The sequence below is a fragment of the Nycticebus coucang genome, chromosome 14, assembly GCF_027406575.1.
Source record: "Nycticebus coucang isolate mNycCou1 chromosome 14, mNycCou1.pri, whole genome shotgun sequence".
In the NCBI taxonomy this organism is placed as follows: Eukaryota; Metazoa; Chordata; class Mammalia; order Primates; family Lorisidae; genus Nycticebus; species Nycticebus coucang.
The window spans coordinates 59,669,196-59,812,317 of NC_069793.1; the positions used below are offsets into that span (position 1 = coordinate 59,669,196).

At 41.8% G+C, this 143,122-nt stretch overlaps 7 protein-coding genes across 9 annotated transcripts; 3 read left to right on the forward strand and 4 right to left on the reverse strand.

Annotated features, from left to right (window-relative positions):
- Nucleotides 1-597: 597 nt before the first annotated feature.
- Nucleotides 598-13,356, reverse strand: CCKBR (cholecystokinin B receptor). Of its 3 annotated transcripts, XM_053562376.1 has the most exons (6): nucleotides 13,269-13,356; nucleotides 12,827-13,039; nucleotides 3,078-3,329; nucleotides 2,685-2,934; nucleotides 2,206-2,372; nucleotides 598-2,007 (listed from the first exon to the last, which is right to left on the reverse strand). In XM_053562376.1, exons 2-6 carry the CDS (start codon nucleotides 12,975-12,977, stop codon nucleotides 1,469-1,471), a joined length of 1,359 nt encoding a protein of 452 aa, XP_053418351.1. In that variant the 5' UTR covers nucleotides 12,978-13,039; nucleotides 13,269-13,356; the 3' UTR covers nucleotides 598-1,468. The 3 variants fall into 3 exon arrangements, with proteins under 3 accessions (XP_053418351.1, XP_053418350.1, XP_053418352.1); XM_053562375.1 differs by having other exon boundaries at nucleotides 598-2,372; XM_053562377.1 differs by lacking the exons at nucleotides 12,827-13,039; nucleotides 13,269-13,356 and adding an exon at nucleotides 5,833-5,886.
- A 12,497-nt stretch (nucleotides 13,357-25,853) lies between these two features.
- On the reverse strand, nucleotides 25,854-31,105 carry CNGA4 (cyclic nucleotide gated channel subunit alpha 4). The gene is made up of 6 exons (XM_053562374.1): nucleotides 30,927-31,105; nucleotides 30,679-30,780; nucleotides 30,371-30,477; nucleotides 29,473-30,118; nucleotides 28,382-28,731; nucleotides 25,854-26,384 (listed from the first exon to the last, which is right to left on the reverse strand). Exons 1-6 carry the CDS (start codon nucleotides 30,986-30,988, stop codon nucleotides 25,924-25,926), a joined length of 1,728 nt encoding a protein of 575 aa, XP_053418349.1. The 5' UTR covers nucleotides 30,989-31,105; the 3' UTR covers nucleotides 25,854-25,923.
- Nucleotides 31,106-35,641: 4,536 nt separating this feature from the next.
- On the forward strand, nucleotides 35,642-60,734 carry FHIP1B (FHF complex subunit HOOK interacting protein 1B). Its single transcript, XM_053562364.1, has 12 exons — nucleotides 35,642-35,776; nucleotides 45,948-46,279; nucleotides 46,393-47,022; nucleotides 47,389-47,547; nucleotides 47,740-47,826; nucleotides 48,025-48,192; nucleotides 52,616-52,695; nucleotides 52,910-53,073; nucleotides 53,791-54,570; nucleotides 57,106-57,284; nucleotides 57,443-57,605; nucleotides 60,215-60,734. Exons 2-12 carry the CDS (start codon nucleotides 46,142-46,144, stop codon nucleotides 60,571-60,573), a joined length of 2,907 nt encoding a protein of 968 aa, XP_053418339.1. The 5' UTR covers nucleotides 35,642-35,776; nucleotides 45,948-46,141; the 3' UTR covers nucleotides 60,574-60,734.
- A 77-nt stretch (nucleotides 60,735-60,811) lies between these two features.
- Nucleotides 60,812-70,110, reverse strand: C14H11orf42 (chromosome 14 C11orf42 homolog). The gene is made up of 3 exons (XM_053562380.1): nucleotides 66,295-70,110; nucleotides 61,463-62,261; nucleotides 60,812-61,193 (listed from the first exon to the last, which is right to left on the reverse strand). The coding sequence occupies exons 1-3, from the start codon at nucleotides 66,364-66,366 to the stop codon at nucleotides 61,063-61,065; spliced, it is 1,002 nt and encodes a 333-aa protein (XP_053418355.1). The 5' UTR covers nucleotides 66,367-70,110; the 3' UTR covers nucleotides 60,812-61,062.
- A 1,402-nt stretch (nucleotides 70,111-71,512) lies between these two features.
- Nucleotides 71,513-72,554, reverse strand: LOC128566042 (olfactory receptor 52W1). Its single transcript, XM_053562945.1, has one exon. It carries the CDS (start codon nucleotides 72,480-72,482, stop codon nucleotides 71,520-71,522), a length of 963 nt encoding a protein of 320 aa, XP_053418920.1. The 5' UTR covers nucleotides 72,483-72,554; the 3' UTR covers nucleotides 71,513-71,519.
- A 38,407-nt stretch (nucleotides 72,555-110,961) lies between these two features.
- LOC128565856 (olfactory receptor 52B2) lies at nucleotides 110,962-111,930 on the forward strand. The gene has a single exon (XM_053562587.1). The coding sequence runs from the start codon at nucleotides 110,962-110,964 to the stop codon at nucleotides 111,928-111,930; it is 969 nt and encodes a 322-aa protein (XP_053418562.1).
- Nucleotides 111,931-118,085: 6,155 nt separating this feature from the next.
- On the forward strand, nucleotides 118,086-119,033 carry LOC128565736 (olfactory receptor 52B2-like). Its single transcript, XM_053562437.1, has one exon. It carries the CDS (start codon nucleotides 118,086-118,088, stop codon nucleotides 119,031-119,033), a length of 948 nt encoding a protein of 315 aa, XP_053418412.1.
- The last annotated feature ends 24,089 nt before the right edge of the window (nucleotides 119,034-143,122 follow it).

The following is a 143,122-nucleotide window of genomic DNA, read 5'->3' on the forward strand; positions in this document are numbered from 1 at the left end:
GTCACAGGCCTCTTTGTTGTTAGGGGATGATGAGAAAAAGGTCCTACTCTTTAATTAACTTCTGTACAGCTGTCATGGTCCCTGATTTTTTTTTTTTTTTTTTTTTTGTTGTTGTTGCAGTTTGGCCAGGGCTGGATTCTTGGATTCAAACCTGCTACCCTTGGTATATGGGGCCGGCGCCCTACTCACTGAGCCACAGGTGCTGCCCCATTTTTTTTTTCCCCCCAGACAGAGCCTCAAGCTGTTGCCCTGGGTAGAGTGCTGTGGCGTCACAGCTCACAACAACCTTCAGATCCTGGGCTTAAGCAATTCTCTTGCCTCAGGCCTCCCCAAGTAGCTGGGACTACAGGTGCCCACCACAACACCTGCTATTTTTTGGTTGTAGTTGTCATTGTTGTTTGGCAGGCCCAGGCTGGATTCAAACTCGCCAGCTCTGATGTATGTGGCTGGTGCCTTAGCCACTTGAGCTACAGGTGCCGAGCCTAGGTCCCTGATGTTTCAACACACATTGAATAAACTGGGTCTTATTATATAGTGCTTACTCTTTTATCTTTTCATCAAAATTTTAATAAAAATCCATTAATATAGTAGCTTAACAATGGGACCACTCTAGGAGAATGTGATCAGGAATCATGATGTGTCATGGATATACTACCTCCTACCCCCACTCCCTGTTATGACAGTGGAGTGCCGGTAGGTTCAGGATGATAACCCAGAAAGAATACACATTGAACCTCAGACCATGAACTTTTTGGCAGAGGTTGTACACACATAAGAATGGGCAGCAGTGGGAGAGACCTGAGAGACAAAACACCATAAAATTCCTTGCCTCCTGATCTGCCCCCCCAAAGTCCAGGAACAAAGTCCAGGAGGAAGCTAAGTCATTTATTATTTCTTGAAGAGTTTGGGTGAGGAAGGAGCGGGCAGAGCCATAGTTCTTAACTGGAAAGGAATTAAGGGAGTTTTCAGTGCAACACAGCCTGCTGGTCAGGAAGGTGTGAGATTAGGCCTGATGGTATTTTCAGTGCTGGTTGAAGAAGGGCATTGTAAGGTCAAACTGGGGTCAGACTGGAGTATCCCAGGACTCAGTCCTATGCCAGGCTTCACAGCCCCTAAAGGAATCAGTGGCCTTAATCTATGTTTGTTAGGGGCAGGTCAGCCCTTGTTGGAGTTCTCACTGTATAGAAATAGTTCATTGCTAGGAATGCTGTGTCTGCATCTGTCCAAGGTCAGTGCCGTGTTTCTCTGGGCTGGGCTCTGTCCCATATCAGAAGTATGCCTCCTTTCCTGCTTAGGGCTCCATCTTGTTTCTTTTGTTTCAGGTAAACTACCTTTTCCTGGGTATTCGGCTTAGTCCATGCTGTTGGGTATCAGTAGCTTGTGTAAGCTGTGGTTGGTGGGTTTTGTGTGTATTGATGGGTCAGTGCCTTCATCTACCCTGCCTCAGCCCTCACTCCCCCTCCACCCTTCAGCCGGGCCCCAGGGTACTGATAGTGGTGTAGCTTAGCCTGGACAGGGAAGCAATAGAGGGGGTGGGAGGGTCCTCGTCTGGAAGAGGCCTTGGGCGAGCTCGTGGAGGCCGGGGACAACAGCGGGCGCATGTTTCAAGGCAGGCCTGGCGAAAGCGACGGTGCATGAAGCAGTAGACGAGGGGGTTGACACAGGCTGAGGCATAGCTCAGCAAGTGGATGAAGGAGATCGGAGCACCTGAGAGCGCACGGTGTGCACCCGGGCCATCGAAGGCACGCCATGTGTTGGCACTGTACACTGGCAACCAACACAGGAAAAAGAGCACAACGATCACCAGCAACATTCGCACCACGCGCTTCTTAGCCAGCAGCTTGGCCTGGGTGGGCCGTGTTCCGGTTCCTGACCCAGGAGTGGGTGCCGTCAGCGCTGACAACTCCAGTGCAGGCCGAGAACGTGGAAGTTGCACATAACAGCCATCACTGTCCTCGCCAGCCAGGCTAGTCTCAGGCCGGCAACGCCCGTTCTGGTGGACAGGAGCTGAGGTACAGAGTGGGCAGTCAGAGCAGAAGGCAGAGTCTTCCCAGTCACCAACCCAATTTCCACCTGACCAACTAGTCTCCCATTTTCTTCCCCTATACCCCATTTCCAGCTGTCTTCTGGCTCTCCCTTTAGTCCCACCCACTCTAGTAGGCCCCGCCCCTTCCCAAACCTCTGCCTCTCCTGGATTTTGCCCACCTGGTCCAGCCCCGCCTGGCAGTCCTCCTTGGCTTCGGACCCTGCTTTGGTTCTCACTGTCACTGTCAAAGCGAAGCCCTAAGTAGAGCTCACGGGAGATAAGCCCATAGGCCACAGCCATAACCACACCCGGGACGAAGAACAAGAGCAGGAGCAGCAATACCGACCTGGAGACCGAACATAGACAGCCCTGTCACGCAGGTTTCTGTCCATCTCTAATCACAGATGGAATAAGAGCCAAGGGGTGGTGTTTCTATGGCTGTGACCAGATATCTGAGGTAGGAGTATGATTTGGGGGTAACTGCTGGGAAGGGCTAGGGACTCTCAAATTGGAATCCCAGGGTGGTGGAGCTGGTGGATGTGGAATGGGAATTGGCGTGATAGTTCTTGGAGCAGCTGAGCAGGCTTTGGGGAATGGTCGTAAGCGTCTGATAGAGATGGAGCAGGGAATTGCTAGGATAGGCTGTGGGCACCCTCACCAGGTCTGGCGGACCCGCGCACTGGGCCAGCGATGCACACACTGAAGCACACGAGGCCCCATTGGTTGCACGACAGTGTACACGGGGTAGGGCACCATGAGCAGTCCAGACAGCAGCCACGTGGCCACGATAACACGAGCAGCATGGGAGCGCGTCTGCCACACGCGCGCCTGTAGTGGTCGGCAGATGGCGCTGTACCGTTCCAGGGCGATGGCTACGAGGCTTAATGTAGACACACTCACAGACACTCCTAAGCAAAGGAAGAGAAAAGAAACATCTAGAAACGTGCACTATACACTTACTGTGTGACTCCCTTCATCTCTCCCTCAACTGGGAAAGACCTCTACATCCCTTAGGAGGAGAGAGGGGCAGAAGGGTGGTTGTGTTACTCACCCATGAGGTATGAAACTGCCTTGCAGATGACTGTGCCAAAGATGAATGTGCCCATGAGATTGGGCAAGAGGGTGAAGGGCATGCAAGCCACAGCCAGCAGGAGGTCGCTGACAGCCAGTGAGAGGAGAAAGGCATTGGTAACTGTCCTCAGGCGACGGCTCAGTCCCAGGACCACAATGATGAGCACATTTCCTCCAACGCTCATCAGGAAGATCACTGCGTAAAGCGTGATTCTAATGGCCAGCTCCAATTCTGGCAGGAAAAGGAAGAGGTGGCAGTAGGGGGTCATCCCTCACTCATCCAACCCCCTATCCCACTTATCCCAATCCTCACTACCCCACCAGATTCCTAAATCTCAAGCCCACACCCACAATGTGACCCAGTCAGTAAACGAGGAGCTTGAATCCTTTACCCTTTTAATCCCTTAAGGCTCAGCCAAATTGGCCTAACTCTACCCTTCCTTAAGCCATCCTGTCTCTTCTCAAGGTCTGTTCCAAATGCTTTCTTCTCTTTGCAGCCAAACTTCTTGAAAGGACTATATTTGTGTTTTCCCATTCACTCCAATGCAATGCTCCCTACTCCATCACCATTTGGACACTTCTTCCCAGTGAGACTAATGTTTAACTACCAAATTCAAAGGTCCTTCTTAGCCTACTCTATTTGACATCCCTGTAGTATTTGACATAGTTGACCATCCACTCACTACCTTTTGAACCACATCAGATGATATGCTCATTCTCTAAAAACCAAAACAAAACAAAATCCCAAGTCCTTCACTTACTCTTTACTCTCTGTGACCCCTTAGCATGTCATCAAGATTCTCTGAGAACAGCCCTCTTCCTCCCACCTCCTCCATGCACTACACCCACCTAAGCCACTGGATGACTCAGTTTTTTGAATGCATCAACTACACTCGTGACTCTCTGCATGCTCAGGTTGGTTTTCCAGCCTGGAATATTCTTTCACCAACCCTCCTCTCCACTTCCATCTCCCTATCACAAGCTTATTTTCCATAGCTGGTAAATTCCTATTCATTCCTTGTCCATCAAGACTCAAACTGACTACTATCTCTTCTGTAATGCCTTTCTGCACATTTCATTTGGTATTAATCTCCCCTTCCTCTGACCCATACATGTTCCTTACATAACTATTAGAGCCCCTTTTTACTTTCTGCCTTGTATTTTAATTATCTCCAAACTTTCATTCTCACTCAACAAACATTTATAGAGGACTCTCTTTCTGCCAGATGCTGGTGATAAAGAGATGAACATGACAAACTCCTTGCCATCTGAGAGCTCACAGTGGAGAGAGAAACTCAGATACACATACATAAAGAGATAATTGCCACATGGTGTAATAAGGAGTGAGGTTTGAGAATGCACGAGGTATTATAGGAGCTCACAGGTGGGCATTAGTTTTGCTGGGTGAGGAAGAGGGGCTAGGGGACTGACCTCATTTGTTTGTGTCATTGACTATTGAAAGATGGATTCATCTTTGGACTCCATATCACAGCCAAGGAGATCTGGACTGAAATAACCCACACCAAGAGCCTCAACATAAGGGAAATTGGTGCTCAAAGGGAGAGAGGGCAGCAGCAGAGCCTTCCAAGTTGAGAAGATGGAAGGGATCAGAGCCATAGCCTTCTTTTCCACAGCCCCATACATTGGTTGTCCTAGCTCCTAAATGAAAGTGCAACAAAGAGTCATATAACAGTGCCTCAGTCAATAACAGACTGCTTATACGACTGTTCTCATAAGATTATAATAAAGCCAAGAATTTCCTATTGTCTAGTGTAATGTCAAAGGCAACACATTACTTGTTGAGTTTGTTTGTGGTGATGCTGGGGTAAAAAATCTGCTGCACAGCCAGTCTTAAAAAAGTCTAGCACATCCATTATTTTATAATTAGGTACAGTACATAATACTTGATACTGATAATGAATGACTATGTTACTGGCTTATGTATTTATTATTTACCATTATTTTAGAACACACTTCTACTTATTAAAAAGAAAAGTAAACTGTAAAACAGCCGTAGGCAGGTCTTTCAAGAGGTTATTTTGGAAGAAGGCATCATTATGATAAGAGATGACAACTCCATGCATGTTATTTCCCTGAAGACCTTCCAGTGGGACAGAATGTGGAAGTGGAATACATTGATATTAATGATCCTGACTCTAGGTAGGTCCAGGCTAATGTGTGTCTTAGTTTTTAACAAAAAAATTTAGAAAAGTTTATAGAATAAGAATAGAAAGAAAGTAAATTTTTTTTTTGAGACAGAGTCTCATGTTGTCACCGTTGGTAGATGCTGTGGCATCACAGTTCACAGCAACCTCAAACTCTTGGGCTTAAGCAATTCTCCTGCCTCAGCCTCCCAAGTAGTTGGGACTACAAGTGCCTGCCAGAATGCCCAGCTATTATTTTGTTGCAGACGTTTAGCTGGCCTGGGCTGGGTTCAAACCCACCAGCCCTGGTGTATGTGACTGGCGCCATAACCACTGTGCTATGGGTGCTGAGCTGAAAGTAAATATTTTTGTACAGGTATACCACGTGTTTGTGTTTTAAGCTAAGTGTTGCTACGAAAGAGTCAAAAAGTTAAAAAAATTTTTTTAAACCCAAAAAGTAACAGTAAGCTAAGATTAATCTACTATTGAAGAAAAAATACTTTTAAATAAACATAATGTAGCCTAAGTGTACAGTGTTTATAAATTCTATAGTAGTGTACAGTAATGTCCTGGGTCTTCACATTCACTTACCACTCACTCATTGATTTACCAAAACCAACTTCTAGTCCTGCAAGCCCCATTCCTGGCAAGTGCTCCGTATAGGTATAATATTAAAAAAAAAAATCTTTTACACTGTATTTTTACTGTTCCTTTTCTGTGTTTAGATACGTTTAGATACACACACACACTTACCACTGTCTTAATAACTGTCTATGGTATCCAGTGCAGTAACATGCTGTACACGTTTATAGCCTACGAGCAATCGTCTGTAGCCTAGGTGTGAATAAGCTGATATATCATCTGAATTTGTGCATAAGTGCACTCTATGATGTTGACGCAATGGTGAAATCACCTTATAATAAATTTTGCTAACAATGTATCCTATTGTTAGGCGATGCCTGACTGTATTTTCTCATAACAATACCAACTTATTTAGAAGTTGTAGCCATCAAAGAAGTGCTATTTATCCAAACCACCCAACATGAGGTCGCAGCAAGCCTCCGCACCCTTCCTCTTCGCACCGGGGTGGGCACTTCCTCTGTGGTGTACCCAGCTGCCATGTTTGCCCCCCAGGTGTCTGCCAGGGGAGTGCCAGTGGCCGAGTTTAACATGGAGACCACCCCTGCCACAAACAGATTCAGGTACAGGGACAACCTGGTGGGAGATGGGAGGTGGAGGGCAGGTGTGGTTGTGGTCATCTAAACAGTTCACCTGCTGTTCTAAGTAGAAATCAAAACATAGTGTTTGTTTTCTTGTTTGGTCTGTAGTTGCTTTTATGAAAGAACAAAATATCATTAACTATAGACTTCGCTGTATTGTTTTATATGGGCTTTGCCGTAGGGCTTTTGTTCCTTCACATTTTGAAAGCTCTTCTTTAATTCTCTAGGCTTTGTTTTTCATTTGTAATTTTAAACTAGATTTAGTAATTGCCCAAAAATTCAGCAAGTAAGCCTGGGAGAAGACCACGCAGACCTTCCTCATGCGCTATTATCATGGTGAAGCCACCCAGGAAAGTTCCTCTTTTATCTACTTGCCAAGAATGTTGTTTTTGTGGCTGTGTTCTGATCCTGTTTCTTAAGTTTGTATGGAAGGTATACATCATTACAGTGTGCATTTTTAGTCTTATTCCAGGTTCCATTCTGTATCTTGACCTTTGTTTTGCTTTTTTTCTTCCCCTTTTTTTTGTTCATTTTTAATTCTTATCAGTTTGCTTAATTTCTTTCTAGAACAAGATAGACTATAAATAAGTAATGGATCAATATAAATAAATAAAACATAAGATTTTACTGATAAAAAAAAAAAGAAGTGCTATTTATATGATATCCCTGAATTGAAGTGAGCAGTAAACATTATTTGCTCAGGACCACATAACTAATAAAGGGCTGAATCCAAACAGAAGCCAAGTCTCTGGATCCCTAAAATGTTTTTCCTCTTACTGTTCTCTGGCTACCCTGTCATTCATTATACTTCCTCCTTCTCTCAGTACAATCTCCTCTCTCTGTACTCAATTATGGCATTTCTCACTGTATTATATTTAACTCTTTCTCCGCACAAGACCATGAGCTTCTTGAGGACAGGAACCAGGTACAACTTGTTTTCCAGTATATCCCTAGCATTTGGCACAATGTCCATCACATAGCAGGCAGGCAACACATGCTCGTTATTGATTTTTGAGTGAATTTGCCTTTCAAGCGAGAAATGCACCTGCTTCTCCCTGTCTTACCCATCTCCCACTTCTGTGGAGATGCTCTAGCATGCTCTCTTCTCTGCTTCTGTCACTTTGGAGACACATGTTGGAAGGCCCTTGGAGAGTCAATGAAAGGCTATAGTTTTAGATAAATAACTTTTATAAGCAAACTATTTGTGTCTTTTTTGTGTGTATAGGGAAAAATCAAGAACATTTGGAAAACCTCTGTCAAAGAAGTACCTGGTCTCAGGAAAAAAGAGCTGGTGGTCTATCTTGTACTTTTCAGGGTCCGTTGTCCTCCTAACCCCACCCTTCACCTCTTTAATTTTTCTAGTTCCATCACCTCTTTCACATCCTCCTCTGTACGTTTCTCTTCAATTAATTCTTGATGCAGTTGCCACATTTTAAGTTGGTACAGCACTCTGAGGTGTGTAAAGTACATTTGTCATTCATCCATTCGGTTGATGTTCCCCATGTGTGCCCTTGAACTTAGCTGCGGGGGACCAAAAGATGAAGCTCAATATTACACTTATAAAGTTTCTAATCTGGTTGGGGACTTCCAAAAATTACAGGACAAAATCCCAACAAAAATGACTAAAAATTGTACAATACTTTGCTGTCTTACTGAACATTCTTAGCTATTATCTCATCCTCAGCTACTAAAATCTCTCCAGGTCCTTGCTGTTGAAAAGTTAGTAGATATGAAAAATTCTAATTAAAAGCAATCTTAGAGCCTAGGGTTTGGAGGTAAGGAAGGAGGGATGAATAGGTGAAGCAGAGGGGATTCTGAGGGCAGCTAAATTGTTCTGTATGATATGGTAATGGACACATGTCATTATATATTTGTCAAAACCTATAGAACCAGACAATACAAAAAGTGAACTTTAATGTGAACTATAGAATTTAGTTAATAATATGTCAATATTGGCTGGTACTATATTATGACAAATGTATACATTAATGCAAAATGTTACTATTAGGGTTAAACTCTGTGTGTGTGTGTATGTGTATGGGAACTCTCTGTACTTTCTGTTCAATTTTCTGTAAACTCCAAACTGTTTTAAAAATAGTCTATTAATTTTAAAGTTGTAAACATACAAATTACATCAGAATTAAGGAGGGTGTGTGTGAATGTCCACGTGTGTTTGTGTCTTGGAATATGAGTGAATGTAGTGGCTTTAGTGACTAGGAACCTAAGACAGGGTGAAAAGATGGGAGACAGCACCTTATGCGGTACAGCCACTTGTGCCTTGATAGTCTACCTGTGGGTAACATTTTCCTGGGGATGTATTTGTTCTGTCCAGATTATGTCAGGGAAGTATGAACACAAAAATTCAGAGCATGTGGCATAAAAGGAAAGCCAGGCTTTGGTAAGAAAGGACTCCACAGAACACTGAAGCTCCTGATGCCTTGAATTCTACCTTGCACTAGCATGTTACATCTGGCCACCCATGCACACAGACATTAAAGTAAGACCTATATCTCTGTAGTAATCATGGATCACATCCAATGACTATGTGTAATAGGTGGGTGAATGGGGGACATCCAAGTGTCAGTGGGTACCGACTGAAGGAGCAAAAGCAAGTTGCAAGGGCATATAAAATGAGCATTGGATAACACTTTAGTCTTTGAGATAATACTTGAGTGGGCAAATGTAACACTCTTGTGTGCAATATCTGGAGAAGTGTAACATCTACATGTCTTTAGGAAACACATAATGGAGGGTGGGTTACATTTAAGTTGAGATAATATCTGAGTAAGTGCTATGATATTTGAAAGATAAGGTAGTACCCAGCTCTGGGGATTGCATCTCATTTTTTAGGTAGCATCTTCAGGAAACATGGGTTATGTTCAGAGGTCTTTATGTGAATGGGGGAAAATCCAAGTGATGACACTAATAGCTGAGTGAGTAGATATAATATCCAAGTATGCATGGGCAGTATTTAAATGAGTATCGATGTGAAATGTTACCATGTTAAGATGATAATCTAATTGAGTAATATAACTAAGTATCTGAGTGAATGTAGATAATAGTTGAGACTGTGGGTAATAACTAAGTATGTGAGAAAAATATCTGTGATTTTAAGGGTCATCTCTAGAAAAGGTTTACTAAAGTTGGCATAGGTAATGTCTGATTGTGGATAATAACAAGATAGAAATGAGTAGTGTTTGATGGATGGGTAACATCTAAATGACTATAGGCAAGGTTAAAGTGAGGGTGGTAACATCTGTCTTTTTGTGGATAGCATTTATGTGAACTTGGGTAATACTCAAGTTTACATAGATTATAAAAGAATAAAGGGCTAACATCAAATTTCTATGATAACAGTTGGAGTAAGCCTGAGTAACATGCATCTGTGGGGTAATGCCTGAATGGGTGTGGTGAACAGAGTCTCTATGGGTAATGTCTGCCTACCTGGATAGCATCTACCATGTATGTGAGCAACAGCATCCAGGCTAGCGAGGCCAGTTCTTTTATCTGTGTTCTGGATGGCTTCACATCCTGCTTTCTTGGGGGCTGATGTTCTATTGACTAGCCACTTTCCCATCTGTACTTTCATACTTCCTCTTACTTGGTCCATTTTCTATCAAAAATTTTAAAGTGCTTTTGCTTCTACTTAACATACACACACATTCAAAAGACAGACCAACACTCTTATCCCTTTTATCTTCAATCCCATGCTATGTTTGACCCTGTACTGTTTTTCTTTTTTCTTTTTTTTATTGTTGGGGATTCATTGAGGGTACAATAAGCCAGGTTACACTGATTGCAATTGTTAGGTAAAGTCCCTCTTGCAATCATGTCTTGTTTTTCTTTTTTTCTCTCTCTACCTAACTTCTTGAAAGTTTTGTTACACACCTGGTTCAAGTCTCATAACCCACTCCTCAACTGCCCCAGTCTTCAACCTACTATAGTCAGGCCTCAATACCTACAACTCCTCCTAAGAACTTCTTTGTTATTGAATCCAAAGGATGCTGTTCTAGCTCCTGTCCTTATCTGACTTCTTTTGGCAGCATTTGACATCACTTGCTTCACCCTGCTTGAAAGTGTCTGTTTCCTTGCCTTCTGGAAGGATGTAGTCCTGTCTCTGATGGTTTCATCTGAATCTCCTTCATGGACTCTCCTTCTTCTGCCTGGCTGTTAAATATTGGTCTTCTTCAGGATCCTATCCAAGGACCTCTATACAATCTTTTATGAAATTATCTATTTTTATGGCTTCTACCTTCTCTAGGCAAAGACCTTTCAAATCTGTATTTCCACCTCAGACCTCTCCTGTAATTCCCAGACCCCTCAATTCAATAGCTTTCTGGGGAACCTCACCTGGATGTCTCCACTAGCATTTAAACTCAGTAGGTTCAAAAATGAATATATAACTTCCTCTTCTAGCCAGCACTTCTGCTCCTTTGTTATCTTTCCCATTATGTATAGCACCTACATTCTTTCAGTTGTTCAAGTCAGAAACCTGGATGTTATCCCTTGACCTCTTCTGCTTTCTACTTCTAATCAATTGCCAAGTTCTGTCAATTCCTTTTCCAGAAGTAGCTCTCAAATCCATCCACTTCTCTCCATCTCCACAGCCAACACCCTAGTCTAAGCTAGAATCATCTTTCAACCCTACCAGTGTAATATAATAACCTTCTAAAGTATATCCCTGCCTTCCATCTCATGTCCTTCAATCCATCCTCTGCACTACAGAATGAATCCTGGCAGTACCACTGAATCTTTCAGTAGTTCGTATTGCCCTCAGATAAAATCCATACTCCTTAGCCATGTCTATCAGGCTCTCTGAAAACTCTCTAGGCTGGTCTCCAGCCTGTTTATTATTCCCCTCTTTTGGAACATGTTCTAGCCACTCAGAAACTATGTCATATTGAACAAAAGTGTCATAGATTTAAACTTCAGGCTTTTTACACATCCTGTTTCTCTGGCTGGGATGCTTTTTGCCCTTTCACTTGGCTGCTCTCCTTCATCTTCTTGATTTCAATTTATATCTCAGGAGGCCAACCTTAATTCCCAAGGCTGGGTTAGGCTAGAGGTGCTCCTTTTATGCTTCCACTCTTTCCCCCTATCAAAGCATTTCCACTTTGTGCTGCAATTCCCCACTTACTTGTCTGTCTTACCCTCTAAACTCTGAACTTCATGAGTAGGAATTGTGTCAATTTTCTTCCTCACTGCCCAGCACAATCTCTTGTTCAATAAATATTTGTTGAATGATAGACTCTAAGTGAGAGTGCGTAATAACTGGGCTGAGAAAGGCATGGATTATTTTGTGGGCTAAATAAATACTTTGGATTACAATTTATTCCAACTTTCCTTTCTTGAGTTTAGAATAATTTCCTCTGCTTAACATCATTCCCTCACCTAGAATTTGACTCCTTCCTCTTCTGCCTACTGAACTCTAATCTAACTTCAAGACCCAGCTCCCAGGTTCCATCCTCTGTGAAGTTCTCAGACTCCATCTTTTTCAGGTGCCAACAGTTTAGATTCTCTCATGGGATTCCATACTGACTGATTTTTCCATCTGCTTGTTTCTCCTTTGCACTTTACAGTGGACTAATGAGGGTCCAGACTAGGTCTAGTTCAACCTTGTGTCCCCAATACCTAGTTTAGGGACTACAAGTCTAGGGTTTGGGAGGGACTTGGAAATATTATGTGGAGACTGAATGAGAGAAAGCTCGGAGCCTTGGGAACTCCAACCTGGGAGGCAGAGAGGTTTGAGGATGAGTAAAATGGAGATAGGTAGCTATAAGGTGCTTCCCCCATTGTTCAGCCTAATTCAGATTTGAGGACCTTTTTTGAGAAGGCTAGGGGTTAGGATAGAGGATGCAGGAGATTATAACTCTAACTTCCCATTCAGGCCTTCCAGAGTGCTCCTTCTCTCTATCAGTTCCTTTCATCCCCCAGTCTGGCTTTTTTCTTCCTTCCCCTGCTGGCTGTGGCTCTATGAACTGAATCTAAAAGGAAAATAGAGATCTGGAAGGGTTGGCAAGAAGAGGTCCTTGCCTCCCAACTGTCTGTGCCTAGGAGAAGAGTTTGTACTGGGTGTGTGTGTATGCTGTGTTCTGGGGTGAACAGGAGCTCTGGATGTGACCAGGGGACCAAGACTTGAAGGAGTTCTGACTAGGTGGTATGAAGCTGTGATGAAGTTGTAAGCCGTGTGGGGTGGAGGTGGGGGGTGAATATGTGAGGGGGAGCTGTTTGGGGGCTGAGGGAATACTATGAAGGAAATAGGGTAGGCATATGAGGAGGTAATGTAGGGGTTATGAGGGGCCTCTGTCAGTGTTATGGGGTGCAGTGAGAAGGAGCTTGTAGAGGGGGCTAAGGGAGGTACCCACCTCGAGTCCCAGTTCCACGGATGCGAGGGGGCTCGCAGCTGAGGTTGCCCGCGCTGCTGCTGTTGAGGAGAGGGCCACCTGCGCGGCACAGGGAAGCCCCGGGCCCGGGTCCGGATCCCGGCACGCTCCGGTTCAGCTTTAGCAGCTCCATGGCCCCCGCCGAGCCCGCAGCCTTACTCAGCTCGGCCCGGCTGCCTCCCGCAGCGGCTCCACCTGCTCACGCGGCGATTCCGGCTCAGGCTCCCGCCCACCCGACTCCGCTCACCGCCGGGTCCCCGCCCCCAACCCCGGCCCCTGCCACTCCGCTCCCTCTCCGCTCGCCCCGCCTCGGTTCGCGTCCCTCCTCTGCTTCGGTCTGTTTCAGTCCCCCCAGGTGACTCTCTGCTTCCTCCTCCGCTCCAGAGTTAACACGCCTCCCTGAGTAACTGTACTCCAAGCTTACCTCCTCCCCAGACCTCTCCCGTCTTCTCTTAGAGCTTTCTTTCCTGCCCTCCTCTCTTTTACCACCGCTCCCGAGTCCTGGGAATTCGTGTGTGTGCGCGCGCGCGCCCGTTGTCAGCTCCAAGAGAAGGAGCGTAGGAGGGGTGAAACAGGGAGGGGCTGCTGCTGGGTCCAGCATCTTTCTCTGGTGGGTCAGGGGACATGAGGTGGCGTAGGAGAGTAGGTCTGCATGCGTCACTCGCTGCGGCCAAGGTGCCTTAGCCTATGATTAGCGCCGCGTTTACCGTACTAGGTTGCAGGGGACGAAGTGACCGTGACACTATCACTACCGTAGTTCCCTTAAGCTTCTTGCTGCGGGGCAGGGGTAACCACTGCATCTGTCCCCGTACTTTCCATTTACGATCTGAGACCCAACACGCAGACGTCCATCTAATGTTCCCAGGGAGCCCTCAGCAGCGGGATACGGGTTGGGAGGCACCGTGTGCCCCCAGGAAAGCCTTAACAGGGGAAAGGACTCCCTGAAGGAAGAATCTGACTTGAGTGTTGAGGATGGCTCGGGGTGGTGGCAAGAATTGCCCAGGACAACCCAGATGTGGTGAGTTCCAAGCCTACCCCAGAGCAGGCAAAAGACGGGAAGAAGCAGCTGGCTTTCTCAGCGGTCTCCAGGCAGCGCCCACCCCTATGTGACACGCTGACGCTCCCTGTTTGCTCTCAGAGCACATGCAGCCGCCTGTGTAGGGTGTCCGGTTCCCACGAGAGGGGGCTGGAACAGGACTGGGTCACTGGGGTGCAGCAGGAATACAGTTGAATGGTGCGTGTGCGGGACTGAAGTGGGTTCAACTTTTGGGGGCACAACCTGCTTTCTCTACGATTTCAGCCCTGCTGTCTATTTTCGATTCTAAACAAACTAATACGATGTGAAATCCATCTTCTGGTCCCCAGCAGTAGCTTTAAGAGGTGGGGATATTGGCGGAAGAGCAGATTAAGGAATGTGGTCTGTGTTTATGGGAATTTCAGAAAGCCCTTATCCAATCTTTTGGAGAAGACCTGGTCCAGCCAGCACTGAATTTCCAGGGGCTGAAGCACTGAGGGAGGGTTTAAGCCTGGGGTGGGTCGGGATATCATCACCTGCTCCCCGTTTCCTTTCTTCCTAGCACTGCCTGCCTGGCCCATCAATGAACTCTGCACCAGAGGAGCTTGATTTGCTGTTTGTTCAGCTCCAGCACAGGTGGAGCTCAGATAACCTGCTGGACTTTTCCCACATTGGATGATGGGAGGATGCAGGGGTATGGAGGCAAAGGAAAATGCAGGGGAGAGAAGGGTGGAAATAGAAGGAGACAGGCATTCACTTATTCAGCAAGCTATGTGCCAGTTACAGGGCTGTGCAGTAGTTGTCCCATACAGTCTGTCCCTGAGTAGCACCGTCCACTGTGGTGGGGATTTTCCCAAGTAAGCCATTGATTGCAGATTATGGTCACTGGGGGCATCCAACCAAGACACACACCTCAGAAATGTAGGGATCATCCTCGATTCCTTGTTCTCTTATGCTCTTTCACCCCTGTGGTGAAGGCTGTGACACAAAGCCCAGACTCTCTTTTTCAAAAATGAAGGATTTATTCTCCTGCCTCTGAGAGTACTGCTGAAAGATGGCCTTCAACTGTCAACCCCCTTCAGGAGCTGCCTGAGCAGAAGAAAGCCAGCTCATTCAAGGTAGTGTTCCCTTTCTGGACTTCCTGCATCCAATGACTGATCAGCACAGAGTTATAAAGGTTTAGTCCCCTCACCCTAATGGAGGATAACTCTGAAAGATGTTCACAACCCCAGAGTTCTTCATGGGGTTGACTAAGGTCTTTGTTGGAACCGAGTCACTGCTCAGCTTTCCCTTACCCAATCCAATTCATCTCCTCTTTTGCACAGGTGTTGACTCCAAGAGCACTCCTTAATAAACATCCTCCACAGTAATCTTTGTTTTAGAGTCTGCTTCCTGGGGAACATAACTACATCACTCCTGTATCCAGTCAATCAAGAAGTCCTGTTGATTTTAGTTACTGAGTGTTCCTTGAATCAGTCCGCTTGTTTATCCACTGACATTACCTTACTCTTGCACTCTTCTCCTAGCCTCCTAAGTGGGCCACCACATTTTACTGATGCCTCCTTACATCCATCTCCACCTTAGAGCCAAAGTGATATCTTCAGAATATGAATCTGATTGTGCTACTATTCTGACATTTGCTTTGGGATGAAGAAGACCTTTTAACAGATCTATAAAACCCACATGGCCTGACTCCTACTGACCTCTCTAGCTATCATATTTCAAGTCACTATAGTTCTTATTCTTTCCACTGTAGATTCACTGGCCTTTCTTTAACACCCCCCCCCTTTTTTCCTTTGCTATGAATCGTCTAGTTACATGGCCTTTGCACACGTTCTCTGGAAGTTTCTCCTCTCCTTCTTTACTTAATTAACTCTTATCCATCTGATCTCGACTTAGGGATGTTTTCCCTGGCATCCTCTCCTGAGATAGGCAGAATTAAAAGATGCCCCCCAATAATTCTTACCCTTGTATAATTTTCTCTTAAGTGTGAGTAGACCTGTGAATATGATGAGATGCTACTTCCATGATTACGTTATATGACAAAGGGATTTTGCAGGTGGAATAATGTTACTAATGAGTTGACCTCAATTTCAAGATATAATCTGACTAGTTCTTTCCAAATTACAAGTTTCCTCTGTATGGCAGCAGAAGAGGAAATCAGAGCTATTTGAAGATTGAGAAGTATTCAATACACTGTTGATGGCTTGAAAATGCAAGGGATCTTGGTGACTGTCACTGGCTTGAGGATGGAGGAGGGAACTGTGCAAATGCCCAGAAATACCCTCCAGTTGAGAGAAGTTCCCAGCTAATACCCAGTAAAAGAATACTTCAAGCACTCTCCTCCAAGTCTCTATAAGAGAATTCAGTTTGGCTGACACCTTGACTTTAACTTTGTGATATCCTGAGCAGAGAACCCAGCCACACTGTGTAGACTTTGGGCTAACAGATCTGAGAGCTAATAAATGTTTGTTGTTTTAAGATATTAAATTTATAGTAATTTGTTATAGCAACAATAGCAAAATAATGCACCTCCTATCTCAGGAGGCAGAAAGTGAAGACCCTTGCAAGCCATACAAAAAGAAGCGAAAGCATTGGAAATCTGTTAAAATTTAGAAAGATTTAGAAAGATTGCAGTAGCAGCTAGTGTGAAGAACAACTTAAAAAGCGGAACCAATTTGGAGTCCATGACCGTTATTCACTTAAGAGATAACAGTGTTTTAAACTAAAGTTATAGAGGTAGTGGAGAAGATGAATCCAAAAGCTATTTAGGAGGCAGAGAGACAGAATATAGAGATCATTTGCATATTGAGAGTGAGAGAGGAAGATGGGATAAAAATGAGTAAGGTTTCTGGTAACAGAAACTGATGATCACCTACTAATGATCCAGGCACATTAGCTTTAATTACAACAAACTATAAAGTTAGCTCCAATATTATTGGTCACTAAAAAACTGTAGCTCAGAGAGGGTTTAAGTAACTTGCTCAAAGCCACAAAACTACTAGGTTAAAGAGCCAGAATTCAAGTCAGGGATTTTGGAAATTAGAATTTCCAATATTATGCTTCTTCCCAGAACAAGTGAAATATAAATTTCTCTGATTACCTTATTTCTTCCATTTTACACAATATTGTTTTCAAATTTTCTTGACTCATAAAATCTCTAATTTCATCTCCTTCACACACACCACACACACACACACATGCACACACACACCATCCTTCACTCTCAATAATTAATCTAGCCTCCATCTTCATAAGAAAATAGTAACTAACAGAGAGAAACTCCCACCAGCAAATCTGTTCTGTTTTGGACATGTTAAGTTTCAGATGCCTATTAGACATCCATATAAGTAGAAATTCCTGTAGGAAACTGAATATACAGATGGTATGGATAAGAATTAATGCAAAGCACAGAATCAGTGAGGTTGTGTCAGATAATAAGAAATATAGGAACAGGTCAGATTTGGAGAAGGCCATTATTTAAAGCCTAGATAAAGAAAGAGAAGCCTGCAAAAGAGATCAAGAAAGAGCAGAGAGAAAGGAGGAAAATGAGGGAGGAAAGCATCATAAATGTTAAAGTAGAAGAGATTCAGGAAGAGAGCATTGAACTCATTCAAATGCTGTTCCTGGATAAGAAAAATGAAGACTGAGAAATGTGCTCTGAATTTAGCAACCTGGAGGTCCTTGGCAACCTTAGAAAGAACCATTTTGGTGAAGTTGATGAGGCAGAAAACAGGGTAGGTGTACTGAAAACTGAATGTGATGGGAAGAAGTTGAGTGAATGGTTCAGGTAAGTCTTTAAGAAGGGTAGTTATTAAGGAAAGGTAAGAGAAGAATTAGAAGAGGATGTGGAATGGTGTTTTTTTTCTAAGCATGAGGAAACAAGAACATTTTTTAGGGCAGGTGAAATGACTCCAATATATAGAAAAGACTGAAGATAGAGGAGAGAGACATAGTAATAATGCAAAGATCCTGAGAAGGCATGGAGGCTTTATGTTAAATGATAAAAAGGATATGGGAATCCAGAGCAGAAGTGGAGGGCTCAAGTTTTTGATATGAGTAGATACTAAATTGTGAAAAAAAATTCATAGAAGAGGATGATTACAGGTGAAATTAAGTTATGGTTAACTGGGTAACAGCTATATTTCCTCACTTTTCTTTTTGAGACAGAGTTTCATTAAAACTATGCCCTTGATAGAGTGCCGTAGTGTCACAGCTCACAGTAACCTCAAACTCTTGGGGCTTAAGTGATTCTCTTGCCTCAGCCTTCTGAGTACCTGGGACTACAGGTGCCCGCCACAATGCCTGGTTATTTTTTTGTTGCAGTTGTCATTGTTGTTTAGCAGGCCCAGGCCAGGCTCGAACCCTCCAGCCTCAGTGTGTGTGGCCAGCATCCTACTCACTGAGCTACGGGCTCCAAGCCTTGACTCTTTTTGTAGTTAAATACAAAAATGCACTATAACTAGAACAGTGACTGTGGGTGAAGGTGATATGTACACATTCTAGAACAAAGTCTTCAAAAAGAGAAATGGACCTTTTCTTCTGCATTGTTCCTTTGTGTAAGCTGAATGTGGATGTGAGAATAAGCCACCTTTGATCACACAATGAAGGCAACAGACTAGGGATGGCAGAGTGACAAGACAAAAGGAGTCTGGGTCTCCTATACACTATTAACCCATTTTGCCATCCCGGGTACTGCTGTATGAAAAAGAAAGAAGCTACAATCATACATTGCTATAATTTTTTTCTCTATTGTCATAGCAACCTATTTTTCATCGTAAGACAGTAGATTTGTAGATTTGGTGGGGAACTGCTGTCAGATAGCTTTTATTTTCTCTATAAATTAAAGATATGGTTATCAGTGAGTGGAGAGAGAGATATATTAGAATTTTAGGAGTCAAGAATGGTTTAACTAAACTGTATATACTGGGAGAAGGAAAGTGGAGACCTTAGGAATGTCATAAGATAATAGGAAAGTATGGAGGACCCATTCGAGTATTGATGACCATGTCTTTCTAGTGGTATCAATTTCCTCAGCAGAGCTCCGCTGGTTAGATACAAGCATAAAAAATTTGATAGTTCAGTTCACCCAAAGCTGGGATTTTACCAGATAGATGGAATGGAAAAATAAAGGGATGAGGGTGAAATAATGGGTCATTAATTCTCAGCTGGACACAGAGAAGAGAGAACTATAGCTAAAGTGACAAAGCCTAATGTGAGTAATAGGTAGGCACCAGAAAGTCGGTAGTGGTTGGCAGTGAGAAAAGGAAGAGGGTAGTATAGTAAATTTGTATGAATCAAATAGCCCTGTCTCTACTGAGAGTGAAAAGGAGGCATCAGGGAATGCAGGACCCTAACACTGGGACATGGTTTGTGAGAGGATGAGAAGCAACCCCTTTCTGCAGAGAATGTACTATCCTTACAGGACTGCTATTTTAGTTAACCTAGGAGTTGAGAGAATGTTCAAAGAAGTTGAAAACGTAAGAGTTTGCTGATGTTAGAAAAGCATTTACAGAGAACAAAACTCTGAGAGGCTTTCCTCAATCTCACAAACCTGGATTAGGTGTCTCTCCTGTGTGCTCCTGTAATATCCTGTACTTCTCATAGTAATTCTTACAATTATATGGTTTTATTGGGGGGGGGGAGACAGAGTATTAAACTCAGGATAGAGTACCGTAGCGTCACAGCTCACAGCAACCTCCAAGTGATTCTTTTGCCTCAGCCTCCCGAGTAGCTGGGACTACAGGCACCCACCACGATGCCTGGCTATTTTTTTTTTTTTCTTTTGGTTGTAGTTGTCTTTGGTTGGCAGGCCCGTGCCAGATTTGAATCTGCCAGCTCTGGTGTATGTGGGTGGCCCCTTAGCCACTTGAGCTACAGGCACCACCGCAATTATATGTCTTAAAGTTGTCCTTTTACTTTTGTGGCTCCTGCCCTTATGACTGGAGATAGGGCCTTTAAGAGGGCAACTGAGGTTAAATAAGGTTATAAGAATAGGGCTGTAGTTGGATAGGACTGGTGTCCACATAAGAAGAGGAAGAAACAATAGACATATCCCCCTTGTCCCACTGCTGCTGTGCGTAGACCATGCAGTGAGAAGGCAGCTGTCTGCAAACCAGGAAGGGAGCCCTCCCCAGAACTGAATCTGCTGGTACTTCAATCTGGGAATTCTAGCCTCCAGAACTGTAAGAAAATTGTTTAAACCACCCAGTCTGTGATATTTTATTATGGAAACCTAAGCTGACTAATACATGTCCCTTTCTCCAACTGTTTCTCAAAGTACTTTCCACACTACTTTCATTATTTTCTATCTTTTCTTTACTTTCATACACAGACACTGGCTCCAGGTGGATGACCATACTTGGCTTCAGGAACCTTGAATTGCTTATAGCTTCTTTGTGCATGCTGCATTATTCATTGTCTTTCTATCTTGCTCATATTCTCCCCTCCATGCAGATGGGTGATGGCAGGTGAGGACTGGGAGACGGCAGGTGCAGATAGTTTTTAAGAAGATGGTTTGTAAAGAGGAAAAAACCTAAGTAATAGGTACAGTGAAGAGGAGAGGATACTATGAGCAGGGGAGGGAGGAAGAAGATGAAAATACAGTACTAAAAGGGTAGAAGCTCATTTCTCAAAATCAGAAAGAAGCCAGTGTTTTGGGGAGAATGGGATTGCTCGGGGCCAGGAAATAGGGTGGCTTTAGATCAGAGCAAGGAGGGAACTACAAAATCAATATGGGCAGCCATAGGAGAAAGACCTGGACCCTTGCCTAAGAGCAAGTCAGAAAACTAAGTGGTCAAGAAAGCAAATACAAGATGTTCTGCAGTAGGGCCAGGCTCAGTCCTGAGGGAAGCTGTCTTTAACTCAAGCCTTGACCTGCCAAGGTTGTTTTTTCTTTGTTTTTTGTTGTGTTTTGTTTTGTTTCTTGGAGGATGATTCTGGACCACCTAGTTTGGCATTTATAGCTAGAACAATTTACCTTCCCCTTTGGGAAGTTTCAGTCACTCATGCCACTGCCCCATTAGCCAAAGTGAGGGTACGTGATTCTTCTTTCAATATTCTATATCACAATTGAGATAAGATGGGAACATTTAAATAACACCTGTAAATATTCAGGGAAAAACCTACAGAGAGCAGAATATAGTGCCTAATATGCAGCCAAATAACCTGCTTTGTAAGGTCCTCCTTATTCTAGGTAGCTTACAGGTCCACAAACTATTAGCACTTTTGTGGACTCAGTGTTCACACACATAGTGTGAGGGTCATGTTACGGGCTCTGACTCCAGGACCCAGGCACACACGGGCAGTTGGGATCCAGTGCTAGGAGAAAAACCAGCCATAGTTTGGTCCTTGGGTGTTCAGCTCAACCTTTTCCCCATTTGCTCAGCCCTTCCCTCTGTGCCTGATTAGGCTACCTTCTCGAACATCTTTCAAGGCCTTCTTTGCGTTTCTGTGATGTGCAGATATGCTTCTGTACTGAGCTCCTGCCCACACATTCTCTGCCCACACAGGCAGCCCTTTTGGGATAATTAAACAGAGGGAGCTGGCTGAGAAGGCAGATGAGCTAGAGCCAGAGCAGGGAGGGAAGTTGGGTAGAGGAAAGAAACCACAGCAAGGATTTGCGTTCTGGGTTTCTGGGGCTTATGCTGGGGGAGAGCAGAGACACACAGCCAGGGTGACTCTGGCTAGATGGTTGTATCTGGCTTTCGCCATATGCCCTCACAGGTGGGCTACAAGGGGCCTGGACCTCCCAGGTCAGGGCCTTACTCCATGATTAGAGAAGCCGAAGAAGACCATTTGGAGAGAAGGCTTCAATGAATGCATCCAAGTTAGTAGCGTCTGAGGCCCTGTGTGACCTGCTAGTGAAAGGAAAAACTGAGGATAACAGGCCAAGGCAGTAAAACTGGGAAGGCAACCACAGATATAGAGAGGGCCCCAGGGCTTCTGGGTCCATGCGTTCTGGACGTGAAAAGCACTTTCAGTCTATGCAGAGGGCAGTCCTGAATGTCCCCTGCCATTCAGTGGTGCTGCCTGCAGCAGGGTTGCCTTAGGCTGTGGTTTGTTATGTCTTCTTCAATAATGTCTCTCAGCATCACTACTGATGTATTTTAGCGCTTGTGAGAAAATCTCAACAAGAGCTTTCACGGATCAGTTGAGATCACGATTCACCGATGTTGTTTCCTGTCCCTATGATTCTGTTTCTGCCTGAGAAGTTCTCCCAGTTTTTCCAGGACTTGCAATCCTGAGGCCTGGGAGGGAGCAAGAAGGTGGGGAGAGAAGTGTCTTGCGCTCTCTGCTGGCAAAACCTGGCATTGTTTGCACCGTCTAGAGGCTCAGCCAACAACTTGAGATAAGGCAGGGCAGGACAGTGTGCCCCAGGGCCCTCAAAGACACAACAGCTAGCTGCTAGCAGGACAGGAGTAATAGTCATAGCTACTATTTATTATTAAAGAATTGACATCTTCCAAGAGTCTGACAGTCTCCTCAGCTCTGACTCAGCTTGATCTTCCATCTCTGATCCTCACCTCAAGCCAAACACCAGCTTCCGCCTCAAACTAGAACCCACCCCCCTGGCCTCCTGATCCTGTCTCTTACTGCTTGTACTAGATCTTTCCTTGGGTGAATGGCCCCACTCCCTAGGAATCTGATTTCCTCCCAAGCTTGATACTTTATTTCCATCTGTCTTCTGGGGCTAGCAGCCAAACCCTAAGAAAGAAAAGGGTGGAGTGGGGTGCAGAAGTTTCTGTGGGGGAGTAGCTAACTGGGAACACTGAGCAGCATGTACTTCTCAAGTCTCAGCCAGGCTAATGTATCCTGAGGGTCATGATCCAAGGGGAGAAGTGGGTGAGGCCCTAGATCCTATGGGAGGAAGGAGAGCTAAGCTAGAAACATCTGGGCTCTGAGCAGGAGTAACCTTGAACATTTCTGAAGACCCTGTACAACTCTAGCACTGGCTCTCAAACCTCTGCCCTCCTCTCACTGTTGTGTGCTCAAACCCTGGGGCAGGAATTAGCACTTCTTCTCCAGAGCAGGGCAGAGCCTTGTCTTTGCCTAAAAGCAGCCTTGAGGGTGATTCACAAGCTTTGCCTGCACAACTGGCTCCTTCTCCCCCAGTTACCATAGTTACTGCCCATGATGGTCATTCTCAAGAAAGGAAAGAGCTTGCCTGGCCTTAGCTTCAAGCCAATGTAGTTTCTTTCCTTATCTCCCTAAAAGAAACAATATGACAGACCTGGGTTTTGTTCCATGTGACTTAGGAGCCCTGTGATATTTGGCAAGTTATCTACTCCCAGAGCCCTGGTTTTCTCATTTCAAAATGGGATAATGATAATGGTACCTTTCTCACATAATTGTAAGGATTAATTGAGACATCACTTAGCCCAGGCTCAGACAAAAGTAACTTCTCAATAAATCGAACCTACTATTTTTAGGTGCTCTATAGGCTTCAGTTTCCTGATGTGAAAAAATGAGCAAGATGATAATTTGACTTTCCTAACACTGTTATAAAAACCAAATGAAATAACGTATGTATAGAAATATGTTATCAATGACTCTATAGTTGTGTGTAAAAAACTAGAAATTTCCTTGATTCTCTAAATCAGATAATTCTCATTTCAGATTTTAAATAGTTACTTCATGGGAGATTTAATTACATTTTGTATGTTTATTTCCACTCTCTTTCCCCCAATTTAGAGTCTTGCAAAAGTCTCTGGGGATTTTGTGTTGGATAGAACCTCTGGGGACAGGCCTCTGGTTTTCAGACTATGTTGGTTATGTTGGTGTGTTCCTTGTTCAAGGCTGCCCATCCCTAGGGTGCACTGCTTGAGGATGTAGTCCTGCTGGAGCCATTTTTGCATCCAGAAGATGCTAGGTAGCTATTTATCCCCTATTTGTGCTCTAGACAAGGGCTACTAGAGTAGAAGGGCTAGGAGATCCTTCACTCGGACAGATCCTTCCCTGGGGATAGCAGCCAAACCCTAAGAAAAAAAGGGTGTGGTGGGGCAAAGAGGTTTCTGTGAGGGAGTAGCTAACTGGGAACACAGAGCAGGGTGTACATTTCAAGTCTCAGCCACGCTGAGGTATTCTGAGGGTCGTGATCTAAGGAGAGAAGTAGGTGAGGCTGTTGGTCCTGCGGGACGAAGGAGAGCTAAACTAGGTGTGCGTGTTTAGTGTGTCAACAAAAAGCTTATTCTGAGCTCCCTAAATCCATCAGATACCACCAAAAAGGCCTTCACAGCAGACCCACCCATTCTAATTCAATGTGATTTGAGGGCAGAAATAGTAGAAAATCATCTTGAGAAACTGACATACATTTTCCTCCAATATCTGGTCACTGTCTGGTTCAACTCTCTTTCTTTGGTTAACAAATATATATTTGGGTACCTCCTATATGCGAGGCGCAGTTTCGGCCCTGGGGACATAGAGATGAACAAGACAGATAAAGTGCCAGCCTTTATGGATCTTGTATTTTGTGAGGAAGATATTATAAAATAACTACATATTTTAAAATGACTTAAAGTTTAAGGCCTTTATAGCTTCTTCTGAGGGTAGAAACTTTTCACAATTAACATACACCCACAGTTAAATCTTGAGTACATTTCAAAACACCACCTGGCACAACTCAGACCTGAAGATATGCGAGGCCCCAGAGGAGCTGAAATGGTGACCCCGGGTGAATCTGATTCAGAGAAGACATCAGACTCCTCCCCATGGACTCTACAATACTTCCTCTGCCCTAAACATGCAGCCCTCCCTTCCATGTACACCAAAGTTACTTTAAATTCTTTAAAAAAGTTTTTTTTAAGTTAAATCATAGCTGTGTACATTAATGCAACCATGGGGTACAATGTTCTGGTTTTATATACAATTTGAAATGTTTTCATCAAACTGGTTAACATAGCCTTCACGGCATTTTCTTAGTTATTGTGTTAAGACATTTATATTCTACACCTAGTAAATTGCACATGTACCCTTGCAATGTGCAACTACTTTAAAATTCTTGAGACACTCATCTCTAATTGTCTCTGACCCTGATATTTTACTCTACCTAGTCTCTACTCTTTCCTCTATATTTTGGAATACCATATAAAGAATGAAGGCTGGATTTCTGCCAGCACAAAACCCAGTTCCAATAACTGGCATGATGGAACTGGACCAGATGAGTGGTCTTGGGTGCTATTCTCCCCTTGGAATCAGCCCTGAATGCAGGGCAGTACCAGCCCCAGCCTCCAGGCCTGGGCCAGGGGGAAGAAAAGGACACAGAGGTATCTGTTCTGGCTCACTAAACTAGATCAAGTTTCTCAGAGCTCACAAAGTTGAGAACATACACTCTGCTGTAGGATGCAATGGCCAGTGTGTATAAAGTAAATATATCATGCTCAGAGCAATATGATGCAGAAACCTGCTTTGCCTTAGTTAGTATTGATTCTCTATTCTTTGGCAACCCCAACCAATTTGAATCTAATCCACTAGCTACTACACAGGCCCCTCTCCTCTGTGGCTCAGAATTCTGACAGAATTCATCCTGGCCCACCACTGGCTTTGCCTTTTTTTTCTGGCCCTATAAATGCTCAGGGAGGAGGAAAATATTTTATTGAAGTGCAACTTACACAGTATACTTGTGAATCACTCATATGGGGGTCATTCAAAAGAGACCTTGGACCTAGAGGGCTGAGAGTGTACCTTTGTGTTTTCACAAGTGTGTGTACACCCATGGAGAGGTATATGTGTCTATCAGTATATGACTGTCAGCATTTGTGTGTTTAGGAGGTATAAAACATATCTGTGCTTGTGGGAAAGCATGTATACTCTCAGAATGGAAACTTCAGAGCATTTCAGATGGAATGCATAGTCTTGAGGTCAGTATGTACAACTGTATATGTATGTGTACTGGTAAGTGGAGGATGAATATGTGCTATACTCCTATACCTTGAGCTGGGCATCTATAGATCAATTTACTCTCATCTTTGTGACCTAGCAGACAGAATGGCAGAATTTCTGCAGGCAGGATTTTCTATAAATCTTGCTTCACTCAGAGATGGGAATCCTGGGGATGAGAATGCAGTCACTCTGGACGTGGGGGTCCTTCCTGGCTAGCCCTGCCTTCTCTATCCTTGGAAGTTCCCTCCCCAGAGTCACCCTCATCATCAGCCTCAGCCAGGTCCTCAGGCATTGGCCACTCTCGAGTCTGCCACTCCAGTCGTTCGATGCGGTAAGCAATCTTAAGTGCACTGGACTCCAGCTCAGCCAGAAGGCGAGCAAACTTGGTCTGTAGATCATCAAGCTGCTGGTCTAAGCCTCGCAGGCGGGACTCTGTGGCCTCCTGTAGGGCGATCTCAGCTGCCTCAGCATTCACATCCAACTTGTTCATTTTGAGCAGAATCTCACGTCCCTTCTCTTCCATGACAGTCTGGGCTTGTGGATATTCACTCAGCACCTCCCGCAGGTCCTCCTTGCTCAGGCAGAACAGGTCGGAATAACCCAAGCTTTTGATGTTGGCTGTGCGGCGGTTGCCAGACATGTTCCCTGTGGCCCATGGGGAGATAAGAGGATGGTTAACAGCATGGCAGGGTGGTGACATTTCACTCTTGAATCAAGAGCCCGAACTGCATTTTGGGGCTTTTGAGTCTCTTCTTTTTGCCACATTAATTATTTTATTCAGTAATATAGCAGGGACCAGTACCTGTGTTGAATGGATATCATTGACCTGCCTCAAAGAATTCACAGTCTAGAGGAGATAAACATGTAATAGAATACAGAAGAACCTCTGTAAGTTGACCACCCAAGGGACAAATTAATTAACATATGGAGGTGGTCAACATAAGGAACTTCCATTGAAGATATGTGGTACATGCCCAGTTTATGAAAACTATGTCAACCTGAGATGGTCAGTGTAGGGAGATGGTCAACTACAGGGGTTCTACTGTGGTTACATAAAGTACGGCTATTACACTGTTGACATATCCATCAGGTTATTGTGGAAATACAGACAAAGAGCCCCTCCCAAGCTGTAAGACAGGTAATTTAGGGAAGCCTAGAGGAAGAGATGCCTGCACAGAGTAGGAAGTAACTAAGGGAAGAGGGGGAGTGGTAAGGGAGTGCAATTTAGCCAGAGGGAGGAGAATGAATAGAGAGCTAGAGGTAGAGGAGATTCGGGTGGAAGGAGTAAATGGTAAGCAGTTCAGAGAGGCTGAAATGCAGGGTGTGAGGAGAATGGGAGAGGAAAGAGTCAGGTCATTCTGGGTCCTGTAAGCCATGGCAATGAGTGCAAACCTTATTCTGAGGGCAGTGGAACTTTAATTATATTAAGCATGAAAGTTATATGGTATCGGGTGGCACCTGTGGCTCAACGGAGTAGGGCGCCGGCCCCATATGCCTGAAAACCCAGCCCTGGCCAAAAACTGCAAAAAAAAGAGAAAGTTATATGGTATCCTTCACCTCTTAGAAAGATGTTTGTGGGGGTGGGAAGACAGGTTAGGCCTAATGCTACAAAATCTCAGAGCTGGAAGGCTCTTAGAAAAGGGAACAGGAGCTACCATTTGCTGAACACTTGCTATGTGCCAGGCATTGTACTACCGGATATCTTGCCCATACAGTTCCTTTACTCTTACAAATAACTCTTTGGGTTTTTAATATCATCTTCATAGGATAGGTGAGAAAATTGTCATCTAAATAGGAAAGTAACTTTTCCAAATCAAGCAGACAGAACCAACCACAGACAGGATGTGGAACTTGGTGGACAGATGTGAAACCTTTAGAACTCTGAGGATGGAACCCTCAGGCTGAGAGAGCAGGACTAAAACACATCTGGCCTTAGTCAGGGACAGTGCACTCACCCCCTTTCTAGGCTTTCCTTTTTCTATGGCTTCAGTTTCTTTACCTATAATTAGGCATAGCAACTCTTACTGCATAAGGCTGAGAAAAGGGGGAAAAAATGAGCCAGTGTACAGTACATTGCCTGGCCCAGAGTTGATGGTGAGAAAATGGGAATTTCTTCTCTTCTACCATTCTATTTGGCTGTCAGAGATTTGTTCCTTCTACTAATTCCAACTGTGTGTACCTGTGTAACCTTGGGTAAATTACCAAACCTCTTTGAGTTTGATTTCCTTATCTTTAAAATGGGAATAAAAACAGTATCTACCTTATGGAGGTGCTGTGAGAATCGAATGGGTTGATACATGTGAAGCACTTAGAACAGGGCATGTAGTAAGCATATAATAAATATTAGCTATCATAATTATCTGTCACTTTCCACTTGTCTGTTGGTGCCTTGGGTCAACACCCACAGAGCATATCTATTTTTTCTTCTAAGACCCACCCTGCTTACTGACCTTGGCCCAGCTTCTTCCCAGGAAACAGATTCTCCATGTCCTACTTCTCTCCTTAGCCATCTAGTGACTCAGGTAAGGGCGAGGTTTCCTTACTGTGTAGGCCCTGAAGTACCATCTGGTCCCAACATTGGGTTCTGCTGTTCCCATCCTCCTTCCCAGCCCTGTCCTGGGAACAAGCACTGGGGTGCTCACCTTTGATGTTGATGATGCTGATCTCCCCAAAGTAGAGTCCTGCACCAAGCACAGCATACTGTGTGACACCATCATCTGCCACCACAGCCAACTGACCCTCACGGATGATGTACATCTCTCTGCCAATGTCCCCCTTGCGACATACATATTCTCCTGGTGAGTAGGTCTGCGGCTGCAGCTTCAGCACCAGCTCCTCCAGAAGGCTGGCCTCACAGTTCTGGAAGATCTGCACCCGGCTCAGAGTAGACAGGTGTACAGACACAGCCACTTCAGCCCGCAGCCGCTCAGGCAAGTGCTGTAAGATGGCTACCTCATTGGTCATCTTCTTGTTGATCTGCAGGTGCTGGTACCTGGGTATAAGTGCAGTGCATTTCTTTTAGTTCCCTGCATGCCTCCCTTTACCACCTTCCAACAGGGCTTAGCTCAGCTTCAGCCAAGAGCCCAACCATACTGAGATCTCACAGGGAGCATGGAAGTACCTGAGAGTGGGCTAATCTCCTTTCCTGGTCACAGACAAGTTTGACCTCTTCTACCTTACCCAGGCACAGAAGCTTCTACCACATGACTTCTACCACATTCATTCTATCTTATGAACAAGATATCCTTTACCTCCTACCCCACTCACCAATCTGTGATGTCTTCTTGTACAACCACCACTGACAGCTATTTCAGTCACCAAGCTCCAATCTTCTCTAAAGACCCTCTGTTCTGGTTCCCCAACTTTACAAAACTTCCTTTTGAGCAGTCCACAGTATGGATCACCATCACACATGGTCAACCATCTTGTTACAAGGCCATTTCCTGGGGGCAGGGTGGTAATGCCTTTCCCCACCCACTTCCTCCAGAGCCTTGCAGGCCCTACTAGGCAAAGGCAGTTCTCACTCTCTAGTTTCCAGGTTATCCTTGTGCAGAAGCTCCTTTCTCATGTCCCTACTCCCTTAGTTGAGGGCCTTCTTTTCCGTGTCCGACCAAGGAATGCTATGTTTATATTGCATTGCCTAGCCCACAAGCAATATGAACCCAGTCACCTCCCTTAGGCTCTCCTGTGTACACCTCTCCCTGTTCTTGGTCTGGAACCCCAGCATTCTCACCAGTCAATAACTCGCCGCTCCAGCCGGCGGTTGACATGATGCAGCTTCATATACTTCTTCACCAGAGCGTGATCTGGGTAGAAAGCCGCATCAGCAGTGTTCATGTTATAGATGACGGAGCTCATGCTGCCCATGATGGTGGCGAAACCCATGACTGCCAGCAGGAAGTCACCCACCATGAAGAGATATTCCTCTTCCCGGGCCGGTGGCGGCGTGTCACCCACTGTAGTCAGGATCAGAGTGGAGAAGTAAAAGCTGTAGAGGTACTGGCGCCGAAGGCGCTCAAAGCCGGGCTGCGCGGGGTCTGGGTACACCCACACATCACGCCCGAAGCCGAGATACCGGGACAGCGCAAAGTACAGGCAGCTGTTCCAATGGATAACGACAAAAATGTAAAGCATCAGCTTGGCGATGCGAAAGGCGTTTGGGTAAGCTGTGCGGGTCTCTGTGCGGTCAAAGGCCTCAAAGAGGCGGGGTGCACGGAGAAAGCGGTTCAGCCTCAGCGTGGGTGTGTGCAGGCCCAGCCGCAGGTAGGCTACGTCGGTGGGCACCAGGGAAGCCAAGTCCAACAAGAAGCTCCAGGTGCTGACATAGCGTCGGGAGATCCTACTCTTGTCCACCACCAGGATGCCCTGTTCCAAGAATCCTAGGGATAGGGACAGAGGGACAGGTGGGGGGTCAACCTTGGTTGAGGGTGGGAAGGACAGGGACATGGTCACAGGGACATGGTGAAGTCAGGCATAACCCTGCTCCAGGGTTTCTGGGGTAAGCACAGAGAAGCTGTAAGCACAGAGGCACGTGAAAGTGCTATCGTGGAGGGGGACTCTTTTTTGTTACTAAGAGGCTTTCTTTGGGAAGGGAACATGGAGCAAAGGGTTAGTCCTAGGAAAGCACTGACCTGTGTGGAAGCGCACAAGGATGTCCAGTAGGTATAGCAAGTCACTAGTGTAGTCCAGCACCATCCAGGCCACCAGATAACCATGCTGTAAGTCGGGAAAGCAGGCCCTGCAGGGCGAGGACAGTAGCGATTGGCTTGGGGTTACTCCCTGTGTGTGAGACGGTCTCCCCAAACCCCTCAGCACTCTGCCTTGGGCCCTCCCAAGGGCACCGCCCCATCTTTGAGTGCCACCAAGGGTTGGCCCCTCTCCTCTGCCTCACTATTTGGCCCTCTTTTGGGCTTAAGGCCCTTCAGTGCCCCAGCCAAACCTGCACACGACAATGATGAGGTTATACATTACAGGGAAGACCATAGTATTCAGCCACCAGTAGTAGTAATCCCCAGATGGGTCCAGGACAGGTAGCCACTTCCTGTGAATAAGGAGAGAGGTCTTGCTTTATTTACTCACCAAACATTCCATGCTGCTGTTGTGACTGAGGGTACCAAGAAGAATGATTGCTTCATTCCTCTTGGAGTGAGGTGGATAGATCCAACCCAAGGGACGATGACTTCTCACCTGGCCTTGGACGGTGCAGGTGGGCTGGATTCTGTTGTCTTCACTTTGCTGTCCTGACTCATGGTTCTGTGGCCTGGTGCTGGGATGTGAGATATCCAGGGCCTCTTGGCCTGTAGGTGGCTTTGGAAGGTGGAGGCTAGTGCCTAATAGCCTGAAAGAGCTGTCCCTGGGCTCCAGCTGTAACTTCTCTCTCTTTGATGCTCTTGCTCTTAGCAACACAGTCAAGGCCAGCAGCTTGTGAAGGGGCGGAGACAGTGTAGCTGTGGTACTCTCGCAAGGCCTGACTTTACACCTACCTAGCTAAACACCTCTAATGAGGTCCCTGGAGAAGGTGAGGAGGTGCAAGTCTCAGAGAGAAGCCTGGACCTTGTTTCTGCCTTCCTCTTCCCCTTGCTGGACCACAAACTGAGATACATATGGATCTTCTAGGTCAGGGGAGCCTGAATTTTAGTGTAGGCTCAGACAATCTCTTTACTTTGTATGAGTTCTCTGCTTGGGCCTCATTATTTATTTATTTAACAACTATTTAATGAATGGCTCATCTGTGTCAGTTGCTAATGTAGTCTCTAGGGAAAGAGATGCTTTTCACATTAGATATAAGCTCTGTTTTCATTGTTTATATCCTTATCTCTATACCCTTATGTTCATCCACATCTGCCTTCCCTCCTTTCTGCGGGCTGGTGTGATGGAGCCATCCCATGATGCTTTTGACCTCATCCCTTTCTGTTACCCCTAGTGTCTGATACCACCAAGTAGTCTATGTGTTTTATGGATCCTCAACCTTTTTCAACTTTTATCTTTCTGTGAATATGCTTTAATATCTCCCATACCCAAACAAATAAAAACCTTATAAATTTTCACTCAACCTGATGTACCTTTCTCTACTATCATCTTTCTCAGTCAATGAGTCAAAATCAGAGCACCCATTATATGCCAGGTCATTATTGTGCTAAGTAATGAGGGTTAAAGGTGAATGAGACATACTTCCTGACTTCTAGAAGCTCACACTCTGGCATGGGAAATAGGTAGACAAGTAATTACACAGCAGGTAATTACATAGTGGCAGTTGTTGCCAGGGTACTGATGAATACTCTGTTAGGTGAATACACAGAGGGCTATTGCAGTACATAGGAAGGGTTCCCAACTGAGCCTGGGTTTTGTAGGATGAATAAGAGATAGGTATAGAGATGGGAAGGTAAAGAGCATTAGAGGCAGAGTGCACAGAGTATGCAAAGGCACAGAGATATCAAAAACAATGGGTGATACTAGAATGTGGATCACTAGGGTTTGATCCCCCCCACCCCAGGGGAAAATCGTTTGGCTTATTTTAGAGGCAGTAAGGGGGTAGTGGTGAGAAAAGAGGCTAAATGATAGACAGAGGCCAGCTCAGGAAGAGTTTTGTCAATCATGTTCTAAAGCTTGGATTTTACCCAAAGGCAATGGAGAATCAGTGAAGTGTTTTATACAATTAAATTACAGGATTGGATTTGTGTTTGGATAGTTTTTTGGAAGAAAGATCTGCAGTATCCAATTAATTTTTTCTAAAAATTTTATTTTATCATGGCTTTTATGATGCCATAATTTCTTTTTTAATAAGTATTATATCTTTATTCAAAAGAAAAGACAATATTCAAAATAATGCAACAAAATAAATAAAATCATTTATAATTCAATAATTTTTTGTCTTTTGTTTATTTCTTTTTAGTCTCTTCTTGCCCATCCCTTCTATGCAATGTTTGAAGGGATTTTCTTCTAGGCTTTCCTCTTTTTCCACCCTCCTAACTCTTGTTGGTTGATCTCTGTCACCCAGAAGACTTCCATTCCCATCTAATGGAACCCAAGAACGTTCCCTGAGCTGCAGTTATCTGCATTTCTAAATGCTCACTGAATATCTCCACTTGGATATCCCACAATCACCTTCAACTCATTGGGTCTATAACTGAGTTCATTATATTACCCTACCTACTTTTCCCTCTATAATTCCCATCTCTGTCCTTTCAGCCAAAACCTAGAACTAGTATTTATTATAGTTATTGTATAACATTATGGCAGCTTTTAAAAAATGGTCACAATTCTTTGACACTGCTACTTTGTGACCGTTTCAACCCATATAGTACAGCAGAAGTGATGTTGTGTGACTTGTAAGGCTACTGGTAGCTCCCTCTTGGGATGTTCCCTCTTAAAACCTAGCCCCCTCATTATAAGAAGCTCCCTTTGACAGCTCCTGGTTGAGTTTGTCCTTTGAGTTGTCCCAGCTCAGATATTGGACATGTGACTGAAGAAGCCTCCGGATAGTTCCAGCCATCAACCTCAAGTCACTTTCAGGTGTTCACACTTCCTAGATGAGGCCTCATGGCTAATACAGACAAACCATTCCTGCTATGTCTTCTATGAATTTTCAGAATCCATGAGCTTAAAAAATGGCTCCTGTTTTGTGACACTAAGTTTGAAGTGGCTCGCTACACAGCATAACAAGAACAAACAAACATAGAAAGATGCACGCTTCCCAAGTATATACCTTGATAAATTTTCACAAAATCAACATATCCATGAAACCAGCACTCAGATCAAAAAACTTACCAGTGCCTCAGGAACTCCTCTCTGCCCGCTTCCAGTCAATGCTTTTCCAGGAATAATCACTGTGCTGATTTCTAATGCCGTAGTTTAGTTGTGCCTACTTTTGAATGTTTATAAGTTAAGAATCAGTTTTTAATCCTTCCCCTTATATTCCTTTCATACTCAATTATCAAGCACTAGTGACTCACATCTAATGCCCATATGTCTACTTTGCACTTTTACTACTCCTGTTTGGCCCTTGTCAATTCTTATTTGGTCTTTTGCAAAGGCCTCCTCACTGTCAGTCTGGCCATGTACAAAATTCTTTACAGCTCTCTATCATCCCAAGGAGAAAATCTAAATTCCTTAACATGGTTTACAAAGCTCTCCCATACCTGACATCTGTTTTTGTCTTCAGCCTCATCCCTTAATGTTTTCTCTGCATGTTCCATAGGCTTCAGATACATTGTACTTATGCACTTCCCAGAACAGCCTTCCATGTTGTTCATTCTTCCTTGTGTTGTTCCTTTGGGCTGAATCTTCCATTTCTTTTTCTTTTTTAAAAATACTTTTTATTGGGCGGTGCCTGTGGCTCAGTTGGTAGGACACCGGCTCCGTATACCAAGGGTGGCGGGTTCAAACCCGCCCCGGACAAATTGCAACAAAAAAATAGCCGGGCGTTGTGGCGGGCGCCTGTGGTCCCAGCTACTCGGGAGGCTGAGGCAAGAGAATCGCTTAAGCCCAGGAGATGGAGGTTACTGTGAGCAGTGTGACGCCATGACACCCTACCTAAGGTGACAAAGTGAGACTGTCTCTACACAAAACAAAACAAAACTTTATTTTGAACCAATTTTAGGCTTACAGAAAAGTTGTGAAAATAATACAGAAGAGTTTTCATAGTACAGTGATCAAAAACAGGTATTCAATGCCCACACAACAAAAAAATTCAATTCAATTCAAATTGAGGTGAGGGGAGAGGAGGGTGAAGGGAGGGAGGAAGGAGGAATGGCGGAGGAGGGAGGCAGATCAGTGTGCATCCAATTAATGGGCACACTTCCTTGGGGGGTGGGACACAACTACAACAACGACCTCACCTAACAAACGCAAATATTGTAACCTAATACTTTGTATCCTCATGTTAATTTGAAATAAAAAAATTAAAATTTGAAAATCAAAAACAAAAACGTATTCAACATTGATACATTTTAAACTACAGACCGTATCTAACAGAAACTTCCATTTCTCTACCTTAGTTGATCTTATATATATATTTTTGCTTGTATTCCAAGACTCGACTCTTTCTGGAAGTCATCTCCAATCCCCGTCGCCCTTCTTTCCCCCCATTCTCATCTATAATCATGCTCAGTGCTGCTCCTAGACGGTCCCCCTACACTACATTGTAATTGTCTGTGTCTGGTTAAAGGGCTTAAGTCCTGAATGGCAGACTGGTTGTAATTGATCTAAGTGCTTGACACGCAGGCACTTTTCTGAGATAGTGCCTAAGGGATCACACAGCAACACAGCATACAGGGGTTAGGCGACCCAGGGTTGGTCAACGTTAATGTACTAGAGTTCCAGCCATGCGCGAAGGTGTGGCAAAATAAGCCGGTCCGTTTGCAGTCAACCCTCTTTAGGGATCGGATCTTTTACAGAACCTGTCCACGGACTTCTGATGACTTCTCTCCTCAGACCCGCCCTTTCGTACTAGCCACGCCTCCTCCAAGATTACAAGCTCCTCCCAAGACTTGTGGCCCCGCCCCTTTCCTCTAGCGCTTCATCGTTCCAACTCAAGATTTCCTAAGTTCAGCCCTTTCTGTCTTTCCTCTGTAAGTCGCGTCCCTCCTTCGGTCCCGCCTTCTGCCCTCTGGTTCGACCTTTCCTTCTCAGGCTCCGCCCTACCCCCGCGGATCTTCACCTCCCCTGAAGGTCTTCCCCTATGACATGCTGGAGTCCTTCTGAGGGGCGGGGTTTACAGTACGATGGGGCGGACCTAGGGGGGAGAGGCGGTACTCCTCCCTCCGAGTGCTGTCTGCGACCCCGCCCCTGTGTTCGGCCGTTGCTAGGAAACAAGCGTCGGCGCTCCACTTTTAGCCCGGCCCAACCAATGAGCTGGTACGCCATTGCTCAGTCGTGCGTCGCTGGGCGGCTACGTGTGGTGCGCTGGGGCACGGGCTGCGTGTGGCGCGGGGCGGGGCGCGGCGGGTGAGCCTAAGGAGCGATGGCGGCGGCCTGAACTCACCTAGCAGTGCTGCTACGACCGGGCCTGGCCAGCGTTGGCTTTCTGTGAGTGAACGGTACGCGTGAGCCAGAGGTCCCGCAGAGGCGCGCGCGCGTCTTGTGTGTGGGGAATGAGGGATTGGGAAATGACAGCATTCGGTTTGATGACTGGTGGTGAAGGAACAAGGTGAGGGGCTGGCAAGTAGTGAGGGGCAGGATAGGAGTGTCGAAGGTAGCGGAGCAGGGTGGGAGCCTAGAGGTGAGTGGACAGTACGGGGCTGGTTATGTGAGGGACTGGGATGCTTTCTGAGGAGCCAAATTGAATGGTGACCTGAACACGGCGTACTAGGGCTGGGGCTACCGAGGGCAGAGGTGAGGGACAGCCCTGGGACCTGACTTAGGGGTTAAGGTCTGTGAGGCGGGGAGAGTAAAGGGGAAGACGGGAACCAGTGGGGTGGTTGGTTACTTCGTGAGAGAGGTGAAGGCGGGAACTGGGATTGTGAGACTTGGATAAGGGTGAGAGATTGGTTCTGAGGCCTCCTTGTATGGACTGATTGACCTGCCCAGTGCAATAGTTTTAGATTAAGGATGGGCAGCCTGGGTGGAAGTGTTGTGCACTCTTCCTGCTTCCATGGACTCTTCGGCAATAGTAACTACGGTAATGAAAATGTATTTTGACTCCTAGTCTTCAAAGTAACCACTGGAACTCCAGTTCCCTCAAGTTCCTCCTTTGAATTGCATACTTGAAGGTGGGCCTTCTCATAAAGGTTTCTGGGCTCCTTATGTTTGTTTTCTCTCCATCTGCTTCTGGACAGCCTTATTCCACTGTTGCTCCCTCCCTATGCTGAATCTTTGTTTGGATTGACCACTTTGAATTGACAATTCTACTTTAATGGAGGTTACATGGTTTGTCACAACACTATGTTTTGGCCCCCAGCTTATAATTAAATTAAAAACTACTTTATTGAGGTAAATTTATATACAATAAACTGTTCATATTTAAAATGTACGTGTTTGATGAGTTTTGACATATATATGTGTTTGTGAAACCATCACTTTTAAGATATTGAATATTTCTGCTAGCCTTCAACATTTTCTCCTATCCCTTGCAGTTCATCCCTCCCTCCACACCTTGTAATTGGGTTCACCATGCATTTTCAGGTCTCCTCCCCATCAACCTATACGCACATGAAAATTTTTATTTTTATTTCCGAATTTTAGGGGGCACATGTTTACATACTTTGTTTTTGTATAGACTGAGTCAAAGTTTTAAGTATGCCCTTCACCCATATAGTGCTGACACCATGGACCTGAGATTTCTTGATTCTTCCCAAACTTAGAAAGAGTTAGGCCATTCTTATTTATCCAGACCATTCCCTGAGAATTTGGTAGCCTCATTCTCCATTCTGTTCCAGAGACTCAGCCTCAGAGTCAACTATTCTATCCTGTGGTATATTTTCTTTCTTTCTTTCTTTCTTTTTTTTTTTTGAAACGAGTTTTACTTTGTTGACCTCGGCCGAGTGCTGTGGAGTCATAGATCATGCACCCTCCAACTCTTGGGCTCAAGTGATTCTGTCGCCTCAGCCTCCCAAGTAGCTGGGACTACAGATGCCCACCACAATGTCTGGCTATTTTTAGAGATAGGAGTCTTGCTCTTGCTCAGGTTGGTGTAGAACTGGTGAGCTCAGGCAATCCACCTGCCTCCACCTCCCAGTGTGCTAGGATTACAGATAAGCCACCAGGCCCGGCCCCTGTAGTATATTTTCACTGCTTCTCTTTGGAGACCAAACAAGACTTCATGCTGGTAGAACACTTGGCAGCTTGCCCAGAAAGAACCCTATAAGATCTACAGATATAATTCAGAGGTCAGACCAATGGTTCCGATAAAGTTTTCATCCATCCATGGTTTAGCATAGGAAGTTTTCCTTGAAGATAAATTTATTTTGAGATTATCATTCCTATTCTTTTGGTGGTGAAGTATGCTTTTTCACTGATGAAATAACGACAGTAGATAATGGTTTTTTTTTTAAGGCCTCATTTCCAAAAATAAAAATTGACAACCCTATTTTAATTTTTAATTAAAAAATGATTGGTTTATGAACACCAGAAATTTAGAGTGATGATGGTGTGGCTGTTATAGTAGGTTGAGGAAGCATACATTTGTACAGTAATTCTAACTTCTGACATCTGAACAGCATTCATCTCTACATAACAATTTCAGATGTTACTAGATTTACATGGATATCTTGTAGACAAAACAAGGAATTCTCATTTTATAGATGAAGAATCAAGTTCAGAAGCCAGATGTCACATGGAATTAGCAAAGCTGGACCCAAAATTTAGTTCCCTGAGCTTGAGAGTGACTTGGGGAAAGATTTGTAACAGAGAGTAAAGGTGATGTGGGAAAATTTTTTATGACTTGTAATTGGTCAATTTCCAAAAATGATTTTTGAGGAAAAAAAGGGACTTAGAAGGAGACATAGAGAAGAGGGTTATATTTAATATTCTGATAATAACATTGGAATGATTAGTTATCCCTAATACTTGGATCATATCATGATAATGATAGGATAAACCAAATAAAATTTCAGAGAATTCTTAGAGACTGTCCAAATTCTTAGTTATATTGGAGAAAGCAGTTGGATTTGGTAAGCTTATTCTTTGCTGTTGTTTGCCAAACTCTTTATTGTACATTAAATTTAATGGATTTTGATTTACGTTATATAGCTGAGTGGTAAGTCTGAGAGGATTAAACAGAGATGAAGAAGATGATGTAGAGATAGAAACGTGTTGGGGGGCTGTGTTAACCGTTTATTCCATATCTGTTATGTGCCAGGCACTCTTACGTGCTGGGAGGACAAATTAATTTATTTATATATTCATTCAGCAAATATTCATTGAGCATATAGTCTGCCTTTGTTATGCTCACATTTTGTGTCTTAACAAGGTAAGTAAAACATGGTCCTCTGAGATCTCAGGGAATTTTCAGTCTTTTTGAGAGCTGTAGACACATGAAAAGATTTTTAGTTTAGAGGGAGAATATGAAATAGAAAAATATATTATAATGAAGTGATTATTTCTGTATATAGTTCTAGTCTCTTGTCTTCCAGACATACATATCCATTGATCTACTATAATATATCTTTACAGGTATCTCAAACTTAATATGTCAAAGACAGAACTCACTGACTTAGTCCTGAAAGCCTGCTTTTGCACCCACATTCCCCATCTCTGTCCAGGCAAGGATTTCAGTGTTATCCATTCTTTGTGCTCTTCCATTCCCCTGCATTCAGCAAGTCACTAATATCTTAGTGCATTTTTCTCTCTGTTATCTGTTTTCTCTTTATCTCTATTGCCACATCTTCACTGTTAAAGCTTTAGTGTAACTCTTCCTCATCTCACCTGATTTTTAAAAATTTTTTCCTATCTTAAAAGTTGTTCTTTTCTAGACTGTCCCTAGAATGATCTTTCTAAAAATACAAATCTGATCATAGAATTCCTCTGCTTAAAAACTTTTGGCTCTTTGTGTCCTGTAGGACAATTTCCAAATTCTTTAATATGGCATCATTTGGCCTTAACTCACCTCTCCCGCCTCATTTCTTGCCTCTCCCTACTCTGTGTTCCAGCTTGAATAAATTGTTCATAGTTCTCTAAAAGCATGTTACTTTTTTGAGCCTTGAAATCTTTGCAGTAGCTGCTGCTTCTACTAAGAATGCCTTTTCTTCTCTGCCCACTGAACTTTTTTTATTCTTTAGGATCTAGTTCAGTTTCACCTCTTTGACATCTTCTTTGTCATCCTCACACAATGGGAGTAGAGATAACCTTGTGTGACACAAGGATTCACTGTTGAAAAGGGGAGTCACTGTGTGCTAGAGTTTACTTTTTGAATTATAAGGGCTTGCTGGAGTCAGATGAGGAAATCTCTGCAAGAGTGTGAGGTAGTAATGGGGAAAGGGGAAGGAATGTGTTGGGATTATACCCTGATATCCTATTTGTTTGAGGGATAGAGAACCAGAGAGAATATGTGTAAGTAGAGTTCTAGATTGGTGGTAGGCTCCTATTAGTTGGTATTTTTTGTTTGTTTTTATTTTTCCTTATGTATTTCTATGGAGTTTTAATCAGGTCTTTCTGCTTTCATATTTAAGGTAACAGCCCATTCTTTCATTAGTCTTCTTGGCTAGGAAGTACCATTGTAAGGAGAGATAACCTCAGGACTTTACTGACCTGTTCTTGGAAGGTCATATTGGTTTCTCATGTCTGATGTAGTTGTTGTTGCAGATGTATCCCTGCCCCCAGCTCTCTCCTTGTCTTTGCCTCTCCCAGGGCAAAGGTTCACAAATTAGACTGAGCCACTTCCTGCCCTGTGTGTCTGTTGTTCTGAGGTTGGTTGACAACACCTCGCTGTATGTACCTGTAAGGCTATATTTTGGACTCTAAGGTCAGTGATTGACTTTGGCTGTTTGTGAGTCTGAGAGATCAGCTCCTTCTCTCTTTTATACTGTAACTGAGGTTGAAGGTATACCCGGGAAGAGAGGAGGTCTACTCTTTTTTGAACTTTGCTTATAGGAGGAAAGAGCATCATAAAAGGGTAGTGATTCTATTCTCTTCTTTGCCTTGTTCTGAGCTTTTCAGAGAGTCTTAAGTAGATGACAGGAACACTAAGCTATGGCCTTCTTTTATGTTTTTACAATGTATGAACAGGGCCCAGATTAAGTGTTGGCTTTTGGATCTTGAAATGCTGATTCCATTGTGGCTCTTCTCTTTGAGGTCTTTGAAAAGGGAATGGGGAATGGTGAGAAAAGGTCCTAGGGGCCAGTTTTCCTTGGGTCTATGAGCAGTGGCTTTTGTTGGTCAAGCAGTAGTGCAGTAATAGGGACCCCAGGTGTATCGAAGGGTAGGAGCAGTTTGTTAATGTTTGGAATTGAGTTCCAGAAGCTGAAGACAGGTTAGTTTTGGATATGTTAAAGCTTTAATTTGTTGAGACTGTATGCTTGGCCTTCAGCTCAGTGAGCCATGTGAAGGTTGCAGTCAGCTCCTTGAAGGTTGCAGATAACGTGTGAGGTAAGGAGGTCCTAGAGACCAATTTTCCTTGGGTCTGTGAGCAGTGGCTTTTGTTGGTCAAGCAGTAGAGCAGTAATAGGCACCCCACGTATATTGAAGGGTAGGAGCAGTTTGTTATGCTCCTATATCAGAGATCCTATCTCAGAGATGTGGGTGCCTCAGATCAGCAGAGGGAAGGAGGAAAGGAACATGTAATTTACAAGGGACCTGCTTTATGCCTAGAGTGCTACATGGCTTATTATTTTTAAAACTAATAATGCTTATTTCATCAGAAATTTATAGATGGCGAAAGTGGCTCAAATGTTTGAAGTGATTAACTAAGGTCACAAACTGGAAAATGATGGACTGAGATTCAAACCTTTGAGGGACTCCAGAGCTCAAGTTTTACCGGCTACTTTGTATTATTGTTTCACTATAGAGTCTCTATTTGTTTTCAGTCTTCAGAGGAGATATGATTGAGAAAAGTGTTCTGTAAACAGTAATTTTTTTATCAGTCAGATTCCTTGAAGGTTGCGCATAGCTCAAGCTGGGTTTGAGAAGAATTTAATAAACAAACTTAAAAAGGTATGGGCAGGGTTTAAAGAAAATGACAAGGGGTGGTGCAGTATCCCAGGGCTAATAACAGTAAGAGGCGCTAATAGCTGAAGACAGTTCTTACCACTTGTCTCAGTTGTTGGCCTTTTCTAATCCTTTCTTCTTTGCACTTTTCTCTATTTAAAATTATATATTGGTTTATCGTTTGTCTGTGCCTGCTTGGGACCATAAGTAGATAGGAGATGGATAAGCGTTTTTTTCCAGAGCATCCCTGCTGCTGATAGCTACTAGTCTCTGTGACTGTGTTTGATGGTTTGTAGGAAACTATGTATGAAAGACTGAGCATCCATTCTGGACTCTACTGCCTTTTCACCCCTTCTTTACTACCCCACCTGCACTCTCCTGGGTAAGTGGGGAAGGAAAGGTGCGGTGGTAGTTTGGTAGATGTCAATTTCCCTCTTTCTTCACTCTCAGATTTACCTGAAGTGGTACCTATCTTTGGTTTATTGATGTTTTTCTGCTCTCTCAGAGAAAATGGTATACTTATTTTCTCAGACAATACCTGATTTTTCTGTCAGTTATCCCTATCTATTTATTTAGCCTGCCACTTTCTTCAGACTTCTTTTCTCACTTGGCGGACATCCTTGAGGCTCTCCATCCAAAAACAAAACAAATAATAAAAACTCTTTCTCTTGGCTCCATCCCATCCAGCTTCCCAGCTTCTTTAACTATTGCCCTATTTTATCCTTCTCCATATCACTGACTTCTGAAAATGCATCTTACACTTCTCTGACTCCTGTGTATTCTTTAATTAACTGCTTTCCTAAGTTTGTCAAAAACTTTATTCCTGGTACCAGTACACCATTTTCAATCTTCATTCTACTTGAACTTTCTGTGGAGCTGTACGCTATGGACAACCTCCAGTTTCTGTAAACTTCCTTTCGTTGGTGTCTAGATCATCATTATTTCTTGGATTTCTCCTTCCCTTTCTGACTATTTTCAGAGTCTTCTTTAAAGATTCCTCCTCCTCTGTTTCTTAAATCCTGTTTTCCCCTGGAGTTTACACTTAACCCCTTTCATGATCTGCAAATCTCATAGATAATTACATCTACTTCCATAGCTTCATGGTCCCTATAAGGGGGGATCCTGAAGAGGACCCTGTCTGTCTTAGTTACTACTCTATCCTCAGTGCCTCAAGCAGTACTTAGGGACTCAAGTAAGTATGTATTTGCTGAATGTATGCAATGTATGAAATTGCATTTATATTTATTGCATTTGTATTTCTACTCTTGATTTCACTCTTGAGTTCAAGTACATTTCTACTTGCTTTTTGGACATTGTGAATATCCTGTAAATGTCCTACAACTTACCATGTTCAAAACTGTACTCATTCTTTTTTCTAAAACACAGTTCCCCTTGTTAAGTGTTTGTCGTCTGTTAATGGTATTATCTTTTTCTGAGTCTCCTATACATTCTATTAGGGTCTTTTCTCATTTCCATTCATTTGCTAGGTCTTTTTGCTTTTACTTTGTGATTAATTTAAATCTGAAGGCAGATTTTCTGTATTTACATCTCAGTTCTTTCATTTACCGGATAGCTAATGTTGGGCAATTTATTTAACCTCTCTGGACTTTAATTTTCATGTATAAAATGTGGGTATTAATACTTATAAGGTTTTTTTTTTTTTTTGGAATGCTTATAAGGTTCGTATGAGGTTTAGATGAGCTATTTCATGTAGTTCTTAGAAGGGAGCATGGTGTGTAGTAAGTGCTCAATGAATGTTAGCTGCTATAATTATTATTAATTTAGCATTCAGTTCCATAGGATTTTTGAGTGCAGGCACAGTGTTGGCACTGGGATTTCAAAGAAGAATGAATAGGTCTGCTTATGTTAAGGGTTTGCTATTTATTAGCAGAGACATGACAGATATAAATAATTTCAGTATTGCATGGAACATGTTAAGATAGAGGTGAATCTCAGATTTATGTTTTCTAATATTGCTTTTACTACCTTAGTTCATGCCAATACTCTTCAAATATGAACTATTGAAACAGCTTTTATAAATCATCCACTGCCATCTGTCTCTCTCTATTCTACCTTATACTACTGTCTGACATATTTTTAATGGCTAATCTGATCTTAGAGTTTCCTTGTTTAAAACCCTTCTGTATCCAGAGAATCTTTAGATAAAACCCAAATTCTTCAGCATGATATTCAGTGATGTTTATAACCTTAACCTGTATTTACCTTTCCACTCGATATCATATCTCTCATTTCTGATTAGTTTATGATTAAGCCACACTGTGTTCTTTCACAACGTAGCTTAATTTTGTTCATACTGTTTTTAATATGAAGAAAGCCTTTCCCTCTGTTCTCTATATAATAAATATCTCATTATTAAAGGTCTAAGTCAGATATTGCCTCTATCGTAGTGGTACTTAACACAGTGCTCAGTCAGTATGGATGTAGATTGAGTTATTCAATGAAAAGGCCCTGCCTTTCTCTAGGACTGGCCCGTTCCCCGCCCCGTTAAGACTATCACCCATCCTATAAAAGGTTTCCTTAAGCATAGCTGCTACTTTCCTTTAGTTGTGAACTGGTAATTGTGAGAGAAAGTATCAGAATGAAAGGAGATGTTGGCTAATATAAGCTTAGGGAAAAAAGTGGGGCTTGTGCCAGGTCTCTGGGTTCCGTTAGCCTTTGTTGACTATGAAGAGGAAGGACAACGAAACCACACCTTTCCTCTCAAGGTTTTATGCTTATAAAAGACAGTACTGATGAGACGGTAGTGGCTATGATGGTGAAAAAACTACAGGTCATGGCCTGGGTTATTTTGGTGCTTTTATCCTTTCTCTTGTAAGGGTGTCTTTTCACATCCCTGGGAGTGAATTTGGAATACATCTGACAGGAATAGGGGCTACATGTGTATATGGGAATGTGTCCATATGTTCCATATTAGAATGAAAGTAGCTCTGCTCTATTGGTTGGCTCTGAATGCTACCTTTTAAGGGGGGTCAATGAAGGGTCTATCTCCCAGAGACTACTAGGTAGGTTTCTAGGGAGGAACATGTGACAGCCAGAAAGAAATTTCTTCCTCAATAGTCACAGAGGGCTACGGTCAGTTCAAGTCTGGGTTTCTTGATTGTTTTTTCATTCATTTATTCATTCACTCACTCATTCACGCTTGCATGTATTCAGCAAATGTGTACTTGAGTCCCTAGGAACTGCATGAGACACTGGGGATACAGCAGTAACTAAGACAGACAGACTTTGCTCTCAAAGAGCTTACCTTTTAGTCATGAAGACAGACAAATGAATAAACCAATATACAATTTTAAATAGTGAAAACTGCTAAGAAGAAAGGGTTAGGAAGCTAGGGAGTAAGGTGGGAAGATGTGCTATTTAAATAGAATTGTTAAGCACAGCTTTTCTGAGGAGATGGCATTTGAAAAAATGGAGCAACGAATGCAATGTGAAGAGCCTGAGAACATTCTAGGCAGAGGGCCCTCTGTGACTAAAGTATGAAGGAGGAGAATGGTAGGAGGTTATACAGATTAGATTGTTTAGGCTTCTAAAGGCCAAGGTAAGAAATTTGGATTATTACTATTGTGATAGGAAATTACTAGATGGTATTCAACAGAGGAGGGATAATATAATTTAGATCTTCCAAATATCACTCTGGTTGTTGTATGAATAATAAATGCTATGGGGACAAGAACAGAAGCATGTAGACCATAGTGGAAGCTACTGCAATAGTGAGAGAAGTTTTGGGCATAGAGATGATAGGGTTTGCTGATGAAATGGATGTTGGAAGTAAAGAAAGAAGAAACAAGGATATGATGCCCAGGTTTTTATATTTTTTCTTTTTTTTTTTTTAATTAAATCATAACTGTGTACATTGATGCATTTATGGGGTTCAGTACACTATTTGATATACAGTATGAAATGTTTACATTGAACTGATTAACACATCCATCACAATTGTACTCTTTTCTTAATAGTTTTGATAGTATACCATTGCATCATGCACATTAGGTGAGGTCCCTGCCTCTCCCTCCTGCCTACCCCTTCTCCTCCCCTTTCTCTTCTCTTCCCTTCTACTTTCTGGACTATGTTTTACCATTTGTATGAATGTGTAGGTGATTATATATTGATTTCATAGTAGTTTTGAGTTCATTGGATACTTTTTTTCCCATTCTTGAGATACTTTACTAAGAAGAATATGTTCCAGCTCCATTCCGGTAAATATAAAAGATGTGATGTGTCCATCTTTTTCATGGCTGCATAGTATTCCATGGCATACACATACCACAATTTGTTAATTCATTCATGGGTTGATGGGCACTTGGTCTATTTCCATGTCTTGGCACTTATGAATTGGATGCACAGGATTTTAGATTGAGCATATAGGTGAATGTTGATATCATTTATTAAAGTGGAGAAGGTTGGGGGAGTAACAGGTTTGGTGGCAGGAATCATGAGTTCTGTTTTAGACATGTTAAACATTTAGACATGTCAGGTACTGACTCTTGTGTGTGCGTGTATGTATGTGTGTGAGGTTTTCAGTGGACTGATAGTTCTGAGTTCTTCCTGCTGGGGAACAGAGAGAAGTCAGTTTATGTTCATCTCTTCCATTCTTTCTCTTTGAATTAGATTTGCAAATCTGGACTGGACAGTGACTTCTGGGCTAGCCATCCAGCCTGGTGTGACCTCTGGCTCCATGGCCAGCTACTGGTTCTTACAGACCGGATGAAGCAGACTGGAGCCACAAGTGGAGAAAGCCTCCAGCTAGGAAATCTTCAGAGTGTAGCCCTCTGGCTGCTGGCCCTGCCCAGCCTACCTACCTCATGGAGAGGATGAATTGGTTGAGCAGACTGGCCTCCCGGGGCCCTGGGCACCGTGTACCTCAAGGGACCAGTCCACAGACCACTGTCATGCCTGACCCTGAGACCTGCCTCATGGTTTTCAAGAATCATTGGTCCCAGGTAAGAGACTATCCACTAAAGAACCTATTTAGCTGGCCACCTGAGTGCTCATTTTCATCATCCCATTTAGTCATCAACTTTGATTCCTCCCATTTTCTGCCCTTTTCCCTCAGGTGGTGCGAATCCTGGAGCGGCAGGGCCCTCAGGCAGTTCCTGGGGGTGCAGATGATCTCAGTGCTGTGCGCAACCACACTTACCAGATGTTGACGCTGCTGGCAGAGGATCGTGCAGTGGCCACAGGCCCAGGGCCTCTACTAGAGTTTGCTCTGTGTGAAGATCTGCTGAACCGTGTGTTGGCATGGCAGCTGCAGTGGGATGAGCTTGGGGATGGGGTTGAGGAACGGCGGGCTGAGCAACTGAAACTATTTGAGATGCTAGTGAGCGAAGGTCGCCAGCCACTGTTGAGGCATGGTCCAGTTCGTGAAGCTCTGCTCACCCTCCTGGATGCTTGTGGCCGTCCTGTGCCCAGTAGCCCAGCACTGGATGAAGGCCTGGTGCTGCTGCTCAGCCAGCTGTGTGTGTGTGTAGCCCGGGAGCCTTCATTGCTCGAGTTCTTCCTGCAGCCACCTCCTGAGCCTGGAGCTGCGCCCCGTCTTCTCCTCTTTTCTCGCCTTGTCCCTTTTGTCCATCGAGAGGGCACCCTGGGCCAGCAAGCCCGTGATGCCCTACTTCTGCTCATGGCTTTGTCAGCTGGGAGCCCTATGGTGGGCCGCTACATTGCGGATCACTCTTACTTCTGCCCGGTTAGCACGCCCTGGCATGGCGGGGGTACTGTATGGCATATAGATACTGGATAGCACCTTCCTATCTAGGAGATGTGGAGAGGTTATATACTAGATTATATACTAGGGCTTTCTCATTCAGGAAGTATTCTCTGGATTTGAAAGCAGCCCCCTGGAGTTTGAGTGGCAATGAAACATGGACTTAGATGAATAGGGCAGGAACTGAAGCTTTTTGTGGGTCGTTATTCCTAGGTGAGGTTCCAGCACATTGGGTAGTTAAATACCTGCTTTGGTAATAGGTCATACCTCTAGTATCATCAAAAATAGGGATTAATAACTGTCCCATCCCACTTTTATATTGTCTGAGCCTTTGGTAACCTCCCCTAGGTGCTGGCCACAGGACTTAGTGCCCTGTACTCCTCACTGCCTCGGAAGATTGAGGTTCCAGGGGATGACTGGCACTGCCTTCGACGAGAAGATTGGCTGGGAGTACCAGCCCTTGCACTCTTCATGAGTTCCTTAGAGTTCTGCAATGCAGTTATTCAGGTAGGACTGGATTCTCAGGAGGTCTAGCCGTTGGTCATTCTGGGGAGATGGGGAAAGAGGGGGTGCATTTCCTGGAGTTCTTCTCTTCTGCCATCTTGGGGCAAGGGTACCTATCTATATTGCACTATTCTATTCCTTTCCAGAAAGTGGTCTCTTTATAATGTCCCCCCTTTCTTTCTGATACTCCTACAGGTGGCTCACCCCCTCGTGCAGAAGCAGCTGGTTGATTATATCCATAATGGGTTCTTGGTGCCTGTCATGGGCCCTGCCTTGCACAAGGTGAGAGTCATGGGTGGCAAGGCAGATTAGGGGCTAGGCTGGTAACCTGAGTGCTAGGACCAAAGTGGGAGGCAGTTGGTGGGGTAGCATGTTCCCTTTTCCCTGTCTGCTCCTAATTCCTCCTTAGAACCCAGGGGAAAAGATAATGTATGTGCAGGGAAGCCCTAAATATCCAGACTTTCCCTTCCCTTTGTCTAGACCTCTGTGGAGGAGATGATCGCCAGTACTGCCTATCTGGAACTTTTCCTACGGAGTATCTCAGAGCCTGCCTTGCTCCGTACCTTCCTGCGATTCCTGTTGTTACACCGGCATGACACCCACACCATCCTTGACACCCTTGTTGCCCGTATTGGCAGCAACTCCCGGGTATGGCCCTACCTCTGTCTTGGCTTGCCTGGGTGAGCCATCTTCTCTCTCTCTGACCTTTGTTCCAGAAAGATGTTCCTACCCTACTTTGACCTTTGTCTCCAGCAAACACTCCAAAATTAGGTAGCATTTACTTTTTAGTATTAAATTTTTAACCATTTTGGGTACAGATTTTAATCTTCTCTTTTTGTAATACATGAATCTAGAACACTGTTACCTTTCTGCTTGACTTTGGCTGTTTGACATGACTGTAGCTACCATGTAGTGCTTGTAATATAGCACTGGCCTGAGCTTCTTTTCAGCTCTTTGTGCTCTGAGGACTGCTGTGGGTGGCTTGAGATCACTTTAGATTTTGTATCCGTCTTGATAAATGATCCCATGGCCACTGATAGGCTTATTTTTTTTCTCCTTTGGATTTGCTACATCTGAACTATAACATGGGACATTTATCTAGTCTCCTACTTACATTCCTTCCTCCTGAACATTTTTATTGAATGTTTACCATATGCCATATTGTTTGTTGGTGCTGGGGATATACTGATAAGCATGGTAGATATTGTTGTTGACTTTATAGAACATACTCTGTAGAGAAAGTAGACAAGCGAAGACTTAATAAAATAATGAAAAATTGCTCAGTGTTATGCAAAAACCAGAGTGCTTAGAAAATAATAGGTGGTCAAGGAAGATCGTTTTAAGTGGTGAGATAGAATTGAGACATAAAAGTTATAAAGGAGTTAACCTATTGATTAAGGGGAAGAATGATCCAGGAGTGTTATGTGAGGACTTTTTTGCTTATCTGTGGTGGTGGATATTATGAAAATTATTCAAGGACCTTTTTTTTTTGGGCTCATCAGCTTTCATTAGTGTTTGTATGTTTAATCTGTGGCCCAATACAACTCTTCTTTCAGTGTGGCACATAGAAGCCAAAAGGTTGGACACAACTGGTAGATAGAGAGAATAGCATGCAAGGAACATCAATTGTGAGAAGAGCTTAATGTATTTGAGGAAATGAAAGTGAGCAAAGGGGATAAGGGAATGAAATGGAAGTAGAGAAGTAGGTAAGATTTAGATCATGGGCTTGGTGCCTGTAGCTCAGTGGTGAGGGCACCAGCCACAAACACCAGGGCCGGTGAGTTCAAACCTGGCCTGGGGCTGCTAAAAATAATGACAACAACAACAACAACAACAAAATAGCCGGGCGTTGTGCTGGGTGCCTGTAGTCCCAGGTACTTGGGAGGCTGAGTCAAGAAAATCTTAAGCCTAAGAGTTTGAGGTTGCTGTGAGCTATGATGTCATGGCATTCTACCCAGGGTGACATAGTGAGACTCTGTCTCAAAAAAAAAAAAAAAAAGATTCAGATCAAGCATCTCTTGGTAGACCATAGTAAATGGTTTGGGTATTAATCTCTACCATAACATGGTAGAGAATAGTTTGCAAATGATAAAGACCTCAAGGCTTTCTAGGAGAATAAAGGATTAATGTAGCCATAAATTTATGGTATTTATTTTGGCTCTGAGACCATTTTTCCTGTCTTTATTACAAATAGTAAAAGTTCCTTTAAAATCACTAAGGTTCTAGAAAACTTCTAGATAATTGATGTCCCTGGTACTTGGGTTCCAGGTCAGTGAGGTTTCTGGATAGCTATGTTTTGTATAGGTACAGTTTCTGAATAGCTAAGTTGGGATATTGAAGAGATAGTCTAGACCAGTGGTTCTCAACAGCTCTCACAGGAACTGTATTAAAGGGCCGCTGCATTAGGAAGGTTGAGAACCACTAGTGTAGACTGACTCTGATTAAATTAGTGTTTCAAAACCAGGGATACACTTCAAAATCATCTGGAGCTTTGAAGGGGACAACTATGATAACAGATTCTAAGCTTCATCGTTGCTCTCTTGAATAATTTTTGCTCAGGGCATGTATATTTTTAAAATATTCCAAAAAATAGTTATGATACTTGCCTTAGGTTAAGATTTATTGGTATAAACCAAAGTGAATAAATGGGAGAGCTTTGATTTTACAAAGATAGCAAAAAGTTTATTTCTCATTATGCCAAAGTTAGGCCATATCTTACATCCATTTGGCCTTATGGATTGTCTTGTTCATATGTAGACTTTTTTTTCTTGAGCTTGATTCCTCTCCACCTTGTGTCAGCTGTATTCATCTTCCTTTCATCTTAATCTTATCCTAACCTCTTTGATTCTCCTTCATTATCATTAGTCCTTAGTTCTTATACCAAATGGCATGTTGCCCTTTTGGTCCCTTGGTCTTAGGAGCCTTTCGTATTCTGGGTTTTTCTTTTTTGGTTCTTGGTTCTTAGAGGAACCAGATCTCTTTCAATTTCAGGATGCCTACATTAAATATGTAGATGCTTTTCTATCCACTGTCTGGTTCTTTTAAGCTTGATTCTTTTGCTTCACTTTGCATCTTAATGTATAGCCTGTCTTTTGTGCCTTGAAGTGAATCATCTGTACTCATATAATGTATTAGTTTCCTATTGTTGTCGTAAAAACTGCTAAAGTTAGTGGCTTAAAATAGATTTATTTTTTTTTAGAGATAGAGTCTCACTTTTCACCCTTGGTAGAGTGCTGTGGCATCACAGTTCACAGCAACCTCCAGCTCTTGGGCTTAGGCAATTCTCTTGCCTCAGCCTCCTGAGTAGCTGGGACTACAGACGTCCAGCTATTTTTTTGTTGCAGTTTGGCTGGGGCTGGGTTTGAACCTGCCACACTCAGTATATGGGGCCGGTGGGTGCCCTACTCACTGAGTCACAGGCGCCATCCTTAAAATAGATTTATTATCTTATAGTTATGTAGGTCATTCATCTGACATGGATTTCACCAGGCTAAAATAAAAGTGTTGGGGGGACTATGTGCCTTTTAGGAGGCTCTATGGGAGGAATATATTTTCTTGCTTATTTATGTTTTTGACAGAAATAATTTTCTTGCAGTTGTGGGACTGATATCTCTGTCTCTGTTTTCTTGTGGTCAGCTGAAGACCATTCCTACCTTCTAGAGCAGAATATAATTTTCTTGCAGTTGTGGGACTGATATCTCTGTCTCTGTTTTCTTGTGGTCAGCTGAAGACCATTCCTACCTTCTAGAGCAGCCAGATTCTTTGGCTTGTAGCCCTCTTCTTTCATCTTCAGAACTAGCAATGATTGGTCAAATCCCTCTCATGTTAAAGTTCTCTTCTTTTTGACCCAACTGGAAAAGGTTCTCTGCTTTTAAAGAATCACCTGATTTGATTAGATAATACAGGATAATTTCCTCATCCCAAATTCTATAATCTTAATCACGTCTGCAAAGTCTTTTATGTCACATAAGTTGAAATATTTGTAAGTTCTGGAGATTAGGATGTGGACATCTTTCCTACCTACCATACTACTTTTCAGTGAGTGTGAATTTTTTCATTGCTAGTTAAAGTGGTTATTTAGGATATTCTCCTGAACATCCATAGTGTTCAATATGTGAACTTATGTTTTCATTCCTTTCCTACTACATGGTTGACTTTTAATTCTCCCATAGTCACTTAGCAAATAATGAACATCTAGCCTGCAGGTAGTGCCATAGACTAAGACCTGTTAGTTGTCTTCAGGGAGCTCAAGGTATCTGATACACTTGCCATAAGGGATGTATAGAGAAAGTGGTATGAAGGATTTAGGGCTCTGAGAGAGAGCGTACATGTGTCTGGTCTCTTTGCTTCTTGCACCCACCTCTTTTTTCCTTTTCCTGTCAGCTGCCTTTGAGCTTTTCTTTACCATGCCTTCTGAGAGACATACTGGTATTAGAGCTGCGATGCCATATTCATAGCCCCACCCACTTCTCATTGGGATTCTTCCAGGTTCTCTCTGGTTTCTTGTTGGTAGGTATTCAGTTACTTTGTTACTATAGTCCCTGCTGACAGATATTCTAATAATTATCATGTTGTTATTGTCTCATGTTAGTCATTCATTCAGTCACAGTCTTTCTTAGTGTCTCTCTTTTTTTTTTTTTTTTTTGCATTTTTTGGCTGGGGCTGGGTTTGAACCCGCCACCTCTGGCATATGGGGCCGGCGCCCTACCCCTTTGAGCCATAGTCGCCACCCTTTCTTAGTTTCTCTTTTCGTGGGCTTTGCATTCAGGTATTGACCCTCTGCTGACAGGTATATATAGTCAGACAGTCTGCTGACATGTATCCAAAGTCTGTAGAAATCCATTAGGTCTGACACATGGTTAATTCCTATCTGTGAACAGTGAAGTCTTGTCCACAGAGATCATGTGATCATCTAGTTAATACTCGAATGACTATTATGTGCCAGGCCTGGTTCCTCTAGGAGTTGGTTGGGCCTGGAGATGGGGTAGTGGGTGGGGTTCCCATTTGTCAAACAGGTTGAAAGCTAGGGAGCACTTATAGTGACTCCCTCCCTTCTTTCCCACTTGCCCAGCTCTGCATGGTCTCTCTGAGTCTCTTCAGGACCCTTCTGAACCTCAGCTGTGAGGATGTCCTGCTGCAGCTGGTTCTCAGGTACCTGTGGGGGCAGGGCTGAGGCACGGCTGACTATGAACTCTAAAGGCCATCAGGGGCGTATACATTGCTGTAGTGATGGGTTATATTGGGGTTGCTCTTGAATATTCACTTGGAGCCCAGCTTAGCTGTATCGTTCCATTGGCCTGACATTCTCCTAGGCTCTGTTCTTCCTTCCTGATCCACTCTGTCCCCTTTCTGTTATCTTTCTCAGGTATCTTGTTCCATGTAATCATGTGATGCTGAGCCAGAAGCCAGCTGTGCGTGATGTGGACCTATATGGACGAGCAGCTGACAAGTTTCTCTCCCTAATCCCACGTTGTTGTCGTCACCGTGCCCCCAGCCCATCTCATCCAGAGCATGCCTCATGGGCACGAGGTGGGCCTAACAGAGAGACAGGGAGAAGTGAGGACATCATGGGTATGGCCTGGGTTCTGAGGGAGCCTAGTAAGATGGTGGGGGTAAGAGTGAGGGGAGGAAGGTAGCCATGAGTGGCATTCTGTCTTTGGGGAGGGTGATTAGGGCCCTTGCAGGAAGGATCCTTAACTTCACCAAAGAGATTTAGAGTGGGATTTCTGGGCTCTGCACCTATAGCTCACTGGTTAGGGCGCTGGCCACATACACTGGGGCTGGAGGGTTTGAACCTGGCCCAGGCCTGCTAAAGAATGGCAATTGCAACAAAAAAATAGCTGGGTGTTGTGGCAGGCACCAGCTACTTGGGAGGCTGAGGCAAAGAGAATTGCTTAAGCCTAAGAGGTTGAGGTTGCTGTGAGCTGTGATGTTATGGCACTCTACCGAGGGCAACGTAGTGAGATTCTATCTCAAAAAAAAAAAAAAAAAAAAAATAGAGTGAGATTTGTGGACAGAGCTGTTCGTGTTCTTCACTCTGGTCCTGTATTCTTCCTGTTTTCAGTGTTTCTTTGGTGGTGAGAAGATAGTGGATGAGGATAAGGTTAATTTGGAGATTGAAGAGGCAGCTGTCTAAATAGGTTCCATATTTCTGCTTCCCCATTATATTCTCTCTTAGTCTCCCTAGTTATCTCTTTTTTAGGACCTGTGTCTCCTTGATTTCTCTTATATTTTTTCCCTCTGTAGGCCCTGGAAGCCCAAGTGTTGACTCCTCTTCTGTTGTGACAGTAACCCGGCCCTCTACACCATCTCGTCTGGCTCTTTTCCTGCGGCAGCAGAGCCTGGGTGGCTCTGAGTCCCCAGGTCCAGTCCCTCACTCACCAGGGCTTGCTGCATCCCCAGCTTCTAGTCCTGGCCGACGGCCTAGCCCTGCAGAGGAGCCTGGTGAGCTGGAAGACAATTACCTGGAGTATCTGCGTGAGGCGCGCCGTGGTGTGGACCGCTGTGTCCGAGCCTGTCGTTCCTGGTCTGCCCCCTATGATGGCGAGCGGCCCCCTCCTGAGCCCAGTCTTTTAGGCTCCCGGACTAAGAAACGCAGCTTACTGCCTGAGGCGGACAGGAACAATGTGGGGCAAGGAAAGGAGGAAGAGCTGGGGGTTAGGGAGGTGGCTGGGGGCACAGGGGAGGGCGTTGGCTACCTGTCCCCTCCGCAGCTCAATGGGGTGCCAGGATCATGGCGTGAGGGTGCCAAGAAAGTTCGTCTGGTGCCACAGGAGGGAGCTGGGGAACTGCTAGAGGGCACCTCTGAGGGCATGGCAGGACTAGAGGGTTTTGGGCAGGAGCTTCGGGAATTGGAGGTGGCATTGAGCAATGGGGGAGCTGGCTCAGAGCCTCCACTAGAGCCTCCACTACCTCTTGAGGAGGAGGAGGCCTTTGAGAGCTTCACCTGTGCCCCTGAGCCTCCTGGCCCCTTCCTCAGCAGCCCTTTGCGGACTCTCAACCAGCTGCCAAGCCAGCCCTTCACTGGTAAGCTACTTAGCCTCGGCCTTCTCCTTTGTGTACTCTTTGCATGTTCTCAACATGTTTGTGCTGGTTTCTGAGACTTCTTGGCCATGTTATTTCTGTGTACTTGCCTAGCCCCTCATTCATTCTGCTTGGGTTACTTCCAGATACATGTCATGTCATACTTGTGTCCCTGTGTCTGTCTGTACGTCCTTCATGCTTGTGCTGGTTTGAGTGTTGACTTCTGTCTTATGCGCATGTTCCTCCTTTTCCCCTAGTCTGGCCATTTCTTGGAATTTATGATTAGGATGTTCTGTGTTTGGTGTTTCCTGGTGAATCACAACAATATTTCTAAACCATATGGAAGATATATGTGCTAGCCTATACGAGAGGCACCTGGAAACCCTCTCTTCCTTGCTGTTCCCACCAGGAACTGGTGTTGTCTTCTGGTCTGGGTGTTGTCTTCTGTCAGCTCTCCTGTGTCCTAGGGTCAGCTCTTCAGTTGCTTTTCTCCCTACTTAGATTCTTCCCACTGACCTCTTCAAAGAAAGAGCTAATTTTAACTTTTTCCTGTCCACTGTTCTTATACCTTGTTGGTTGGCAGGATTGCCCAGTAAGACTATCTTAGAGAATTGAGTTTGTAGTAAAGACGGAACCCCAATGGGTGAAATACCTCTTTGAGGGCAGAGGACAAAGCGTGATCTCAGGCTTCCCAGCTGGGTAATTTTGGGTTTTTAGGGATGTCCCTGGAGCTAGACCAGATCTGAGTGGTTGTGCTAAATCCCAATTGTTGGCCAGCCTAGCCTTGTTCTGGCTCTAATCCTCATTCCACACCCCATACCAGGAAAACCAAACAAAAACAAAATCACACCTTTGAGAAGCAGTGTAGAGGCTAAGGCTAAGACTACAGGTTTTGGATTAGGCATACCTTAAGTTAGTATTCCATTTCTGCCACCCATGCATATAAGTCACTTACTACAATGCTGGCACATTGTGAGAAGGCAGTAGGTGGTAGCTGTTCACTAGGATATCATTTGTGGGTACAAGGCAGATTTAGTTTGAACAAGATAACTACCTGTCTTCCAGTGTGTAGTCAGGTTGTTGTGCCTTGATCAATTCATGGCCTGCTTGGGATATGCTGGCCATCCTGCTTGCACAGTACCAAGGCTTCCTTTCTGGAGTAATGCCAACTTCCTCTTCTTACAGACTATAGAAAATACATCGCACTATTTATCTAGTTTCTCATCTGCTTCTTCCTGCTCAATATCCCTAGGAGGTAATGTGCAGGTCTTACCACAGTCTTGAAGTATTAATTGAAGCTCCTTTCCTTTTTCTTCTTTGTAAACAAACTCACTTTAGCTTTTTAAATTGTCTGTTGCAAGAAACTCCCAGGAAATGAGGGGGGAAATAGAAGGGGAAAGTTAGGGAGAATCTTAGAACCTTGTTAAGCTAGAATTGTTTTGAAGCAAACACTAGTCATGTGTATCTGGAGTGGAAGATGTTTAGGATCATTTTCAGGATTCACTGTTTCCTGCCCTTCATCATTCTTCTGTCTCAATTTGTAGTTCAGTTCTTAGATACATTCCCTTTTCCCTGACCGGCGCTGTGATGTTTCTTCAGTCCTAGTGCTGGTGATCTGGCTTAGATGAGGCCAGTTGTCCCAGTAGAGTACGCTAATTAATCCCTTCTATTATCTTCTCTTCCACCAAAGAGTATCTCCTGAGTCAGTTTTCTTTGCCCTTGAACTAAGTAATCCATTTACTGTGTATACCAGCGGTTCTCAACCTTCCTAATGCTGTGGCCCTTTAATACCGTTCCTGTGGGTCACAACCCACAGGTTGAGAACCACTGGTATATACTATTCCACCGTCTTGATTCCCAGCTTCTGAAAGACAAAACTATGTCTTTCTCTGCTTTCTCCTCAAAGATTTCTCTTTTTAAAATTGGCCCACATACTCACTTTCTTTGTAAACTTTCTTGCTTCTTTCTAACTAGATTTAGTGTTATCCTATGTCTTATGTGAAACCTAATTCTTCTTTTTGGTTTTAATCACTTTCTCTGCCCATTTGTTCTTCTGTTGTGTCTCTGGGTGAAGTTTTCTTAAAAAGTGAGAAACATGTAGCTTATAATTATAATTGAACATTTAAAATTTGTTAGATCTTAGGCTAAATATTTTATATTGATATCACTTTGATGATCTTCATCATCTTATGAGGTAGGTATATTTTCTTATTTTAACCAAGAAGGAAACTAAAGCTTGGAGAGGTTTGATTTACATAACTAGTAAAGAGTTAAACTGAAATTTGAAACTAGATCTTTGTGACTCCAGAGCCTGAAATCTGGCTCTTCAGCTGGAGTGTGGGTAAAGCTGTCATCTGGACTCTTGTGGGTCCATATGGTGTCTGCCATCTTATTTCTTCTAGAATTGGTAGTCATGGTATATTTAATCATACCCAATAATTTTCATCTAGTGTGGGGGGGGTCTCTTGTTTTGGGGAGGAATGTGTACAATGTGCATTGTGTTCAGGCCTTGTATCCTTGTGCCCACCCCTCCCCCAGGCCCCTTCATGGCTGTGCTCTTTGCCAAACTCGAGAACATGCTGCAGAACTCCATCTATGTCAACTTTCTGCTGACGGGGCTGGTGGCCCAGCTGGCCTGTCACCCCCAGCCCTTGCTCCGCTCTTTCCTGCTCAACACCAACATGGTCTTCCAGCCCAGTGTCAAGTCCCTGCTGCAGGTGTGCGATGCATGCATGCATGGATGCGTCCAGGCTCCATGGTGGGCCAATCCCACAGCTGGAGTGATCCTGGGTGGGCTGGGAACAGGCCCAGGGGGACTAGAAAGGACATACCAGACTAGAGCCACCCAGAAATGTCATGGAGTTGTGCTTCATAGGTTCTGGGCTCTGTGAAGAATAAGATTGAGAGCTTTGCAGCCTCCCAGGAGGACTTCCCAGCACTGCTATCCAAAGCCAAGAAGTACCTCGTTGCCCGTGGCAAGTTGGACTGGGCTGAGGGCACTGCAGCAGGACCTGCCCCTCGCCGCTCCGATCCCCTAGGTGAGGCCTATTCTACAAATCCCCTCCCTACCCTTCTAGAGAGATTATTAGCCCAGATTGCTTGAGCTCCTATTAAGGGTGAAACTTTGTGCCAGGAACAGGAGAGATATAGAAAGTAATTATTTGTACTTAGGCTTCAGTTATAGGATAGAAGAAAGTTCTATTAAGAGCCAAATTAGCAGTACCAGCAAAAAAAAATGCTGTAGGATTTCTGGATAGGCAAGGGGGCGGGCAAAGTCTCTAGGCTGAGATATTGTTATAGCTTGGTAAAGGACATTGCATTTGACATGGGCCTTGAGAGATGATTAGGGCTTAGGTAGGCAAAGGAGTAGGAGGTCTTTAGTCTTTTGGTCTAGAGACATCCTGGACTATTTGGTTGGAGAAAGGGATTTAAAGGGTGGTGGAATAGTTGGTGGTAAAGCTGGAGAGATTTGGTTAGGGCAGAAGGTTCTGAGTAGAAGATGGACTGGGTAGAAGTTATGATGTTTTAGGGATTGAGAAACCACTGGAGGTTCTTCAGTCTTTCAGTGAGTATTTTAGCTTAGGTGAAAAAGGTGTCAGAAGGCGGGCAGTCAGGAGGCTTCTGCCATAATGCGAATGCTACCAGGAAGGCTTGAGTTAGAATAGTGGAAATTGAAAGGAAGCATTTGATGAGGTGGAAATAAGAGACATTGGGAGAATTTGGTGAGTGGTTGGGAGTATAAGGAAAAAGGAAGAATTAAACATGGCTGGCAAGTTTTAAATATAGATTTTTCACTAAACAAGTATCTGAGCACTTGCCATATGTGCTGGGCATTGTCTTTGGTAGAGGGTATTCAGGGTGGCACAAGCAGTGATTTCTGCTTTAAAAGAATTTACAATGCAGAGAATGACTAGAGGAATATAATAACAGAGGGCAAGGTCCGGGAGGTGTTGGAAGTAATGAGATCTAGAGCAGCAGAAGAGTATTAACTTGGGGCAGACAAGAGTTTTTGGTTTTTCTACCTTTGAGGCATTTGAGAAAGAAAGTAAGGAGGAAATGACATGTGCCAATGGAGTTGTGAAGTGTGGAGGGGAAGGTTAGAATTTCATGACATTCTTTGCCTCATCAAAGAAGAAGGCAAAATGATATGCTGAAAGTGTAGATGAGAGCAGAGGTGAAGTGGAACTTAAAGAGAAAAGTATATGTGCTGGGAAGATAGTACCACAGGGATTATTACACAGCTAAGACCCAGCTGCGGGTCCTAGCTTGATTTCCTCATGATCTAGTACTGGGAACATTTTTTGCTTCTACAGTTCTGGCACTGGAGTGACTGTGGAGGAAGTACTGTGGTTTATTTCTGGCCGTTTTGTAGTTTTTTTTCATTCCCTCAGAACCCTAGTAAAGAAGTCTAAGAACCTAGGGAATGTAAGGGTAGATAAGAAACAGTCTAAGCCCTTAAGCTCACAGATTAGTGCATGAGGTAGAAGCCAAAAAAGAAAAAAATAAAATAAAAAATAAAAAAATTATTAATGTATGTTGAGATAAAGGTAGGAAAATAGGAAGTCAGTGGAGGTCAGATCAGATGAGGTTTTCCAGAGAAGAAAAGATAGAAATATTAGGCCAGGGAGAATTAAAAAACTACAGAGAGCAAAATTTAGGCAGAGGGAACTATGAAAGCATGAAAAGTATCTGGAGGGTTCCAAGAAGGGAGGTATGAATGTAGAAGCTCTTTAAGGGGCGGAGAGTTTGAGAAGAGGTTGGAGTGTGAGCTTGGTTAGGTAGGGCTTTGAATGTCAAGGTTAATAGATCTGTATACATTTCTGTAACCAATATTCAAGGTAGGGAATGTGAACCATAATGATCTAGAAGCTAGAGTCTAGGTAGTGGATGTGCATAGATTCAGACCCAGGAATCTATGCAGAAAATTAGGGGAGAGAAAATTGTTTTAAATGGCTCATTTGAATATAAACTGGCATGAAGTTGTCTGGTCACAACCAATGGGAGGGAGGCTTTGGTGGTTATAGGACAGGGACTGCTAAATGGTACTATAGAAGAGCAGATCTTGAGGGACAGGAGATTGTGACAGAAGTGAAATGGCCATGAACTGTGGCATAAGTAATCCCTGTGGGTACTGAAGAAGCAGAGGATGTGGGTCAGGTGTTACAGATAGGGGAAGATGGAAGTGGTTGATTCTAGTTCAAGAAGATGATGGGAAGCATGAAGTAAGGATGTTATGAACTGAGGAGAAATAGCTTGGTGGTTTTAGAATAGTACTGGAAATAGGAGAACTTATCAGGGTGCGGGGACATGGAGAGGGAAGAATCTTGGCTGGGAATGAAGCAGCTGATGTTGACTGATTAAGACTGAGGGTGATGGTTGGCTGGATAGAGGGAAGAAGGCTGAGCAGTTGGTGTTATGGTGTTAGAGTGAGAAGAAACCCTTCACTACCCTAGTCCTCAGAATCATGTTTAGGGTGGGACAGGAAATAGTACCTGAGGTTTATTTCTGGCACTTTTTTTTTTTTTTTTCATTCCCTCAGAACCCTAGTGAAGAAGTCCAAGAACCTAGGGGGTGGGGAATCTCCTTTCCCAGATCAAGGGAGGTTCCTTGATCCCAGTACCTTCATGATACCCCTGTTTATTCCCAGTGAAGAGCCGGAGGCCATCCTTGGGGGAGTTACTCCTGCGACATGCACACAGTCCAACCAGGGCCCGGCAGGCGGCACAATTGGTCCTTCAGCCTGGGCGAGACGGAGCAGGACTTGGCCTAGGTGGGGGCTCCCCTGGGGCTTCAACTCCAGTTCTACTCCCACGGGGCGGGGGCCCTGAGCGCCAAGGTGAGGCTCTTCGAGTCAAGAATGCTGTCTACTGTGCAGTCATTTTCCCTGAGTTTCTCAAGGAATTGGCGGCCATCTCCCAGGCCCATGCTGTCACTTCGCCTTTCTTGTTGGATACTGAGGAGGGAACTGGGCCTCCCATCTCAGGCTTTGGGTCCCTCAATCCTTAACTTTCTTCCATGGACAATCAGGGACCTGGGAGGCCTGGGCTGGGACTACGGCACAGGCTCCTTTTTATGTTTGGAGGCAGTGGCAAAAGGACTTTTTAATTTATTTCAGATGAATGTTTTATGGAGAACTTGTTGCAATATGTATAAAAGGGAAATCTCTATTCTGTGCTCATTTTTCTTTCCCACCCTTTTTCTATGGGGCTAGGGCCCCTCAAAAGGTTGTACGTAGATGGGAAGTTGGTCAGGGGTATTTTCTCTTTTGTGAGGATGTTAATGTCAGGGTTTCAAAGTACCCTTTATTGCTCCAGAGGGTGAAGGGACTTGAAGCCTAGAGAAGATAGTGGGGATTCTCTTCCTTCTTAGACTCCAGAAGGAATAAGCAGCATGGGCTCAGGATGGTTTGGGGGAGCAGCAGCTGATGTTTATTGGGGACCAGTATCCCTATGCCAGATGTTGGGGGCCTTGCCCCCTGCATCTCTTGCTTCGGCTTCACTCGTCGCTGTCGAACTCTGAGGACAGACCCTGCAGCAGGGGCAGGGACATGGAGTGCCGGTCGGGGTCCCCGGGGCCCCCACCCTGGGCTCCTGGTGGGGGGCTGCGGGGGCTGAAGAGCCAGTTCTCTGCCAGGGTTGGGGATAGCCACAGCTTGACTCATGCCTTGGTCTTTCTGCCTCCCTAGTCCCTCCCTCTGGTCCTTTGCCATCCCCACCCCCTCACCAGGGCTCCTTCATTTCATCTCATCCTCCCCTAGGTCCCTCATTCCATCTCCCTCGCTAAGGTCCTGTGCTGAGTCATGGATTCCCCACTTATTCCTAGGCTATAATGCTCATGCCCTCTCCTTCCACTTTGTCCCTCCCGTTCCTCTCATCTTCATTTTCCTTAGCAGTACCTGACAGCATCTGGGGTCCCCTCCGGAAGGGATTTCGGCCCTTGTAGGAGAATCTGGTAGGTCTTCCCTCTGGCCCTTCCTGGGGAGGTGGTGTAGGTGGGGGAGGGACAGGTTGGGGCACATCAGCAGCTTCAGGGATATCAGCAGGTGCTGATGTAGGGGCCAGAGGTGGTGTAATGCTGAGGTTGGGTCTGACCCAGCTGGCTCCATGGAGTAACGGGTCTTTGGTCAGAGGCTTCTGTGGTCCCAGCATACCCTTGGGCTGCAGTGAAAACTTGAGGCAGGAGAAGGCAATAGGCAGTGACCGCTGTAACCGGAGCAGCTGGGGCTCATGGGCTGTCGGCATTAGACCCAGCTGCAGCCAGGAGCAGGAGAAGACCTGGTAGATGACATAGATGCTGTGGGTGCTTCTGAGCCAGGGAAGAGTCTGCTGTAGGCTCACCTGCCCTGGTGGCAGAAGCAGGAAAGCTACCTTCTTGCGCAGGCCACCCATATGTAGGCGGATCCGGCAGGGCTGCCCATCCAACAGGCGCATCTCTTCATAGGCTATCTCTGCTCGGCCATTTGGTGAGTATTCCTGAGTGCAGTGGGCAAAGTTACCCTCGGACCCTGTCTGCTCCAGGAGGTTTGGTAGCGGCCCCACTGGTTTCAGTGCCCTCCGGCCCTGCCGACCTGGTAAAGCCAGGCGGGTGTGGGCAGGGCGGGACTGTTTCACTAGCACACCTAGTAGGTCATAGCAGGCTGCATCCGACAGGAAAGGTACTGCCACTACATTGGACCCAAAGCGCTCCTCGATAACCTGCAAGTGGCCAGTTTATAGGTCAGGAACTAAATTAGGGTCAGGAGTTAACTGGTTGCCTATTCTAGATTGACTCTCCTACCATTCAGTGTTCAATTACATTTCTGCAGTGTGCTGACTTATATTCCTGCTTATCTCCCATTTCTCTCCTATAGCAAAATCTTGAATGTCTTCTATGTACCAGAATATGCTATACTGGGGATACATAAAAGAATGAGACTTTGTTCTTGTACTAATACAGTTCTGTCTTATTGAGGAGATACAAATGTGAACAATGGCCAATTAAGTACAATAATAAGGGAGCAAGATAAAAAGGAGAAAGTGATTGCACAGTCTTTGTTTTTGTTAGGTAGAGGATCAAAGAAGATTTCTATGTGGTAATACTTGATTTTGAAGGAACTTAGCCAGGTAGGAGAATGGTCAGTCCAGGCAGAAGGGGCAGCCTCTGAAAAAACTTGAACTTATAAACCAAGAGGAGTAAATTTAGGAACACCATTTTATGTTGCTTACATGTAGGGCAGAAGGGGGAAAGACACACTAGATTTTATAAAAGGTCTTGTGTCTAAGTGGCTGTAATCTTGTCCTGAGGGGAATGGGAAGCCACTTGAAGGGCTCTGAGTCTGAAGGATAGGATCAAATAGGTATTTTTGAAAGCTGATTTTCAATAGGAAGTCATAAAATAAGGAGAGAGAGATCAGTGACAGATCAGTTAAGAGTATGGCAGGGAAGCCCTGAGCTAAAATGATGGGGGAAGATATTATAGAGATTTAAGTTACAGAATTAGTAGAACTTGGTCACTTTAAGAGGTATGGGAAAAGAAATCCTCAGGATCATTCCTAGGTGACCAGTTACATAGTAATGTACAGAAAAGTAGGTTTGGAATGTCCATTCTTATACTATGTGTATCACTTTTCAGTATATACCTTCTGCTCTAGCTGCAGGGGGTAGTTCTTTTAGGAAATTTGAGGCATCATTTCTATAATATTCCAATGTGCTTTTAGAAATTTTAGCACCCTTTGGTTTTGTCCTTTTTATCTTGGCATTTTTGGGCTTGGCAATTCTAGAAAGTTTATTTCATGACTGACTGTGAAACCCTGTAAGATCTTCTCTAGAAATTGTACTTAGGTATTAAGAATCTTCACCCATTGAGGATTTTATTGGCTGAGACTTACGGCTCTCACACAGAGCTTCCTTTTTTGGCCTCTTTCATATTTGAGCCCTCTGCTTAAAGAACTATACTGTACTCTCTACTTCTAGCCCCAAATCCCATGAGTCTGTGCCCCTACTGATGGCCTTGCCCACTTCGTTGGCTTTCTGGTAGAATTCATCAATGGCCCTTTAAGGCTGATCTGCCTTTTGCTACATAAAGCTGTTTTGGAAGTGCTTCCCCTAGCTCCTTAGCATAAGAGGAGGGTAGCTAACTCTGGAGTTTTTAGGTTTTTTTTTTTGTGTGTATATGTTTTAGAGACAGAGCTCTGTTGCTATGGCTAGAGTGCAGTGGCACTATCATTGCTCACTGCAACCTCAAACTCCTGGGCCCAAGTGATTCTCCTGTCTCAGCATCCTCAGCAGCTGGGATTTCAGGTGTGTACCCTCATGCCTGGCTTGGAGTTTCATTTGTACTTTGGATAAACTGAGGCAGCTTGAAGGCTACTACTTTTATTACCAAGCCAAGCAAATAATTGGTGTTCTTTCTTGGTTTGCATGAAACAATTCCTCATTATTTTTTTTCCTTTGCTTCGCTAAGACAAGGAACATTTTCTTTTGGGTGGGGACATCAGGCTGAAGAACAAGGTTCTGAGAAGGGCCAGTGGGTTTCCAGGGATGAGAACAGAGCACTGCTGGGTTGGCATTTTTGGATGGAATGCTTTGTCTCATGACCATGAAAGCATAGTCACTAAGCATAATTTCGGAATCTCATCCTATCTGCTCCTTTGGTATTTAGGATCTTATTATAAGACAAATGGGAGTGTCTTCAGGAGAGGTCCTTCTAACACAGTGGTTCTCAACCTGTGGGTCTGTATTAACTAGACCTACAGGAACTGTATTAAAGGGCTGTGACATTAGGAAGGTTGAGAACCACTGCTCTAACAGGATTGTAGATTATAACATTTAAAATACCTGGTGCTTTTTGTCCAAGTTTCTGGTTTATTTGGAGGCTTTCCCCGGCATATAGGCATTAATTTGCCTAACCCTAACTCTAACCCTAACCTTCTTTCTTGTTCTTGAGGGCTCCAGTAATTATCTTAAAATAGGAAAAATAAGGAATTCAGTTGCTCAATTGTTAGGGTGACTGTGTTCTTGGTAAAGTCACCATTTGAGACTATTTACTACTATTAAATTTCTGCTTTTTTGGGTAGTAGCTATATGGACCTTAGAAGCCGGCAAATTTAGGTTTCCCAGGGGCAGCCCAGGAAAGTGATGGTGGAAAATTGTCTTCCTGGATTTACCTTGGTTGCCTTGAAATATGAATGGGAGCTCTTGAGCCACATCCTGTTGAGCCAGGTGTTTTAAACTATTAGTGATTCTGGAGACAGGAAACCAGGTCATTTAAAGGTGCCCTATTACTTGAATTTGCCCTATTCTACCAGTGATTTATCCTGCACATCTCTACTCTGATTTTTCCTGGCAATTTTCCATTTAAATAGGATAGTAAGTTTTTCTGCTCTTCAGCTGTATAGCCTTCTCATAACGAAAGACTTCATTTACTTTCGTGCTAATTCTTATTGATCTAGTCCAGAACCAACCTTCTACACTGCTGAAACTCTAATACTTGGGGAGACATTTAGCTCTCCTGATTTTGCTTCCCTGGAAAGTTGACTTTTGTCGTGAGAAGCTACCCCATTTGGAATTGGGAGCTATGTGCCATAAAAGCTCCTTTGCATGTGGTAGGCATTGCTTTAAGGTGTTTTTTTATAAGCTTGGTAGGGTGCCTTCTATGAGTGCTTTAATAATTCACTTTCCTTCATATCTCTTAGCCAGAACCTTATTTCTAAATTTTTTTCTTTTCTTTTTTTTAGAGACAGAATCTTACTTTATTGCCCTTGGTAGAGTGCTGTGGCGTTACTGGGCTTAGATGATTCTCTTGCCTTAGCCTCCTGAGTAGCTGGGACTACAGGCACCCGCCGGAACACCTGGCTATTTTTTTATTGCAGTTTGCCTGGGGCCGGGTTTGAACCCACCACTCTCGGTATATGGGGCCAGCACCCTACCCACTGAGCCACAGATGCTGCCCTTTATCCCTAAATTTTCTAATCAGAAATTTACTAACATCTAGCCTGCAACAAGTGATTTGATAGGACTTGTTGGATAGCTGCAACCCAGATACACGTTATCTCCCTTCTCCTTGAAATCTACATATTTGACTCAAAACCAGAATTTCTCCTTCTGTGGAAGTTAAGGAAGAGGAAATATAGGTAAGGGGGTTGAATGTAAACTTCAGGTTCTATAAGAAGCTTAAAGAGACTTTCATAATTAGGCTATATGTAAACCCTTTGGACTAATTTTCACCCCTACTTCTGTGAACTCTTCTCTCAAGGACTATTTGCAATTTATAAGAAACCACAGTTTTCTTTTTCCTCTCTTGGCTTTTGCATATATTGTATTTTTAATTAACATCCTGTACACTCATCCCCCCACCTATTTATTAACTTACGCAGATATTTATTAAGCACCTTTTATGTGCCAGGTTGCTCTTCTCCTTTGTGTGAATAACTTCTATTTAGCTAGAATGTTACTCTCCAGCAGTCCTTCCTGACCTCCTAAGTCGTATTCCTGTCTTGGTGTTTGTTCTCTCTGCTTTCATAGCTCCCCATACTTGGATTTCAAGGAACCTTTCTTACTATTTTTGCAATTGTTATTAAATGGGACAGTTGGTGTAAATCACTTTACTGCAGTGCCTGGCACATAAGCAAGCATTGAGTAAATGTTAGTTGTTGTCTTCAGGCTTCCCACCCCTTCCTACTCACAAGCTGCTCAGACCCAACCAGGCCACACTTTGTTACTTTCTCTTTAGACTTCTTACTTTACCCACCTTATCCTTGATGAGGGTCCAAGTGGCATCGGCTTCATCCAGTGTTAACAGGTGGGGGGTACCAACCAACATGGTGTGGTGTGGGAGGGATGGGGCAGGGCAGTGGCTGCTGCAGGAACCCCAAGCTGCCCAGGGAGGTGAGGCCCCAGGCCTTGGGCTCTGAGCTACTGCAGCATGAGGTCATAGAGGTCCTGCTAGGTAATGGTGCCTGGTAGAGAAAGGACAGTACCTTTTCTATCCTTACTACAGCTTGTAATTCATATTCTGAGTCACCTATCCTTCCTTCTGCTTTAAAGGTGGAAAATGTAGGGAGCATTTTTATGTCTTTGAGTGCGTTTGTGTGTGGTTCTTGGTCTGAGTTCTTTAAGGAGACAGAATCAGGTTTCTCCTCCCTTCAGTAGCCTCCCAGAAGTCATTTGCTATCTTGTTAGCTGCAGATTGACTTCTTTGTGAGGTTGGATGGAGGTCCTGAAGGATGTGAGAGAAAGTACAGTCATGTGCCACACTATGATGTTTTGGTAAACAATGAATCATATATGACAGTGGTCCCATACTGTCATATTGTACTGTATGTTTATATAATCTTTTCTATGTTTAGATACATGAATATTTGCCATTGTCATAGTTGCCTGCGGTATTCAGTACAGTAACATGCTCTACAGAGTTGTAGCCTAGGAGCAATAGGCTATACCATATGGCTTAGTTGTGTCATATGTTGTTATCATCTAGGTTTGTGTAAGTATACTCTGATGTTTGCACAAGAATGATGTTGCCTAATAATGCATTTCTCAGAGAATTTCCCCTGTTGTTAAGCAACCTATGATGTTGTAGTTCAGGACTTATACTGAAAACCAAGAAGTGGTTCTCAACTTTGGCTTCACTTTGGGATTAACTGGGAGCTTTAAAAATGACTGGATCCTTCTTCTAGAGATTCTGATATAATTGGTCTGCGGTATGCCTGGGCATCATGATTTCTAAAAGCTCCTCAGCCAATTTTAATATGTAGCAAAGGCTGATTCCCATTATTAATTAATGAATTAATTGTAATGAAAAGTAGGTGTGTGCGTAGGAGGGTGTTATGTTAAACAGTGACAATGCAGAGAGTAAGAATCTAATTGGGATAACGTTGCCTTAGTAACTGGAGAGAATTTTCAGGAAGCCAGAATTAACCTGATAAATTTGAAGACATTTTTTTTCATGCTTCATTCCCTGTTCTATCTGGTTTATGTGTATTAGCTACTCTCCCACTCCAGCTCTTATCCTCATGTCTACAGAGATCTCACCTAGTGTTTTGCTATGGAAGACTAGTTCTTTGAAGAACTACTGTAAAGAGGTTTTTCCAGTACTTACTTTCCCATTCTGTCTTAAGGAGTCCTCTCTTTGAGTTCCTCTGCAGTCTCCTTTATGTCCTGAAAGATTTCTTATGTGTACGGAGTACCTCCCCCCAAGCCCAGCCCAATGTGTAGATCTATCCCACAAAGTTGGCTGTCTTCTGAGCTGGCTAAGATGGTATGATTAGGGGATGGGGAAGGGTGGGAAAGAAGGTTATCAAGAAAATTTTCCTAAAGGAGAAGTAACTGGACTTAGGGGTATGCACGTCTTCTGAGACAGAGCTATGGGCATGGGTACTAGGTCTTTGAGCAAAAGTTTGACAGTGGATGTCTTCCTATTTTCCAAGAGAAGAATTAAGATGAAATCTTCTGTGCTAGGAGCTGTGCCAAATACTTTGAAATCATTATCTTAGTTAATCCTTTTAGTAATATCTTGAAATAGGTGCTATTTTCCCGTTTTACAAGTGAAGAAACAGGCTCAGAGATGTTAAATAATTAGCCCAAGGCATATAGTGTATTTATAGAGGATCTGGGATTCAGGAAAAGTCTCCTTAACTCTAGTTCTAACCATTAAACAGTATTCCTCTTTTGAAAGGTAAGGCCACCATGCCTTCTGTTCAGTTAGTGCATGCTAAGTGGAAAGCATAAAGTTTAGTGAGATAAATGGGCACAATGAAAGAGAACTCACAATGGACTAAGTCAGAAACTCCAAGATTCTTGTTAAGATAAGTGAAATCAAGTTCTTTCCTCCTAATGCTCCATTAGCACATTTTTTATTATGGTTGACAAGAAGAGGTCACCGGTTATAGTATAATTGGCACCTCTGTGCTCTCCAGGTAGGAACCCTGAATGAGACAGACAAGGTACAGCAAGAGAGACATACACAAGGACAAGAGTTTTACATGGGGTACACTGGTGGATGGTGCAAGGAGACAGAGGGGCAGTGGTACAGGGACAGTGGAAGAGATTGATAAGCAGAAACAGAATGGTGCATATCCAGATCTTGAGGGGACTCCAGCTTGAGGTGAATGAGGGAGGTACAGGGTGTTGGGCTGTTGGTGAGAAACATGAGGAGAGTGTTTTTATATCCTCAGTAGGAAGAGGAGGATCTCATTAGGGTTTTTCTTCATGAATAGGGCATAAGAGAAGAAACTATAGTGATGAACTCCTCAGAAGAAGCCCTTACCTTCTGTTTTCTTTCTCTTGCTGTCTGATAACCATGCTTCTTTAGGCTCCCTAAATTTCATGTAGCTGTACCCTGACATTAATTGAGTATTTTTTTTTTGACTCAGAGAGTCTGAGACTGAAAGGTACTGAAGGAAAACAGATAAAAACTGAGTCTTGGGTTAAATTGGTAAGCCCAAGGGCTGGGCTGTCTGGGCCATATCCTGCTCATAGGGTTTCCCTTTGGTGTGGTATGTTCTGGGTTTTCCCTGGGAAAGAGGTACAGATCATTAGCAGGATATCCGAGAGTAACCTAAGTGGAGAGCATAAGAGGAACAAACAGATGGGGCTGTTTATTTAGTGAACATGAGGTTCTCTGTGGAAACTTCTAGGGGAGCACAGAATAGTGTTGATATCAAAGACTTGATAACCAGCTGTAACAAGAAGTCTTTTCACTTTTGTTAGGCTATGGGGATAATCATACAAGTCTCCAATACCTTATTCAAAACTTTTGGGGACATATGTTTTAGAATTCAAAATATTTCAGATTATAGAAAGAAATATAAGTACATATATAACAAGGAATAACCCAATGGGGTTCAAAACATTTCCCTATAGTTAAGTGCACCAACATTTCTGCCATTAAATATATGTATGTTCATACTAAGTGAGGTAAATACTATAAATAGGATTATGGTGGTTAAGGTTAGGTTTTGGGCCAAAGGTTTGTTTTGTCAGAGTTTCTATTTTGGAATTATAGATAAGGGACTATGGGCTTATAAGCTTCTCAGGTTGTCATGAGGAATGAAAAAGTGTGGTAAAGCTTTCTAAACACATCACATGGTAAGTATGTATGCAGTCTCATTTTGGATGGAACAAAATACAATGAGGATTTTTGGCGTGAAGAAATAAAGTTCTCAAAGTGGACAATATACAGCTTTGGAACCAGCTACCTTGGGGAGTTGTGCACAACCAGAGGTTAAAGGTGCCTTAGAAGAGTCTTCCTGTGGTGGGAGGGTGAGAGAATTCATTGGTTATGAACATTGGCTGCACATAATTTCCCTTTTCATGTATCAGAGGGGAAAGGCAAAAAATGTGTGTATGTATGTATGTGTGCCATGGGATTATCATATATTTCTTTATAATGTAATAAATATCTTACTGTATACATCTTTGTTCACATTTTGATTATTTTTCATAGATTTATTAAAGGGGAATTACTAAGAGAAAGATGAATATTATAAAGATTATCACAATTGTCACAATTATCCACAAAATCATGAGTGGAGGCATTTAAATTCAGAACCTTATTTAAAAAATTGACTAATTTGAGAATGACAGCCCACATTTGACTATAGATTTTCTATCAGTACACTTGGATTCAGTGTGATGACACTTCTGAAAATCACAGAGCTTCTGGGTTAACTCTTCATTTCCTTTTTTTTTTTTTTTAAAACAGAGTCTCACTTTGTCACCCTCAGTAGAGTGCTGTGGCATCATAGCTCACAGCAATGTCAAACTCTTGTGCTCAAGTGATTCTCTTGCCTCAAGTCTCCCAAGTTCTGGAACTATAGACGCCTTCCACAACGCCTGGCTATTTTTTAGAGACAGGATCTTGTTCTTGCTCAGGTTGGTCTGGAACCCGTGAGCTTAGGCAATCCACCCACCTTAGCCTCCCAGAGTGCTAGGATTACAGACATCAGCCACCACACACAGCCTCATTTCTTCGTTAATGAGGACCTGGTAGTTCTCCATATGTGGCAATGGAGATGGCATCATCTGCTTTTTCTCATTTGCAGTATAGTAAGTATCCTCTTCTGTGTGATGTCCCATGGTGCCTGGTCCAGCTATCTGCGCTGAGTGGGCTGTGTCGTTCTTGGCTTCAAGTCTTTATGGCTAACTCCAATATCTGTGGTTATGATAGTTTTCCTGGACAGCCTGGGTTTGCCTGTGCAGCCCGTAGCTTTCTCTGATCTCCTAACAGTTATCCCTTTCCTTCTGAGATTACACTCATATACTGAACTCCATTCTGGTGTGAAAAATTTGTTATGCAGCGTCCCTTCAGTGTGGCATCTTGGCTGAAAATGAATCCCCTTTGGGTAACACCATGCTACTTGCTGTTAACACATTGCTGACTGGTCATGAGTTATCCAGTAACATGGATAGTTTCTGAATAAAATTGTCAGTCAACAATATGTTAACGTAGCAGCTGTTCTCTGATTCATTTCTCCCAGTCTCAACTCCTAGTTGTCCCCAATTCAGCCTGTTTTATTCTTTCTCCTTGCCTCATCTCTCAGCTGCTTGTAATATAGAATCATGCAGCGCCTCTAACATCTTAACACATTGTTGACTGGCAATTTTATGCAGAAACTATCCAGGTTATTGGGTAACCTGTGACCAGTCAACAGTGTGGTAATATCTCTATGCTGTTGTAGCTGCAGCCATACGAGATATTCCGATTTTATCATATTGTGCTAACATCATGTGCTTCTAGCGATGACCACTGCCTTCTTCCAAGGAGGCCACACAGTTAGGCCAAAGTCTACCTGTGCTAGGGGTGCACGTAGTAGGAGCTTCAGAGAAAATATCTTTTGAGTATTATCACTGTCATATACAGACAGTGGGACAAAGATGACATAATCCACACCCTGAGACCCCAGACTCCCTGAGTGTACCTCTGCCTTCACCCTAGGCTTCCTATGCCTTCACCTCAATCCCCAGTTCTGTCCATTAGAACTGGCTTTTTCTGAATGTGAATGTTTCCAGGAATCTGTCCCTGATCTGCTTGGTACGGATCCCATAGATGAGAGGGTTGAGTGCAGGTGGCAGCAGCAAGTAGATGTTGGAAAGAAGAATGTGTATAGGCTTTGGGATGGTGTGGTGGCCAAAGCGATGTGTGAGGTAGGAGAAGAGACCAGGGACATAGAAAGCCAGAATGACACAGATGTGAGAACTACATGTACCAAAGGCCTTGGCACGGGCTTCCCAGGTAGGCAGCTGGAGCACAGCATGGGCAATGAGTCCATAAGAGCCGGTGATACCCAAAATATCCACACCTGACACGGCCAATGAAAGTGCCAACCCATACAAGTTGTTGGCCCGTGTATTACCTACCACCAATTCTACCACTGCCATGTGTGCACAGTAAGCATGGCCTATGGTCTTGGCTCTGAAGTGCTCAAATCGTGCCACCAGCAGAGGGAAAGGCACAACAATAGCCACAGCTTTCAGCGCCAGTGCCAGGGCTGTGTAGCCTACACGGGCTTTGGTGACTAGGATAGGGTAGTGCAGTGGACGCCCTACTGCCACAGCACGGTCACAGGCCATGGCCAAAAGCACACCAGATTCCATGGCAGTCAGTGCATGTACAAAGAACATCTGCACCAGGCAGGCAGCATATGGCACAGGTCGGGGTCCAAACCATAGCACAGCCAACAACCCTGGGGCTACAGATGAAGCTAATCCCAGGTCTGTGGCTGCCAGCATGGCCAGGAGTAGAAACATGGGCTGGTGCAGCATGGGGTCTACCCTTACCACTGCCAGCAGTGCTCCATTGCCCAGGAGGGCCAGCAGATACATGGGCCCAAAGGCCAGTGTCAGCCAGGTCTGGGTACCCCTTAGCCCTGGAATGCCAGTCAGTATGAAGAAGGTTGGGTATAGGAAGGTGCAGTTGGGCTGTGGTGTTTCTGGCATTTTGTGGCAGGCAAAGCTTTAGGGATCATGTGGGCATGACTCTTGATGGGGAAGTACAAGGGGAGAGATTTTGAGGGTGTCAAGTGGCACAAACCCATCCATTCTGTATGTCTGGGGGGATCACAAGGTTATAACCTTTGGGTGAGGGTTTTGGATAGATAATTGAGGTTACAACTCTAGCTAGCATGGGAGAATCGTTTGCTTCTAAACCCCTGTGAGGCCTGTGGAGGGAGGAAACAGGGAACTGGTAGTGAGACAGGGGTAAAGAGGTAGGGGGTGACTGCTGCCGTGGATGGTATGGCTAGAACCCTCAAATTGGAGGTCATCTGAGGGTGGAGCTGAGATAAATGCTTTACTTCTTCAGAATCCAACTAAAGTCATCCTCGGTCTCTGTATATGGGAAGAAAGACAGTGCTGGTTGAGGATCAGGTCTCAGACAGCCCTGTCCCTGATGGTATATGTCTTCTGCGGGACCCCTGGCCAGCTACTTCAGCTCTACAGTGCGGATGGGCAGTGTTCATAAGTTGCTTAGCTCTAATATCCAGGCACCAGTCCTCTAAGAAGAAAGGAGGCAGAGTAGAAAGAAAGGGAGTATCAGGAGTGGGAGGTGGATGGGATCTGGACTGAAGGTGGGAGCATGATTTAGCAGAAGAAAACTGGTGGGTTTTGAGCAATACGGGGTGCTTACGTTATTCTGAACTTGATGCTGAAGCAGTGAACTTGGACTCTAGCTGGAGACTTGAAGTTGGGCCTGGGGAGCCATGGATAAAGAGAGATGCCAGCAAGAAAAGGAACTTTTTCTGTCTCCTTCTTCACAGTCCACAGTGGGTGGGGTCCTACAATCCAGAATAAGAATTCCTGGGGTGACAGAGGACATGGAGGTGACATAGGGGGAGAAAGTAGCACTCAACCCACGGTAGCAGACACTAAAGAAAGAAGCATCTCTGATGTTGGAAGAGGCAAGGCGAGTAGACGGACTCCTCCTAGAATCTAGCCTGCAGCAAAAGCTTAATAAATGTTGAATAGATAAAGAAATGAGTAAATCTTCAGCAGAAGGTTGGACTGCACTCAGGAAAGATCTTGAGCACTGTGTGTTGGCAGTTTCTCTTCACTTTGACCAATGCCTGTGGGGCCCTTTATGAGGCTGTTCTGCCTGCTTCCCTCAGGACCCTTCTCCCTCCCACCTGTGCCACATTAACTCTTCCCTGTTCTGCTTCTTTGCTTAATGCTGATGGTCCAGTAACTCAGGAAGCAAAGAGGCAGAGATAGAGGCAAGCAAGGAGACTATGGAGTGGAAAGATCTGGGATAGAGAAACATTTCTTCTGGGATGTCTTTGCTAACTACCAACAGAAAGAAGCTATCTGTTGCCCAGGGTAGAGTGTGGTGGTGTCATTATAGCTTCCAGCAACCTCAAACTCCTGGGCTCAGGTGATCCTCCAGCCTCAGCCCCCTGAGTAGTTGAGACAACAGGCATTTGGTACCTTGCCAAGCTAGTTTTTTAAATTATTTATGTATTTTTTTTTTTTTAGAGATAAGGTCTTTTTGTATTGCCTAGGCTGATGTCCAAGTCCTGGGCTCAAGTGATCCTCCCTAAAGTGCTAAGAGTATAGGCATGAGCCACCGTGCCAGCCTGCGTTATTCTTTAATAGCATCTATTGTTCCGCTGTATTGTAATTACTTGTCTCTCTCTCTTCCCCACCGGACTGAAAGAGTTATAAGCATTGCTTTTTATTAATTATAATATCTCCACTGATCATCACAATGCCTGGCATGTAGGTGATGAACTGCTAGCCCGAACAGCCTCTGCTAACAGGGACAGTTTCAGGAGCCTTAGTTATCCAGGGAGAAGAGAAAGAATTAGTTACCATCAGTCACAAGTCTACTGAGCACGGTTCTATTATAAGGAAACATAGCCTTAAAAAAATCACCGAACTATGCAAAATCATGCAAAATTATGGCTTGGGAAGATGGCGGTAAAGGAACAACATTTAAAAACTTAACATTAAAAAAAAACCCCAGGAAACTAATAAAATAGTAGGACTAAATTGCATAAGTTAAATGGTTCGAAGCATACACACGTTGCAATAAATATGACACTTGACCTTTAAAAAGATCTGGAATTTTTTCTGTGGAAGTTGAGTTTTGGAACCAGCTTGTGAATTACTATAAAGCAGTGAAGGAGGCTTGTCTGAAATTGGATGAAAAGTTGTAACACTAGATGTGGCTCATAACTCAAGTGAGTTATGAAGTAGACTGAAGTATATTTGCTGTATGTGCATGATTGGCTTTCCTACCAAGTTCAGTTCAAATGAGTACAGTTTCCAGTGTTCACCTAGTTTCTTGAGAATGGAATTACATAGAAGCAAACACAAAATTCACGTCATGCTCAGTTCTTTAATTACACATTTCAATTATGTTTGAAAAAATTTTCATTTTAAAACCAGCATAATAGCAGAACTGAATGAATCTCTCGTGCCTGGTCCAGTGCCATGCAGTGAAGATATAGTAGGAATACCAAGACCCACCCTGCTGCCTGCAAGGAGTTCACAGTCTAGGGAACACAGTAATGTGAACAGTAATCCAAGGACTATTAAGGTAATTGTATTAACTCAGGTCAATATCAGATATGAGGGTAGTAGAGAAAGAAGCCGTTACTCCCTACAGGAGCCAGGGAAATCTCTGTATCACCGTAACGGCTAACAGTACCATGGAGCATTGCTCTAAGCTCTAAGCTCACAATGATCGGTTGAGGTGGGTATAGTTCTTTCCTTCATTTTACAGACAAAACTAAGGCACAGAGAGATTGCCCAAGGTCACATAGCTAGTAAATAACATAATTAGGATACTCAAACAATCTGGCTCTACTTGAGTGTAGCTACTTCAAACATTTCAGCTGAGATTTAGCATGAGTGGGAATTTATAGAATACCCTGTTTCCCTGAAAATAAGACATCCTCCCAAACATTTATAAGACCTACTTACAGGAAAGATAAGACATCCCCTGAAAATAAGACCTAGTGCATCTTTGGGAGCACACCTTAAAACAAGACACTGTCTTATTTTTGGGGAAACAGGGTAGTAGGAGCAAAATGCACCTGTTTCTGGTGGAAGGCATTCAAGAGACTGAAGGTGGTGCTAATATTTCTGAATAGAGAGATGTAGAAAGAGCTACAATTATTTGGCAGTGGATAGTGATCTCTCATCCACTGAGGGAAGAGAGGAGCTTTTGGGAAGTGAGAGGGGTGGGTTGAATAGCAGGAAGGAGAGGGTTTTGAAGAAGTTCTCTTGGCCTCAAACACTAATGGGACTTTTGGTTGTTTCAGGCACTTGCTCTTTCGTGGATTTTTCATAAGCTACATCAAAGAACCATTAAGCCCAAATTCCACTGTTAGTTCTTCAGACCCCAGCATGTGGGAACCAACTGGCTGGTCTTTTCCTCTGACACTTGGCTATTAGAGGAAGGGAGTTAACAAACAATACACCTGTGACCTTGTGGGGCTACATGCCAGCTCTGTGCAAGGAGCATGGTTGGGTGGAGGATGGAGGGGTGGAAGGTAGGCTCACTGAACCTATATGTTGCTTCTAGACTGGCATGGAAAATAGGATAGGATATTGACCATGCTTTTCTCATTTGTTTGGCTAATGAAGCCTCCACCAACATCTTCTATAGCAGTGGTTCTCAACCTTCTTAATACTGCGGCCCTTTAATACAGTTCCTGTAGGTTGTGACCCACAGGTTGAGAACTGCTGTTCTATAGAATAGAGACATTCTCAGATGTCAACTTGTATCCTTGTGGATCTGTTTTATGGTTTTCCACTTAAAAATATCCATAAGCAGCAATACATGAGAATATATTATCCATTTACACAATGGATGATATGCTATAGATTAGAAAATCTTGGGTCCTAGTGATGTCACATAGCACTGAATCCTCTTATAGAAACCTACTAAGGAAAACTCTAAATTCTCAAATCTCAGTTCCCAGGTCACTATGAGTCTTCTTTGTGACTAGTGTGGCAACACAGTAACCTAGGCATCACCTTCCTTCAATTTCAGGGGAAACGGAAGGACTCTATGAGATCAGGTTGCCCTCCCCCTATGGAGATGTTGAAAGACTCATGGAACCACCATACCAATTCTGTCTTCTAGTTTTACTTTCTCCCTTCCACCTCAGGCTTCCCAGTCTTTCCATGAGAAGGTTATTATTCCATAAAATTCTGGAGTACTGAGAGTCCCCAGTTCCTAGGATAGTAGATGTGCTTGCACGTAAGTTGTAGATTTGAGAGAACTGTTCATCGTCTCCATTATAGAAGGATCTGGTAAAAGTCAGGTTATGGTATGGAATAGATCACATCTAGGTTTTATCAACCCTATTGTAATATTGTCTGTCTTCTTCATTTCTCTTTCCTCTGCAATGGGATCATTCTTTCCAGTCAGTATCTTTGGGACTGACACCATTTTTGACCATATATAGCAGTGACTCTATTGTCCTGCTTAGTGAGGTCACAGTTGCCATCCTTGTCTCCAAGACAACTTTATACCTGTAATATTGGGTTAGGACCCTCTGAAACCTCCTTAACTTATCCAGTCATTCTTTCAATGCAAGCCATGGAGGAGGTATTTTTTGACTGAGCCTCTGACCTCAGTCAAATGGCTGAGGAGAAGAGTTCTGGGATGGTATTCTAAATCCTTTAAAAAAAAAAAAAAAGAAAAGAAAACAAGTAGTTCCCTGTGAGAGTTCTCTAGCATTTAGAAGAGGGCTTTCAAAGAGGCTCTCTTGTTGAGATTGGGCTGATGCTATTTCTCAAGAGATCAGATCCCTGATGTTCTCTGAGGTAATAGCACTTTTATCTTTTCCAACCTTTACTTTCCTCCTGAGCTGACATTTCATGAATGACTCTCAGCACCAGAAAAAGTATTAATGTCATATAAAGAATTTAGAAAACATTATTAAGAACTCACTGGCAAAGTACTGTAGATGAGTAATAAACAGCTTCTCTTATCACTACACTTGTGTTTATGTCCTCCTGCCCCTGGTCATATGTTGTGGTCCCAACCCTAAATGTGGTAGTAATAGAAATTAGGCTTTTGGAAGGGAATTAGGTTAGATGAGGTCATGAGGGTGGGTCACTAATGAATAGGAATAATGTCTTTATAAGAAAGGGCAGTCAGGACATGATGAGAAGGCAGCTGACTGCAAGCCAGTAAGAGAGTCCCACTAGGAACATAATCACTGGCACGTTGATCTTGGACTTCTCAGCCTCCAGAATTGTGAGAGAGATTCTCTCCCTTTCCCTTCCCTTCCCTTCCCCTTTTTTAAAGAATTCATACACTTTAATATTTTTTTCTTGAAATTGTGTGTGTGAATGTGGCTTCCTTTCCCCATGTTGCATGTCCTGCATGTACTGTAATTTGTGAATGTACCATAATTTGTCTTACTGGTGATTGGTGGACATCTGAGTTGTTTCTAGTTTTATTTATTTATTTATTTATTATTTTTACAAACCTCAACTTTTATTATATTCAACAGAAATGAAATTTCTCTGTCAAATTGCTTTAAAGTTGCTAAATTCTTCCGCTCAATTTCTGAAACAGTAACAGAGAGTTTTATACTGTTGGTAACACTTGTCTAGAATATGTTCCAATTTTGTAAACATTCCATGAATAGCAGGGAAAAAAGTGCCCTTTACAGAGCATAAGTCTCTCTCTGTAGAAATATGTGATATGTGTGTAAATGTATTTGACGTACACATTATTCAACTTTATTTGTTCACATTCTGGGATACGTTTTGTGTAGCTTGATGAGTCACTGGCTGACACTGCGTAGTGATGACTTACGGGCCAGTTGATTTTTGTGGTTTTCTCTCACTTCAAGAAGTTTTCACTTTCTGTGGGTACACAGTGATAAGTGCAGTGTTTCAATAACAGTGTAAAGTTGGAAACTATCTGTAGGTCCATCAGTAAGGAAATGGGTAACCAAAATAGCTGCGCAAACTTCCCCTGTGCAGAGGAATACCACACAGTCATTAAAATGAGTGGTGTAGAGTAGCTGTTCACATTCAGTCTTAGGATCACTGTACATCAGCAATTTTCAACGGGTGTGCCGCGGTACACTGGTGTGCCAGGAGAGGATCTTAAGTGTGCCACAAAAATTTTTAAAGATCATTAATTAAACACTTTTCAAAAGAAGTTTACAATACAGTAAGCATATTCTTCCTTTTCCTTTTCTTTGATCAACATAATTTAAGTCTGCCATGAAAGTTTAACTATAAGTTCCAGCAAAAGACATTGAAAAACACTTCTGTACACTCTTAAAAATCGTCAAGGATCCCAAAAGACTTTTGTTGACATAGGTTACATCTATAGATATTTAGCATATTCAAAATAAAAATGAAGGAATTTTAAAAGCATGTATTTACTAACTCGATAGGAATAAACCTATTTTGTGTTCTCCTGACAAATGTATTTTTATGAAAAATAACTATATTTTACAAAATAAAAAAATTAATGAGAAGAATGGCATTATCTTACACTTCGGCAAATCTTTTTAACATCAGTCTGGCTTAATCGAAGATGGCTAGATTTGCATATCACATACATCATGCCGACTCTGAAAAACTCCACTATATGCTCGTGAGAGAATGAGAATGACATGTCAAATAACATCTTAATATTATTATGACAATAGTTTTGACTTGAGAGACTCCCTTGAAAGTCTCAAGGATCTCCAGGTGTCCCCAGACCTTATTTTGCAAACCACAAATATGGAGGAATATTTAATGAGAGAGAAATATTTATGATACGCTGATAAGTGGGGGAAAGGGTACTATATGATTGGTCACATTTAAAAATATTTGTCCACCTGCATATCTGAAAGAGACTGAAAAAATGTAAACCAAAGTCACAAGGGGTTCTCTCTGATTATTGGGATCACCGGTGCTTTTTAATCATCTTCTTTTTCTCTACCTGTAGTATTTTCTGAGTTTTCTATAATGAACCTCAAGATTTGGTACTTTAGAAAAAAAAGTAACAAAAGCAATTTGTCGATATGAAGGCAAAGGCTCTGAGATCCAGAGGCCCAGCTGCCCATAGAGGGCGCTATGCGGTGTGCTTACGTGGACATCCTCTCGCCCCACCTGCTGGAGCAGATGGAGGTTTATTATTATTATTATTATTAAATCATAGCTGTGTACATTAATGTGATCATGGGGCACCATACACTGGTTTTATATACCATTTGATATATTTTCATCATACTGGTTAACATAGCCTTTCTGGCATTCTCTTAGTTATTATTTTAAGACATATATTCTACATTTAGTAAGTTTCACATGTACCCTTGTAAGATGCACACCTTGTAAGGTGTGATCTCACCAATCACCCTCCCTCCGCCCATCTTTCCCCCTCCCCTCCCCTCCAGCTCCCCCTTCCCCATATTCTTAAATTATAACTGGGTTATAGCTTTCATATGAAAGCCATAAATGAGTTTCATAGTAGGGCTGACTACATTGGATACTTTTTCTTCCATTCTTGAGATACTTTACTAAGAAGAATATGTTCTAGCTTCATCCATGCAAACATGAAAGAGGTAAAGTCTCCATCTTTCTTTAAGGCTGCATAATATTCCATGGTGTACATATACCACAATTTATTAATCCATTCATGGATCGATGGGCACTTGGGCTTTTTCCATGACTTAGCAATTATGAATTGGGCTGCAATAAACATTCTGGTACAACTATCTTTGTTATAATGTGATTTTTGGGTCTTCTGGGTATATACCTAGTAGAGGAATTATAGGATTGAATGACAGGTCTATTTTTAGATCTCTAAGTGTTCTCCAAATATCTTTCCAAAAGGAATGTATTAATTTGTATTCCCACCAGCAGTGTAGAAGTGTTCCCTTTTCTCCACATCCACGCCAACATCTCTGGTCTTGGGATTTTGTGATATGGGCTAATCTTATTGGAGTTAGATGGTATCTCAAAGTAGTTTTGATTTGCATTTCTCTGATGATTAAGGATGATGACAATTTTTTCTTATGTCTGTAGGCCATGTGCCTGTCTTCTTCAGAGAAGTTTGTCTTCAAGTCCCTTGCCCAGCCTGAGATGGGATCATTTGTTCTTTTCTTGCTAATACATTTGAGTTCTCTGTGGATTCTGGTTATTAAACCTTTGTCGGAGACATAACCTGCACATATCTTCTCCCATTCTGAGGGCTGTTTGCTTGCTTTACTTACTGTGTTCTTGTCTGTGCAGAAGCTTTTTTAGTTTGATCAGGTCCCAGTAGTGAATTTTTGAAGCTGCTCAATTGCCCTGGGGGACCTCCTCATAAAATATTCACCCAGACCAATTTCTTCAAGTTTCCCCTGTATTTTCTTCTAGTATTTTTATAGTTTCATGTCTTTAGTTTAAATCTTTAATCCAGTTAGAGTCTATCTTGGTTAATGGTGAAAGGCGTGGGTCCAGTTTCAGTCTTCTACAGGTCACCAGGCAGTTCACCCAGCTCCATTTGTTAAATAGGGAATCTTTTCCCCACTGAATGTTTTTATTTATTTATTTTTGAACAGTTTATTTTATTTTATTTTTCTTTATTAAATCATAGCTGTGTACATTGATATATTCACGGGGTATCATTCACTAGCTTCACAGACAGTTTACCAAGTTTCACATATACCCTTGTAAGATGCACCACTGGTGTAATCACACCAATCCCCTTCCCTTTACCCACCTCCCCCATCCCTCCCCTCCCTTTCCCCCTTCCCCCTATTCTTAGGTTTTAACTGGGTTATAGCTTTCATGTGAAAACCCTAAATTAGTTTCATAGTAGGGCTGAGTACATTGGGTACATTTTCTTCCATTCTTGAGATACTTTACTAAGAAGAATATGTTCCAGCTCCATCCATGTAAACACGAAAGAGGTAAAGTCTCCATCTTTCTTTAAGGCTGCATAATATTCCATGGTGATACATATACCACAATTTATTAATCCATTCGTGGATCGATGGGCACTTGGGCTTTTTCCATGACTTAGCAATTATGAATTGGGCTGCAGTAAACATTCTGGTACAAATATCTTTGTTATGATGTGATTTTTGGTCTTCTGGGTATATACCCAGTAGAGGGATTACAGGATTGAATGGCAGATCTATTTTTAGATCTCTAAGTGTTCTCCATATCTCTTTCCAAAAGGAATGTATTAATTTGCATTCCCACCAGCAGTGCAAAAGGGTTCCCTTTTCTCCACGTCCGCGCCAACATCTCTGGTCTTGGGATTTTGTGATATAGGCCAGTCTCACTGGAGTTAGATGGTATCTCAAAGTAGTTTTGATTTGCATTTCTTTGATGATTAAAAATGATGAGCATTTTTTCATATGTCTGAAGGCCGTGCGCCTGTCTTCTTCAGAGAAGTTTCTCTTCAAATCCCTTGCCCAGCCTGCGATGGGATCCCTTGTTCTATTCTTGCTAATGCGTTTGAGTTCTCTGTGGATTCTGGTTATTAAACCTTTGTCGGAGACATAACCTGCAAATATCTTCTCCCATTCTGAGGGCTGTTTGCTTCCTTTTCTTACTGTGTTCTTGGCTGTGCAGAAGTTTTTTAGTTTGATCAAGTCCCAGTAGTGGATTTTTGAAGCTGCTTCAATTGCCTGGGGGGTCCTCCTCATAAAATACTCGCCCAGACCGATTTCTTCAAGGGTTTTCCCTGCACTCTCCTCTAGTATCTTTATAGTTTCATGTCTTAAGTTTAAATCTTTGATCCAGTGAGAGTCTGTCTTAGTTAATGGTGAAAGGTGTGGGTCCAGTTTCAGTCTTCTACAGGTTGCCAGCCAGTTCACCCAGCACCATTTGTTAAATAGGGAATCTTTTCCCCACTGAATGTTTTTAATTGGCTTGTCAAAGATTAAATAATGGTAAGTAGCTGCGTTCATCTCTTGGTTCTCTATTCTGTTCCAGACATCTACCTCTCTGTTTTTCTGCCAATACCATGCTGTTTTGATCACTATCGATTTGTAGTATAGTCTGAGGTCTGGTAGCGTAATTCCTCCTGCTTTGTTTTGATTTCTGAGTAATGTCTTGGCTATTCGAGGTTTTTTTCTGATTCCATATAAAACGAAAAATTGTTTTTTCAAGATCTTTAAAGTATGACAGTGGAGCTTTAATAGGGATTGCATTGAAATTATATATTGCTTTGGGAAGTATGGACATTTTAACAATGTTGATTCTTCCCAGGCATGAGCATGGTATATTTTTCCATTTGTTAACATTTTCAGCTATATCTTTTCTTAGAGTTTCATAGTTCTCTTTATAGAGATTGTTTATGTCCTTTGTTAAACTCCCAAATATTTCGTCTTTGGCAGTACTGTGAATGAAATAGAGTCCTTCAGTGTTTTCAGCTTGACTGTTGTTTGTATATATAAAGGCTACCGATTTATGGATGTTGATTTTGTAAAGTGAGACGATGCTGTTTTCCTTGATCACCTCTAAGAGTTTTGTAGTAGAATCCCTGGTGTTTTCCAGATATACTATTGTATCATCTGCGAAGAGAGAAAGTTTGATTTCTTCTGACCCTTTATGGAAATCCTTGATCGCCTTTTCTTCCCTAATTGCGATGGCTGAACCTTTCATTACAATGTTAAAAAGCAGTGGAGACAGTGAGTTACCTTGCCTGGTTCCTGATCTGAGTGGAAATGATTTCAATTTAATTCCATTCAGTAGGATATTGGCTGTAGGTTTGCTGTAGATGGCCTCTATCAGTTTAAGAAATGTCCCTTTTATACCAATTTTCTTAAGTGTTCTGATCATGAAGGGATACTGCATATTATCACAAGCTTTTTCTGCATCAAGTGAGAGAATCATATTGTCTTTGTTCTTTAATTTGTTTATGTGCTGAATTACATATATAGATTTACGTATATTGAACCAGCCTTGAGATAAAACCGACTTGGTCATGATGTATAATTTGTTTGATGTGTTGCTGTATTGTGTTTATTAGGATCTTGTTGAATATTTTTGAATCTTTATTCATTAGTGACATCGGTCTATAATTTTCTTTTCTTGTTGGGTCTTTTCCTGGTTTGGGGATCAGGGTGATGTTTGCTTCATAGAACATGTTGGGTAGTATTTCTTCTTTTTCTATATTTTGGAATGGGTTGAGTAATATAGGTACTAGTTCCTCTTTAAAGGTTTGATAGAATTCTGACATGAAGCCATCTGGTCCTGGGCTTTACTTTTTAGGGAGATTTTGTATGGTTGATGCTATTTCAGAACTTGATATAGACCTGTTCAAAATTTCCACTTGATTCTTAAGTCTTGGAAGGTGATGTGCTTCCAAGTATTGGTCAATTTCCTTCAAATTTTCATATTTCTGAGAATAGTTTCTTGTAATATTCATTAAGTATTTTTTTACTTTCTGAGGAGTCTGTTGTTATTTTGTCTTTATCATTTCTGATTGATGAGATTAGAGATTTTACTTTTTTTTTCCTGGTTAGATTAGCCAAAGGTTTATCTATTTTATTCACCTTTTCAAAAAACCAACTTTTTGATTAATTGATCTGTTGTTTAATCCTTTTTTTTTTTTTTTTTTTGTAGAGACAGAGTCTCACTTTATGGCCCTCGGTAGAGTGCCATGGCCTCACACAGCTCACAGCAACCTCCAACTCCTGGGCTTAAGTGATTCTCTTGCCTCAGCCTTCCTAGTAGCTGGGACTACAGGCGCCCGCCACAACGCGTTTAATCCTTTTTTTAAAATTTCATTTAATTCTGCTCTAATTTTGGTTATTTCTTTTCTTCTACTGGGTTTGGGGTTGGAATGTTCTTCCTTTTCCAGTTGTTTGAGATGTCCTATTAAGTTGTTAACTTCCTCTCTTTTTGTTCTCTTGAGGAAGGCTTGTAGTGCTATAAATTTCCCTCTTAGGACTACCTTTGCAGTATCCCAGAGGTTCTGATAATTCGTGTCTTCATTGTCATTTTTTTCTAAAAATTTGGCAGTTTCCTTCTTAATCTCACCTTTGACCCAGCTATCATTCAGCATAAGGTTATTTAACTTCCATGTTTTTGTATGAGTATGCAGATTTCTGTTGTGACTGAGTTCAACTATTATTCCATGGTGGTCCGAGAAGATGCAAGGAATAATTTCTTTAACTTTAAATTTACTGAAGTTAGACTTGTGACCTAAGATGTAATCGATTTTGGAGTATGCTTTGTGGGCTGAAGAGAAGTATGTGTATTCAGTTTTGTTGGGATGGAATGTTCTGTAGATGTCTGCTAAATCCCAATGTTGGATGGTTAGGTCCAAATCTAAAATTTCTTTGCTCAGCTTCTTTGGCGGATCTATCCAACACTGCCAAAGGAGTGTTACAATCTCTGAGTATTATGGAGCTAAAGGAAATCAAGTTGCTCAAGTGTGTTAGCGTTTCTCTTTTAAATTGAGGTGCATTTTGGTGGGGTGCATAAATAATAATTGAAATCTCTTCATATTAATATTGCCCTTGACAAATATGTAGTGATCCTCCTTATCTTTCCTGACTTTTGTTGGTTTAAAGCCTATTGTATCTGCAAATAAAATTGCAGCAGCTGCTTTTTACTGATTTCCATTTGCCTGGAATATAGATGACCATCTCTTCACCCTGAGTGTATATTTATGTTTTAAGGTAAGATGAGATTCTTGTATGCAGCAGATATCTGGCCTGAGTTTTGTATCCAGTCAGCCATCTGTGCCTCTTTAGTGGACAGTTTAAGCCATTCACATTAATGGAGAATATTGATAAGCCTGCTCAAATTTTGGGTATCGAGTTTTTTGAAAGTGGAGTGGACATTTTTAATCCTTTCACCACTGTGGAAGTTGGAGTTTGATCAAAAGTTTCTGAGTGAGTTTAGTTTTGTGGTAGAGGATTGAGCTGGTCATTATGGAGGGTAGGTCTGAGAATATCCTGAAGAGCTGGTTTGGTTATGGCAAATTTCTTCAACATGTGAATGTCATTAAAGTATTTAATTTCTCCATCATCAATGATACTCAGTTTGGCTGGATACAAGATCCGGGGTTGGAAGTTATTTTGTTTTATGAGATTAAACGTCGGTGACCACCCTCTTCTGGCTTGAAAGGTTTCAGCAGAGAGATCTGCAGTCATTCTAATATTCTTCCCCTTGTAGGTTATGTTTTTCTTATGTCTGGCTGCTTTCAGAATTTTCTCCTTCATATTAACCTTAGTGAAATTATTTATGTAGTGCCTGGCTGATGTCTTATTCGGGTTGAGTTGTTCTGGGTTTCTGAAACTGTCTGTTATCTGAATTTCAGAATCTCTTGGCATGTCTGGAAAATTCTCTTTCATAATTTCATAGAGAAGAGCCTCTGTGCCTTGTGAAGCCACTTCATCGCTTTCAGAGATTCCTGTGAGGTGAATGTTAGCCTTCTTCGAATTATCCCAGAGGTCTGTCAGAGAATGATCCTTTTTTGCTCTCCATTTCTCTTCCTCTTTGAGAGTTTCGGAGCATTCAAAACTTTGTCTTCAATGTCAGAAATCCTTTCTTCTGCTTGCTCCACTCTGTTACTGAGGGATTCTACTGTATTTTTCAGGTCTTTGAGGGCTGCAAATTCTTTCTTCAATGTGTCAAAATTTGGTGATTTTGTCTTTAAATTTGTTGATTTCTTAAGACAACTTTTGAATTGCTTTGGATTTTCTAATTCCAACTTTTCCTCCATTCTGTTAATCTTGTTTGCAATCCAAATTCTGATATCTTGGCCATCTGTTTATGAATGGGATCTTCAGTTATGTCTGCCATATCTTTCCTTGGGGGGGGGAGGTTGATCTACTCTGATTATTCATGTTACCAGAGTTTTTCTGCTGCTTCTGCCCCATGATTATTTTACACCATTTGACTAGATGAGTGGATAAAGAAAACTTGGGTTCGGGGCTCCAGGGGTAGTGATTAACTAGCCCTTTGCCCAAAAGCTGAGTTTGGTGGGTTTTCCCCTGGAGGTTTGCCAAGGATCTGTACAGTGCTATGGCCTGAGAAACTGGGTACCTGCTTGGTTTGGTGGGGCTAAGTGGCTCTGTCTTGTTTTCAGCTGGTGTCTGTCCGACCCTAGTGAATCAGTTACTCTGGGTTGAAGACTTAGCTGTGGAGAAATACCAGCAATTAAGTCACCCTGTCCCTCACAGGCAACAATTGGAAAAGGAAAATCAAACCTTCTCACGACCACACACCCAGGGTACCATTTGGATAGTCCTCGGGTGATTGGTCCAGTTCAAGATGTCCAAATCAATTGTCTTTTTCAGCACTTGTCTCAGGTGGGAGAGTTTAAAAGGTCTCTGGCAACTAGATCGCAGGGGGTCTGCTGACAACTGAAATATGACTCGCTCTGGTGCTCCGTGAGGTCATGGGCCTACCCAGCAAATAGATTAATCTGGGAAGGTTGATGCCTCCTTCCCCACCTTGTACCTCACACCCAGTCACTGATAACCCCACAGGGCTGTGACCCCGTTGCCTCCAATGAGCAGGTACTCCAGGGGTTTGCACCTGCCTGAATTACAGGGAGATTTATATCTCCTCAGCCAGGCTGCTTCTCTCTGCTACTCTCCAGCAGAGGGAGGTGAGCCCTGACAAGCTTGGGTGCTTAATGGAGGCTGGGGCTGTTCACTCAGTTCCAGCCCCACCCCTGATTGATATAACTGACAGACCAGAACAACTTCGCAGAATTTGTTTCTGTCTCTGCTAAATTCCCTTGCAGAAGAGATGCTGTTAGAGTTCACAGGCCCTGTCTGTGCCATTGTCTGGTCTCAGTGCTGTTTGTATTCTAGCAGTACACGGTTAGCTGTCAGTTCCAGCCTCTGCCTGCCCTCCTTTGTCTGGGCTAATGATTCCCTCAGGGCCGGATGTGTCCCAGGCTCTGTAAAGCGGTCCTCTGGGTTAGCCCTGCCCTGGGAATCTGCCGGCTCTGCATGCTGGTACTGCCTCAGGCAAACCCTTTACTCAAGGGACCTGCATTTCTGTCCCAGATCTGTTCTGCCAGTGGATGCCACCAGAGAAGAAGCCTGGCCTCCTCTGGTTGTCCAGAGAGACAGGAGGTGTGACTCTGGAATATCCAGGGGTGAGCCCTATTGTTGCCCAAAATGGCTGTTGCTGTGTGCCTTGGGGCACTGCTGCTCCTGTGTGGTTCCCTTTCAGCTGCCCATCGTCTCCTCACTCTCGTGCCAGAATCAGAATCAAGAATCTGGACTCCTGGGGGACAGGCTTCCAGACCTCAGAGTAAGAGTGGAGGGGGGTGCTGGGAGCTCAGAATTGCAGGTAGAGAATATATATAGTTTTATAAAACTGTCAGGAGAGTGCCTGTCAGAAGAGTGCCATGGCACCCTAGTAGGGGAAGTAGGTCTAGTTTTTAGAGGGTCTATCTCGTGGGATATTATGGGAGGACTTCTGAACTCTGCTCATTTGTTTATGGTGTACTCTGAGCCATTCTCATGGGGAATGGGACTCCAGACCACTTGGTGATGGATTGTGTACCTTTTGTTTATATCCTTGGGGTTGCAGCTTGCCTCAGCAGGGTTGATGTGCATTCTTCAACCTTCTCTCTTGGCGCAGCTCTAATCCACCAGGTTACTTGTCAAATTTCTGTCTTATAACTCTCTTTCTGGATGGGAGCCTCTGTGGAAAGCTGGCTTCCGTCAGCCATCCTGCCTCCTCCCCTCTATATCTTTTATTTCATTTTTTTCTTGTTTTATTACAGTGACTAGAAATTCCAGCATGATATTGAATAAGACTGATGGGAATGAATATCTTTGCCATGTTCCTGACGTTATAGAAAAAGCATTCAATTTTTCACCATTAGTGTGATGATAGCTGTAGGTTTTTGTAAATGTTCTTTATCAAGTTGTACTAATTCCCCTCTATCTGTTTTGCTAAGAGTTTTAGTCATGACTGGATATTGGATTTTGACAAAAACTTTGTCTTACTTCAATTTATAAGATTTTATGATATTTCTTCTTTTGCTTATTGATATGGTGAATTGTGCCAATTGATTATTTTTTGTTCAGCCAATCCTGCATACCTAGAATAAATGCCATTTGGTTCTGGTGTATAATTTTTTAACACATTGTTGGATTTGATTTGCTAATATTTTCTTGAGGATTTTTTTTGTCTGGTCTTTATCTGGCTTTTGTTCAGGGTAATACTGGCCTCCTAAAATGAATTTGGATGCGAAGCACGTAGCACATGCCTGTAATCCTAGGTACTTAGGAGGCTGAGGTGGAGGATCACTTACCCCAGGAATTCAAATGTAGCCTGGGCAACATAGGGAAAATTTTTCTTTTAAAAAATAAAAAAGAAAAAAGAATTGGTTTGTTTCCCCTAGTGTTTTATTTTCTGGAAGGGATAGTGTGAAAATTAATGTTAAAAGTTTGATAGAATTCTCCAGTGAAGCAGTCTGAGCCTCCTGGAGCTTTATTTTCAGAAGCTTTTTGATTACAAATTAGATTTTTATAAATGGTGATAGGACTATTCAGATTACCTCTTTTATCTTTTTTTTGTAGTTTTTGAGAAATTGATCCATTTCTTTTAAATAGTCATATTTATAAACATAACATTGTTCATAGTTTCCTTATTATCAGTGGTGATAATAGAATCTATGGTGATATCTTCCATTTCACTCCTGATACTGATGATTTGCATCCTTTTAATCTTTACTAATCTTGCTTGAAGTTTATGAAATTTTAGTGATGTTTTGAAGAGCCAGATTTTTATATTATTGGTTTTTCTCAATCTTTTCCCTTTTTAATTAATTGCTTTAATTTCTCTTTTTAACTTTATTTTCTTCTTTCTGTTGGCTTATGGTTTATGTTTCTCTTAGTTTCATGAGATAGGAACTTAGATTATTAATTTGAGACCTTCCCTTTTTTTTTTCTAATGCAGGCATGTGATGTTATGAAAGTCCTCTCAGCCCTGCTTTTTACCACACCCCACAGACTTTTGTATGTTATATATTCAATTCCATACACTTTTGTGTTTTTAAAAAAATTCTTTTTGGCTGGGTGCAATGGTTCATGGCTGTAATTCTAGCACTCTGGGCAGCTGTGGCAGGCGGGTTATTTGAGCTCAGGAGTTCAAGAGCAGCCTGAACAAGAGTGAGACCTCCATCTCTAGTAAAAATGAAAAATTGAGGCAAGAAGATTGCTTCATCCCAAGAGTTTGAGGTTGCTGTGAGCCATGACACTCTACCAAGGGTGACAAAGTGAGACTCTGTTTCAAAAAAACAAAAATTATTTTATGATTTTACTCTTCGACCCATAGTTTATGAGCAGTGTGTTATTTAATTTTCAGGTGTTTAGAGATTTTCCTGTTTTCTCACTGTTACTAATTTCCAATTTAATTATACTATGGTCAGGAACATATTTTGTGTGATTTAAAATTTTAAAATTTTATTGGTGTTTGTTTTATGACTCAGGGTAAGGTCTATCTTGGTAAATATACATGAGTGCTTGAGAAAAAGCATATTCTGTTGTTTTGGGTTGTCCTGTGTGTGTCAACTAGATCCTATTGGTTGATTGTATTTGTCATTTCTATATCCTTGCTGATATTTTATCTTATAGTTCTCTCAGGTGCTAAGATAGAACTTCGACACCAAGAGGACTATTAAAGTCACAAATCTTAATTGTAGACTTTACTATTTCTCCTTTCATTTCCTTCATTTGTTTTTGATTCATTTGTTTTGAGGCTCTGTTGTTTGGTGCCTACGTAATTGGGATCATAATGCCTTACTGGTGAATTGCTTCTTTGATCATTATGTAATGTAATGTGTCCCTTTGTCACTAGTAATTTTCTTTGCTCTGAATTATCTTTATCTAAAATTAATATAGATGCTTTTTGATAAATGATTACATGATGTATTTTTTCAATTCTTTTATTTTAGCCTATGTCATTACATTTGAAGTTAATTTCTTATAAACAGTATATGGTGGGTCATGTTTTCTTTTTATCATTTTTTGCCAATCTCTATTTTTTTAATTGATGTATTTAAACCATTTACAATTAAGGTGTTTACTAATTGTTAGGGCTTGTCTGCCATTTTATTATTTATTTTATCTTTGTTAATTCTGTTCCTTGTTCCTCTATTTGTGTTTTTTTGACTTTCTGTGGGTTATATGAACATTTTCAGGATTTAATCTTGAGTGTATCACTTTGTATAATTTTCATAGTGATTGCTTTGTGTATTAAAATATATGCACATGACTCATCACAATTTGCTAGAACCAACATTTTACCAATTTTAGTGGAAACTTCTACTTTGATTTATGTTGCTTTCCTCCTTCTACATTTTTTTTTTTTTGAGACAGAGTCTCACCATGTGGCCCTTGGTAGAGCACTGGGGCATCACAGCTCACAGCAACCTTAAACTCTTGGGCTTAAGTGATTCTCTTGCTTTAGTCTCCTAAGTAGCTGGGACTAAAGGTGTCTGCCACAATGCCCAGCTTTTTTTTTTTTTTTTTTTTTGTTATTGTTGTAGTTGTCATTGTTGTTTAGCAGGCCTAGGTTGCATTTGAACCCATCAGCCTTGGTGTATATGGCTGGCACCCTAAACACTAGCTATAGGGGCTGACCCTGTTCTTCTACTTTTGATTATAATTGACTCGATTATCAGATAGTGCTATAACTTTTGTTTTAATCATTGCATATGTTATAAAAAAACTTATGAGAAGAATTTACCCACATTTCTGCTTCTTCCATTGCTGTTTATTCATTATTGATGCTCAGAAAAATTCTTTTGACAAATGCAAACACTCATGTAACTCATGCTATCACAATATTTAGAATATTTTCATTGAAGAAACTCCCTTCCCCCACCCAGAGGTAATCACTATATTATATTCCATAGACTAGTTTTTGTCTATTATAGAACCTTATAAATGCAATCATAGTATGTAGACTTTGTGTAGGAATTCTTTGTGTAGGATTCTTTCACTTGATGTAAGAATCTTGAGTTTAGTCTCTGTTGTTGCATGTTTTAGTAGTTAATTCACTTTAATTGCTGAATAATATTTTACCTTATGATTATATCACAGTCAGTTTATCCATTCTTCTGTTGATAGACATTTGAGTTGCTTCTAGTTTTTGGTTACTGCAAATTAAGCTACAATAACATTTGAGTATGGGCTTTTTGTGGACATGTTATATTTCTTGGATAAATACCCAAGAGTGGGATTTTTTGGTTTATAACATTCTCCTCCCCCAATTTGGATTCCTAGGAATTTCTTTGCTCCAAAAGTTATAAGGTAGGTGAATTGGGAAAAATTATTCTCCTCCAAACAGTGTTAGAGTACTTTGATTAAATGTTCATATAAATAATTTTGCCTGGAGGTGGAGCAAGATGGCAGCCGAGTAACAGCTTTCTTGCATCTGAGCACCGTGAGTCTGGGGAGATAGAACTCCGGGCATCTCTGGGTGGTGGGATCTGCCTATCATCACCCCTGCGTGGATACAGGGAGTCAGTGAGAGACTTCTGGACCCCAAGAGGAGGACTAAAACAGTGGAAAACCATCCACAGGCACAAGAACTTAAAGAGCAAGAGGAAGTGAAAGGAAAATTAGGGCAAGGAAACAGATAAAAGAAACTACTCATGAGGAAGAATCAGCAGAAAACTCCAGGCAACATGAAGAACCAGAACAGAACAACCCCGCCAAGGGACCATGAGGTAGCTACTGCAAATGATTCCACCTATGAAGAAATGTTAGGAATGACAGAAAGGGAATTCAGAATACACATGTTGAAAACAATGAAAGAAATGATGGAAACGATGAAGGAAACTGCTAATAAAGTGGAAAATAACAAAAAGGAAATCCAAAAACAGAATCAAATAAGAGATGAACGATATGAAGAATATAAAAAGGATATAGCAGAGCTGAAGGAACTGAAACAGTCAATTAGGGAACTTAAAGATGCAATGGAAAGTATCAGCAACAGGTTAGACCATGCAGAAGAAAGAGGTAGAAGACAAAGTTCTTGAGATAACTCAGATAGTAAAAGAGGCAGAAAAGAAGAGAGAGAAAGCAGAACGTTCACTGTCAGAATTATGGGACTTTATGAAGCGTTCCAACATACGAGTTAGAGGAATCCCAGAAGGGGAAGAAGAATGCCCCAGAGGAATAGAAGCCATACTAGAGAATATTATAAAAGAAAATTTCCCAAATATCACCAAAGATTCTGACACACTGCTTTCAGAGGGATATCGGACGCCAGGTCGCCTCAACTCTAACCGAGCTTCTCCAAGACACATTGTGATGAACCTGTCCAAAGTCAAGACAAAAGAAAAGATTCTGCAAGCTGCCAGGAGTAAGCGCCAGTTGACCTACAGGGGCAAATCCATCAGAGTGACCGCAGACTTCTCTAATGAAACTTTCCAAGCAAGAAGACAATGGTCATCTATCTTTAATCTACTTAAACAGAACAATTTCCAGCCCAGAATTCTGTACCCTGCTAAGCTTAGCTTAAAAATTGACGGAGAAATCAAATCATTTACGGATATAGAAACCTTGAGGAAATTCACCACAACAAGACCAGCTCTACAGGAAATACTTCAACCTGTTCTGCACACTGACCACCACAATGGATCAGCAGCAAAGTAAGAACTCAGAAATTAAAGGACAGAACCTAACCTCCACACTGATGCAAAAGATAAAACTAAGCAATGGACTCTCACCAAATAAGACAAATAGAATACTACCACACTTATCAATAATCTCAATAAATGTTAATAGCTTGAATTCCCCACTGAAGAGACATAGATTGGTTGACTGGATTAAAAAACACAAGCCATCCATTTGCTGTCTGCAAGAAACACACCTGGCTTCAAAAGACAAATTAAAGCTCCGAGTCAAGGGTTGGAAGACAATTTTTCAGGCAAATGGAATTCAGAAGAAAAGAGGAGTTGCAATCTTATTTTCAGATACATGTGGATTTAAAGCAACTAAAGTCAAAAAAGACAAAGATGGTCACTTCATATTGGTCAAGGGAAAAATACAACAAGAAGACATTTCAAGTCTAAATATCTATGCACCCAATTTGAATGCTCCGAGATTCTTGAAACAGTCCTTACTCAGTCTGAGCAATATGATATCTGATAATACCATAATAACAGGGGACTTTAACACTCCTCTTACAGAGCTGGACAGATCCTCTAAACAGAAATTAAACAAAGATATAACAGAGATTTAAATGAGACCCTAGAACAACTGTGCTTGACAGATGCATATAGAACACTCCACCCCAAAGATAAAGAATATACATTCTTCTCATCACCCCATGGAACATTCTCCAAAATAGCTCATATCCTGGGACACAAAACAAATATCAACAGAATCAAAAGAATTGAAATTTTACCTTGTATCTTCTCAGACCATAAGGCACTAAAGGTGGAACTCAACTCTAACAAAAATGCTCGACCCCACCCAAAGGCATGGAAATTAAACAATCTTCTGTTGAATAACAGATGGGTGCAGGAAGAAATAAAACAGGAAATCATTAACTTCCTTGAGCATAACAACAATGAAGACACAAGCTACCAAAACCTGTGGGATACTGCAAAAGCAGTTTTGAGAGGAAAATTCATCGCTTTAGATGCCTACATTCGAAAAACAGAAAGAGAGCACATCAACAATCTCACAAGAGATCTTATGGAATTGGAAAAAGAAGAACAATCTAAGCCTAAACTCAGTAGAAGAAAAGAAATCTCCAAAATCAAATCAGAGATCAATGAAATTGAAAACAAAAGAATCATTCAGAAAATTAATGAAACAAGGAGTTGGTTTTTTGAAAAAATAAACAAAATAGATAAACCATTGGCCAGACTAACGAGGAATAGAAAAGTAAAATCTCTAGTAACCTCAATCAGAAATGACAAAGGGGAAATAACAACTGATCCCACAGACATACAAGAGATCATCTCTGAATACTACCAGAAATTCTATGCCCAGAAATTTGACAATGTGAAGGAAATGGATCAATATTTGGAATCACACCCTCTCCCTAGACTTAGCCAGGAAGAAATAGAGCTCCTGAACAGACCAATTTCAAGCACCAAGATCAAAGAAACAATAAAAAAATCTTCCAACCAAAAAATGCCCTGGTCCAGATGGCTTCACACCAGAATTCTATCAAACCTTCAAGGAAAAGCTTATTCCTGTACTGCAGAAATTATTCCAAAAAATTGAGGAAGAAGGAATCTTCCCCAACAAATTCTATGAAGGAAATATCACCCTGATACCAAAACCAGGAAAAGACCCAAATAAAAAGGAGAATTTCAGACCAATCTCAGTCATGAATATAGATGCAAAAATCCTCAAAAAATCCTGGCCAATAGATCACAGCTTATCATCAAAAAAGTCATTCATCATGATCAAGTAGGCTTCATCCCAGGGATGCAAGGCTGGTTTAACATACGCAAGTCCATAAATGTTATCCAACATATTAACAGAGGCAAAAATAAAGATCACATGATCCTCTCAATAGATGCAGAAAATCATTCAATAAAATCCAGCATCCTTTTCTAATTAGAACACTGAAGAGTATAGGCATAGGTGGCACATTTCTAAAACTGATTGAAGCTATCTATGACAAACCCACAGCCAATATTTTACTGAATGGAGTAAAACTGAAAGCTTTTCCTCTTAGAACTGGAACCAGAGAAGGTTGTCCTCTGTCACCTTTACTGTTTAACGTAGTGCTAGAAGTTCTAGCCAATACAATTAGGCAAGACAAGGAAATAAAGGGAATCCAAATGGGAGCAGAGGAGGTCAAACTCTCCCTCTTTGCTGACGACATGATCTTATACTTAGAGAACCCCAAAGACTCAACCACAAGACTCCTAGAAGTCATCAAAAAATACAGTAATGTTTCAGGATATAAAATCAATGTCCACAAGTCAGTAGCCTTTGTGTACACCAATAACAGTCAAGATGAGAAGCTAATTAAGGACACAACTCCCTTCACCATAGTCTCAAAGAAAATGAAATACCTAGGAATATACCTAACGAAGGAGGTGAAGGACCTCTATAAAGAAAACTATGAAATCCTCAGAAAGGAAATAGCAGAGGATATTAACAAATGGAAGAACATACCATGCTCATGGACGGGAAGAATCAACATTGTTAAAATGTCTATACTTCCCAAAGCAATCTACCTATTCAATGCCATTCCTATCAAAATACCAACATAGTACTTTCAAGATTTGGAAAAAATGATTCTGCATTTTGTATGGAACCGGAAAAAAACCCGTATAGCTAAGGCAGTTTTTAGTAACAAAAATAATGCTGGGGGCATCAGCATACCAGATTTTAGTCTGTACTACAAAGCCATAGTGCTCAAGACAGCATGGTACTGGCACAAAAACAGAGACATAGACACTTGGAATCGAATTGAAAACCAAGAAATGAAACTAACATCTTACAACCACCTAATCTTCGATGAACCAAACAAGAACATACCTTGGGGTAAAGACTCCCTATTCAATAAATGGGTGTTGGGAGAACTTGATGTCTACATGTAAAAGACTGAAACTGGACCCACTCCTTTCCCCACTCACAAAAATTGATTCAAGATGGATAAAGGACTTAAATTTAAGGCATGAAATAATTAAACTCCTCCAAGAAAGCATAGGAAAAACACTGGAAGATATTGGCCTGGGGAAAGACTTCATGAAGAAGACTGCCACGGCAATTGCAACAACAACAAAAATAAACAAATGGGACTTCATTAAACTGAAAAGCTTCTGTACAGCTAAGGAGACAATAACCAAAGCAAAGAGACAACCTACACAATGGGAAAGGATATTTGCATATTTTCAATCAGACAAAAGCTTGATAACTAGGATCTATAGAGAACTCAAATTAATCCACATGAAAAAAGCCAACAATGCCATATATCAATGGGCAAGAGACATGAATAGAACTTTCTCTAAAGATGACAGACGAATGGCTAACAAACACATGAAAAAATGTTCATCATCTCTATATATTAGAGAAATGCAAATCAAAACAACCCTGAGATATCATCTAACCCCAGTGAGAATGTCCCGCATCACAAAATCTCAAAACTGCAGATGCTGGCGTGGATGTGGAGAGAAGGGAACACTTTTACACTGCTGGTGGGACTGCAAACTAGTACAACCTTTTTGGAAGGAAGTATGGAGAAACCTCAAAGCACTCAACCTAGACCTCCCATTTGATCCTGCAATGCCATTACTGGGCATCTATCCAGAAGGAAAAAACTCCTTTTATCATAAGGACACTTGTACTAGAATGTTTATTGCAGCTCAATTTACAATTGCCAAAATGTGGAAACAGCCTAAATGCCCACCAACCCAGGAATGGATTAACAAGCTGTGGTATGTGTGTACCATGTAATACTATGCAGCTATTAAAAAAATGGAGACTTTACATCCTTCATATTAACCTGATTGGAAGTGGAAACATTATTCTTAGTAAAGCATCACAAGAATGGAGAAGCATGAATCCTATGTATTCAATTTTGATATGAGGACAATTAATGACAATTAAGCTTATGGGGGGGGAAGCAGAAAGAGGGATGGAGGGAGGGGGGTGGGGCCTTGGTGTGTGTCACACTTTATGGGGGCAAGACATGATTGCAAGAGGGACTTTACCTGACAGTTGCAATCACTGTAACCTGGCTTATTGTACCCTCAATGAATCCCCAACAATAAAAAAAAAAAAAAATTTTGCCTTTTCCTCCTAGCTTTTTACTGTGATAAAATACATATATCATAAAATTTACCACCTTAATAATTTTTAGTTGTACAATTTAATGATATAAAGTTCGTTCAAATTTTTTGAAATCATTACTACTATCTATCTCCAGAGCATTTTTCATCTTGCCAAAACAAAATTCTGTGTTTACTAAACAACAACTATCCATTACCTTTCTCCCCAGTCCCTGCCAACCACCAGTCTACTTTCTGTCTCAATGATTTTGACTACTATAAATAGCTTATGTAAGTGGAATCATATAGTATTTATCTTTTTTATGACTAGCTTATTTCCCTTAACATGTCCTCAAGGTTCATCCATATTGTAGCACTTATTAGAATTTTTTTTTTTTGTCAGAGTCTGAAGCTGTCACCCTGGGTAGAGTGCTGAGGTGTCATAGCTCATAACAACATCCAACTCTTAGGCTCAAGCGATCCTCTTGCCTCAATTTTTGTATATTTAGCAGAGACGGGGGTCTCACTTTTACTCAGGCTGGTCTTGAACTCGTGAGTTTAAGCTATCCACCTGCCTCAGCCTTTCAGAATGCTAGGATTACAGGTGTGAGCCACTGCGCCTGGCCAGGATCAGATTTTTTTTTAAGGCCAAATCATATTCCATTTTATGTACCATATTTTCCTTATATAATCATCAGTTGATATTTATTTAGGTTGCTTACATATTTTAGCTATTTTGAATAATTTTTCTGTGAACATGAGTGTGGGAATATCTCTTTTCAATCTTGCTTTCAGTTCTTTTGGGTATATCCTCAGAAGAGGTACTGTATCAGATAGTAATTTTATTTTTAATATTTTGGAGAACTGCCATACTCTTTTCCACAGTGATTAAATTATTTTACACTCCTATCAACAGTGTACAGTGTTCTAATTTCTTCACATCTGAGCCGAAACTTTTTATTTTCTGTTTTTTAAATTTTTTTAACTTATTTTGTATAGTAGCTATCTTAATGAATATTAGGTGGTATTTCATTGTGGTCTTGATTTTCATTTGTCTGATAATTAGTGTTTAGAATCTTTTCATGTGCTTTTAAATTTTGCTTTTAATTGTGCTAGTATTTTATGTACTCCATTCCTTTTTTTCTTGAACTTACATTGAGGGATTGAACCTGTAGGCTTGTTTCAAAACTATCCATCCTAAATTATTGATTTATTCTGTAGGCTTGCTTCAAAATTATCCATCTTAAAATATTTGCTTATAGTTTCTGAATAATTAATCAATGTTTTTGGTTTGAGTCTGAACACTTTGACATGTTCATCTCAGGGTTTTTGTTTTTTTTTATCAGCTACTTAGTCTCTCTAAACTTAAATTTTTTCTTCTGCAAAATGGCTACAATAATAGTGCCTTTTCTTATTGGGTTGTTCTGAGAAGTCAATGAGATAATTTGTTAAAAACTTGACACAGGGGAGAAGGGCAAGATGGCCGACTGAGAGCAGCTTCTGAGGGAGGCTCCTGTCCAAAAGGAAAGATAATGTCCAGAAACAGCCCAATTAAGCTGAAGACTGGGAGCCCAGTAGAGAGAGAGATGATAACTGCAGGTCACCTCTGCTAAGGCAAGCTGTGACTCCAAGAAACCAAGCTTCAGGTACAAAATTCATCTGGAAGGAGGAGTGCCCCCTTGTCCCCTCCCCCAGGAAAGCTGTGATTTTTCTTTGCTTCTCTGTCTCCTTTCTTTTCTTTTCTTCTTCTTCTTCTTTTTTTTTTTTTTAGTAGTTATCAGTTATTTTTAGCAGGATTGGGCTGGGTTTGAACCTGCCAGCTCCGGTTTTATGTGGCCAGCACCCTAACCACTGAGCTATGGGTGCCATGCCTTTATTTTTTTATTTTTGAGACAGTCTCAAGCTGTTGCCCTGGGTAGAGTGCCATAGCGTCATAGCTCACAGCAACCTCAAACTATTGGGCTTAAGCAATTCTCTTGCCTCACCCTCCCAAGTAGCTGGGAATACAGGCGCCTGCCACAGAGCCTGGCTGTATTTTTTTTTTTTTTTGTAGAGACAGAGTCTCACTTTATGGCCCTCGGTAGAGTGCTGTGGCATCACACAGCTCACAGCAACCTCCAACTCCTGGGCTTAAGCGATTCTCTTGCCTCAGCCTCCAGAGTGGCTGGGACTACAGGCATCCGCCACATGCCCAGCTATTTTTTGGTTGCAGTTCAGCTGGGGCTGGGTTTGAACCCGCCACCCTTGGTATATGGGGCCGGCGCCTTACCGACTGAGCCAAAGGTGCTGCCCTGTCTCCTTTCTTTTCTCTCTTCGTTTGCTCCTGAGTGTTTTCTATGGACAACCAGTGAACTGTGGACCCATGGGTGAGTGCTGTGGGAAGTGGAAACTACTTTCTCAGAGGGACTGCCCTGACTCTGAACACTCTCTTGCTGGGGAGAAATATCAAACTAAGAACCTCCCTGCCTTTCTGAAGTTCCAGTACACCCTTACCCACTTACCTGATGAACCAGAAACCTAACACCTGCTGAGACTGAGGGAGGAGGTTCTTGAGAAGTAACCCCCTCCCTGTGTGCTGGTCCAAGTGCCTCCCCAGCAAGAGAATCTTGGGGTCACGCTGAGCCCCCACCACAAGGATCTCTGCCATCAACCGCAGCCTCGCACCCCATGCCCCGCAATCCACAGCACCCGGGCCTCTGTACGAACAGCACTGATACCTGCAATCCGCAGAGCCCGAACCTCCATGCGAGGAGTGCCATGACACACGACCCATGATGTGTAATCCGTGGCACCTGGATATCCGTGTGAGCAGCGCTGCAACCTGTGACCCACGATCTGCGGAGCCTGGACCACCGTGCGAGCAGCGCCGTGAGCCACGAGCTGTGATCCATGATTGGTGGTGCCCGGACCTCTGTGTGAGCAGTGCTGCGACCTGGCACCAGCGATCCGCAGCTACCCGGTCCTCCATGTGAGCAGTGCAGCGACTCGTGAACCGTGATTTGCGACCTGTGACCCGCAGCCGCCTGGACATTCGTGTCAGCGGCATTGTGACCCATGAACTGTGCACACAGGGCCTCTCCAAGCCCTGACCAGGAACTCAAGGAGCCAGGCAACGTCCTCCCTCTTGTACCCTCCCTGCCTCCACACTGGCCCGCTCTGGGATAATTTGAAGAAAACCAATATTCGTCTTATAGGGATCCCTGAAAGCGATGAAGTGGCTTTACAAGGCACAGAGTCTCTTCTTCATGAGATTATGAAAGAGAACTTTCCAGACATGCCAAGAGATTCTGAAATTCAGATAGCAGACAGTTTCAGAACTCCAGCACGACTCAACCTGAATAAGACATCCGCCAGACACATCATAATCAATTCACTAGAGTTAATATGAAGGAGAAAATTCTGAAAGCAGCCAGACAAAAGGAAACCTACAAGGGGAAGAATATTAGAATAACTGCAGATCTCTCTGCTGAAACCTCTCAAACTAGAAGAGGATGGTCATCAACTTTTAATCTCCTAAAACAAAATAATGTTCAACCCAGGATCCTGTACCCAGATAAACTGAGCTTCATATATGATGGAGAAATTAAATACTTTAATGACATTCACATGTTGAAGAGATTTGCCATAACTAAACCACCTCTCCAGGATATTTTCAGACCTATCTTCCATAAAGAACAGTGTAATGTGCCACCACAAAAGTAAAACCACCCAGAAACTTTTGATCAAATTCCAACTTCCACAGTCGCAAAAGGATGAAAAATGTGCACTGGATTCTTGAAATGCTTATCAATATTCTGAATTAATGTGAATGGTTTAAATGTCCTCTGAAGAGGCACAGGTTGGCCGACTGGATACAAAAACTCAAGCCAGATATCTGCTGAATACAAGAATCCCAAATTACCTTAAAATACAAATATAGATGCAAGATGAAGGGATGGTCATCTATACTCCAGGCAAATGGAAAGCAGAAAAAAAGCAGGCATTGCAATCCTATTCACAGATACAACAGGCTTTAAACCAACTAAAATAAGGAAAGATAAGAACGGACACTTCATATTTGTTAAAGGTAATACTAGATATGATGAGATTTCAGTTATTAATATTTATGCATCCAACCAGAATGCACCTCAATTTACAAGAGAAACTCTAACATACACGAGCAATTTGATTTCCTCCAGTTCCATAGTAGTTGGAGATTTTAACTCCCTATTAGCAGTGCAGGATAGATCCTCCAAAAAGAAGCTAAGCAAAGAAATTTTAGATTTAAATGTAACCATTCAACATCTGGATTTAACAGACATCTACAGAACATTTCTTTTTTTTTTTTTTTGTGATTTTTGGCCGGGGCTGGGTTTGAACCCACCACCTCCGGCATATGGGACCGGCGCCCTACGCCTTGAGCCACAGGCACCACCCAATCTACAGAACATTTCATCCCAACAAAACTGAATACATATTCTTCTCATCAGCCCATGGAACATACTCCAAAATCGACCACATCCTAGGCCACAAACCTAACCTCAGACAATTAAAAAAAATAGAAATTATTCCTTGCATCTTCTCAGACCATCATGGAATAAAAGTTGAGCTCAATAACAACAGGAACCTGCATACCCATACAAAAACATGGAAGCTAAACAACCTTATTGTGAAGGATAGATGGGTTATAGACGAGATTAAGAAGGAAATCACCAAATTTTTGGAACAAAACAACAATCAAGACATGAATTACCAGAACCTCTGGGATACTGCAAAGGCGGTCCTAAGAGGGTAATTTATAGCACTGCAAGCCTTCCTCAAGAAAACTGAAAGAGAGGAAGTTAATAACTTAATGGGACATCTCAAGCAACTGGAGAAGGAAGAACACTCCAACCCCAAACCCAGCAGAAGAAAAGAAATAACCAAAATCAGAGCAGAATTAAATGAAATTGAAAACAAAAGAATTATATAACAGATCAATAAATCCAAAAGTTGGTTTTTTGAAAAGATCAGTAAAATAGATAAACCTTTGGCCAACCTAACCAGGAAAAAAAGAGTAAAATCTCTAATTTCATCATCAGAAATGGTAACAATGAAATAACAACAGACCCCTCAGCAATTCTAAAAATCCTTAACGAATACCACAAGAAACTCTTCTCTCAGAAATATGAAAATCTGAAAGAAATCGACCTATACCTGGAAGTTCGCCACCTACCAAAACTTAGCCAAAACGAAGTGGAAATGTTGAACAGGCCTATGTCAAGTTCTGAAATAGCATCAACTATACAAAATCTCCCTAAAAAGAAAAGCCCAGGACCAGATGGCTTTACAACAGAATTCTACCAAACCTTTAAAGAAGAACTAGCACCTATATTACTAAACCTCTTCGAAAATATAGAAATAGAACGAATATTACCCAACATATTCTACGAAGCAAACATCACCTTGATCCCCAAACCAGGAAAAGACCCAACAAGAAAAGAAAATTATACACCAATATCACTAATGAATATTGATGCTAAAATACTCACTAAGATCCTAACCAACAGAATCCAACAACACATCAAAAAAATTATATGCCATGACCAAGTGGGATTTATCCCAGGGTCTCAAGGCTGGTTCAATATACATACATCCATAAATGTAATTCAGCACATAAACAAACTAAAAAATAAAGATCATATGATTCTCTCAATTGATGCAGAAAAAGCTTTTGATAATATCCAGCATCCCTTCATGATCAGAATATTTAAGAAAATTGGCATAGAAGGGACATTTCTTTCTTTTTTTTTTTTTATTGTTGGGGATTCATTGAGGGTACAATAAGCCAGGTTACACTGATTGCAATTGTTAGGTAAAGTCCCTCTTGCAATCATGTCTTGCCCCCATAAAGTGTGACACACACCAAGGCCCCACCCACCTCCCTCCTTCCCTCTTTCTGTTTCCCCCCCCATAACCATAATTGTCATTAATTGTCCTCATATCAAAATTGAGTACATAGGATTTATGCTTCTCCATTCTTGTGATGCTTTACTAACAATAATGTCTTCCACTTCCATCCAGGTGAATACGAAGGATGTAAAGTCTCCATTTTTTTTAATGGCTGAATAGTATTCCATGGTATACATATACCACAGCTTGTTAATCCATTCCTGGGTTGGTGGGCATTTAGGCTGTTTCCACATTTTGGCGATTGTAAATTGAGCTGCAATAAACAGTCTAGTACAAGTGTCCTTATGATAAAAGGATTTCTTTCCTTCTGGGTAGATGCCCAGTAATGGGATTGCAGGATCAAATGGGAGATCTAGCTTGAGTGCTTTGAGGTTTCTCCGTACTTCAGAAGGGACATTTCTTAAATTCATAGAGGCCATCTTCAGCAAACCCACAGCCAATATCATATTGAATGGAGTTAAATTGAAATCATTTCCACTTAGATCAGGAACCAGGCAAGGTTGCCCATTGTCTCCATTGCTCTTTAAAATTGTAATGGAAGTTTTAGCCATTGCAATTAGGGAAGAAAAGGTGATCAAGGGTATCCACATAGGGTCAGAAGAGATCAAACTTTCACTCTTCACAGATGATATGTTTGTATATCTGGAAAACACTAGGGATTCAACTGCAAAACTTTTAGAAGTGATCAAGGGATACCGCAATGTCTCAGGCTACAAAATCAACACCTATAAATCTGTAGCCTTTATGTATACCAACAATAGCCAAGCCGAATAAACAGTCAAGGACTCTATGCCTTTCACAGTAGTGCCAAAGAAGATGAAATATTTTGGAGTATACCTAACAAAGGACATGAAAGATCCCTACAAAGAGAACTATGAAACTTTAAGAAAAGAAATAGCTGAAGATGTTAACAAATGGAAAAACTTACCATGCTCATGGCTGAGAGGAATCACCATTGTTGAAATATGTATACTATCCAAAGCAATATGTAATTTTAATGCAATTCCTATTAAAGCTCCATTGTCATATTTTAAAGATCTTGAAAAAGTAATACTTCATTTTATATGGAATCAGAAAAAACCTCGAATAGCCAACACATTACTCAGAAATAAAAACAAAGCAGGAGGAATCATGCTAACAGACCTGAGACTTTACTATAAGTCGATAGTGATCAAAACAGCATGGTACTGGCACAAAAACAGAGAAGTAGATGTCTGGAACAGAATAGAGAACCAAGAGATGAATCCAGCTACTTATCGTTATTTGATCTTTGACAAGCCAATTAAAAACATTCAGTGGGGGGAAAAGATTCCCTATTTAACAAATTGTGCTGGGTAAACTGGCGACCTGTAAAAGACTGAAACTGGATGCACACCTTTCACCATGAACTAAGATAGACTCTCACTGGATAAAAGATTTAAGCTTAAGACATGAAACTATAAAAATACTTGAAGAAATTGCAGGGAAAACTCTTGAAGAAATCAGCCTGGGTGAATATTTTATGAGGAGGACTCCCCAGGCAATTGAAGCAGTATCAAATATACATTACTGGGACCTGATCAAACTAAAAAGCTTCTGCACAGCCAAGAACATAGTAAGTAAAGCAAGCAGATAGCCTTCAGAATGGGAGAATATATTTGCAGGTTACACCTCCAATAAAGTTTTAATAACCAGAATCCACCGAGTACTCAAATGTATTGGCAAGAAAAGAACAAGTGATTCCATCTCAGGCTGGGCAAAGGACTTGAAGAGAAACTTCTCTAAAGAAGACAGACGCACGATCTACAGACACATGAAGAAAAGCTCATCATCCCTAATCATCAGAGAAATGCAAATCAAAACTACTTTGAAATATCACCTAACCCCAGTAAGAGTAGCCCACATAACAAAATCCCCAAACCAGAGATGTTGGTGTGGATGTGGAGAAAAGGGCACACTTGTACACTGCTGGTGGGAATGCACACTAATACATTCCTTTTGGAAGGATGTTTGGAGAATACTTAGAGATCTAAAAATAGACCTGCCATTCGATCCTATAATTCCTTTACTAGGTATACCCAGAAGACCAAAAATCACAATATAATAAAGACATCTGTACCAGAATGTTTATTGTAGCCCTATTCATAATTGCTAAGTCATGGAAGAAGCCCAAGTGCCCATCGACCCATGAATGGACTAGCAAATCATGGTACATGTATACCATGGAATATTATGCAGCCTTAAAGAAAGATAGAGACTTTACCTCTTTCATGTTTACATGGATGGAGCTGGAACATATTCTTCTTAGCAAAATCTCAGGAATGGAGGAAAATGTATCCAATGTACTCAGCCCTAACTATGAAGCTAATTTATGGCTTTCACATGAAGGCTATATCCCAACTATAGCACAAGAATTTGGGGAAAGGGCCAAGGCAGGGGAAGGGAGGGGGGAGGTTTGGGTGATGGGAGGGTAATGGGTGGGGCCACACCTACGGTGCATCTTAGAATGGGTACAGGAGAAACTTACTGAATGCATAATACAAATGTTTACATACAATAACTAAGAAAATGCCATGAAGGCTATGTTGAACAGTTTGATGAGAATATTTCAGATTGTATATGAAACCAGCACATTGTACCTCTTGATTGCACTATTGTACACAGTTATGATTTAACAACAACAAAAACACACAAGTTACTTGTGCCCTATAAATATTTGAAAATAAAAAATACGTGAAAAATTTGAAATAAAACACACAAGTTGTTTGAAAGTAAAAAAAAAAAACAGAACAAAAACAAAACTTGACACAGTGACAGGGCTGTGTAGTAAGGGATCAACAAATGTTTGCTGTTTTATTTTATTGCTGAGATTTCTGTCACTGCTCTTTTGCTATGTCTTCAAATACTTTATGTGCTTTTGTCTGAGCTACTAATTATCCCTATAGTTAGTGCTCCCTCTTGGCAATAGGGGAAGGATTTCCATTTCCCTCTTGGTTCACTGATTCCATACTCAGTGATCCCAGGGGTGACTCTGACACTTGCCTCCAGAAGAACGAAGCAAATGGCTTCTCAATCTCTAAACATAAAAAGGGTCCTATACAGGGCAGAAACAGCTGCTTCCCCCATACCAACATGAACAGTCTCTAGCCTTCTCTTTTCTTCTTACTCCTTTTCTCTTGAAACAGGCAAAGTGTCTTTACAAGCTCTTCCCTGCCACTTTCTCAATCTCTAAGCTGATATTGTGATGTAGTAGGTGAGTTTAAGAGCATTGGTGGTGGTGGTGAAACAATTGGTAGGGGTGTGTGTGTTTAGGAGTATCTGTAAAGGACAAAAAGTGAGGCTGGGAGAGAGAGGAAGTGGATAGTATGAGGGAGGAAAAGGGTCAAAGACAAAGGATGAGAGAGGGATGGCAGCGTGATGGAGTGCAGGGTGTGGAGTATGGGCAATGGGAGAGACATCAGTGGGACTAGGTGGTAGACTAGGAAGATAGGAACGGGAATGCCGATAAGGGCCAGGGAAAGAGAAGATTTCTCAAGTAAAGATTTGAGGACAGTTTATAGAACTCTCAGAATAATACTGTACCAGGAAAGGGGACAATAGTGGGGCCTGTTCATGAAAATGGCTCAGGTTGATCACTGCGCCTTGTTTTTGGTGAAAGAAGCAAAGCTGTGAGAGAAAGATGAATTCCCTAATTCCATGGCTTATTTATTTATATTTGCTAAGTGCCTATAATCTGCCAGACTCTTAATGCTATGAACTCCTCATTCCCAAAGTAAGGAGAACACTTGAGGAAAGTCTTGGTGGCCTGGGGGTTAGGTGTATCTAAACCTTAAAAGTCCTCCTCATTTTGTTTCCTGTTCTGCATTTTATAGAACAGATACAGACATTGGGAGAGGAAGAGGTTGTGTCTAGGAGCTGGGATTCTCCACATTTTGGCTACCACTTCACGAGAGCATGGGAGATAATATTTACACATGATGCATCACTATGTGCTTACTCAAATTTGGACAAGATCTCCAAAATGTTTGTAGGGAGTAAAACAAATGGGTAAGTGGGCATTTTTCTTGAGGTGTTTGTTCATTAAAAAATATGAGTCATAGTGATTACCAGAAGCTGGGAGTCCGGGTGGGGGCTGAAGAGATGTTGGTCAAATAATTCAAAATTTCAGTTATATAGGAAAAAAAATTTAAGGAATCTATTGTGTATCATGGTGGCTACAGATAATAACAATATTTTGTATCCTTAAAGATTGCTTAGAGAGTAGATTTTAAGTATTTTAACCAGAAAATAAATATGTAAGGTAATGAGCTCATTAAATAGCCAATTTATACAATGTATACATATAACAAAACATCATGTTGTATATCTTAAATATATACAATTTTTATTTTTCTGCTAAAACAATAATTAAAAACTCCATGAGGATTTGTAAGTGAATAAGGAGAGCCTTAGTGCCTTTGCAGCATAGATAACACTGGTTTTATATTATGAAAACATTTCACATGTTGGCTTTAAGTGCATGTAAGCAAGAGTGAAGTTACTAGAGGTATAAATTTGAATTTGCTGTAATATATTAAAAGGACAAACCATTTACATATTTTGATACCTTGTATGTTATTGGAAGTAAATTTCTTGTGACACATTTCCTAAGTAATCCTGCCATATATTGTGGAGCAAATAGAGACTACCCTTATAAATGGGGGTAGGGTGAGAGTGGAGGGGTTGCAGCTATTTTATCAATTAGGGACGTAGCTTTAAGGTACAGATCCTGGGCATTTTGAAGAATCCAAAATGATGAAAAATGCTTGATTTCTGAAACACATGTGTAAGGAAAATGGCAAAGTGAGCTTAATAATTTATAAATAAATGTTTAGATAATAAAACTAGGCAAAAAAGTAACTTGTTTCCTACATAGTTATCCAACAGTTAAATCTGATGAAGTTTATGTATATATTTTAATATTTGTTATGAAATTAGGAGAGTCTTATGGATTAAGATTGCATACAGACACTAAAGGCCTTAAATAATCCTTGGCCTTGGGATAGGCATTAAATAATCCTTGGCCTTGGGATAGGCATTATCAAAAAAATAGAGCTGGTTAGGACTCCCAGGAAGAAAAGAGAACACTAAGAAGAAAAGTGAGTACAGGATTTTGTCAGGAGCTGCAAGGAAGAAGTGGCTCCATTTCTCCTTAGACAGGACCAAATCTCTTCCTCATTCCCAAACCTCCTTGGTTCTATTGCTGAAGCTGACTCCCATGGTTTTGCTGTGTCCCTGGATCTTCTGTAAATGACAGAGATAATTTCTCTTCATTTTCTGTTGAGATGGGTGAGTGTTTTTCAGAGCATTTGAAGGAAGTCTGCCACGTAGTTCTGACCCAAGCTAAGTCCATGACTGGTTGGCCTGCCTGATGTTCCATCCCATAGCTCTCGAATCAGGAGTTTGAGACCCCAGATCCATCTGATAGACCTGGTCCGAGCTATTTTCCTCTCATTGGGCATTTAAATCATCCTTTTTCCTCCTAGTTCTTCCTGGGAAGAGAATTTACTTTGGTCATATTTGTATGAAGAACAAGACTTTAACATTGGCAAATATCCATTAAGGTATTTGCCTTTTGGAAAAAAAATAGGATAATGGCCAAACAGGTATATTATTAATAATAAAAGCCAAAAATAATAAACTACTTTTCTGAGCACTTTATATGAATTAACTCATTTAATCTTCATAGTTAACCTTTTGAAATTTATTGTTAGCTACATCTTCCAAATAAAAAAACTGAGCATGTATAGGTGAAGTGACTTGCCCAAGACCATCTAGTTAGCCGAGGAAGAACTGGGAAACGAACTCAGAAGTCTGGCTCCAGAACTTAACATCCTCACCTACTGACTATACTGTGTTCTTTCCAACTCAACATGGCTCCTTGTCCCCTCACTATTGTGCTGGTTATTTTTTCTCCCTCAGATGCATATTCTCTTATAGCTCTGGGAGATATTTGCTGTAAGACTTTGATATGCCTCTTTGTGCTTGTGAGTTTCCTTTTTTCTCACCCCAAACTCTTCCCTAAATGAGCCTAGAACCCTCCAAAGATTCTTGACGGAGAAGTAGCAGGGCACTGATGGAGCCCTCAGAAGCCACCGAATGGAGTAAAAGTGCTTCTCTCCATAAAGAGTAACCTCCTTCCCAAAACCTCACTAGCAGACACCTAGGCTTTACTGCCCCTTTCTCCACCCTGCCTTTGGTATTTCTGCAAATACCAGAAATGCAACCAGAGAACAAGAGTTATTTTTATCAGGACTTATGCTGGGTGTCTGTCTTATTCAGAAGGGATATGTTAATAACTGGAGGGATGGGAGAAATAGTGATGAAATAAATGTCTAATAAATTTCCTTCTAGGTAAAAATGAGTGTATTTTGTGTTGGAGTTTTTGTTTATATAAATTTGAGGCCAATGCTTTTTTGTTTTTTAAAAATAAAGGTAGAGCAATTTTACCAGTGGCCCTTCTTTGTGTTTATTTTAGCCTTTCTTCTAAGAAGAAGTTGGGTATTTAAAGGATACTGGCTTGGAGAATTTCAAATATTTACACTGCCTGGGAACTTTACTTGTCTAAATCTGGTCTTGTTCCCTTACTGGTATCCACCTGGAGTCCCATTGCTCTCTCCCCATAGCCCATGTGCTATGAGCAATTGAATGTGCATAGAGGCAGGAGGATGGACTCCTGAACTAAAGATTTCATTCCTCTGCATGCCTTCTTCTGTAGGGCTCTCTGAATACCATTATCACAAGATCCTTTTAGTGTTTATTTGGTACTTTTATACCCCCGATTCTTGCCTTACTCTCTCTATTGACCTTTTTTTCATGTTCCATTCTAGATTAGATTAATTGCTCATTCTTTTCCTAGTCCTAATAACTAGCTGACAGATGAGAACTTCAAAAGGAAACAAATATTACCTGAGAGTTGCAAAAGCTAAGACAAGAAGAGGTCTATATTTAACTTTCTTAGCAGCAGGAAAGCCTGTTTCTGAGGGTTTGGAAACTGGGGTGAAGAGGGCTGTATTAGTGGAGTCAGTGAAGGGTGGGGGTTACAGAGGTCTAGACACAAAATCAAGAGTCCCCTGATTGTGGGAGAAGCATGACAAGTTCATGAGGAGTAGGTGGCGAAATCACCACTGCTTACTGCCTTTAGAAGAAGATATGAATCTGGGACAAGGAAATACAGGCTTTACCTTTCTTCCAGATTTCCACCTGGTACTCTATTTCTATGCACAGGGAGCCACAAGTGCAAGTATCCTGTGAAATGTTCATGGCAATAGCCAGATAAACTAAATATGGTTAAATATACTCAAGTTAAAATATAGTCTACTTAATAGGTCTTAAGGAAGGAGATATATTGTTATGAACACAGGCTAATACAAAGTGGTAAGGTATTTAAGGTTAAAATTTGGAGAAACAGAAGTGGAAGGGAATGGAAATTTAGGTAAACACAGAAGAGCAAAATTGTGAGGGAAAGACAGGTACAACAAATGTAGGGGCAAATGGTGTTTGTGTGGAAATGATAGAATGAGGTCAGAAAGGTAGGGTGGGGCCAAACTCTGGGGGCAGGGTGATTGGGAGCAGGTGCAGCCTCTGTTGGTCCTTAAACTACATTGTCATAGAAGCTCTCTCTATAAATAAAGCAGCAAGGGCCAGAAGCTGTTCCTACACCCACGTGAGTATTCTCTGGGGTAACTTTCCCCTGAAGAGTCCAGCAATTTAGAAATCCATGATCTCCTTTGTAAACTCTACACATATTCAGAGGTGCCTTTTGTTACTATCACTTTCAGCCGACTCATCAGCTTCTAGGTCATCACAGAGAGGAACATAAAGTGCATCATGACTCCCATCAACCTTACCATCTTCCACCCTGCAGTGTTTGTCCTCCTTGGCATCCCTGGGTTGCAGGCTTACCACATTTGGCTGTCAATACCCCTTTGCCTCATGTACATCATGGCAGTCCTGGGGAACAGCATCCTGATCGTGGTCATCATCACAGAACGTAACCTCCATGAGCCCATGTATTTCTTCCTCTCCATGCTGGCCATCACAGATATTCTGCTGTCTACCACTACTGTGCCCAAGGCCCTAGCTATCTTTTGGCTCCATGCCCATGACATTGCTTTTGATGCCTGTGTCACCCAAGTCTTCTTTGTCCATGTGATGTTTGTGGGGGAGTCAGCCATCCTATTAGCCATGGCCTTTGACCGCTTTGTGGCCATTTGTGTCCCGCTGAGGTATACAACGGTGCTAACAAGGCCTGTTGTGGGAAGGATTGCTCTGGCCATTGTCATTCGAAGCTTCTGCATCATCTTCCCAGTGATCTTCTTGCTGAAGCGGCTGCCCTTCTGCCGAACCAACATCATCCCCCATTCCTACTGTGAGCATATTGGAGTAGCTCGCTTGGCCTGTGCTGACATCACCGTTAACATTTGGTATGGATTTTCAGTACCTATTGTCATGGTCATCTTGGATGTGATCCTCATCACCGTCTCTTACTCACAAATCCTCCAAGCAGTGTTTCGTTTGCCCTCCCAGGATGCTCGGCATAAGGCCCTCAGCACTTGTGGCTCCCACCTCTGTGTCATCCTCATGTTTTATGTTCCATCCTTCTTTACCTTATTAACCCACCGCTTTGGGCATAACATTCCTCGACATGTCCATATCCTGCTGGCCAATCTTTATGTGGTGGTACCACCAATGCTCAACCCCCTTGTCTATGGCGTGAAGACTAAGCAGATCCGGGAGGGTGTAGCCTGCTGGTTCTTAAACATCAAGAATTGGTTCTGTGCCTCCCCTCTGGGCTAATGGATCCACATAAATCTCCATGCCCAACTTCAGTAAAGAGGCTAGATGTGAAAAATATAGATTTCCTGGACTGAGAGGGCTTTTCTTTCTTCTCTTCTTTCTACTTCATCTTTCTTCAACTTTTCTATTTTTATCTTCTAGCTCTTCCTCTTTGCCTCCTTCTACCATTTCCTTTTTTTCCCTATTCTCTTTACACATTCCTCTCTACAAACTAGAAATGATGACTAAGTGTATATGCATCTGATATGAGCCTTTGTTATCCTCAGTAGACTAGATATACTCCAGAAACACAGGGGGCCGAATAGCCATGAAATGAAGTTATAAACAAATGAATAAAAATGATTATATATTTAACATTTGGAAGGATTCTATTTTTTAAAAAAATCCCCAAATGTACATTGATTCCTTGTAGAGAACTAAGTAACTTGCTACTCACTTACAATAGCAGCTGTTTTTGAAAAACAGCCATCTATCTCTTCAGCCATCTGGAAAACTCTTTTTTCTTTAAATTTCAATTTTAGAACTGTGTTTCCTGGCAGTGCCCGTAGCTCAGTGGTTAGGTTGCTGGCCACGTACACCAAGACTGGCAGGTTTGAACGCAGCCTGGGCCAGCTAAAACACCAATGACAACTGCAGCAAAAAAAAAAAAGAAAAAATAGCTGGGCATTGTGGTGGGCGCCTGTAGCCCCACCTACTTGGGAGGCTGAGGCAAGAGAATCACTTAAGCCTGAGAGTTTGAGGTTGCTGTGAGCTGGGACGCCATGGCACTCTACCAAGGGCACCAAAGTAAGACTGTCTCCAAACAAAAAACAAAAAACAAAAAAAACTGCCTTTCCTGAGAAGTGTTTCCTAATTTCTCCAAGCAAGGACACTATCTTCATGTGTCTAATACATCTTGTACAAATATACAAATGCGCACAACGAATTGTAGTATTGTTGTACACTTTGTACCCCAAATTAATTGTAAACGCCTTGAAATCAGAAGAATATTGTTCATATTTATATCCTCAGTGCATTATAAAATGCCTGGCACATAATAAAGGTTTGAAAAATGAATAGGAGCACAATTTTCTCCCCAGAGTTAGAGCATGCATCTCCATGATACACTGAAATGATCAGCTAAATTAGTCCACATAACTAGTGGTTAGTAAACCAGTTCCTCACGAAGGCAGTTTGGCATTATGGAGGACCATCACCTGCTGGTCTACAGCATTTGGCTCTGACACCTTTGCTATAACTCAGAGATCGGAGATAGATCTTCTACTTGGCTTTTGAACAGGCCCAGTTTTAGGAATTATATCACATTGTTTATGGCCAATATAGCAGAATTGGAATACTCTCTTGGAGTTCAGTCTTGACACTCATTTTTTCATACTTTTCTAGAAAAGGGCATATACATTTATTTACTCAACCACCACACTAGTGAGTTTCACATCTCTCTCTCTAATGTAGAACTCTCTTTTGAGTTTTAGACACAGAAATCCACCTATTAACTGGTTATATCTTCTAGGAAATAGAACTCCCACTCAAGCCAACTTTTCTTCCAGTATTCCTTTTCTTGGGAACTATATTATGAAGATCCCATTGACTTCACTGAGCTGGAAATCCTGGAGTCTTTCTCAATTTCTTCCTTTCAGACCTGCTTCTCAACAAGTTATTAGTTGGTAATCATAGTGATAGTATCATTAAATATGCATGTGGATGGTATTTGGAGTCATATCAGGATGCAAGTCCTGTTCTCATTGTTTTTTTCTGTGTGTCCTTGTAAAATTCATTTAACATTTTTAATCCTCAATACCTTCATAGGGTTGTTGAAAAGATTTAAGGAAATAAACTGTGTATGTGGCATTTAATAGAATCCTTAGTTCACAGTACCTGAGAAATATTAATACTGAGTTATTAATGTTAGATTTCATCTTAATTGCCTCTACCAGTTATGTATGATCTTTCTCATATTTTACCTCAGATATTGCATTCTTTTATTGACTATGATGTTTTTAATCTTTTCTACTTCAACATAAATTATAAAGTGACTTTAAGTTAGGCATTCTAAAAGCTGGAGCTCATCTGGCAACTTTTTGTCAAATACTTTGGAGGATTTTTTTTATTACTTATGGAGTGTTTTCCATGGAATGTTCTGCTAAGATAGATATCAGATATTATTGAATGTTTTATGAAAAGGTCCCATAGTCAAATAAGTCTGGAATGCTGACATTCTGTGAGTCATGCACATGGCTGGTCAAGAGAAGGTTAGAGTTTGTAGTGTTGCTTCACATTTCTGTGACCATAGATGTCTGTATTCATGTCCATTTAACTTTTGCTGATGGTGTTCCAATTTACATCTCTAAGATAACTGAGTGTTCTGTTGACAACAGTGTTCAAACCACTGTACTACAGAGTAAATTCTAAGCTAAGCATTAATTTAATAATCTAGTCCTTACTTTTCTATCACTATCTCAAAACACAGTGCTATAGAATAATACATTAATATATAAAATAGTAATATTAATAATAGTCACAATAAGAGCTAATGTTTGCTGAGAGATTACTCTATGCCAGAAACCATGTTAAATGTGCTTCTGCATTATCTCATTTAATCCAGATACAGGGTTATTAGATAGTGTTATTATTATGTTTGTTTAGTACACAGGGGTAACCAAGGCTCAGAGAGGATAAATGATTAAGGTCACACATCAGGCAAATGGTAAAGAACTGATGTCAATTCCTTTTGAAGTCTTCACCAATCCCCTCAAGGTGAAGTAAGAGATAATCACCTTATCCTCTGGGTCTCCACAGCAGTCAACTGAATATTAATACTCTATGAAACCATCAGAGCTTGAGTTCGGTGAGGACAGAGATTATGTTTTACTCATCATTATAGTTATACTATTTAGTGTATGTAGAAGGTAAACATATGTATATTTATGGATTGAAATGTTGGTGAGGTGATTGACCTCTGGACCCTTCATTGTTAAATATTACCTAATTTATTATTGAAATCACTAAAACATACACACACATACTTAACTCCTCCTGATCTACCATTTCTTTTATCTTTCCACATGTTACTATATATATTGAGTTCTAGCAGGTATATAGACTGGGTTTATCAACTCTATTGCATTCTGTGTTCATCTGTTAGAGAAGTGGAGCCATTAGCAGGTGCCGTATGTGCAGGGTGCTGCAGAGAGGACAGTTAGATTACCTACACTCTCTGGTCCTGATCTCTGGAGACTGGTTCTGCTAGGGTCTTCTTCTGTCTAATTAGATCAGATACTCCCTAAAGACATGATTGGATAGAAGCTAGCTCCTCAATTCCTAAGGATGAGGTACAAATACTGTCCTGATTCTCACTAGAGTCTGCATCTGAGAGCTTCTTTCCTAAGCTAGGAAAGAACTTTCTCTTCAACTGGGGTAAGTTTCTTGGCAGAGAACACGTGTTTGGTTTCTGAGATTTTTCTTTTCCTAGAATATACACAATAGATTGTTGATTCAGAAAAGATCTTCTCAAGTCTTCTGGATAGTGAAGCATAAGTACACATTGTCTAATATTCACCTCTTGACATCTGGAACTGCTGCAAGACATTTCTGCTATGCAAGGATGGAACTGCGATGAGTTTTTGTTTTCTTAGACTATTAAAGTAGTTTACAAATATTGAAATATTGGAAAGTAGATCTATTAAAACTCATAAAACTATAATAAATTTAAATACTTTATATAAAATTAGAATTTATTGTTATTTTACTAGCTTACTGGAAGAAACTCAGCAGTAATATTTTCTAAATAAAATTGTGTGCTATTAAAAATATATAATAACCTATATAAGGGCTCCTAATTTTCCTTTTGCCTCAGGCTTTAAATATGGCTCAGTATAGCATTGTCAGACCCTGTCTTTATTTAAAATTTTGATGTTTTGTTCATCATGGACTTTTTGCATTCATATTCATTTATAAAAACATTTTATTAAAACATTATTTATCTTGATTACTGTGCTTTTTGGTATCCACATAGATTTTGCACATAAGGTAAGTTCCACACTCAACTCACCTTATTTCTGGTCCTAGGAGAGTCAACACCTGAGTGGCTAAGAGAGGTATAAAGAAAAGAAGTTTCGGATTATGTCTTGAATTTTTAGATAAACCTGAAACTAAAAATATATCTCAGTTATAGGAGAAAGACATCTTTGTGCTCAAGCCAAAATGGAGTTGGTGTCCTGATACACAGACAGAAAAAGGAATTACCTGCTGATACACAGACAAAAAAAAGGGAATTACCTTGTACCTTTTAATCTTCAATTTTTCTTTTTCAAAATTTATATGCCATGATTAATACTTTTTTACTTTTAAAGGGAACAGAATATTCCATTATTATATGTACCACAGTTTATTTATTGTCCTATTGATGCATATGGGAATTGTAACAATTTCTTCTGCTATTGCAACTATGTAGCCATAAATGTTCTTATAGATCTATGCCCATTTCTTGTGCTATAATTTCAGCAGGTAGGTGCCCAAAGTGAAATTATTGGATTAAAGATTTGCACAATTAAAATTCTTAATAGCTGCTGTCAAAGTGCTTTGTAAAATGGGTCTATCAAGTTACCTGCCACCAGCAATGGGGATGAAGTGTTTTCCTTATGTTTTACAATCTCATAGAAGAACTATGATATTAATGCTGATTTTCATTTCTTTAAAATTTGTAAGGTTGAGAATCTATATGTATACTAGCCATCTGTTTTACTTGTGGTGTGAATTGCCTGTTTTGATTCTTTGCATATTTTCTAATTTTTCCCTTATACAAACTTCGATCGTTTATTATAAATGCATTAGCTTTTGTCTATTATGTGTTTTGTAATTTTTTCTTCTAGAATTATTGTTCATTTTTGATTACATTTTTATATACTTGCATCATTCAATTGTTACTTTCTATGAAATTTAGTTTTCTTATCTTACTCAGAGTATCTTTCCAATCCTCAGAGTATTTTCCCATATTTTCTACTAAGGGTTTAAATATTTAAATTTTAACATATTTTTACAATTTTATTTTTAAAATGTACATCTGTAATTTATCTGAAATTTGTATTTGTTGAATGAAAGCTGCTTTTATTCTCTTGCAAAAATAACGTAGTTCAATATCACAATGCAATTAATAGAATAGTCTTCCTTTCCTCACTAAATTGAAATGCTGATTTTTCACATTTAAAATTGCAAATGTATTTTTATAAGTTTCTGAGATCTCTAATAAGTTGTTCTGACCCATTCAAATGCTAAATAACTAGAATTAATTTAGTGTTTCTCTTCAAGGCATCATGCTGGGCAGTTTATAGATAGCATGTAATTTAATTCTTACATAATAAGTATGAATAGTTTAAGAGATCAGGTTAGATTTCTGAGATATGAAAACCTTGCCTTTTCCCAATAATCAGAAGAAGCCTGGGATTGAACATAAGGAAGCCTTCTCATATTATAAATATTTAAGCTATGAATTGGAAGATCAGTAGGACTAACAAATACCAAAGGTAGGAAAGTATGTTCCCAGGTTATGATAAAAGCTTGAGAAAAGTCATGAAAGTTGGAAAATTCAGGTTTTGTGTGGAGAATGGATTGTATGGGTAATCTTATTTAGCTTTGTTAGAGTGCATAAAAGTGATTAAAACTGAAGAAGAGAGTAATGTTGGGATTGTGAGGGGCTTTGCATGCTTGAGAAGTTTGGATTCATGTCAATAAATCATTATATTAGAGTTGTAAGAAAATACAGTATGATTTTTGTTTTGGGCACACCATTCAGACTGCAGCATGGGTGATAAATTTGAAGAGGCTGAGGGTGGAAAGCTAGCAGATGGGGAAATCAGATTATTTTTGGATGCTGTTGCGTCAAAACAGGTAAAGGATGATTAAAGCTTGAGCAAGAGGTATAAGTGAGAATAGACAGGTATGTATAAATTCTAGGCATTGCTGAAATATGACCAGAAACATTTGTTTATATTTATATTTGCAATGATAATGTGCTAAGTTATTGACTAACATTATATGCTATCAGTTCATTAGTGATTGATGCAATGATATAATGTTCAGCTTTTGGTGGAACTTATAGCTGGCTTTGCCTACTGACTCTCACTTTCTTTAGTCTTCATAGAGAAACTCCAAAAACAGGCATGTTTTGTGCTAATATTACAACATTTCATCCTGCTGTGTTCATCCTACTTGGCATCCCAGGACTAGAGCAATACCACATCTGGCTTTCTATTCCCTTCTGCCTCATGTACATCACTGCAGTCTTGGGAAATGGAGCCCTCATTCTTGTTGTCCTCAGTGAACGCACCCTGCATGAACCCATGTATGTCTTCCTATCCATGCTGGCTGGCACTGACATCCTGCTGTCTACAACCACGGTGCCCAAGGCCCTGGCTATCTTCTGGTTCCATGCTGGGGAGATAACCTTTGATGCTTGCATTACCCAGATGTTTTTCATTCATACTGCCTTTGTGGCTGAGTCAGGAATCTTGCTGGCCATGGCATTTGACCGCTATGTGGCCATTTGTACTCCCCTGAGATACACAGCCATTTTAACTCCTATGGTAATTGGAAAACTAACTCTGGCTATCTGGGGACGGAGCATTGGGACCATTTTTCCTATCATTTTCCTGCTGAAGAGGCTGCCATACTGTAGGACTAATGTCATCCCCCACTCCTACTGTGAGCACATTGGGGTGGCCCGATTGGCCTCTGCTGACATTACTGTCAATATTTGGTATGGCTTCTCGGTGCCCATGGCATCAGTTTTGGTAGATGTTGCACTCATTGGTGTTTCCTATACTTTGATCCTCCAAGCTGTGTTTAGACTTCCTTCCCAGGATGCCCGGCACAAGGCTCTCAATACCTGTGGTTCTCACGTTGGGGTTATTCTCCTCTTCTTTATACCATCTTTTTTTACTTTCTTGACCCACCGCTTTGGCAAGAATATCCCCCACCATGTCCACATCCTTCTGGCAAATCTCTATGTATTAGTTCCCCCCCTGCTTAACCCCATCATCTATGGAGCAAAGACCAAACAAATCAGAGACAGTATGGCTCGCATGTTATCTATTGTGGGGAAGTCTTAAGACAGCTCATGGTTTCTTCTTAGTTTTCTGCTAGTAGGAGAAAAGAGAATTTATCAACCAAATTCCCAAGTTTAGGCACTTGGGAATTGTGTTGTAGCAAAAAGCACTTGGGCTTTGAAATAAAATATATTTGGATTCAAATTCTGGCTCTCTTCTTTCCTTTTCTTATTTTTTCCTTATGACAAAAACAAATTTTAATATTTAGTTTATTTTAAACTAAATTAGTGCATGTAGTGATGCTTATACCCACTGTGCAGAAAGGGCTCTGGAGAGATGTTCATAGCAGCATACATCTGTGGCCTGGAGGCTCCAGGGCAGCCAATATTGCTTCATCAAATACATTTCAGATCTATATGTGTATGGCAGAACACTCCACATACTTGACAGACTTCAAGTCACAGGTCAGCTTTTCAGCACTCTCTGGAGTAATAGGCTTCTTTTTATTCTGGGCAAGTTTCTCAATAGTAGAGAGGGACACCTCTGAGATCAGTTTGTTTCCTAACAAGTAAGAAAGGAATCTTTGGACAGTGGTGATTTATCTCAAGTACTCATTTTTCTTTCACCTTTTTGAATCAGGATAGAGACCACTGAAAAACAGACTAAAAATACATCTGTTTGTGGAAAACCGAGTGGTCCTAACCTATCATAATCCTTTGTTGGTATCAAAAAGCCCAAGAGTGTAAGGCTCTCTACCAATCACAACTGTGACAGCATATAGTAAAAAGCGATGGGTACATATTCAGATAGAACCTTGTTTGTTGTGTAGGATACCAGGAGACATGTTTTAGAAATAGCACCATCACCCACGACAAGACACTAAACTGTCTGCATTGTGGAAATTTGTTTCTTCTTGAAGTATTTCAAATCTGAGTTGACCTCAGCTTCTCCACCTGGACATTGGCAGCACTATGTAGGGTCTCAGCTGCTAGGCAGGGATGCACCCTTGATGCTGGCTCTCTTTCTGATTTTCGAAAATCATGGGGAAGTTGCAATCTTTTAGAAATTTAGTCCTTACCTGTAAAAATCTAACTACCATATCTGTACTCTAACATTTATATGAGGATTAAATTAAATATATAAACTATTTTGCACATTGCCTAGTATTATACGAGATCTCAATCTTAGTGTTTATTATAATTCTAACTTGAAGTTTGTCTCATGAGGAAGACATATTACATTTGATGTACATAAAATTTCTAATATTTTCAGAGGCTCCTCTGTCTTCTCCTGCTTGCCTTCCAAGACTATACCATGATCATCATCATCTACAACATTATTGTCATTATTACAAGTTTGTTGTGCAAATTAAATTAGGTAAAAAGTATGAAAGTTTTTTAAAAAAAACTAATATACTATCATCATTATTATATTTTCAAAAATCCCTTTACTCATTCAGGAAGCGGGCCAAGTGACACACACACAGGCACTACCAATAGAGTGCTGAGGGTCTGAGTTAAACATCTTAACCAAGAACAAGTTATCAGGTCACATTAATAACAGAAAACTTGATATTTTATACAATTATTCAGATGTTAAAAAGATGAAGAAAGCTAATATTCTATAATTTTATGACCTTTTATTGTCTATGCCTTTTCCTAATCAGAGCCAGTTGTATGGCCTTAATTTCCATTTTTAAATTATGGTAATGGTGACTTCCAAATTGATATCTCTAGCCCAGTCTTTCCTGTTGATATCCATATTCATATATTCAACTATTTCTTGACATCTTCAGTTGTAAATTTAGCAGGTTTCTCAAAATAAACGTCTGTATAAAGGAGAACTTGGGCTATGAAGCTGTAACAAATCATAAAATTTGAGTGAAATAGCAAAACAAAGGTCATTCTTCTTTGAAAGTGTAGTGTGTGTCAGTAGGATTTCTTCTCCATTTGGTGGCTCAAGAATCCTTGATCCCTCCATCTTTTGACGTTTGTCATATCAGCATACATTTTTCAGTTTCCAAAACAGGGAAAAAGAAACTTGAGGCCAATAATTATGATATCCACATATGATGGAGTACTACTAGCAGTACTACTGAGTAGTATTAGAGTGCTACTAAGCCATAGAAATGAATTAATATCTTTTGCAACAATCTAGATGGAACTGAAGACCATTCTCCTAACTGAGGAATGGAAAAACAAACACCACATGTACTCACAATTAAATTGGGACTAACTGATCAGCACTCAGGTGCACAGATGGAAATAAAACTCAGTGTAAATGAAGTGGGTGAAACGGATGAAATCATGCCTAACAGGTACAATATACACTAACTGGGTGAGGGGAACACTTATAACTTTGACAAACAGTACAAAAGCAATCCCTATTTGTATCCACGTAATATTCTGGAAAAAAACAATACTGATCAAGAACTTCAATAAGAAGGTGAGCCTCATTAAAGAAACAGAAATCCATGGCTTCAGAAAAGTGTGAGGAGCAGGTGCTGAATAGTCCTCAGCAAATCCCTGAGGCCAATGGCCTCAGCATAGAAAAGGACTTTTAAGAGGCCCGAGCCATATAGATTGCAGCCCCTGCAAGCTTGAACTTGAATTGTGCATGTGTGGGTTTGCCCAGGCTGTCACAGAATCCAAAGATTAAACATTCAGAAAAAATTTCTTTTGAATACAGACCTCTTAGTCTTCAAAGATAGAATGATATTTACTTCATTTTATTTTGAAAAGCAAGGCAACTGAGTACTCATGAATTTCTTGCTTTAATTTATCATTATTAGCACTAAGTAGATACTTCAAGATGGGCTGCTCCAAACCAACTGAGTTCTGTGTCCCTGTGTGATGGGGAGTCACAGTATTTCTTGCACCCTAACAATGAACAGAAGTCAAATAATGTATCAAATCACAATTATGTTAAGATTACAAAAGATTTTAGGTTGTAAAGTAACCTAATAAAATAAAATCCAAATTCAGTCAGGCTTTCCTAAAAGAACCAAAAAAGTTATGAAAGAATAGATACAGCAGACAGAAATGATACTCAGTATTTGCAACATTTAAAAGCGGAGGGAAGTGTTTTGAGGCTCACAAGACAAATTTTTTTTTTTTTTTTTTTGTTATTGTTGGGAATTCATTGAGGGTACAATAAACCAGATTACACTGATTGCATTTGTTAGGCAAAGTCCCTCTTGCAATCCTGTCTTGCCCCAGAAAGGTTTGGCACACACCAAGGCCTCACCCACCTCCCTCCTTCCCTCTCTCTCCTTTTCCTTTCCCCACCCCTCCCTCCTTTCTTTCTCTACTCTCCCCTTCCCCCACCCCCACTGTGACCTTAATTATCATTAATTGTTCTCATATCAAAATTGAGTACATAGTATACATGCTTCTCCATTCTTGTGATGCCTTACTAAGAATAATGTCTTCCACTTCCATCCAAGTTAATACAAAGAATGTAAAGTCTCCATTTTTTAAAATGGCTGAATAGTATTCCATGGTGTACATACCACAGCTTGTTAATCCATTCCTGGGTTGGTGGGCAGTTAGGCTGTTGCCACATTTTGGCGATTGTAAATTGGGCTGCAATAAACAGACTAGTACAAGTGTCTTTATGATAAAAAGGATTTTTTTCCTTCTGGGTAGATGCCCAGTAATGGGATTGCAGGATCAAATGGGAGGTCTAGCTTGAGTGCTTTGAGGTTTCTCCATACTTCCTTCCAAAAAAGTTGTATTAGTTTGCAGTCCTACCAGCAGTGTAAAAGTGTTCCCTTCTCTCCACATCCACGCCTGCATCTGCAGTTTTGAGATTTTGTGATGTGGGCCATTCTCACTGGGGTTAGATGGTATCTAAGGGTAGTTTTGATTTGCATTTCTCTAATAGAGAGGGATGATGAACATTTTTTCATATGTTTGTTAGCCATTCGTCTATCTTCTTTAGAGAGGGTTCTATTCATGTCTCTTGCCCATTGATACATGGGATTGTTGGCTTTTTTCATGTGTATTAATTTGAGTTCTCTATAGATCCTAGTTATCAAGCTTTTGTCCGATTCAAAATATGCAAATATCCTTTCCCATTGTGTAGGTTGTCTATTTGCTTTGGTTGTAGTCTATTGGGGGAAAAACCAAATAATGGGGGTAGAAACACTAGCAAAAATGAAGCTCTAATTATTGAAAAAGGCAACAATGGGAAATTGTATTTCAACTAGAAAAATGGCAAAAGAAAAGAAATACAAAAAAGAAAAGAAAAATCTATTGGGAAAAGGTTGAAATTAAAAAACAAAACAACAACAACAAAAACAACGAACAAACAAAACCCCAAAAAAACACAAAAAACAAAGCAGTATATATATTTTGTTGAATATTGTCTGGGCAACAGGTGATCTTCTGGGGTATGAGATGTTAATCCCAGTGCTGATATGACTGGAGGCCTCTGCTGATTTCTCAAACCCTGCAGGGTGGAGACCCTAAATCTCTCTTTAGCCCTCTTAAAAGGCACTTTAAATTTCTACACTTGGCTAAGCAGTAGCTTTCCCAGGAAAGCACTTGTCGCTGGGATCTCTTCTTAAGTGGCTATCCCCTTACCCAGAGTGCCAAAACCAGTCTCACTCTGTCCCTGAGGGTTAAGGTTGTAAGGCAGCTCAGACCCTGTCTTTAGGCTGCTCAGTCATTAGATTAATAGCTCCCACCAATCCTTACTCTGTGCCCTGAGGGCGGAGCTTGCTGGGGCAGTTCTCTCACAATGGCTCCAGGTGGCCCACAGCCGAACACTACTAGCTCCGTGCAGCTCAGCGGCTCAGTCTGGGGCCCTAGACAACACTCAAAGTTCTCTGCATTCCTGCCCAAGCTCTCCCAAGGAAGTTCAACTGAGTGCCAAGTCCAAAAGCACCAAAAGCTCACAGGTAAGACCTTTCCAGTTTGCAGTCTCACTGCTGCTGTACTTATAGTTGCCGGTGGGATTAGACTGAACAAACACATGCAACCACTTGCCAGTTTTCCACTGCTTTTCTCCTCCTCTTGGGATCCAGAAGTCTCTTGCTAACTCCCTGTGTCCTCAAAGGGATGATTATAGACATATCCCACTAGCCAGAAATGCCTGGAATCTTGTCTCCCCAGACTCACGGTGCCCAGTTGCAAGGAAGCTGCTACTTGAACGCCATCTTGCTCCTCCCAAACTGACAAATTGTTATTTGCTTTGATTGTCATACTAGGATTTCATTAACTTACAACCTCATGTATTCTTTCCTCAAGGCTATGTAAAAAATATTTCTTTGCAGTTCACTTAATAACAGACCCTAAAAGTATAAAGCAAAAACTGATGGAATTTAAAGGAGAAATAAACAATAATAGTAAGAGACTTCAACATTCCACTTTTAATAACAGAATAACAGAAGATTCCCAACCTCAAAGACTGTGAGGGAACAAATTCATGTTATTTGAAGCTGCCCATTCTAAGGTATTTTGTTATGGCAGTCCAAGCTAAGGCAGATTTTGGTATTGAAAAGTCAGGTAGGAGAGGTGGAGCATGATGGCGGACAGGACGAAAGTGTAGCCCACCTCTCCCAAGCCACCAGGTGACAGGAAAGGCAGTCTGGACCTTCCCTGTGTGTGGATTATTGGAGTGAACAGACAGCTGGACATGCCCAGCGAACTGGCAGTTTGCTATATATGAGGGGTAATTTAAAATCACAGACTCTGTTGTAGAGATTCTTCCCTGCTCGGCTGTGCCGGCCAGCAGGCCCCTCCCCTACGGAGGTCAGCAGCTTGTAAATGCTGACAAAATCCAATTGACAAATAATTAATCCTGAACTGAGGGAGGCATCCGAAAGGAGAGCCACTCAAAACCACAGGGAGCTGGGCAAACTGTTGGACAATTGAAGGGAAGGGATCCTGCCCGGGAAACAGACATTTTGAACTACCCAAAAGGGCGGGCACCTTTCCCCCAGGTGTTGGAGGGAGCTGGCGGTTCAGGCTGCACAGCGAACTGGCGGGCGCCCATCCAAAACTCTGAACCATAAAACTCAGAATAAATCCCCCGAGCGCTCCAACCACGGGAACCAGCTTGAAGCCTAGGACCCGGCTTTGGCTTCTGGAGCCACGAAGCTACTGAAGCTGCGGACCGGCTTTGGCTGCTGAAGCCCCAGGAACCAGCTACAGGAGATAGAGCCGTGAGCCCGCCAACAACCACGCGAACTCAACACCACTCCCCTTATGCCCGATTGCAGTCGCCAGTTTGCGGGGAAACCTGGGAACAGAGTGGAGGGACTTAGGAAGCGTGGACACCTGCACTGAGTGAGAAGGTCGGTCACAAATGCTGTCTGGAAAAGAACAGCCGAGGTTGCACAATTCTTAGGCGACAAGCTTTTATGGAAACTTTCTTATGTAAGAAATTCTTGCACAATTCTTACGACGACCTTTACGGAAACTTCCAAAATGCGATGGAAGGTGGTTACCATGGTAACGGTATAAACTGTAAACCAGGTATAAGTCTCGGAACCACTCACAGCGCCACCTGGTGTCCAGAAAGTATATTGCAGTATGAATATATTCCTACGAAAGTTGATCCCTACAGCAGACATATAGATATTTATAGGTATATTTCTACACACAAGAATATTTTTGTAGTTGGTGCCTTTTTTTTTTTTGTTTTGTTTTTGGTTTTTGTGGGTTTTTTTGTTGTTGTTGTTTTGTTTTTGTCTGATGTTTCCTCAACATTTTCTTAGAGGAGATTTCGATAATTTTTTATTATTACTTTTTATATAGATATATTTTTTATTTCTGTCTTCTAATTTTAATTTCTTCTTTCTTCTCATTTAACATTCCTTCTAACACCACTTTTCTCTCTCTTTTTTTTCCTTTCTTTCAATTATTTTACGATTATCACTATTTTTATTGCAGTTGTTCTTATATTGCTGTTGTCGTGGCTGTTGCTTGTATGTTTGTGTGTTTCCGTCTGTCTCTGTATCTATGGGCCCATGTGCCTGGTAACCTTTGTATCTGTTTATTTGTTCATTTGGTCTCAATGACCTTGGTGTTACGACCTGCAGCCCTGAGCCCCTAACACTCCCCTCCACTCTCTGGAGTGATCTGGAGACCTGCCCCCCCAGGAGTCCAGATTCTTGGGTGAACTCTCAAGAGGTGTAGACCAGAACTGGACTGCAGCTGGCCAGTGCTGACTCTGTAGCAAAGGAGCGAGAAGACGACGGTCGGCTGAGAGGGAATTACACTGGAGCGGTGGTGACCCGAGGTGCAGAGCAACAGTCGTCTTCAGCAATAACAAGGCCCACCCCCAGATATCCCATAGCCTCTCCTCCTGTCTTCCTGGGCAACCAGATGAGGCTGAGCATCTTCTCAGATGGCAACCACCATGGAACAGACCTGGGACTGAAACACAGGCCCCGTGAGTAAAGGGTTTTCCTGAGATGCTACCGACCTGGGTGGAACACGGGGACTAGAAAACACACCCGCAGAGCTGGGAAACTCCTAGGGTGGGGCTGATCCAGAGTACCACTCTACTGAGCCTAAGACGCACCTGGCCCTTAGGGGATCACCAGCCTATAGACAAAGGAGGCCAAGAGGCTACAGCCAACAACTGATCGTGCTGCAAATACAAACCCGCAGGACTAGAGACAGGGCCTGAGGCACAGGTTCTGGGAACTCAAATCAGCCTCTCCTCTACAGAGGAATCTGGCAAGGTCAGAAACAAACTCTCACAGGGTTGTTCCCTTCACTCAGTAACATAAACTAAGGGTGGGGCTGGAACTGAGTGAACACCTCCAGCCTCTATCAAGTGCCCGAGGTTGACAGGCCACACCACCCCCTGCTGGATAAAGACAGAGAATAGTGGCCTAGTTGAGCAGACACAGACTACCCTGTGACTTAGGCAGGTGCAAACCCCTGGAGTATCTGCTTACTGCAGACAACTGACTGGGTCACAGCCCTGTGGGGCTAGCAGCGACTGGGTGTGACAGAGCTGCAAGGTGGGGAAGGAGGCATCAATCTTCCCAGACTGATCTATTTACTGGTGGCTTTCATGCGTGGGCAGCACTGGAGCAAGACATTTTAGAGCAGTCACCAGACCCCTGTGATCCACTTCCCAGGGACCTCTTGAACTCTCCAACCCGAGGCAGCTGCTGACTGAGACAATTGACTTGGACCTTTTGAACTGAGTCACTCACCTGGGGACTATCCAGGTGGTGCCCTGGGTGTGTGGTTATAGGAAGGTTTGATTTCCCTTTTCCATTTGTTGACTGTGGTGCGTGGGGTGACTTAATTGCTGGTATTTCTCCACAGCTGAGACTTCAACCCAGAGTAACTGTTTCACTAGGGTCACATAGAAACCATCTGAAAACAAGTCAAAACCACTTAGCCCCTCTACACCAAACAGGGCCCCAGTTTCTCAGGCCACAGCACTGTACGGGTCCTCGACAAAACACCAGAGGAAAATCAAAGGGAGTAAAACAATCATGGGGTGGAATCAGCGGAAAAACTCTGGTAACATGAATAACCAGAATAGATCAACCCCCCCCCACCAAGGAAAGACAAGGCAGATGTAATTGAAGATCCCATTCACAAACAACTGGCTGAGATGTCAGAAATAGAATTCAGAATTTGGATGGAAAACAAGATTAACAAAATGGAATTAGGAATTTGTGGAGAAATTCAAAAGCTGTCTCAAGAATTTAACGAATTTAAAGACAAAACCACCAAAGACTTAGACACACTGAAACAAGAATTTGCAGCCCTCAAAGATATGAAAAATACACTAGAATCCCTTAGCAACAGAATGGACCAAGCAGAAGAAAGGATCTCTGACATCGAAGATAAAGCCTTTGAACTCTCCCAAACTCTCAAAGAGGAAGAGAAATGGAGAGCAAAAATGGATCACTCACTCAGAGAGCTCTGGGATAACTCAAAGAAGGCAAATATCTGACTCATAGGAATTCCTGAAACAGACGAAGTGGCCTCACTTGGTGCAGAGGCCCTTCTGCATGAAATTATGAAAGAGAATTTTCCAGACATGCCTAGAGAACCTGAAATTCAGATAGCAGATAGCTTCAGAACCCCAGCACGACTCAACCCCAATAAGACATCCCCCAGGCATATCATAATTAACTTCACTAAAGTTAATATGAAGGAGAAAATTCTCAAAGCGGCCAGGAGAAAGAAATCTATTACCTTCAAAGGGAAGAACATTAGAATGACTGCAGATCTCTCTGCTGAAACTTTTCAAGCCAGAAGAGGGTGGTCATCAACATTTAATCTCCTCAAGCAAAATAACTTTCAACCCCAGATCTTGTACCCAGCTAAACTGAGTTTCATTTATGATGGAGAAATTAAATACATTAATGACATACATATGCTAAATTAATTTGCCATAACCAAACCAGCTCTTCAGGATATTCTCAGACCTATCCTCCATAATAACCAACCCAATCCTCTACTGCAACAGTAAACTCACTCAGAAACTTCTGATCAAACTCCAACTTCCACAATGCCAAAAGGATTAAAAATGCCCACTGGACTTTCAAAAAACTCAATACCCCAAATTTCACCAAACTTATCAATACTCTCCATTAATGTGAATGGCTTAAACTGCCCTCTAAAGAGACATAGGTTAGCTGACTGGATACAAAAACTCAGGCCAGACATTTGTTGCATACAAGAGTCACATCTTAAAAGACAAATACAGACTCAGGATGAAAGGATGGTCATCCATATTTCAGGCAAATGGTAACCGGAAAAAAGCAGGAGTTGCAATTTTATTTGCAGATACAATAGGCTTTAAACCAACGAAAGTAAGGAAGGACAAAAATGGTCACTTCATATTTGTTAAGGGTAAGACTCAATATGATGAGATTTCAATTATTAATATCTATGCACCCAACCAGAATGCACCTCAATTTATAAGAGAAACTCTAACAGACATGAGCAACTTGATTTCCTCCAACTCTATAATAGTCGGAGATTTTAACACTCCTTTGGCAGTGATGGATCGATCCTCCAACAAAAAGCTGAGTAAAGAAATTCTAGATTTAAATCTAACCATCCAGCATTTAGATTTAGCAGACATCTACAGAACATTTCTTCCCAACAAAACTGAATACACATTCTTCTCATCAGCCCATGGAACTTACTCCAGAATCGATCACGTCTTAGGTCACAAGTGTAACCTCAGTAAATTTAAAGGAATAGAAATGATTCCATGCATCTTCTCAGACCATCATGGAATAAAACTTGAGATGACTAACAACAGGAATCTGCATACACATACAAAAACATGGAAGTTAAATAACCTTATGCTGAATGATAGCTGGGTCAGAGATGAGATCAAGAAGGAAATTGCCAAATTTGTGGAACAAAATGACAATGAAGACACGAACTACCAGAACCACTGGGACACCGCAAAGGCAGTTCTTTTTTTTTTTTTTTTTTTGTGATTTTTTTTTTTTTAATTTTTTTATTAAATCATAAGTGTATACAATGATATGATTATGGGGCATCATACACTCACTTCATAAACCATTTGACACATTTTTATCCCAGTGGTTAACATAGCCTTTCCAGCGTTATCTCAGTTACTGTGCCAAAACATTTATATTCTACATTTACCAAGTTTCGCAAATACCCCTGTAATATGCACCACAGGTGTGATCCCCACCGATTCCCCTCCCTCTACCCACCCCCCCTTTCCCACTTCCCCCTATTGTTAAGTTGTAGCTGGGTTATAGCTTTCATGTGAGAGTCCCAAATTAGTTTCATAGTAGGGCTGTGTACATTGGGTATTTTTTCTTCCATTCTTGGGATACTTTACTAAGAAGAATATGTTCCAGCTCCATCCATGTAAACATGAAAGAGGTAAAGTCTCCATCTTTCTTTAAGGCTGCATAGTATTCCATGGTATACATATACCACAATTTATTAATCCATTCGTGGATCGATGGGCACTTCGGCTTTTTCCATGACTTAGCAATTATGAATTGGGCTGCAATAAACATTCTGGTACAAATATCTTTGTTATGTTGTGATTTTTGGTCTTCTGGGTATATGCCCAGCAGAGGAATTACAGGATTGAATGGCAGATCTATTTTTAGATCTCTGAGTGTTCTCCATATATCCCTCCAAAAGGAATGTATTAATTTGCATTCCCACCAGCCAGTGCAGAAGTGTTCCCTTTTCTCCGCATCCACGCCAACATCTCTGGTCTTGAGATTTTGTGATATAGGCTAATCTCATTGGAGTTAGAAGATATCTCAAAGTAGTTTTGATTTGCATTTCTCTGATGATTAAAGATGATGAGCATTTTTTCATATGTCTGAAGGCCGTGCGCCTGTCTTCTTCAGAGAAGTTTCTCTTCAAATCCCTTGCCCAGCCTGCGATGGGATCCCTTGTTTTTTTCTTGCTGATGCGTTTGAGTTCTCTGTGGATTCTGGTTATTAAACCTTTGTCAGAGTTATACCCTGCAAATATCTTCTCCCATTCTGAGGGCTGTCTGCTTGCTCTGCTTACTGTGTTCTTAGCTGTGCAGAAGCTTTTTAGTTTGATCAAGTCCCAGTAGTGTATTTTTGAAGCTGCTTCAATTGCCCGGGGGGTTCTCCTCATGAAATACTCACCCAGACCAATTTCTTCAAGGGTTTTCCCTGCATTCTCCTCTAGTATTTTTATAGTTTCATGTCTTAAGTTTAAATCTTTAATCCAATGAGAGTCTATCTTAGTTAATGGTGAAAGGTGTGGGTCCAATTTCAGTCTTCTGCAGGTTGCCAGCCAGTTCACCCAGCACCATTTGTTAAATAGGGAATCTTTTCCCCACTGAATGTTTTTAATTGGCTTGTCAAAAATCAAATAGCGGTAAGTAGCTGGATTCATCTCTTGGTTCTCTATTCTATTCCAGATATCTACTTCTCTGTTTTTGTGCCAATACCATGCTGTTTTGATCACTATCGATTTGTAGTAAAGACTGAGGTCTGGTAGTGTGATTCCTCCTGTTTTGTTTTTATTTCTGAGTAATGTCTTGGCTATTCGAGGTTTTTTCTGATTCCATATAAAACGAAGTAATGTTTTTTCAAGATCTTTAAAATATGACAGTGGAGCTTTAATAGGGAGTGCGTTGAAAGTGTATATTGCTTTGGGTAGTATGGACATTTTGATAATGTTGATTCTTCCTAGCCATGAGCATGGTATGTTTTTCCATTTGTTAACATTTTCAGCTATTTCTTTTCTTAGAGTTTCATAGTTCTCTTTATAGAGATCTTTCACGTCTTTTGTTAGGTAAATTCCCAAATATTTCATCTTCTTTGGCACTACTGTGAATGGGATAGAGTCCTTAACTGCTTTTTCAATTTGACTGTTGTTGGTGTATATAAAGGCTACCGATTTATGAATGTTGATTTTGTAACCTGAGACGCTGCTGTATTCCTTGATCACTTCTAGGAGTTTTGTAGTAGAGTCCCTAGTGTTTTCCAGATACACAATCATATCATCTGCGAAGAGCGAGAGTTTGATCTCTTCTGACCCTATATGGATACCCTTGATCGCCTTTTCTTCCCTAATTGCGGTGGCTAAAACTTCCATTACAATGTTGAAAAGCAATGGAGACAATGGGCAGCCTTGTCTGGTTCCTGATCTGAGTGGAAATGATTCCAATTTAACTCCATTCAATATGATATTGGCTGTGGGTTTGCTGTAGATAGCCTCTATCAGTTTAAGAAAAGTCCCTTCTAGACCAATTTTCTTGAGTGTTCTGATCATGAAGGGATGCTGGATATTATCAAAAGCTTTTTCTGCATCAATTGAGAGAATCATATGGTCTTTGTTTTTTAATTTGTTTATGTGCTGAATTACATTTATAGATTTACGTATATTGAACCAGCCTTGAGACCCTGGGATAAAACCAACTTGGTCATGATGTATAATTTGTTTGATGTGTTGCTGGATTCTGTTTGTTAGGATCTTGTTGAATATTTTTGCATCTATATTCATTAGTGATATTGGTCTATAATTCTCTTTTCTTGTTGGGTCTTTTCCTGGTTTGGGGATCAGGGTGATATTTGCTTCATAGAACGTGTTGGGTAGTCTTCCTTCTTTTTCTACATTTTGGAACAGGTTGAGTAATATAGGTACTAATTCCTCTTTAAAGGTTTGGTAGAATTCTGACGTGAAACCATCTGGTCCCGGGCTTTTCTTTTTAGGGAGGTTTTGTATAGTTGATGCTATTTCTGAACTTGATATGGGTCTGTTCAACATTTCCACTTGATTCTGGTTAAGTCTTGGAAGGTGGCGTGCTTCCAAGTATCGGTCTATTTCCTTCAGATTTTCATATTTCTGAGAATAAAGTTTCTTGTAATATTCATTAAGGATTTTTTGGATTTCTGATGAGTCTGTGGTTATTTTGTCTTTGTTGTTTCTGATTGATGATATTAGAGATTTTACTCTTTTTTTCCTGATTAGGTTGGCCAGAGGTTTATCTATTTTATTGACCTTTTCAAAAAACCAGCTTTTTGATTTATTGATCTGTTGTATTATTCTTTTGTTTTCAATTTCATTTAATTCTGCTCTAATTTTGGTTATTTCTTTTCTTCTACTGGGTTTGGGGTTGGAATGTTCTTCCTTTTCCAGTTGCGTGAGATGTCCCATTAAGTTGTTAACTTCCTCTCTTTCCGTTCTCTTGAGGAAGGCTTGCAGTGCTATAAATTTCCCTCTTAGAACTGCCTTTGCAGTGTCCCAGAGGTTCTGATAGTTTGTGTCTTCATTGTCATTTTGTTCCAAAAAATTGGTGATTTCTTTCTTAATCTCATCTCTGACCCAGCTATCATTCAGCATAAGGTTATTTAACTTCCATGTTTTTGTATGGGTATGCAGATTCCTGTTGTTACTCAATTCAAGTTTTATTCCATGATGGTCCGAGAAGATGCATGGAATAATTTCTATTCCTTTAAATTTACTGAGGTTAGACTTGTGACCTAAAATGTGATCAATTTTGGAGTAAGTTCCGTGGGCTGATGAGAAGTATGTGTATTCAGTTTTGTTGGGATGAAATGTTCTGTAGATGTCTGCTAAATCTAAATACTGGATGGTTAGGTTTAAATCTAAGATTTCTTTGCTCAGCTTCTTTCTGGAGGATCGATCCAACACTGCCAAGGGAGTGTTGAAATCTCCAACGATTATGGAGCTGGAGGAAATCAAGTTACTCATGTCTGTTAGAGTTTCTCTTATAAATTGAGGTGCATTCTGGTTGGGTGCATAGATATTAATAATTGAGATCTCGTCATATTGAGTATTACCCTTAACAAATATGAAGTGACCATTCTTGTCCTTCCTTACTTTTGATGGTTTAAAGCCTACTGTATCTGCAAATAAAATTGCAACACCTGCTTTTTTCTGATTACCATTTGCCTGAAATATGGATGACCATCCTTTCACCCTGAGTCTGTATTTGTCTTTTAAGTTGAGATGTGACTCTTGTATGCAACAAATATCTGGCTTAAGTTTTTGTATCCAGTCAGCTAACCTATGCCTCTTTAGAGGACAGTTTAAGCCATTCACATGGATGGAGAGTAAGGATAAGCCTGGTGGAATTTTGGGTATCGAGTTTTTCAAAGGTCCAGTGGACATTTTTAATCCTTTCGCCAGTGTGGAAGTTGGAGTTTGATCCGAAGTTTCTGAGTGAGTTTACTTTTGTGGTATAGGATTGGGTTGGTCATTGTGGAGGATAGGTCTGAGAACATCCTGAAGAGCTGGTTTACTTATGGCAAATTTTTTCAACATATGAATGTCATTGAAGTATTTAATTTCTCCATCACAGATGAAACTCAGTTTAGCTGGATACAAGATCCTGGGTTGAAAGTTTTTTTGCTTTAGGAGATTAAAAGTTGATGACCAGCCTCTTCTTGCTTGAAAAGTTTCAGCAGAGAGATCTGCAGTTATTCTAATATTCTTACCTTTGTACGTTATAGTTTTCTTTCGCCGGGCTGCTTTGAGAATCTTCTCTTTCATGTTAACTTTAGTGAAGCTAATTATGATATGTCTGGGAGATGGCTTTTTGGGGTTGAATCGTGCTGGGGTTCTGAAGCTGTCTGCTATCTGAATTTCAGATTCTCTAGGCATGTCTGGAAAATTTTCTTTCATAATTTCATGTAGAAGGGCCTCTGTGCCCTTGGCTGCCACGTCATCAGCCTCCGAAATTCCTATAACCCTTATGTTATTTTTTTTCGAATTATCTGAGAGCTCTCTGAGTGAGTGATCCGTTTTTACTCTCCATTTCTCTTCCTCTTTGAGAGATTGGGAGCGTTCGAAGACTTTATCTTCAATGTCAGAAATCCTTTCTTCTGCTTGCTCCATTCTGTTACTGAGGGATTCTACTGTATTTTTCATATCTTTGAGGGCTGTAAGTTCTTGTTTCAGTGTGTCTAAGTCTTTGGTGGTTTTGTCTTTAAATTCGTTAAATTCTTGAGACAGTTTTTGAATTTCTCCTCGAATTCCTAATTCCATTTTATTAATCTTGTCTGCAAACCAAATTCTGAATTCGACTTCTGACATCTCAGCCAGTTGTTTATGAATGGGATCTTCAATCACATCTGCCGTATCTTTTCTTGGGGGGGTTGATCTATTCTGGTTATTCATGTTACCAGAGTTTTTCCGCTGATTCCGCCCCATGGTTTACTCCCTTTGGTTTTTCCCCTGGGGTTTTATCGAGGGCCCGTACAGTGTTGTGGCCTGAGAAACTGGGGCCCTGTCTGGTGTGGTGGAGCAAAGTGGTTCTGTCTTGTTTTCAGCTGGTTTCTGTTCGATCCTATTGCAACTTCTACTCTGGCTTGAAGTCTCAGCTGTGTGGAAAAATCAATTAAGTCACCCCGCCTGCCCACCTCTGGCCCCAGTTGGAAAAGGAGAATCAAACCTTCCTACAATCGCACACCCAGGGCACCACCTGAAAAGTCCTCAGTCTATTAGCCCAGTTCAAAAGGTCCGAATCAACTGTCTCAATCGGCACTTGTCTCAGGTGGAAGGGTTCAAGAGGTCTCTGGGAACTGGATCACAGGGGCCTGGTGACTCCTCTGAGACAGCTCACCCCAGTGCAGCGTGGAGTCAGGAGGAGCCACCCCGCAAACAGAGCAGTCTGGGAAGGTTGACGTCTCCTTCCCCACTTTGCCCCTCCGTCGGACCCAGTCACTGGTATCTCTGCAGATGGCTAACCCAGTTGCCTGCAGTGAACAGACACTCCAGGGGTTTGCACCTGCCTGAATCGCGAGGAAATCTGCCAGGCCCCCGCAGACTGCCGCTATCTAGCAGGAGGAGATGGGGCCTGACATCTTTGAGTGTTTGATGCAGGTGATGGGAGGGAGGTGTTCACTCAGGCTTAGCCCCGTCCCTGATGGATGCTGCTAACAGAACAGAACAGAACAGACAACTTTGTGAGGTTCTGTCTCTGTTCCTGTCGTCGCCTACAGGAGACGGGCTGTTTTGAGTTCAAACGTCTTTGCTGCTGGAGAATTGCATCTGAACACCTCTCTGGGTCGGCCCCGCCCTGGAGGCTTCCGGGTTTGTGAGCCGTGTCACCGGTAGCCTCCTCTGGTTGCCCAGGGAGACAGGGGGTGTGGCCTCAGAATATCCAGAAGTGAGCGTTCTGCCGTTAAAGAAAAAACGGCTGTTGATCTACCTCCAGGGAACTGCTGCTCTGGTGTGGGCACTCAGGCGACCCTTTTCTCCTCTGTCCCGCGCCCCAGAGTCGGCACTGAGCGGCCGCAGTTTGTGCTGGGTCCACACCCCTTAAGAGATCCCCCAAGAATCAGAACTCTTGGGGGATGGGCCCCCAGACCCGGATTGGGAGTGGGGCGGGGGGAAGCTAGAGTTTCATTCAGTTTCACACAATACTACGGTCCGGGGAGGGCTCCTGCACTGCACCGCAGGGAAGTGCCGCCAGGGCTTGATTTTCCCTCAGCAGAGTGCCCTCTCCTCGCTCACGTATCCCAGAGTCAGCGCTGACCTGACGCAGCTCAGGCACTGTGCACTCCCCTCGAGAAATCACCCAAGGAGCCGAACTCCGGAGGGATAGGCCCTCAGACCCCGAGTGAGTGTAGGGGCTCTCAGCTCTCAGGGGGGAGGCCAGAGTCTTATTCAGTCTTGTGCCCGGGGAGGGCTCCTGTACTGCACTGCAGGGAAGTGCCGCCAAGGCTTGATTTCCCCTCAGCGGAGTGCCCTCTCCTCGCTCACGTGTCCCAGAGTCAGCGCTGACCTGACGCAGCTCAGGCACTGTGCACTCCCCTCGAGAAATCACCCAAGGAGCCGAACTCCTGGGGGATAGGCCCTCAGACCCCGAGTGAGAGTAGGGGTTCTCAGCTCTCAGCGGGGAGGCCAGAGTCTGATTCAGTCTTGGGTCCCCTATGCCCGGGGAGGGTTGCTGCACTGCACTGCAGGGAAGTGCCGCGAGGCGTGACTCCCCCTCAGCCCGGTGCCCTCTCCTCACTCGGCGCGCCTCAGAGTCAATGCTGACCAGTCGCAACTCGGGGACTGTCCACTCCCCTTGAGAAATCACCCAAGGATCCGAAGTCCTAGGGGACAGGCCTCCAGACCTCAGTGGGCGGGAGGGGAGCGCCGGGGATTCAGGGTTGCCGGCAAAGGATTCCCAAAGTTTTATTCAGCCCTATGTCCGGCAGGAGAACGCCACGGCACCCCAGTAGGGGAGGTAGGTCCAGTTTTTAGAAGGTCTCTCCCGTGGAGTGTAGTGGGAGGGGCTTTAATTTCTGCCCACTTGTTCAATTGTGGGGCTACAGAGCCGGTCTCATGGGGGAGGGGGACTCCCGTCCGCTTGGTGGTGGATTTTGTACCTTTTGTTTGCGTCCTTGTGATCACAACTTGCCTCAGCGGTGTTGATGTGCATTCTTCAGCCTTCTCTCTTGGTGAGGCTCAAGTCCACCAGGATACTTACTAAATTCCTGTCCCTTAACTCTCCTTCTGGACGGGAGCCTTTGTTGAAAGCTGGCTTCAGTCCGCCATCTTGTCTCCCCTCCGCAAAGGCAGTTCTAAGAGGGAAATTTATAGCACTGCAAGCCTTCCTCAGGAGAACGGAAAGAGAGGAAGTAAGCAACTTAATGGGACATCTCAAGAAACTGGAAATGGAAGAACACTTCAACCCCAAATCCAGTAGAAGAAAAGAAATAACCAAAATCAGAGCAGAACTAAATGAAATTGAAAACAAAAGAATAATACAACAGATCAATAAATCAAAAAGCTGGTTTTTTGAAAAGGTCAACAAAATAGATAAACCTTTGGCCAACCTAATCAGGAAAAAAAGAGTAAAATCTCTAATCTCATCAATCAAAAATAACAAAGACGAAATAAGAACAGACTCCTCAGAAATCCAAAAAATCTTTAATGAATATTACAAGAAACTTTACTCTCAGAAATACGAAAATCTGAAGGAAATTGACCGTTACTTGGAAGCACGTCACCTTCCAAAATTAATGAAAATCAGGTGGAAATGTTGAACAGGCCCATATCAAGTTCGGAAATATCATCAACCATACAAAATCTCCCCAAAAAGAAAAGCCCGGGACCAGATGGTTTTACGTCAGAATTCTACCAAACCTTTAAAGAGGAATTCGTACCTACACTTCTCAACCTGTTCCAAAAGGTAGAAAAAGAAGGAAGACTACCCAACACGTTCTATGAAGCAAACATCACCCTGATCCCCAAACCAGGAAAATACTCAACAAGAAAAGAAAATTATAGACCGATATCACTAATGAATATAGATGCAAAAATATTCAACAAGATTCTAACAAACAGAATCCAGCAACATATCAAACAAATCATACATCATGACCAAGTCGGTTTTATCCCAGGGTCTCAAGGCTGGTTCAATATACGTAAATCTATAAATGTAATTCAGAACATAAACAAATTAAAAAACAAAGACCATATGATTCTCTCAATCGATGCAGAAAAAGCTTTTGATAACATCCAACATCCCTTCATGATCAGAACACTTAAGAAAATTTGTATAGAAGGGACATTTCTTAAACTGATAGAGACCATCTACAGCAAACCCACAGCCAATATCATATTGAATGGAGTTAAATCGGAATCATTTCCACTTAGATCTGGAACCAGACAAGGCTGCCCATTGTCTCCATTGCTCTTTAACATTGTAATGGAAGTTTTAGCCACTGCAATTAGGGAAGAAAAGGCGATCAAGGGTATGCACATAGGGTCAGAAGAGATCAAACTTTCGCTCTCCGCAAATGATATGATTGTGTATCTGTAAAATACTAGGGACTCTACTACAAAACTCTTAGAAGTGATTAAGGAATACAGCAGTGTCTCAGGTTACAAAATCAACATTCATAAATCGGTAGCCTTTATATATACCAACAATAGTCAAGTTGAAAAAACAATTAAGGACTCTATCCCATTCACAGTAGTGCGAAAGAAGATGAAATACTTGGGAATTTATCTAACAAAGGATGTGAAAAATCTATATGAAGAGAACTATGAAACTCTAAGAAAAGAGATAGCTGAGAATGTTAACAAATGGAAAAATATACCATGCTCATGGTTGGGAAGAATCAACATTGTTAAAATGTCCATACTACCCAAAGCAATATATAATTTCAACACAATCCCCATTAAAGCTCCATTGTCATACTTTAAAGATCTTGAAAAAATAATACTTCATTTTATATGGAATCAGAAAAAACCTTGAATAGCCAAGACATTACTCAAAAATAAAAACAAAGCAGGAGGAATCACACTACCAGACCTCAGACTATACCTACAAATTGATAGTGATCAAAACAGCATGGTACTGGCCCAAAAACAGAGAAGTAGATGTCTGGAACAGAATAGAGAACCAAGAGATGAATCCAGCTAATTACCGTTATTTAATCTTTGACACGCCAATTAAAAACATTCAGTGGGGAAAAGATTCCCTATTTAACAAATGGTGCTGGGTGAACTGGCTGGTAACCTGTAGAAGACTGAAACTGGACCCACACCTCTCATCATTAACCAAGATAGACTCTCACTGGATTAAAGATTTAAACCTAAGACATGAAACTATAAAAATACTGGAAGAGAATGTAGGGAAAACCCTTGAAGAAATTGGGTTGGGCAAGTTTTTTATGAGAAGGACTCCCCAAGCAATTGAAGCTACTTCAAAAATACACTATTGGGACTTGATCAAACTAAAAAGCTTCTGCACAGCTAAGAACACAGTAAGTAAAGCAAGGAAACAGCCCTCAGAATGGGAGACGATATTTGCAGGTTATGTCTCCGACAAAGGTTTAATAACCAGAATCCACAGAGAACTCAAATGCATTAGCAAGAAAAGAACAAGGGATCCCATCGCAGGCTGGGCAAGGGATTTGAAGAGAAACTTCTCTGAAGAAGACAGGCGCACGGCCTTCAGACATATGAAAAAATGCTCATCATCTTTAATCATCAGAGAAATGCAAATCAAAACTACTTTGAGATATCATCTAACTCCAGTGAGACTAGCCTATATCACAAAATCCCAAGACCAGAGATGTTGGCGTGGATGTGGAGAAAAGGAAACACTTTTGCACTGCTGGTGGGAATGCAAATTAATACATTCCTTTTGGAAAGAGATATGGAGAACACTTAGAGATCTGAAAATAGATCTGCCATTCAATCCTGTAATCCCTCTACTGGGCATATACCCAGAAGACCAAAAATCACACGATAACAAAGATATTTGTATCAGAATCTTTATTGCAGCCCTATTCATAATTGCTAAGTCATGGCAAAAGCCCAAGTGCCCATCTATCCACGAATGGATTAATAAATTGTGGTATATGTACACCATGGAATATTATACAGCCTTAAAAAAAGATAGAGACTTTACCTCTTTCATGTTTACATGGATGGAGCTGGAACATATTCTTCTTAGTAAATTGTCTCAAGAATGGAAGAAAAAGTACCCAATGTACTCACCCTTATTATGAAACTAATGTAGGACCTTCACATGAAAGCTATAATCCAGTTACAACCTAAGAATAGGGAGAAGGGGGAATGGGAGGGGAGGGAGGGGGGAAGGAGGTGGAGGGAGGGGGATTAATGGGATTACACCTGCAGTGCATCTTACAAGGGTATATGTGAATCCTAGTAAATGTGGATTGTAAAGGTCTTAGCAAAATAACCAAGAAAATGCTACAAATGCTATGTTAACTAGTGTGATGAAAATGTGTCAAATGATCTGTGAACCAAGTGTATGGTGCCCCATGATCATACTAATGTACACAGCTATGATTTAATAAAAAAAAAAAAAAGAAAAGTCAGATATGTGGTAACAAATAACTAAAATGATGACATGGCTTTGGAAATGAGTAATTGATAGATATTGGAAGAGTTTTAAGATGCATGGTAGATATACAGACATCAAGGGCCCATGCTCACAGAATCCACTAGTATTACCATGTTCTCCACTATCCTGAAGCAGCTGGATTGATAGCACAGTGGGCTTTTTGAAGATTCAGTTGCAGGTCTGTTATGGTCATTCATGCCTATAACCCCCGCCCTCTGGTAGGCTGAGGCAGATTGATTGCTTGAGCTCAGAGGTTTGAGCCCAGTCTGAGCAAGAGCCAGACCCTGTCTCTACTAAAAATAGAAAAGCTAGGTGGGCATCATGGAGGGTACCTGTAGTCATAGCTAATCAAAAGGCTGAGGCAAGAGGATTGCTCAAGCCCAAGAGTTTGAGGTGTCTGTGAGCTATGATACCATGGCAGTTTACCCAGGACGACAGAGTAAGATTTTGTCTCAAATAAAAAAAAAAAGATAAAGTTGCAGTGTCAGATAGATAATAATACCTTGCAGAGATGTGGGGCAAAGTTTTTCAGAAGGTTGTATATTCTTTAAATTAAAGTCTGATATGTGGTGCCATTTATTCCATAATTAGGATTCACAGGTCCAGGAATTAAGAGACTAGCGCTATTCACTATTATCCCTAGTAATCTATTAGCAAATATTTTACTTACTGATCCCATGACCTTATTCTCTACTGGCCTAATGTTCTTATTTCCAGAAAGAGGAGTACTTCCACCAGGAGACACAACAATGATTCCATTGGACTGAAATTTAAGACTGCTGCCCTGCCACTTTGGCTTTCTCATGCCTTTGAATCTAATAAGCAAAGAAGGGAGAGAGACAGTTACTGTCATGGCTGGGGTACCTTATACTGATGATGAAGGGGGAAATAGGACCACTAGTTCACAATGGAGGGAAGAAAGATTATGCATGGAATATAGTCAATCCTTTAAGGCATCTCTTAGTATTATTATGACCTGTGATTAAAACCAATGGAAAACTACAACAGTCTAATTCAGGCAGACTACTAAAAGTTCAGATATTTCAGGAAGGAAAGTTTGAATCACTCCACCAGGTAAAAAGCCACAAGAAGGCGAGGTGCTTGCTGAAGGCAAAGGGAATAGAATGAGGAGTATAGGAAGGTACTAGTAAATATAAGGTATGACCATGTAATTAGTTACTGAAAAAGGATGCTATTGTCACGAGCATTTTATTCCTATGTATAATACTTTTCTTTTATTTCCTCTTTCATTTCCTTATGTAACTTAAGATCTATTGACTTTATATCATAATATCTAAGTTAATGGATATTGAGAAGAAGAGTAAACATCACTGAAGGACTCTACCTCCTCTTCTGGGGAAAGGGTTAATGCCTTTGCAGTTGTCTGAAGGGTGGTTGTATCATGTTAGGTATCATTATGACCTTGTTATTGTCTTCATTTGGTTATTAAGTATGGCTTAAAGAGATATGTGTGAGTGTCAAGTTGACAAGAAATGAACTTGTGTAGGTTAACTTTATGGGTCAAGTTGACTGGGCCATGGGATCCCCAGATAGTTGAACAAACCTTATTCTGGTTGTGTCTGTATGGGTGTTTCCATAAGAGATTAACATTTCATTTTAAAATCTGATGTAGATTGTCCTCTCTAATGTTGAATTGTTCTCATTTAATCAGTTGAAGGCTTAAATAGAAAGAAAAGGCTGACCCTCCCAAGAGTAAGAGGGAAACTCCTCCTGTTTGTCTATCCTGAGCTGAGACACTAGTCTTCCTCTTGATTTCTAATTTTATTCCACTGTGGCCTGAGAAGATAAATGGAATGATTTCTATTGTTTTAAATTTGTTGAGACAGTTTTGTGGCCTAAAATATGATCAATCTTAGAAAATGTTTCATGTTTTAATGAGAGGAATGTATATTTAGAAACTTTTGGATAGAATGTTCTGTAAAGGTCTGTTAGGCCCATTTTCTCTAGAGTCCAATTTAAGCCCAGTGTTACTTTATTTATTTTCTGGTTGGATAATTTGTCTAATCTGTGAATTGGGTGTTGAAGTCCTGATGATTATGATGCTGCTTTCTTTCTCTTTGCTCAGATATAGTAGTGTTTGCTTTATAAACCTGGGAACTCCTTTGTCAGGTGCATAAATATTTAGGATTGTTATGTCTTTTTTTTCAGTTTTTGGCCGGGGCTGGGTTTGAACCCACCACCTCTGGCATATAGGGCCAGCACCCTACTCCGTTGAGCCATAAGGGCTGCCCAATTGTTATGTCTTGTTAAATTGCTCCCTTTACCATTATGTAAGGATCATCCTTGCCTTTCTCTACCATTGTTGATTTAACATCAATTTTATCTGATACAAGAATGGCAATATCTGCTTTCTCTCTTTCGGTTTCTGTTTGAATCTTTTTTTTATTTTAATCCTTTTTCCTTGAGGGTGATTGAATCCTTTTGTGTTATATATGTTTCCTGGAGACAACAGATACTTGGCTTGAATTTTGCTATTCATTCAGCCAGGCTATATCTCCTGAGTGAGGAATTCAGGAGTGTTCACATTGATTGATAGAATTGATTGTGAGATGCAGTTCTGTTCATCCTGTTGGGTGGTACCTTATTGTTTTGTTTTACCCCTTCAACTATTTTATATGAGCTTTGAGGTTTACCTTTTGGGTGGTTTTACACAGATAAATGCCTATTGTGCTGAGCTGCATACACAGTTCTGAGTACTTCCTGCAGGGCTTGTCTGGTCTTAACAAATTCTCTTAGTGTTTGCTTGTCTGGAAAAGTCTTTATTTCTCCTTCATATATAAGGATACATTGCAAGATACAAAATTCTAGGCTAG

Excerpts from the sequence above, each read along its gene's own strand:
- CCKBR (XM_053562375.1), bottom strand. The coding sequence starts at position 12,977 with ATGGAGCTGCTAAAGCTGAACCGGAGCGTGCCGGGATCCGGACCCGGG. Across the intron at positions 2,935-3,077 it reads GGCAGTTTCATACCTCATGG|GAGTGTCTGTGAGTGTGTCT; the intron begins GTGAGTAACACA and ends TCCTTTGCTTAG. Across the intron at positions 2,373-2,684 it reads GCGCGGGTCCGCCAGACCTG|GTCGGTATTGCTGCTCCTGC; the intron begins GTGAGGGTGCCC and ends TTCGGTCTCCAG.
- CNGA4 (XM_053562374.1), bottom strand. The coding sequence starts at position 30,988 with ATGAGTCAGGACAGCAAAGTGAAGACAACAGAATCCAGCCCACCTGCA. Across the intron at positions 30,478-30,678 it reads CTCATCATTGTCGTGTGCAG|GGCCTGCTTTCCCGACTTAC; the intron begins GTTTGGCTGGGG and ends CTCGCCCTGCAG. Across the intron at positions 28,732-29,472 it reads GAGCGGCGAGTTATTGACTG|GTACCAGCACCTGCAGATCA; the intron begins GTGAGAATGCTG and ends ACTTATACCCAG.
- FHIP1B (XM_053562364.1), top strand. The coding sequence starts at position 46,142 with ATGGAGAGGATGAATTGGTTGAGCAGACTGGCCTCCCGGGGCCCTGGG. Across the intron at positions 47,023-47,388 it reads ATCACTCTTACTTCTGCCCG|GTGCTGGCCACAGGACTTAG; the intron begins GTTAGCACGCCC and ends AACCTCCCCTAG. Across the intron at positions 53,074-53,790 it reads GCATGCCTCATGGGCACGAG|GCCCTGGAAGCCCAAGTGTT; the intron begins GTGGGCCTAACA and ends TTCCCTCTGTAG.
- C14H11orf42 (XM_053562380.1), bottom strand. The coding sequence starts at position 66,366 with ATGTTGGTTGGTACCCCCCACCTGTTAACACTGGATGAAGCCGATGCC. Across the intron at positions 62,262-66,294 it reads GGACCCTCATCAAGGATAAG|GTTATCGAGGAGCGCTTTGG; the intron begins GTGGGTAAAGTA and ends GGCCACTTGCAG. Across the intron at positions 61,194-61,462 it reads GGGACCCCAGATGCTGTCAG|AGAACTGGCTCTTCAGCCCC; the intron begins GTACTGCTAAGG and ends CAACCCTGGCAG.
- LOC128566042 (XM_053562945.1), bottom strand. The coding sequence starts at position 72,482 with ATGCCAGAAACACCACAGCCCAACTGCACCTTCCTATACCCAACCTTC.
- LOC128565856 (XM_053562587.1), top strand. The coding sequence starts at position 110,962 with ATGACTCCCATCAACCTTACCATCTTCCACCCTGCAGTGTTTGTCCTC.
- LOC128565736 (XM_053562437.1), top strand. The coding sequence starts at position 118,086 with ATGTTTTGTGCTAATATTACAACATTTCATCCTGCTGTGTTCATCCTA.